Source organism: Artemia franciscana, chromosome 8 (assembly GCF_032884065.1).
Source record: "Artemia franciscana chromosome 8, ASM3288406v1, whole genome shotgun sequence".
Classification (NCBI taxonomy): domain Eukaryota; kingdom Metazoa; phylum Arthropoda; class Branchiopoda; order Anostraca; family Artemiidae; genus Artemia; species Artemia franciscana.
In genome coordinates, this window is record NC_088870.1 from 39,595,372 (window position 1) to 39,716,471 (window position 121,100).

The following is a 121,100-nucleotide window of genomic DNA, read 5'->3' on the forward strand; positions in this document are numbered from 1 at the left end:
ATCCGTATTCAGATCTATACCTCATGATTCTAATGATTGCCCTTGAGCTTTGTTGATGGTGATTGCTAATCGACCATTCCCTGAGTCGCCATCGTCATTTATATATCCCCCTGTGCACCCCGGCGTCCCCTTTGTAGTTATGTCCCTGTGTCCCGGTCGTCATTTATATTCCCTGTGTCCCGGTCGTCATTTGTGTCCCGGTGTTCCAGTCTGTGATTTCTCTTTGAGTGTCCCGGGCGTCATTTATATTCCTTGTGTCCCGGTGTCCCGGTCGTCATTTATATCCCCCTGTGCCCCCCGGCGTCCCCATTGTAGTTGTGTCCCTGTGTCCCGGTCGTCATTTATATTCCCTGTGTCCCGGTCGTCATTTGTATCCCGGTGTCCCGGTCTGTATATACATTCGTTTTTTAGTTTTGTTTTTCTCCTTTATTTTTTTCCTTTTTTCTTTTTTTTCTTTTTTAGTTTATTTAGATTTTTAGATTTTTTAGTTTTTTTATTAGTTTTTAGTTTTTTTGTAGTTTTTATACCATTTTTTTAGTTTTTTTAGTTTTTTTTTACTTATGTCCTGGTCGTCATTTATACTCCCTGTGTCCCGGTCGTCATTTGTGTCTCGGTGCTTTGTTGATTGCTAATTTATATTATATTTATATTTATATTTTTTATATTTATTAATATTTTTTTAGTTTTCTTTTTCTCTTATTTTTCAGTTTTTTCCTTTTTTTTAGTTTTTTCTTTTTTAGTTTTTAGTTTTTTTTTGTTTTTTACCTTTTTTTAGTTTTTTTAGTTTTTTTAGTTTTTTAGCTTTTTTAGTTTTTTTATTAGTTCTCGGTCGTCATTTATATTCCCTGTGTCCCGGTCGTCATTTGTGTCCCGGTGTCCCAGTTTGTAATTTCTCTTTGAGTGTCCCGGTCGTCATTTATATTCCCTGTGTCCCGGTCGTCATTTGTGTCCCGGTGTCCCGGTCTGTAATTTCTATTCAAACAATCCCTGTGTCCCGGTCGTCATTTATATATCCCGCCTGTGCCCCCGGCGTCCCCGTTGTAGTTGTGTCCCTGTGTCCCGGTCGTCATTTATATTCCCTGTGTCCCGGTCGTGATTTGTGTCCGGGTGTCCCAGTCTGTAATTTCTCTTTGAGATTCCCGGTCGTCACTTATATTCCCTCTGTCTCGGTCGTCATTTGTGTCCCGGTCTGTAATTTCTCTTTGAGTCTTTTTTCTTTTTAGTTTTTTTTTAGTTTTTTACCTTTTTTCTTTTTTCAGTTTTCTTTTTCTTCTTTATTTTTCAGCGTCACTATGAAGTACATATCGACGAACCTTTGTTTTTTTAACTTAAATCTGGTAGGCATTGATGACCTTATCCAAGTCAAAATCCCAAACCCAATCATCATCGCTATCATTTTCAGTTTTGATATGTTTTGACTCTCGCTGTCCAGGTGGATTTTCATCTAACTGCGCGGTTTTGCGTTCTTTAGCCGCAAGCCTGTTTTCTTGCTGTTCTTGTGATTCCTCGGAACGCTTTCTTTTCTTACTTTCTCTATCAGCAGCAAGTTTTTTGGCATAAACTCTTTGAGCAGCTTCCTCGGCTGTTGCCATTGTAGGTTCTTCAGTCATTTTACAATTAAACATTTTTCCGTGAACAAATGTCTTAAATACCGTTAATGACGTCACCGTCAAAGCAAAAATGACGACAACTAATTTCATGACGTCAGTCAACACAGAAACATGACGTCACCTGATCCACAGACAGACAGACAACTTATTTTTATATATATAGATAGATATATATAAGCCCCCCGCGCGCGAAAGTCCTTACGCGCCATATTAGTTACGCGCCATTGTAGTTGTGTCCCTATGTCCCACCTGTGAATATATATATATATATATATATATATATATATATATATATATATATATATATATATATATATATATATATATATGTTTTAACTACGTAAAACTTACGAATATACGACATTCTTTGCTGTCCAATTGTCTGTGCATATAAATAGATTGACAGGTTTACCGACTCTTGAACATGCAACATATAATTCTCAATGGGCAAAACAATCCGTATTCAGATTTATACCTCAAGATTCTAATGACTGCCCTTGAGCTTTGTTGATGGTGATTGCTAACCGAACATTCCCTATGTCCCCGTCGTCATTTATATAGTTTTTTACCTTTTTTTTTAGTTTTTTTTAGTTATACCTCATGATTCTAATGATTGCCCTTGAGCTTTGATGGTGAGTTGATGGTGATTGCTAATCGAACATTCCCTGTGCCCCTGTCGTCATTTAGATATCCCCCTGTGCCCCCCGGTGTCCCGGTCGTCATTTGTGTCCCTGTGTCCCGGTCTGTATAAACATTCGTTTTTGAATTGGTATATGATGAAATAATTTTTGTGTTTTTTTTCCTTTTTTCTTTTTAGTTTTTTTTTGCTTTTTACCTTTTTTTAGTTTTTTTTCTGTTTTCTTTTTAGTTTTTTGTAGTTTTTACCTTTTTAGTTTTTGTTTTAGTTTTGTAGTTTTTACGTTTTTTTTTGTTTTTTTTCTTTTTTTTTAGTTTTTTAACTTTTATTAGTTTTTTTTAGTATTCTAGCTTTTTTAGTTTTTTTTTAGTTTTTTTCCTTTTTAGTTTTTTTGTAGTTTTTACCTTTTTTAGTTTTTTCTTCTTTTGTATTTAAGGTTCGTACCTTGAATCTCTCGAACCTAAAACCTGGAATATACCGCGTTACCAAATTAGCTACATCAGCTTGTATACTTTCGTTTTTGAATTGGTATATGATGAAATAATTCAGACGTCATATGCGGACAGACAGACAGACAGACATAACCCACAAACAACTTATTTTTATATATATAATATATATATATATATATATATATATATATATATATATATATATATATATATATATATATATATATATATATATATATATATATATATATATATATATATATATATATATATATATATATATATATATATATATATATATATATATATATATATATATATATATATATATATATATATATATATCGCGCCCCCCCCCCAAGCCCCCCCCCCATTTCCCCCCGCGCGCGTAAGTCGTTACGCGCCATATTAGTTACGCGCCATTGTAGTTGTGTCCCTATGTCCCACCTGTGAATATAGATAGATATATATATGTATATATATATATATATATATATATATATATATATATATATATATATATATATATATATATATATATATATATATATATATATATATATATATATATTTTTTTAGTTTTTTAGTTTTTTTTAGTTTTTTTAGTTTTTTAGCTTTTTTATTTTTTTTATTAGTTTTTAGTTTTTTTGTAGTTTTTGCATTTTTTTTAGTTTTTTCAGATTCACCTGAAAAAGACGTCTGTGGATCAGACGTCACCTGATCCACAGATCCACAGATCCACAGACAACTTATTTTTATATATATAGATATATATATATATATATATATATATATATGTTTTTAACTACGTAAAACTTTCGAATATACAACATTCTTTGTCTGTGCATATAAATAGATTGTCAGGTTTACCGACTCTTGAACATGCAACATATAATGGTCCATGGGAAAACAATCCGTATTCAGATCTATACCTCATGATTCTAATGATTGCCCTTGAGCTTTGTTGATGGTGATTGCTAATCGACCATTCCCTGAGTCACCATCGTCATTTATATATCCCCCTGTGCACCCCGGCGTCCCCTTTGTAGTTTTGTCCCTGTGTCCCGGTCGTCATTTATATTCCCCGTGTCCCGGTCGTCATTTGTGTCCCGGTGTCCCAGTCTGTGATTTCTCTTTTTTTTTCTTTTTAGTTTTTTATTGGTTCTCTTCTATTTTTCAGTTTTTTTCCTTTGTTTAGTTTTTCTTTAGTTTTTAGTTTTTTTAGTTTTTTACCTTTTTTTAGTTTTTTTAGTTTTTTAGCTTTTTTATTTTTTTTATTAGTTTTTAGTTTTTTTGTAGTTTTTTTGAAGTTTTCATCAGTTTTTTATTTTTATTTATATTTTTTTAGTTTTCTTTTTCTCCTTTATTTTTCAGTTTTTTTCCTTTTTTTAGTTTTTTTTTTCTTTTTTAGTTCTTTTAGTTTTTACCTTTTTTAGTTTTTTTTAGTTTTTTAGATGAAAATTTTTTTTAGTTTTTTTCCTTTTTTTCTTTTTAGTTTTTTATTGGTTTTTACCTTTTTTTTTAGCTTTTTAGTTTTTTTTCGTTTTTTCTCTTCTATTTTTCAGTTTTTTCCTTTTTTTTAGTTTTTTTTTAGTTTTTAGTTTTTTTAGTTTTTTACCTTTTTTAGTTTTTTTAGTTTTTAGTTTTTTAGCTTTTTTATTTTTTTTTAGTTTTTAGTTTTTTTGTAGTTTTTGCCTTTTTTTAGTTTTTTCAGTTTTTTTTTTAGTTTTTAGTTTTTTACCTTTTTTAGCCTAACCTAACGTCACCTGATCCACAGATCCACAGATCCACAGATCCACAGACAACTTATTTTTATATAGATAGAAGATAGATATATACTAGCTGTTGGGGTGGCGCTTCGCGCCACCCCAACACCTAGTTGGTGGGGCGCTTCGCGCCCCCCCCAAGCCCCCCGCGCGCGTAAGTCGTTACGTGCCATATTAGTTACGCGCCATTGTAGCTGTGTCCCTGTGTCCCACCTGTGAATAGAGATAGATCTAAATATATATTTTTAACTACGTAAAACATGCGAATATACAACATTCTTCGCTGTCCCATTGTCTGTGCATATAAATAGCATTTATATTTATATGTCTGTGCATATACAAAGCCTTATGTACTAATAATGACGTCATATGCAAACGCTCTTTTTACAAACAAACAAACATGCATACACACAACTCGCTTCGCGCCACCCCAACACGTAGTTGGTGGGGCACTTCGTGCCCCCCAAGCCCCCCCCGCGCGCGTAAGTCGTTACGCGTCATATTAGTTACGCGCCATTGTAGCTGTGTCCCACCTGTGAATAGAGATATATATAAATATATATTTTTAACTACGTAAAACATGCGAATATACAACATTCTTCGCTGTCCCATTGTCTGTGCATATAAATAGCATTTATATTCCCTGTGTCCCGGTCGTCATTTGTGTCCTAGTTTCCCAGTTTGTATTTTCTCTTTGAGTGTCCCGGTCGTCATTTATATTCCCTGTGTCCCAGTGTCCCGGTTGTCATTTGTGTCCCGGTCTGTAATTTCTATTCAAACAATCCCTGTGTCTCAGTTGTCAATTATATATCCCGCTTGTGCCCCCGGCGTCCCCGTTGTAGTTGTTTCCCTACGTCCCGGTCGTCATTTATATTCCCGGTCGTGATTTGTGTCTGGGTGTCCCAGTCTGTAATTTTTCTTTGAGGTTCCTGGTCGTCATTTATATTCCCTCTGTGTCGGTCGTCATTTGTGTCCCGGTCTGTAATTTATCTTTGAGTTTTTTTTCTTTTTAGTTTTTTTAGTTTTTTACTTTTTTTTAAGTTTTTTTTCTTCTTTATTTTTCAGCGTCACTATGATGTACATATCGCCGAACCTTTGTTTTTTAAATTAAATCTGGTAGGCATTGATGACCTTATCCAAGTCAAAATCCCAAACCCAATCATCATCGCTATCATTTTCAGTTTTGATATGTTTTGACTCTCGCTTTCCAGGTGGATTTTCATCTAACTGCGCGGTTTTGCGTTCTTTAGCCGCAAGCCTGTTTTCTTGCTGCTCTTGTGATTCCTCGGCACACTTTCTTTTCTTACTTTCTCTATCAGCTGCAAGCCTGTTTTCTTGCTGTTCTTTTGATTCCTCGGCACGCTTTCTTTTCTTACTTTCTCTATCAGCAGCAAGTTTTTTGGTATAGACTCTTTGAGCAGCTTCCTCGGCTCTTGCCATTGTAGGTTCTTCAGTCATTTTACAATTAAACATTTTTCCGTGAACGCATGTCTTAAATACCATTAATGACGTCACCGTCATAGCAAAAATGACGACAACTAACTTCATGACGTCAGTCGACACAGAAACATGACGTCAGCTGACAGACAGACACACAGACAGACAACTTATTTTTATATATATAGAAGATATATCTATCTATATAAAAATAAGTTGTCTGTCTGTCTGTGGATGGATCAGGTGACGTCATGTTTGTTCGCATATGACGTCTGAATTATTTCACACTAATACAAAAGAAGAAAAAAACTAAAAAGAAAAAAAAACTAAATAAGCTAAAAAACTAAAAAAAACTAAAAAAAGGTAAAAATCTTATAACTAAAAAAAAAACTGAAAAAAATAAAAAAAAGGCAAAAACTACAAAAAAAATAAAAACTAATAAAAAAACTAAAAAAGCTAAAAAACTAAAAAAACTAAAAAAAAACTAAAAAAAGGTAAAAAACTAAAAAAAACTAAAAACTAAAAAAGAAAAAAACTAAAAAAAAGAAAAAACTGAAAAATAAAAGAGAAAAAGAAAACTAAAAAAATATTTAAATGAACTATGTATGTTTTCTGGAATTCAAATATTAGCTCTAACGGAAACTTGGTTACAGGACCATAATTCTAGCTTATTAGAAATAGGTAATTATCGATTGTGTCTTAAGAATAGGGAGACTCGTCAGCATGGTGGACTGGGTGCTTACATTAGAAAAGACTTGCTAGCTATAGAAAGAGATGATTTAAGGGTTAGTAGAGAAATGGTATTTGAGAGCTTGGTATTAGAGGTTAGCAAGAAATCCAAGGTGTTTTATTTGGTTGTTGTTTATAGACCTCCGTCGAGTAATATTAATGAATTTTTTATGTTACTAGAAGAACAGTTGGACAAAATTAGGAGTAGAAACTTACCTATATTTGTGTGTGGTGATTTCAATATTGACCTAATGAATTTGTTTATTAATACAAAAGTTAGCCAGTTTTTAAATATTATGCTGAGTTATGGGTTGAAGCCTACGATTACAGTCCCAACTAGGGTTACTATGAATTCAGCATCGTTGATTGATAATATTTTTGCTAATGTCAGTTACTATAATGCAAGTGTGATAATAAATGAAGTATCTGACCATTTTGGGATATTTTTGAGTGTTCGAAATTTTTTTAGTAAAGGTACTAGGCTTAACTCAAATTCACAAAATAGATATAAAAAAGTGATCATTGATGCTAATGTGCTCATTCTTTATAAAGTAATGTTAGAGAAATATAATTTTGAATTTTTAAATAGTAATGAACTAGATATTAATGCTAAGTTTCAAAATTGGTATTCTATTATAAATAGTTTATTGATTGATTGTAGTATTTGTAAAAATGCAACTCGACGTAGAGAAACTCCAAAGAAACCATGGATCACCCGAGCTCTTTTAAAGGCTATTATTAGAAGAAGATATTTGTTCAAAATGTGTGCGGCTAGTATTAGTGTAAGTGATAAAACAGAATACAAGATTTATAGTAACCAGTTAAATGCACTACTTCGTAAAGCCAAAGCTGATTACTATCGTAATAAATTTAAATCTTGTGAAGGTAACCCTAGAAAAACATGGCAAATAATAAAATCCGTCGTAAGTCCTAATAATGATGGTATATTTCCTGACGGTATACATAATGATACAACTGCTAATACAACTGCTGATAGAATATGCCATCACTTTGCTAATTTGGGAAAGTATTTGGTCCAAAGTATAGTTATTTCTGAGCATGAGGGTAGTTCTAAGAAATATTTATCGAATGCAAGTGATGTTTCAGCATATTTGAAGCCAATCGACGCTTCTGAGCTTTCTGAAACATTGAAAAAATTAAAAATTGGAGCTTCAGGCTCTGGTTTTGTAACAGTTAAAACTTTAAAGTATATTTACCCTGTTATTTCCGGTCATTTAGTGTATTTATTTAATGAATGTTTAAGGACTGGAGTGTTTCCAAGTTGTTTTAAAATTAAAAAAGTTATTCCTGTCTATAAAGGTGGAGATAAAAATGTACTTGGAAATTATAGGCCCATTTCTTTATTACCAGTAGTATCTAGATTGTTTGAGAAATTGATAGCTAAAAGAATGGTTGAATTTTTGGAGAGTAAATAATTTTTTAATCCAAATCAATTTGGTTTTTGGAAGGGTTTATCTACTGAGCATGCTGTTTTATTTTTGACAACTTTTGTGAATGATGCGTTGGATAATGGTATGAAAGTCGCTTCTGTTTTTCTTGATATTGTAAAAGCTTTTGACTGCGTTGACCATTTTATACTCATTGCCAAATTAGAAAATTACGGTTTTAGAGGACCATTTCTTGAATTACTGTCCTCGTTTTTAAAAGAAAGAACTCAGTATGTACAACAAGGGGATAATTTTTCTTCAGTCAGTAGTGTTAAACTTGAAGTACCTCAAGGATCTGTTCTTGGTCCCCTGTTATTTCTAATCTTTAAAAATGATTTATGTAGAGCTTTTAATATGATTTCGTATGATCTTGACATTGGATGGGATTGGGAAAAAGTAATTTTTCCCAGCTTTGTGGATGACACTCATGTAACTGTGGCTGCACAAACAGGAATTCAGCTGTTGAGTCGTATTAGTTCGTGTCTGGAGTTTGTACAAAATTGGATGAAGCTTAATAAATTAAGTTTGAATTATAGTAAATCTTGCTTCTTATTGTATGGTAGGAGCTCAAATTATTACCCTTGGATAGATAGACTTAATATTGCTGATATGAGTATTTTAAGAATAAATTGTACAAAATATCTAAGAGTTTTAATTGATGAATGTCTCAGCTTTAGAGAACATATAGATTATATTAGTCTTAAACTCGCTAGGAATGTAGGCATTTTACGAAAGTTGCAGTATATTTTCCAAAGAGATATTTTAAGAACACTATATATTCCTTAATTCATCCTTATCTGCTATATTGTTGTAATGTTTGGGGTAGTACATTTCCTTCTCATCTCCATCGTGTTCGAGTTTTGCAGAACGAAGCACTTCGAGTGTTATGTGGTGTAGGTTTTAAAGCCTCGGTACAAAAGAGGTATATAGAGTGCAAAATCTTGCCTTTGGCAGGACTTATTACTTTTTATCGAAGCCTGTTTATATATAATTATTTTCAAAATTGTTTACCAATATGTTTTAAAGGTATGTTTGAATTAGGAAGTGATATTCATACACATTGTACGAGACAGTCCATGTAAATGTTTTTTTTTGTTTTGTGTTTTTTTTTTACCCTTTGCTTATATTTTTTCTTTTAAGTGTTTGTTTGTAGATGTTGTTTTTGTTGTCGGGATTAATTTATGTCGGAACGAAAAGTAAATAGTTTCTCATTCTTTATTTTCCCTTTTAGTGTGAGTGTGTGGTGCGTTTGTGAGTGTATAGTGTGTAGGTATCCGGTAAATAAATATTGAAAATTATGTTAGTTTGCAATTCATTCCTTCCTTGGCCGATATTGGAGAGGAAAAGTATTGCTTGCATCTTTTTTCTGTTTGTATATTTTCTTAATCTATTTTCTTTTAATTCACTTATTGCTTGTGATAAGGATAGTTATTTCAGTCATATTATTGAACACTATATTATTACACTATATAACACTATATTAGAACACTATATTATTCCTTAATTCATCCTTATCTGCTATATTGTTGTAATGTTTGGGGTAGTACATTCCCTTCTCATCTCCATCGTGTTCGAGTTTCAAACAGTTCGTGGTAACGAACTGTAGTAAGGAGCGACCCGGCTCAATAGTAACCTAAACTCTTAAAAATTGAATTTTGATATAAATAGCTACACGAAAAGAATCGCATTTTAATGCTGATTTTAAATATATAAGTTTCATCAAGTTTAGTCTTACCCATCAAAAGTTACGAGCCTGATAAAATTTGCCTTATTTAAGAAAATAGGGGGAAACACCCCCTAAAAGTCATATATTCTTAACGAAAATCACACCATCAGATTCAGCGTATCAGAGAACCCTACTGTAGAAGTTTCAAGCTTCTATCTACAAAAATGTGTAATTTTGTATTTCTTGCCAGAAGACAAATCACGGGTGCGTGTTTATTTGTTTGTTTGTTGTTTTTTTTTCCCAGGGGTCATCGTATCGACTAAGTGGTCCTAGAATCTCGCAAGAGGGCTCATTCTAACGGAAATGAAAAGTTCTAGTGTCCTTTTTAAGTGACCAAAAAAATTGGAGGGCATCTAGGCCCCCTCCCACGCTTATTTTTTTCCCAATGTCAACGGATCAAAATTTTGAGATAGCCATTTTGTTCAACATAGTCGAAAACCATAATAACTATGTATTTGGGCATGATTTACTCCTCCAAAATCCCTGGGGGAGGGGCTGCAAGTTACAAACTTTGACCAGTGTTTACATATAGTAATGGTTATTGGGAAGTGTGCAGACGTTTTCAGGGGGATTTTATTTTGTTTGGGTGGTGGGGCTGAGGGGAGGGGGCTATGTTGGAGGATCTTTCCTTGGAGGAATCTGTCATGGGGGAAAAAAAATTCAAGGAAAAGGGCGCATGATTTTCTAGCATTACAATTAGAAAACAATGAAAAATAAACATGAAAACGTTTTTTCAAATGAAAGGAAGGAGTAGCCTTGAAACTTAAAACGAACAGAGATTATAACGCATATGAGGGATTCCAAAAATACTTTAGCATAAAGAGCGAGGTATTTAGGAGGAGATAAATACCACGCTCTTTATGCTAAAGTATTTTTAGCAATTTCAACTATTTATTCTACGGCCTTTCTGATTCAGGGGTCATTCTTAAAAAATTAGGACAAAACTTAAGATTTAGTGTAAAGATCCAGGTATTAACGAGGATACAAACCCCCTTGTATACATATTAAAAATATAAGATTATGAAAGTTTGTTACGTAAGTTGCTAATTTATAAGTTACGTATAATTTTTACTAATAAAAACGTTCGTTAAAAATTAAAAGTTCTAGTTGCCTTTTTAAGCAACCAAAAAACTGGAGGGCAACTAGGCCTCCTTCTCCACCCCTTATTTCTCAGAATCGTCTGATCAAACCTAAGAGAAAGCCATTTAGCCAAAAAAAGAATTAATATACAAATTTCATCTTAATAATTTATGTGCGGAGAGCCAAAACCAGACATGCATTAATTCAAAAACGTTCAGAAATTAAATAAAAAAAACTAATTTTTTTAGCTGAAAGTAAGGAGCGACATTAAAACTTAAAACGAACAGAAATTACTCCGTATATAAAATGGTTTGTCCCCTCCGCAATCCCTCGCTCTTTACGCTAAAGTTTGATTCTTTGTCACAATTCTACTTTTTAAAACAATTAAAAACTTGACTCTTTGCCACAATTCTGCTTTTTAAAACAATTAAAAGCTTTAGCGTAAAGAGCGAGGCATTGCGGAGGGGACAAACCATTTTATATACGGAGTAATTTCTGTTCGTTTTAAGTTTTAATGTCGCTCCTTACTTTCAGCTAAAAAAATTAGTATTTTTTTATTTAATTGCAGAACAAAGCGCTTCGAGTGTTATGTGGTGTAGGTTTTAAAGACTCGGTACAAAAGAGGTATATAGAATGCAAAATCTTGCCTTTGGCAGGACTTATTACTTTTTATCGAAGCCTGTTTATATATAATTATTTTCAAAATTGTTTACCAATATGTTTTAAAGGTATGTTTGAATTAGGAAGTGATATTCATACACATTCTACGAGACAGTCGGATATAATTCGTCGTCCGCTTGCTATTACCCGTAGATCTCAATTTTCTATTCGGCATCTAGGACCCTATGCATGGAATTGTTTACCTACGACTTTGAGAAACATGGATAGTTTTCTTTAATTTCGGCGGGAATTAATGCTATTTTGCCTCAATATTTATGGTTTTGATAGTTGAGTGGACCTCAAGTTGAGCCAAGATGTTGGTTTTGATTTCGGCGATATTGGTAAAGTGGTTTTAGTTTCTGTTTGTTTTGTCTCTTTTGAAGTGTAATTCCGTTTCGATTGAAATGCAGGGTAATTGATTTTTTTTTTCTTCTTCTTTCTTTTCTTTTTTTCTTTTCCTTTACCTTTCTTTTTATTTTTTTCTTCTTTTTCGTATTGTTTTATTTGTATGTGTATTGGGGTTGTAAGCCCAAACAAGCTTTGCTTCGGGCCATTTGCTTGTTTTGTTTTGTTATTTATATTAATAAACCCATCTTTCTCTCTCTCTCTCTCTCTCATTCGTTTTTGAATTGGTCCTTTTTTTTAGTTTTTAGTTTTTTACCTTTTTTTTAGTTTTTTTTAGTTATACCTCATGATTCTAATGATTGCCCTTGAGCTTTGTTGATGGTGATTGCTAATCGAACATTCCCTGTGTCGCCGTCGTCATTTATTTATCCCCCTGTGCCCCCCGGCGTCCCCGTTGTAGTTGTGTTCCTGTGTCCCGGTCGTCATTTATATTCCCTGTGTCCCGGTCGTCATTTGTATCCCGGTCTCCCGGTCTGTATATACATTCGTTTTTGAAATCGTATATTATGAAATAAATTTTTGCATTTTCCCCCTTTTTTTCTTTTTAGTTTTTTATTGGTTTTTACTTTTTTTAGTTTTTTTAGTTTTTTTCTTTTTCTTTTTAGTTTTTTTATTTTTATTTTTTTTAGTTTTGTTTTTCTCCTTTATTTTTCATTTTTTTTAAGGTTCAAAAACCCTAAAACAGATACCCATTTTTTTATCCTTGCTGGACTTAAAAATTTTTCTTTTGTGATTATGACATTGAAATAAGAAATTGCAGTTAAACAAAATTTTGAGTTGCAGACATCTAAAGAAATTGAGATTTTACCCATGGGTTTATTTTCAATATATTTTTTTCCATTCATCTTTTATTATTATGCTGATTCTACTTTAATTTTTATGTTGGTAAATTTTTGACAAAATTTGACAAAATTTATGTTGGTAAGTTTTGACGAGGCAAGTGATCGAACTGGTTACCGAGCTGGCTTCGCCAAACTGACTTCAACTCGAATCCTTCGAATTTAAAAGAAAGCATCAAAGCCAATGTGCTACGGTAACTGCTTATATGGATTGTAGTATCGAATATATGATTAATTTAGAGTGATAGAGAAAATGTAATATATCTTCTATCTATTAATCTATTCTATCTTCTATATATATAAAAATAAGTTGTCTGTCTGTTATGTCTGTTACACTATGTCTGTTACGCCAGACATATGACGTCTGAAAAATAAAGAAGAAAAAGAAAACTGAAACTGTAAATGTAAAAACTTGGAATTGCATAAATATTTAAAATATTTTGACAATAGAAAATGGTAAAAAAAAAAACAAAAAAAAAAATAAAAATAAAAAAAAAAAAAAAAACTAGAAAATTAAAAAAAGAAAAAACTGAAAAAGAAAAAACGTAAAAAAATAAGAAAGGTAACAAACTAAAAAGAAAAAAAAACTAAAAAAAGCTAAAAAACTGAAAAAAAAGAAAAAACTAATAAAACTGGGAATTGCACAAATATTTCAATATATTTTGACAATAGATTAAAGTAATTCGAAAACACTAAAACAGATACCCAAATTTGACGGTTTATTATAAATTGTTGGAGCTTTAGCATGCTTGGCACTTAAAGATTTTTCCAAGTGTCAATGTTAGAATGAACATTGACAAATTGAAGAAAACAAATCAATAAAAAGAAGAAACTAAAAAAAAGAAAAACTAAAAAAGAAAAAAACTAAGAAAAGAAAAAACTAAAAAAGAAACTGTATCCATATATATAAAAATAAGTTGTATATCTGCATGTTTGTTTGTTTGTGGGTTTGCATTTGACGTCATTATGAGCATATAAGGCTTTGTATATGACGTCATTATAAGATGACACTACAGACCGGGACACCGGACCACGAATGACGACCGGGACACAGGGAATATAAATGACGACCGGGACACTCAAAGAGAAATTACAGACCGGGACACTGGTACACAAATGACGACCGGGACACCGGGACAGATGCTAGGTTTGTACAACAGCTAGTATAGATATATGTTTTTAACTACGTAAAATTTGCGAATATACAACATTCTTCGATGTCCCATTGTCTGTGCATATAAGCCCGGAGCCTCTCGGACCTAGAGCCTGAAACATAACGCTTTACCAACTCAGCTACTTCGGTTGAACACATTTGTTATGAGCAGCTCCCTCGGGTGTTACCATTGTAGGTAATTCAGTCATTTTACAATTAGAAACTTCTCTTTCAACGATCTTCTTACAATTAAAAATTTGTCTTTGAACAATATTCTTAAATACATGTGTCCTGGTCGTCATTTATATTCCCTGTGTCCCGGTCGTCATTTGTGTCCTGGTATCCCAGTCTGTAATTTCTCTTTGAGTGTCCCGGTCGTCATATATATTTCCTCTGTCCCGGTCGTCATTTGTGTCCCGGTCTGTAATTTGTCTTTGAGTGTTTTTTTTTTTTAGTTTTTTTTTAGTTTTTTACCTTTTTCCTTTTTTCAGTTTTCTTTTTCTTCTTTATTTTTCAGCGTCACTATGAAATACATATCACCGAACCTTTGTTTTTTTTTTTATAACTAAAATCTGGTAGGTATTGATGACTTTATCCAAGTCAAAATCCCAAACCCGATCATCATCGCTATCATTTTCAGTTTTGATATATATTGACTCTCGCTGTCCAGGTGGATTTTCATCTAACTGCGCGGTTTTGCGTTCTTTAGCCGCAAGGCTGTTTTCTTGCTGTTCTTGTGATTCCTCGGCACACTTTCTTTTCTTACTTTCTCTATCAGACGCAAGTTTTTTGGCATAGATTCTTTGAGCAGCTTCCTCGGCTGTTGCCATTGTAGGTTCTTCAGTCATTTTACAATTAAACATTTTTCCGTCCACGATCTTCTTACAATTAAAAATTTGTCTTTGAACGATTTTCTTAAATACTTTTAATAACGTCATCGCCATAACAAACATGACGACAACTAACTTCATGACGACATGATGACATGGCGTCACTCGACAGACCCAAAGACAAACAACTTATTTTTATATATATAGACTAGCTGTTGGGGTGGCGCTTCGCGCCCCCCAAGCCCCCCGAGCGCGTTAGTCGTTACGCGCCATATTATTTACGCACCATTGTAGTTGTCCCTGTGTCCCACCTGCAAATATAGATAGATATATATATTTATGTTTTTAACTACGTATAACTTGCGAATATACAACATTCTTCGCTGTCCCATTTTCTGTACATATAAATAGATTGTCAGGTTTACCGACTCTTGAACATGCAACATATAATTGTCCATTGGAAAAACAATCCGTATTCAGATCTATACCTCATTATTCTAATGACTGCCCTTGATCTTTGTTGATGGTGATTGCTAATCAAACATTCCTTGTGTCCCCATCCTCATTTATATATCCCCTTTGCCCCCCGGCGTCCCCGTTGTAGTTGTGTCCCTGTGTCCCAGTCGTCATTTTTAGTCGACAAACATGACGTCAGTCGACATATAAACATGACCTCAGTTGACACACACGTCCCAGTCGTCATTTGTGTCCCGGTGTCCCAGTCTGTAATTTCTCTTTGTGTCCCGGTGGTCATTTATATTCCCTGTGTCCCGGTCTGTATATACATTCGTTTTTGAATTGGTATATGATGAAATAATTTTTGTTTTCCTTTTTAGTTTTTTTTTTGGTTTTTACCTATTTTTAGCTTTTTATTTTTTTTTTCTTTTTCTTTTTAGTTTTTTTTGTAGTTTTTACCTTTTTTATATTTTTTTCTCCTTTATTTTTCAGTTTTTTTCCTTTTTTTTCTTTTTCAGTTTTTAGTTTTTTTAGTAGTTTTTAGTTTTTTCTTTCTAGTTTTTTTGCTGTTTTTACCCTTTTTCTAGTTTTTTTTTTTTTTTTTTTTTTTTGTTTAGTTTATAGTTTTTTACCTTTTTTAAGTTTTTTGACTTTTTTGAATTGAACAAAAGAGGGAATAGTTGTGGGAAAAGTGGAAGTCATGGCCAATTGTAGAAAAAAGCCAAGACAGATTGTTGAATTAAGTGGGCAGCCCAGTCAAGGGTTAATTTTATCCGTTTGATTGCCGTTGTTACTGTCTGCCATTTATGCTACACCTTTCCGTGCATGTGTGTCCCTTCACAAATGCCAAACTAGAGTTGTACCTGTTGGAGGTTCTCGCTGGGGAACACACGCAGGTTGACTACGGGTTAAATTACTTGAAAATTTTCCCTCTCATGGCTATCACTCGACAACGCTGAACTAGAGTCAACCCTCTCATGCTAATTCACGGTGAGTTGGGTTCCAACCTGTTGGAGGTTCTCTCTCAGGTTAATTCACGATCGCAGAAAGGTGGAAGCAGCATATTGACAAATGGAAATAACGAGTCCAATTCAAGGCCTACAAGGGCCTCCTGCAATCTGCCTCGACTCTTATGCAAGTGAACTTGCATTTATAAGCCAAGGAATTTGGGCGAGAAACAAAAATTTCAACTGTCTGTAATTGACTACAAAACGTCGACTAGACATGGGCTAGATGGGAACCCCAAATGAGAATGAGTATATTGTTGGTATGTGTAAAGCGGATGGTTACTACCACTTGAGCAATGGTCTAACCATTGACGTCTAACCTAACCAATGGTCTAACCTAACCAATGGTCTAACCCAAAGGATTGCGAGACGTCATTTGTTCATTTTCATACAATGACCCAGGTCATTGTTGAGTTAGCTTGAAAAAGCCCAGCCTCAATGAGAACTTAAATTGATGGAAAAACAAACAATATCAAACAGTTCGTGGTAACAAACTATAAGTAAGGAGCGGTGCGGCTCAATAGTAATCGAACCTCTTAAAAACGAAATTTTGATAACAATATCAACATAAAAAAATGAGCGTTTTATGATGATCCCAAATATATAAAGTTCAATAACTAATGTTACCCATCAAAAGTTGAGTGCCTGAGAAAATTTGCCTGATTTTCGAAAAACGGACGAAACACCCCTAAAGGTCAAGCAATGTTGACGGAATTCACACCATCAGATTCAGCATATTAGAGAACCCTACCATAGAGGTTTCAAGCTTCTATCTACAAAAAATATACAACTTTGTACATTTTTTTTTTGCAGAAGAAAGATCACAGATGCGTGTTTATTTGTTTTTTGTCGTTGTTTTTTTCTAGAGGTGATCGTATTGAACCAACGGCTCTAGTAGATTGAATTAGAGCTCCTTGGAACGGAAATGAAAAGTTCTAGTGATCAAAAAGATTATAGGCCACGGCTCCCCTCTTACGGTCATTTTTTCCTCGAAGACATCTGATCAAAATTTTAAAATAGCCATTTTGCTTAGCATAGTTGAAAGGTCCAATAACTATGCTTTTGGTGATGACATGAACCTCCACGGTCCCTGGGGAAAGGCTGTAAGCCTTATTTTCAGTTGAAAAACTTATTTGTTTTTGTTTTTTTTTAAATTTGGATTTTGCATGAAAGTCGATTAACTTTGAAAGTGAGAAATTTAAAGATTTTTTTTTTGTATTGTAATGGGAGAATCAGAGATTTTTTTTGAAGGAAGGGCAAATGGACATTTAGGAAAAACTTGACCTACGACTAAGACTTACTTTACTTGACCTGACGTACTTTACCTACGACTAAGAGAAAAACTGTTAACATCATACGTAATGAATACGAACATAATATTTAATCGATTTTACTGTGTTTTTTTTTTTGGAAGGGAGAGAGAAGAGATTGCTGATTTTATATTTTTTAAGTTTTTTAATTATTTTTATATTTGATTTTATATACGATTTTAATCCGTCAAGCAAAATGAAATTAAATCGCACCAATTATTCAAATAATTGTTAAAAAATAGCAAATTCTATATTTTTTCAATATTTATCTGTCACAAATTTAAAATAAAGAATGTTTCCAGCATTTCGCTTGTGTTTAAGACAATATTTTCAGCACAAAACCTAGGGTAGGGGAGGGGCTTCTGGGTATGGCGCTGTTCCCTCTACTTATAGATTTGTCTTCAAATAAATCCAGAAATCTAAAGGAAGGGGATTCGTTCTGTAAGACTCAAGTATAAAACTGTCTCTTTTATTTTTAATAGACTTAAAGCTTAATAGAAAATATCAGATTCAAGTTAATTGCATTCCTTATAGTTAATAAAAAAAATACAATAAAAAAGGGTAGCAGACTTCTTCATTTAATAGCTTAAGGATGTAACCGTCAGTTTGGCTTCTTTTTTTTTTTATTATCTTGAAATATTCTCTGAAAACATAAAACAAAGAGTATTTTTTGGCCAATCTTTCCAGGGAGTTATTCTGACGATGTCAGGGGAAAGGGTTCCCAGGATGTAGATTGAGGGTAGGGCAACTGCCCTACCTATCGTTTTTCTATCTTAACTTTTAAAAAGCGAAGAAAATTCCGTGTCCTTACATTCTCGTATATTAGCACCTCTCTCCTCTCCTTCCTGACTTTACTACCGGTACTAACGTTACAAGCCTGACGTAAGCTTAAATATTGACATTAGTTAGAATCTGAGAATCAGGTCAATTTTGGTGCTGACTGAATCACGCTGTGAATGAGTCTATATGAATTCCGTAGCCGCCATACTGCGATCGTGGCGTGCACTTCTCGTAATTTTTGTTAAATTTAGTTAAGAAACTGTTTAAAGTCAGCTCTTCTTGCTGACTCAAAAAGTACAAATCAAGAAAATCTTGACACGTTTGTTAGAAAGACATCATCACAGAAATATCTTTTTTTTTCTATCAATTTGAAAAACACCTACATATATTGTGTATAATTACTTATAAATCGTTTAAAATCTCTATTAGCCTTAAAATTACCGTGTTCAACAAAAATATGGCAGTTTTACTGTGTATTTATTTACGTGCATTTATGCGGCCAGTGAAATAGTCCTGAAGTTCGTTATTCCCTTCCCCTGGAAAAGTGTGTTGTCTTTTATGTAGGCGGTGTGTCAGTTTTTTTGTGTGTTTAATAGGACCAATAGAACAGACCTAAAATTAGGTTGTCCCTTCCCAAAAAGAATTATTTTCTAGTTTCCTCTTGAGAGTATGTTTTTCCTCATAGAAGGTATAAACATAACTCTAGTTTTCTTCCAACTGAAGGAAAAAGAAATTCCTTGGAAGGGTTCTTGAAAGTGAAGACTCTCATTCGTGCTTAACGTTTGAATATTGATGAAGGACGTGTTCATCTCTTAGCCGTATGCAAAGAACTGAAGGATTTGATATTTGTGCCAAAGAGTATGGGTAGTTGAAGAGAGTGAGAATTGGCACTAGTTTCGAAAAAAAAGACACCAACGCCATCTGACCTTTGGCGTCCCTCGGAATTTTCTTCCTACCTCACAGTTGTATTTTTGTCGGGAACTGGAATCAGACTCTTATTACTGGACTAATTTTGTCAATTACACTGATTTTGCTTTTTTATTACAATGGAAAGATGCCAGGAAACGTCACATACTAGACTGCGTGCGTAGTTTTTGTTTTGGGTCGAAACTAGTGCCGGTTCCCATCCTTGTAAGTTACCCATATGAGCTCTTTGGCAAATATTTTTATTGCTTAATGAATTTATTCTTTAAGCAGCAGTAATTTTATAAGGCGGTTAGTGCGGTTCTTTCGGATATATTTAGAATATAGGGAGAGATTTTCATAATCTCGAAGAGACTGTATATTTGTGAAGCGTCACTTCTATTTTAATATTTGATAGAAATTTATTTATTCTTTTTATTTGTCGGAGTTAGGGTTATTTGATATTAGTTATTTACTTGTTTGTAGCTATGACCCTTGGGGTTTCTGTTCTACATAAATATATAGTGACATGCAATTTCAAATCTTCTTTTAGCCTCTTCAATAACAGTTTGGTCTCCACAAAGTCCCAGCTTTCCGAGAATAATGGCGCGTAGTAGTGTTTGTTTATCTATCCAAAATAAGTAAAATATTTTTTTTTCTAGCGCGTATAGATGTGTACACAGGTGAAATCATACTCTATGAAAAAATGCCTGAGAATCGAATTCTTTGGGAGGCAAAGCGACTTGGCTATTTCCCACCTGATGCTGTGCCTCCGCCATTAGCCAATATTTATTCAGTATTATCAAAACTAAAAGGCTTAAAGGAAGGTAATTACTTATTGAGTAATGAGGCAAACGCGGAAGGGTTTTACAAGCTGTGGGAAACAAGTAAGTAAAGTATTCTTTTTTCTTGCTGAATTATTAACTATATAACTACTGCTACTACTAACAACTCACCGCAGCACCAAGTTGTCTGAGGCCAGCACAGTTACGCTTGTTCTGTCTCCATCCCAACCTATTCAAAGCCTCCCTCTTTAAACCCTCCAAGGAATTTCCCATGTCCCTTAAATCTGTCCTTACGACATCCTCCCATCAAAATCGCGCGTCGTCATACAGATAAAAATATTGTAAATAAAAGCTAAAAAGTTATAATGTCTGAAGTGTTGAGTAATAGAACAAAAGCGTATTAGGATTCAGTTTTCTAATTCTATATATTATTCTAATTAATATATAATATCTATATAATAATTCTATATAATAATCTATATAATATTCTATCTAATTCTTATTCTATATAATTCTGTATATCAATTTCTACTTCTATATGTAGCGGTAGTTGCAACCTAGTAAAGAACGAAGTCTATCCCATAGATAGATAGATAAGTGCATTTCAAAAGCCTAAGGGCCATATACACACAAAAATTTAAATAAATAACAAACAAGCAAGGAAAATTAATCAACATTAAAAATTACAAGCACGCAAAGAAACAGAATACAACGTGAAAATACCTAATCTAACGACAAAAGAAACTGATCATATAAACGTTTTCTTCTTACTTAAGATTTATCTATATACACCCCCACTCGAGATATTGTGGTTGGTTACTATTTTGCAGAATACCAGGATGCATCAAACTAATCTCATGTAAATATTTTCCTGTAAATCAAAGAGCACCGGGCATTTCTGGAGAAAATGATCCAAGTCTTCGTCTTCATCTTTACAAAGGAGACAAAGTAAAGAATATGGCATTAGACTTTACAGTCCCTACCGGCTGTGCTGATCTCTGTTTCTCAGCCGTTCAGCCAGGAAGTGCAATGGGGGGTTGTACGAAGGGGACAAATATACCACATATTAACCGAAATTTTTGGAATTTCGAATCAAGAGTAGGGTTGCCTCTCAAATAAAAATAACACTCGTGTTGCTGGGTATAAAAAGTATTGCCAGGGGTTAAAAAGTATTATTTGAAAACATTTAGGATAAAATGCATGCTCCCAACAAACAGATGAAGGTGTCCAGTATAGCGTATTTTTCTAGTAAGAATGTCCAGTATTGCAATTTTTTATAATTCAATGAATTTGGTGACGGTGCTTGACGGTGACGGACCTGACGATGCTCGTCTGCCTCCATTTTCTTCCAAGATCGTTTTCATGAATGTTGCTTGTTAGGAGCAAATATTCAAAACGTTTGATCTTTAATAAAGACCTTCATGAGAATTAAGAATAACTTATGAAGCAATCAGGAAATTTTATTGTAATTATTTATCGGTTATAATTGCATGATACAAAACAAGTTTTTCAAAGAAATGTAAAGAGCTCCGTTAAGCCAAAAATGAGCGAAAATAAAGTCAAGTAATCTTCCAAGGATGAAAGCACCACAAATCTCTATGAATAAATCAATGGAACTTAAAACAAGCCGATATTACAATAAATAGGCGGGTTAAATTCAAAACGAGCAAAAATCAGCTTGAGTAGGGCCAATAACCCCCATGTTTTCTCAAGACCAGAAAATAATTTGTATTTTACCGAAAAAAAAACAAATGACCATGGATTAATTTACATATACTGATATTTATTCCTTTAAGTTTTGATAATCTTTTATTTATGAAAGTAAAAAAAGTGAAAACAATTAAAATGTATTTTGTTTTCGGTAAAGTTTAAATTGTGTTCTGATCTTGAGAAATCACGGTTATCAGCCATACTCATATTAAATTTGCTTGTTTTGAGTTTGACTCGCCTATTTATTTTAGTTTCCGTTTGTTTTGTGTTCTATTTATTTATTGATAGTGATTTATTGTAGTTTTATCCTTGGAAGATTACTTGACTTTATTTCTGCTAATTTTTGGCTAATGGAGCTATTTACTTTTCTTTAAAAAATATGTTTTGTGGAATTTTTTAAATTAATTTTTTTTTTCATTTTTTACTGGCATAGTCTTTTTCATGGGGAACAAAAATATATTTTATATCTTTTCGGTTTTTCTTCTATAAGAATCCATAGTTCGTATCCTCAAATATTGAAATATAAAACACAATATCAGTCCCAAAATATTCTATCTAAGCTCTTTTACACCCTAGATCCATTTACACTCTTTTTCAAACAGTTCGTGGTAACGAACTGTAGTAAGGAGCGACCCGGCTCAATAGTAACCGAAACTCTAAAAAACGGGATTTTGATACAAATAGTTTCATCAACAGAATCAAATTTCAATGCTGATTTTACATATATAAGTTTCATCAAGATTAGTCTTGATGAAACTAATTATTGATGAATCCCATCAAAAGTTACGAGCCTGAGAAAATTTGCCTTATTTGAGAAAATAGCGGGAAACATCCCCTAAAAGTCATAGAATCTTAACAAAATCACACCATCAGATTCCGCATATCAGAAAACCCTGCTGTAAAAGTTTCAAGCTCCTATCTGCAAAAATGTGGAATTTTGTAGTTTTTGCCAGAAGACCGATCACGGATGCGTGTTTATTAAAAAGTTTTTTCCAGGGGTTGATCGTATCGACCCAGTGGTCCTAGAATGTTGCGAGAGAGCTCATTCTAATGGAAATTAAAAGTCCTAATGCCCTTTTTAAGTAACCCAAAAGTTGGAGGGCACCTAGGCCCCCTCCCACGCACATTTTTCCCCAAAGTCACCGGATCAAAATTTTGAGATTGCCATTCTGTTCAACTTAGTTGAAAACCTAATAACTATGTCTTTGGGGACGTCTTATCCCCCACAGTCCCCGGGGAGGGGATGCAAGCTACAGACTTTGACCATTGTTTACAATAGTAATTGTTATTACTAAGTGTAAAGACGTTTTTAGGAGGACCTTTTCGTGTTACGGTGGGAGTGAGCTGGGGGAGGGGATTACGTGGGAGGATCTTTCCATGGAGGAATTTATCATGAAGGAAGAGAATTTCCATGAAGGGGGCGCTGGTTTTTCTAGTATTATTAAAAAAAAAGAAAATAAATATATAAAAAATTTTCACCTGGAAGTAATGAGTAGCATTAAAACTTAAAACGAACATAAAATATTACGTATAGTAGTAGTAGTAGTAGAACAATTTTATTAGAAATAAACATTTCTTAATCAGTAGCACAACATAAGTGAAGCTTGTGAGGCTGTGCTAAAGTGAAGCTTGTGAGGCTGTGCTAAATTCAAAAATAAAGAGACTTATATGGAGAATAAAAAAAAATGGAGAATGAGACCATATACCGAAATATAAAAAAAACAAAAAACCAAAAAAAAACAACATAAACAATACACAACCTTGCGTGACCCCAAGACAACAACAACAACAACAAAAATACATAAATATTACAAATGAATAACCTATGTAAAATTTATTTTAGCTAATCTGTTTCAAAAGCATACCTACCGAGCAACTCCACACGTAAATCAGACTTAAACTGGCCAAGGCTACCTATATCCTTGATATCTATACTCAGTTTATTCCAAAGTTTTGAAGCTCTGTAAATAAGTGAAAAAGTAGACCTACTTGTAACTAATCGATGAATCTCAGTATTACCTCGTATCCGAGTAATGTGGTGGTGAACATCAGACCTCTCACAAAATATTCCTGTAAAACAATCAGGAAGGCTATCACTGTAATACTTATATATAAAAATCAACGTATAAAAATCACGTAATCCAGCTGCAGGCATTATATTTAAATCCCTATACACAGACCTCGAAGACCCCCTGGTTCCCAACATCACAAAAAACTCGGATAGCATTATTCTGGATCACACGGATTGGACGAACTATCGAAGGGAAAGTACCAAGCCAAATCGACGAGCAATACAAAATGTAAGGGTAAATTAGGGAAAAATATAACAATCGTAGAACATTTGGGGGGAAAATATGTTTTAATTTGCGCATGATACCTAAGTTACGTGACAATATTTTCGAAACTGACTTCACATGATCTTTAAATGATAGAGTTTCATCAACATTGATTCCGAGGTATTTGGTGAATCTTGTTCATTTAATAATTCCCCGCTCCGAAATTATTTCCGTAAACCAAGGGTAAAAATTTGGAGATTTTTTAATAAGAAGGTTCGTCTCCTCCACAATACCTTGCTCTTTACGCTAAAGTATTTTTAGTAATTTCAACTATTTATTCTACGGCCTTTGTGATTCAGGGATCATTCGTAAAGATTCGGGATAAAATTCAAGCTTTAGTTTAAAGAGTGAGGAATTGACAAGGGGGCAAACCCCCTCATATACGTAATAAAAATACACATATATAGAAGTTCGATACGTAAGTTAATTCGTAAGGTGCGTACGTTTATTACTAACAAAAACGTTCGTACAAAAAATAAAAAAAAATCTAGTTGTATTTTTAAGTAACAAAAAATTGGAGGGCAGCTAGGCCCCCTCCCCCACCCCTTTTTTATCAAAATCATCCGATCAAAGCTGTGAGAAAGCCATTTAGCAAAAAAAGAGAAATAATAGGCAAATTTCGTTTTGATTATTCATGGGTGGTGAGCCAAAATCAAAACATGCATTAATTCGAAGACGTTCAGAAATTAAACAAAAAAAAGAAGTTTTTTGAACTGCAAGTAAGGAGCGATGTTAAAACTTAAAACGAACCGAAATTACTCCGTATATGAAAGAGGCTGTCCCCTCCACAACTCCTCGCTCTTTACGCTAAAGTTTGACTCTGTCACAAATCTACTTTTAAAACGATAAAAAAAAACGCTAAAGTTTGACTCTGTTACAAATTTACTTTTCAAAACGATAAAAGAAACTATAGCGTAAAAAGCGAGGCGTTGCGGAGGGGACAAGCTCTTTCATATACGGAGTAATTTATGTTCGTTTTAAGTTTTAATGTCGCTCCTTACTTGCAGTTAAAAAAAACTCTTAAACCCAAGATGGGCCAACTGTAATATTGTGGGGGTGTTGACATGCTCAATATTTCTAGAGACATAGTTGCTTAACCGTTCTACTGTGCTGAACAAAATGGCTCTCTCAACATTTTGACTGGATGTGCTTGGAAAATGTATGGACTTGGGAGAAGGGCTGCTTGCCCTCCAATATCTTTCTACTCTTGGAAAGAGCACTCGAACTTCTATTTTGGAATCAAATTAGCTCCTTTAAAAGTTTCAATGGGATTTCTAGCTAAAAGTTCCCTAAATTTTCACCTTAATACCCTTAGCGTCAATAGTTAACGTAACTGTAGTGGTGGTATTAATTGTATGGATTTGTTCAAGATCCGCGCCTTAAAGGTCTAACTTAATGATATAAGTGGTTCTTGAGACATTGCTTTGTAACCTTTTTGAAAGACCACATACTCATAGTTTATTTTGATTTAGTTCAACATCCGCCTAAATATTCCTTAAAAGCTTAAAATTAATACCCTTAGCCTATTAGATACCTTAGCAGCATTAGTAGCAGTATGCGCATAACAGCTTTTTGGTTTCCTCTATATCTCCTTTAACGCAGGATGAAAGTTTCAACTCACCATCAACTGTTCCTGAATATTTTCTGACACGTCTTCTTGACAACTTGGGTGGGCATAGTGTGTTTCGATTTAATTACATACAGTTTCAACCAGTTAAATATTATGAAAGAGTTTGGGGCATTTGAGCTTAGAAGTATTTGTAAAAAATAATTGAGCATTTTTAACTTTAATTTGTTCGTAATTAATTAATAATCCATTAATTATTTTCATTCAATGACTGCGTCTCCTACTTTAGTTCAATAAAGATAAAATTACAATATCATTATACCCTTTAGATTACTTATTAGAAATTCTGCATTCCCAAAAATCTCTGTGCCGGGGGCAAGTACCGCCTCTGTCTCTCCAATAAAACTTCCTCTGATCCTCATAACCCAATTTTTATAATATTTTTTTTTATAAACAAAATGAAAAAGTAAAAAATATCAGAAAAAAAAATTCCACATTGGCTAAACGTCAGCTTTATTTGCCATACTAATAATGATGAAAAGAAAAAGAAAAAAAATCACAAGAAATGGCAGTGTAGTATATATCAGTGTAGTATAAATAATGGCCGTGTAAGATATAGTAGTATATATCCCAGATGTTTTGCCTTAGTACCCTAAATTTTAATAGCAGTAGTATTAGCAGTAAAATTAATAATAGTAGCCGTAACATTAGGATGCAAATATTTTCTTTGGATTAGTTCGACATCCCCCACAACAAGCCATGTTAGTTTCAACTTAACACACCAAGCCGTTCCTAAGATTTGCTCTTACGCCCTTTGACAACCTGCATACAGAGGGCGTGTTGTGATTCAGTTCACCTTCCCCCCTCAGAATTCCTTGAAATTTTCACATTCATACCATAAGGCTTATAATAGTTATATATCTTCTATCTATATAAAAATAAGTTGTATGTGTGTTATGTCTGTTACAGTATGTCTGTTACGCCAGATTATATCTTCTATATATATAAAAATAAGTTGTATGTATTTTTGTGTTGAGGGTTTGCATATGACGTCTGAAAAATAAAGAAGAAAAAGAAAACAAACTAAAATGTAAAAACTGGGAATTGCATAAATATTTCGAAATATTTTGACAATAGATTAAAGTAATTCGAAAACCTTAAAACAGATACTTAAATTTTGAGGTTTATTATAAATTGTTGAGCTTTAGCAAGCTTGGCACGTGAAGAGGAATTGTTAGTATAGATCTTAAAATGACAGAAGAAACAGCCGAGGAAGCTGCTCAAAGGGTTAATGCCAAAAGGCTTGCGGCTAAAGAACGCAAAACCGCGCAGTTAGATGAAAATCCACCTGGACAGCGAGAGTCAAAACGTATCAAAACTGAAAATGATAGCGATGATGATTGGGTTTAGGATTTTGACTTGGATAAGGTCATCAATGCCTACCAGATTTTAGTTAAAAAAACAAAGGTTCGGCGATATGTATTTCATAGTGACGCTGAAAAATAAAGAAGAAAAAGAAAACTGAACAAAAGAAAAAAGGTAAAAAACAAAAAAAAAACTAAAAAATACAACTAAAAACAAAAAAAAAAGAAAAAAAGAAAAAACCTAAAAAGAAAAAACGTAAAAAATAAAAAATAAAAAAGGTAAAAAACTAAAAAGAAAAAAAAACTAAAAAAAGCTAAAAAACTAAAAAAAAGAAAAAACTGGGAATTGCACAAATATTTCAATATATTTTGACAATAGATTAAAGTAATTCGAAAACCTTAAAACAGAAACCCAAAATTTGGAGGTTTATTATAGATTGTTGGAGCTTTAGCATGCTTGGCACGTAAAGATTTTTCCAAGTGTCAATGTTAGAATGAACATTGACAAATTGAAGAAAACAATTCAATAAAAAGAAGAAACTAAAAAAAAAGATAAACTAAAAAAGAAAAAAACTAAGAAAATAAAAAAATAAAAAAGAAACTGTATCTATATATATAAAAATAAGTTGTATATATGCATGCTTGTTTGTTTGTGGGTTTGCATTTGACGTCATTATAAGTATGTAAGGCTTTGTATATGACGTCATTATTAGATGACACTATAGACCGGGACACCGGTACACAAATGACGACTGGGACACAGGGAATATAAATGACGACCAGGACACCGGGATAGAGGGAATATAAATGACGACCGGAACACTCAAAGAGAAATTACAGACTGGGATACCGGGACACAAATGACGACCGGGACACAGGGTATATAAATGACGACCAGGACACTGGGACACAACTACAACGGGGACGCCGGGGGCACAGGGGGGTATATAAATGACGACGAGGATACAGGGAATGTTTGATTAGCAATCACCATCAACAAAGCTCAAGGGCAATCGTTAGAAACATGCGGTATAGATCTGAATATGGATTGTTTTCCCATGTACAATTATTATGTTGCATGTTCAAGAGTTGGTAAACCTGACAATCTATTTATATGGACAGACAATGGGACAGCAAAGAATGTTGTATATTCACAAGTTTTACGTAGTTAAAAATATATATATATATATATACTAGCTGTTGGGGTGGCGCTTCGCGCCACCCCAACACCTAGTTGGTGGGGCGCTTCGCGCCCCCCCCCCCAAGCCCCCCCGTGCGCGTAAGTCGTTACGCGCCATATTAGTTACGCGCCATTGTAGTTGTGTCCCTGTGTCCCACCTGTGAATATAGATAGATTTATATATGTGTTTCAAACTACGTAAAAATTGCGAATATACAACATTTTTGGCTTTCCCACTACTGGGAGCTTTCCGTTTCCAATTGCCAGCAATTGATCTGAAAATGTTTGACCAGAGTCATCGTTTTGCAATCGGACACGCATATTTGTAGTTAATTTTAATATTTTTACGTGTGCCCATAAATTAGAATTTTTCAGGCAAGCATTCATTTTGTCTGCAGGAGTTAAACTACGTAAAAATTGCGAATATACAACATTCTTGGCTTTCTCATTGTCTGTGCATATACAAAGCCGTATGTACTAATAATGACGTCATATGCAAACGCTCTTTTTACAAACAAACAAACATGCATACACACAACTTGTTTTTATATAGATAGATAGATAGATAGATACAATACAAATTAACTGCGTAAAACTTGCGAATATACAACATTCTTCGCTGTCCAATTGTCGCTGCATATAAATAGATTGTCAGGTTTACCGACCCTCGAACATGCAACGTACAATTGTCCATGGGAAAAACAATCAGTATTAAGATCTATACCACGTTTTTCTAATGATTGACCTTGAGCTTTGTTAATGGTGATTGCAAATGCTAATCGAATTGGGAATTGCAATCTTTTAAATTGAAAAGGCAGATCCGTTGGAATCATGGGAATGCGAGGAATAAGAACAGCCTCACCCTCAAAAGGCCCTGTCAAGATTGTGGCCTGTATTAGGTTTTCCATTGTTTTTTTTTACGGCAAGTCGCGTGCCATTGCAAAGCTTTGGTGGGTTGATATTTCTTAAAAGTATTATTGGTACGCCTATTTTTAGTTGTAGCACGTGTGGTGGAAACCCTGAAAGATTTATGGAATTTAAAAATTCAGATGGATAATTAACCGCTTCATTTGGTTCCAAAACTGTGTCGACTGACTTGTAAAGGACTGCCTGGTCTCGAATCTTGGTCAAAACAATATTGTTGATTTCGTGGACGTCTATATTTTTGGGTGCGAGAATCGCTCTTTCACTTAGCCATTTATTATTTTTATCATTTTTTAGAATATTCGGAAATACTTTTTCAATCAATTCATTTTTGCACGTCACTAAATTACAGAAATCAGTAGGTAGTTGTATACGTCCTGAAATTGAGTCTATCGTATCATAAATGTCTTTTTGTTCCGACGTTAGCTTGGAAATGTTATTTTGTACATACCGCAATAGATCACTCGTACTGTAACTTTGTTCACGATCCAATTCTACACATGTCGAAACAGCAGCGATACGGTTAGGTGAAGGCATTCCCAAATCCTGAAGAGGTTTATTTGCCATACGTACGCACAAATCTTCTATAATAACTAAAGTGTAGTTATAAATTTCTGATGTAAAATCAAAAGTCATATCTGATGTCTCTAACTGTTTTCGATGGAGTATATCTTCGGACATTTTTGACTTATATTTTTCCCGTAACTCTGTAGGAGCTGATGGAGAGCAAGTTGTTAAAATGATGCCAAACAATGCACGAATTTGACTTGGGGTTGACGTTTCGCACGCGTCATTGATGCAGTTATCCCAGTGTTGGTCATTCTCTAATAAATTCAGAGCTTGGCATGCACTACGGTAAGTGTCATGTATAGTACCGTTTACAGTTCTCAAATACTCAAAGGATGTCGGACCGGGTACATTCACCAAAAGCAGGCGTAGAAAGAAGCATTCATGTTGATTGGGGTGAACGGTGTAGAGTCTTCCTATCGTGGTATCTTTGAAGATGGTAGGTTGGCCGTCGACTGACTTACCCTGTTTTCGACGTTCAAATACTTTATTTTTAGTATTCCACATGTAATACGAAGGCACTTCAGTATACAGCAGTTTTTTGCAAAAGAATCATTTTTGCAAAGCGAAAAAAAAGCTGTTAATTTTGTATCCGGTGGATTCAGGGCTCTTTGTTGCACGTTGGTTTCCGAGAAATAAACACGTTGACCATTCTGTAAATGTACCGCTAAGTGAACAACAGCTGGACTACGTTCATGTATCGGAAATGAAAGAATTCGCCAAACAGCTTCATTACTGCTTATGTATCTTCCAGCCTGATATTGTACGATTTCGTCGAAATCTTTGATTTCGGGCTGCAAGCCCAAAACTGCCATGTCACTGCCTTTGTTGACGTATTTACATATGTATTTGACTGCCTTTACGGAGTTACAGTATTCAACGTTTATGTGTGCATTAAATGTTTTTGATAATAATGGGGAATATGGAACAACCCACTGGTTATCTACTTCGATGGTGGCACCGTTGCCATTGTAGATTCTTCAGTCATTTTACAATTAGAAATTTCTCTTTCAACGGTCTTCTTACAATTAAAAATTTGTCTTTGAACGATATTCTTAAATACCTGTGTCCTGGTCGTCATTTATATTCCCTGTGTCCCGGTCGTCATTTGTGTCCCGGTATCCCAGTCTGTAATTTATCTTTGAGTGTCCCGGTCGTTATTTATACTCCCTCTGTCCCGGTCTTCATTTGTGTCCCGGTCTGTAATTTCTCTTTGAGTGTTTTTTCTTTTTAGTATTTTTTAGTTTTTTACATTTTTTTCTTTTTTCAGTTTTCTTTTTCTTCTTTATTTTTCAGCTTCACTATGAAATACATATCGCCGAACCTTTGTTTTTTTAACTAAAATCTGGTAGGCATTGATGACCTTATCCAAGTCAAAATCCCAAACCCAATCATCATCGCTATCATTTTCAGTTTTGATATGTTTTGACTCTCGCTGTCCAGGTGGATCTTCATCTAACTGCGCGGTTTTGCGTTCTTTAGCCTCAAGCCTGTTTCCTTGCTGTTCTTTTGATTCCTCGGCACGCTTTCTTTTCTGACTTTCTCTATCAGCAGCAAGTTTTTTGGCATAGACTCTTTGAGCATCTTCATCGGCTTTTGCCATTGTAAGTTCATCAGTCATTTTAAACTTAAACATTAATAGATTTCTACGTGAACATATATGTCTTAAATAACTTTAATGACGTCACCGTCATAGCAAAAATGACGACAACTAACTTCATGACGTCAGTCGACACAGAAACATGACGTCACCTGATCCACAGACAGACAACTTATTTTTATATATATAGATATATCTATCTATATTCACAGGTGGGACACAGGGACACAACTACAATGGCGCGTAGCTAATATGGCGCGTAACGACTTACTGTCTGTCCTTATACAAAGCCGTATGTACTAATAATGACGTCATATGCAAACGCTCTTTTTACAAACAAACAAACATGCATACACACAACTCGTTTTTATATAGATAGATAGATAGATAGATACAATACAAATTAACTACGTAAAACTTGTGAATATACAACAGTCTTCGCTGTTCCATTGTCTGTGCGTATAAATAGATTGTCAGGTTTACCGACCCTCAAAGATGCAACATACAATTGTACATTGGTAAAGCAATCTGTATTAAGATCTATACCGCATTTTTCTAGTGATTGCCCTTGAGCTTTGTTGATGGTGGTTGCAAATGCTAATCGAATTGGGAATTGCAATCTTTTAAATTGAAAAAGCAGATCCGTTGGAATCATGGGAATGCGAGGAATAAGAACAGCCTCACCCTCATAAGGCCCTGTCAAGATTGTGGCCTCTATTAGGTTTTCCATTGTTTTTTTACGGCAAGTCGCGTGCCATTGCAAAGCTTTGGTGGGTTGATATTTCTTAAAAGTATTATTGGTACGCCTATTTTTAGTTGTAGCACGTGTGGTGGAAACCCTGAAGGATCTATGGAATTTAAAAATTCAGATGGATAATTAACCGCTTCATTTGTAGGGCATCGTAGCATCGATGAGTTTCAGCAATTCTTAACAACTGAGCGTTTCGCTTATGAAGAATAATATCTCGAGGTAAAAACTGATCACCGACCATAAAGATTGCCACTTCGTCGATAGTTGGAGCATTGTATCTACGCACATGTTGGCCAGGAGGCGTTTTGTCAGCGGAAATAACAATTTTATGCGTATCAGTAGGCATCAAATCGATGGCTGTTTTGAACAGACGCACTAAATTATTATTTTTGTGGAAAAGATGTTGCAATTGGGAAACGATTGTCCTTTCAACGCTGGGAGAAATTTCGCAACGTGCATTCAATTCAGAATTTCTATCACTCATGAAGTACAATTGTAAAAATTTATGATTCTCGCCTGAGAATGGTAGAAGCGACCCTGCTCTATGATAAATTTGCCCTTTTACTTTGAAAGTAGACATAAATTGATCTGGATTTTCGAATTGGGCTCCAAACGACGTCATTTGGAAACATGAGTTGTATTTTCTGATTTTTGACAAAAAACGCTTAGATTCTGACGTAGTTCCAGTAAGGAAAGTCTTCAATGGCTCTGGTGGTGCAGCCAATAGAGGAAGTTTAACTTTTCCTGTGGCGCAACACATTCCCATTGTTTCACCATTGAATTTCAAGGCCTTGCAATAGGGACAAATTTTAGACATTGTCCCGATTTGAACACATCTACTCAAGCTATAATCATCGACTGGGTTGTACCTGAATGCCAGGCGATAACTTTCAGGTTGCTCTGATTCCTCGGCACGCTTTCTTTTCTTACTTTCTCTATCAGCAGCAAGCCTGATTTCTTGCTGTTCTTGTGATTCCTCGGCACGTTTTCTTTTCTTACTTTCTCTATCAGCAGCAAGCCTGATTTCTTGCTGTTCTTGTAATTCCTCGGCACGCCTTCTTTTTTCACTTTCTCTTTTAGCAGCAAGTCTGCTTCCGCGTTGCTCTGGTAGTTCCTCGGCACGCTTTCTGTTCTTTCTTTCTCTATCAGCCTCAAGCCTGTTTCCTTGCTGTTCTTTTGATTCCTCGGCACGCTTTCTGTTCTTTCTTTCTCTGTCAGCCTCAAGCCTGTTTCCTTGCTGTCCTTTTGATTCCTCGGCACGCCTTCTTTTTTCACTTTCTCTTTTAGCAGCAAGTCTGCTTTCGCGTTGCTCTGGTAGTTCCTCGGCACGCTTTCTTTTCTGACTTTCTCTATCAGCAGCAAGTTTTTTGGCATAGACTCTTTGAGCATCTTCATCGGCTTGAGCATCTTCATCGGCTTTTGCCATTGTAAGTTCATCAGTCATTGTAAACTTAAACATTAATAGATTTCTACGTGAACATATGTCTTAAATATCTCGAATGACGTCACCGTCAAAGCAAAAATGACGACAACTAATTTCATGACGTCAGTCAACACAGAAACATGACGTCACCTGATCCACAGACAGACAGACAACTTATTTTTATATATATAGAAGATATATATATATATATATATATATATATATATATATATATATATATATATATATATATATATATATATATATATATATATATATATATATGTATATATACCCCAACCAACTAGGGGTGGCGCGAAGCGCCACCCCAACAGCTAGTATATATATATATATATATATATATATATATATATATATATATATATATATATATATATATATATATATGTATATATATATATATATATATATATATATATATATATATATATGTATATATATATATATATATATATATATATATATATATATATATATATATATATATATATATATATATATATATATATATTTATAATTATAATAGTAATCACAGTAGTAGTGTTGGTATTACTAGTAATATAAATAGTATTAATAGTAATAGCGGGAGTACTATTACCAGTAGAAGTACTAACCTTTCGGCCAGTAGAACACCCCTCTCATCAAGTCCTGGAAGTTTCAGTTTAATACAATTAGTTCATGTTATGACATTTCTGATATGTCCTTTTGATAACCTATATGTTCATCAGCTTCTTGAGATTTTTATCTTAGCGCTCTTAGCCTTAAAAATAGTTGCAATAGAATCAGTATATAAGGTAGTGGTCGTAGTAGTAGTAGTAGTAAATTTAGCAGTGATAGTAGTATTAGCAGTTCAGCTATTTTCTTTTGGTTAGATGATGCTCCCATTTAACCATTCTCTGAAAGTTTCAACTTATTACCCAAATCAATTCTTGAGATGCGCTCTTTTGACAATGTGTATACGCATAGTGTATTTTGATTTGTTTCAAACTTCCCCTCAATACTGTAAATGAGTAGTGTGGTAGCAGTAGTGGTGATAGATTTAATAGTATTGGTAGCACGCAAATATTGTCTTTTTGATCATCTCTCTTATCATTTCCTGAAAGCTTGAAATTAATATAGTCAGTCATTCCTGAGTTACGCCCTTTATACCATCTGTATACACATGATTTTTTGTAATTTTTTGTTTGATTTTTTTTTCAAAATTCTTTGAAAGGTTCATCTGAATGCCCTTTGTCTTCTTGGAAAGTAAAGCTCAAACATGAACACCTTTCTTAATTTTATATACTATATGTACACAATGAACCAATTGCATAACTTACAGCCCTTGTCCTGAGGACTGTGGGGAGGTTGACATCCCCAAAGATATAATTAATGGACCTTAGAACTATGCTGGAAAAATACATCTCTTGAAATTTTGATCTGATGTGTTTTTGGGAATTATAGGTTCGGGGGGGGGCTGATTTTCCTCCATGTACTTTTGACTCTTAAAAAGGGCACTAAAACTTCCAACTTCTAATAAATTGTGCCCCATTGGATGCAAAAGCCCACATTACTAGGTTTGAGCCACATTGCTTTACTCGAGGAAGGTTTATTTTATATTTTTGTTATTCATATTTATTTTTCGTTTGCTCCCTTTAGGGCTACTCATAACCCCTTCCATTTAATATAGAAAATATATTGAGAGAAAAAGTATTTGAATAAAATAAAAACATATATCATTCTTATTATATAGCTGCTGACAAGACTCCAGATGCCTTGGATATATATAGTATTTACTCCAAAACTAATCCGTATGAAACTGACAAGCGTCCAAAATTGGTCCCCTGGTTACCGATTGATGTCGAAACTGTTACTTTTTCTCAAAAAGTTTTCGGAAGAATACCCGGAACGTTCGAGCCAGAAAGAGGTACAAAGTTTTTAAATCAGGAAATTTTAGTTTCGTTACTCTATAACCCTAGGTTCAAGTAAGTAGTTGCACCGGGTTACTTGCTTATCATGTCAAATCAGTTATCAAATTATGCAATTCTAGTTACTTTTGATAGCAAGTTGTGGTGCTGAAAAAAAGCCTTCATCTGGCAACTAGACAGTTTTTTCTGCACAGTGACGAAAGGCTTGTTAATTAATGTTTGCACGTGTGAGAAAATATAGAGTAAGCAAACCAAAATTGCATCAATAGTTGTAATTTATCTGGTATTCTTTTATGTTTTTATTGAGCAGATTTTTTTATTAGTGTGTGTATGTGTAAGAGATGAGTTAAAAATTATTCGTCTAATGCTGTTAACTAACACTCTGGAAACAAGAAATTGACTATACTGATCCTCAAGAATACTTTTTTTTTTCAAAGCAATAGGAAGCCATGGAAGAAACATTACCATTTGCTTATACCGATAATAATTGATTTAATTCGTGAATATCACCGACTGCATCGATTCCCGTGCGTATGTGAATCTAGAGTAAAGTCAACCAAAATGACATGAATACTACTACTACTTACAACTCACCGCAGCACTAAGCCGCCTGATGCCGACACTGCTACGCACGCTCCTCCTCCATCCAAATCTATTCAAAGCCTCCTCCTTTACACCCTCCCAGAAAGTTTCCATTTCTATTAAATCTTTCTTTACGAAATCCTCCCACCAAAACCGCGGACGATCTGCTTTCCGTTTAGTCCTAGACGGTTATCCAAAAATGACATCATTGATAATCTGTCATCCTTCATCCGCAGAATTTTCAACCTTTCTCTCATCAAGTCCTAGAAAACGGATTTAACCACGCTTTTCGTACAGCCTACTGTTTTAAATATGGTCAGCGGGGTATTCAAAATAATCTGTCGGCAATATCTCTGGGAAACCTCTTCCTCGATTTTTGGAGCGCCCATGCTTCAGAACCATAGTTGATCACTGTCATCACTGTAGCTTCCAGTATTCTAATCTTGGTTTGCAGACTTATTTTTCTTAATCTTTCAAACTTTTTTCAATTGTTAAAAAACGCACAGGGCGATAGCTATTCTGTATTATCATCTTCAATGTATCCAACATGTTTACTAATAATACTGCAAGGTAAGTGAAACCATTGACTTTGTTGATCTTCTCGTTATTCAGCATTATTTAAAATCAATATCTAGTGTATCTAGAGTCAAGTGAAACAAAATGGCATGATTAGATCTAGTTTTTCTGGTATTCATTGCAGCTTTTTTTGAAAAGTTTTTTAAGAGATGAGTTAAAAATAACTAGTCTGAAATGGTCACCTTTAATTTGAAAGAATAAATTAAAAACACATACTCTGGCTTCTAACTATAACAACTGACAACATTTCACGACGCTAAAACACTTTCTTGGCCCCAGAGCCCTCTAGTTATTTACCTTTCAACACATTTTCGAAACTCTATTTCAATTTTAAAATTGCCTCAAAAAAATCGAGAAGAGGTAAAGCCGAGAAGATATCCAAACAATTCAAATGATCTTTCAGATTTTTTAAGGCATAATTTCAAACTTTTGCCAAAACAGAGCATTCAAAGTGGTGGACTTATTTTGCCGAAAATATCCTGCCCCTAAGAACCTTAAACAGTTCATAGGGGTATGGATAAACTAAAAAAAGGCAAAAAAGACAAAAGAAAATAATTAAAATGATTGACCATAGAAGGCCTACTTAAAGGATCCAAAGAAGGAATAGAAAATTATGTTTGGAGTAGAAGAGCATTGAATTTTAGCATATTTTCTATATTACTCCAATAACAAAAAAATAAGTTTACTTGCAAAAAAAAAACTCTTGATTCAGTCTCATTTCAATGTTTTTACTTGTTTAAAATTTCCCACAGGCGAACTAACCAGGTAGAATTTAAGTTTTACCCCCTATTACTGGCTTGAAATTCCCACAGGAAACAATCAAGCTCTCAAAAGAGGGGGCTATCGGCTTCTCGCTGTGACCTGCGCTACAGGAACAATTTAGTTGACTTACAAAAATTCATCGCAGACATGCACAAACGAAATTTCGCTACAAGTTCTTAATCTATCTTTCCTCGTTGCTTCGATTCCCATTCTGACCAGTATGTGGTCATGGAAAAATCTACATGGAGAACAACTACTGAATGAAAAATGAATTTATTATCAACTACTCTTTTTCACTGATGATTCTATATAACTCCACAAAGTATTTAAATGCTGTTTTCAGACGAATATGTCCCTTTTTAATTGTATATTGTGTATTATTCATTGTTGCTTCCTTATTTTTGACGGAGTTCATTGAACATGGATCATGTGTCTTTGATTTCTACCATGAATTGAGAACGACTAAAATTTTGACTAAGCTAATGTTAAGTTTGGTTTTATAGGACCCTGGAAACAGTGTAAATTTAGGGCAATGCCTGGAAACAAACGTCGAAAAAAGAAAAAAATCAAGGGACAAAAAAAGGTGAACCAGGAAAACCACTGACCTGACGTGATGACTTCTTATTTTGTACTTTGACCTCGCTTATCTTTTGTAAATTGTGTTTCTTTTTGAAAATAAAATAATAGAAGCAGGACCGTTGGTACAATATTTTACAAGATATAGACTAGAGTAAAAGTATACATGAACAGTAGCGAAAAGTCCTATAGTCTCCATTAAAGATTTTTGAAATATATCAATCTAGACCTCTCTTCTTAACTCCGCCTTTGCGCAATAACAAATGTTTAGCGCATTACGACGGGCTTGAACAATAAAGACACTGGTTTATTTGCTCACGGTGTCAAAAAGGATTTGATATTTACTAGATTTAACAATGCAGATATCACCGCTCTCATAAGACAGAAAAAAAGAAGATAAACGAATTTAATTAAAAATACAATGTAATCAACTGGAAAGTATGTAACAAAAGCAGAGAAACTATAGTATAGTGATACTATATACTATAATATATACTATTTGCAACTATTGCAAAAATAATAGTAAAAGGCAATTTTGACCAGATTGTATAAATAATATAATACAGGATTTTGTTTTTCCGACACCATCACTCCAGTAAAACGAAAAAAAGTGGACAAGATCAATGGAATTTCTAGTCTATTGTCATTAATTGGAAAGCCTGTGGTTGTAAAGAAGACTAGTTCACAGATTTCAGTGACTTTACAATAACTTTCTGATGAATTAGAAAAACTCAATGATGAATACCACGAACTGAAAGAAAAGACTGAAGAAGCCTTGAAAGATGACAAAGGAGAGCAGGTAATTTTTAATAATGACTTTCAATTTTTCAATTTCATTTATCTATTTAACTTTTAATTTATTAATTAAATTATTAATTTTTTTTAATTGAATTATTTTTAATTAAATTATATTTATAATTGAAGTTATTGTTTGTATGTGTTTATGCATTTTAAATAAATTACTATTTAGATTATTTATATATTTCTATGAATTAATTACATTAATGAATACAAATATTAAATGCTGTGTTTTAAAATATATGTTAAAGATTTCGGAGGCAACAATTATACCGTTTTATTTGAAAATTGTTTGCGAGCCAAAATCCAGAGGAAAAAGGCAAAGAAACCATCTATTCCAGGCTACTTCACCAAACATTTAAGCACTATCGGGTCCAATTCTAAACAATGGGCGCCACCAGGGACAGGAGATAGAACCCCTCCCCCCATCGGGAAAACAGGAATCCATTAAAATGGTGTCAAAGTGGGAAATAAGACAAGAATGACAAAGATGTAGAAAATTTTATTTTTATACCATTTAAATGGTGTAAACCACATATTTTCTCAACCTGAGGGGTTACAAAACATGAAAAGGTTTCCCTTAGGAAACAATATATAATGGTAACACGTGTTTGAATAAAATCCGTTTTTTGAGATTTCTATAATTCCACCCCCCCCCCACCCTTAATCCCTAAATCGGTTGATTCAGGCACAGATTAGCGACAATTTTATTAGTTTCTCCCTCCTTCAACAACACTTTCCAGATGATGAAATGTTTAATTTTTTAACGCGTAAGGGCCTATATCCGTCTGAATACTATTACTCCACTCGTGGCTTCTTGAGGAAAAATTGCCACCCATTAAATTGTCTTATGATCCACTTTCCAGTCATCAATGCACCCTGCCGACTATGAATTTGCTAAAAAAGTTTTGGGCACTGCAAGGGCGTAAAAATGAGGAAGATTATTGTAAAATGTACCTTGCAAGTGAAATATTGACGTTGTTGGATATTGTGTGTAAGAACACAGAAAAAATCTGTCAGGAGTTTGGGTTTGATTTGGGGTATTGTTTTTTAACTCCACATCTGATGATGGATTTAATTTTAAAAGTCGGTAAAGAAGAAATAGGCGTGATCGCCGACATGGATCAGCATCTATTTGTAGAAAGATCCACGAGGGGAGTGTATGTTTTCCACAGGAATTGTATCTTGGTAATTTACCCGACTGGACAACGCACCGCTGAAAAGTCGGATGTGGTTTTTATGGACATGAACTTCCTTTATTTATTTATTTATTTATTTATTTTCTTTATTTCCCTCAAAAAATGAGGAGTACGCTACAATATAATATAAAGAAAAAACAACTGATAATACTTACAATCAAAACGTGTCAAATATTGATCGAACACTTAAAAAAAAAAAAAAAAAAAAAAAAAAAAAAAAAAAAAAAAAAAAAAAAAAAAAAAAAAAAAAACACTTGCTAAATAGATTAGCCTATAAATCATGAAGAGCCAGAACTGTTACTAAAAAACGGAAATAAATTGTGGCCTAAAAGGCTAATTTTCGCCCTATCTTCAAATGTTTTATATTTTTTCTTTATACAGACTACAGGATCCTTCACATTAAGCTTTAAAACAATCTCAGTGTTACTAAAAGAAAGGGGGAAACCAAGTAAAAATTTACAAAATTTAAAATAAGCAACTTTAATGGGCGAAAGATCAGAAGGTCTGAAATTTCGGAAGAGGAGGGACGGGAACAATACGTGAGGCAGAGCAACAGCGCTATACATACGACCAAGGACGTCCCGACGGTAAAGACCCCGAAAACGAATTAAAAGACCAAATGCCTTGCGTAGTTTCATCTGAACATGCTGAACCAGGACTGGTTTGAAATCTCTTTTTGAAGCAGCATAAGGTAATCCCAAATAAGTGACTATTGGCGACGACTGAAAAATAACACCATTGCCGCAATCGAGAGTCGCCCTGACATTATCCTCTAAACAATTTACAACAAAAAATTGACATTTTTCAAAACTGATAGAAAGGCCCAAACCTTTTAAACAATTAATTAAAATATTAAAATTAGAAACAAGACTAGACTTGGACCGGCTTAGAAGGATAATGTCATCAGCATATGCAATGTAAGACAGATTTCGAGATAATGAAACAAACGAGCAGGAAAGAGAATTAAGGGCAGTAGCTAAACAAGAATTGAATATATAAGGAGAAATAATTCCTCCTTGTCTAATTCCTCTACCCACTTGAATTAATTTGGACTGAGATGAAGACGAACTCGGACAGATACGGATCTTTAAACCAGAATACCAAGAGCGAAGGACTCGTATGACAGCTAGGGGCAATCCAGCATGGATTAAAGTGAGCAGAGCGGATGCATGAGAAATGTTATCAAAGGCCCCTTTGATATCAATCAAGAGGGCGTATAGCGGTTGACCAGAGATTCTCGCTTCTTCAATAACTTTGCTGAAAGATGCATGGGCATGGTCACATCCCAAACCTCTCTTGAAACCAACTTGATTAGAACCAGTGTCAAGAATTTCAAGAAGATCCTTCAAACACAACTCAAACACTTTCCCAATCATAGAACCCCTAGTAATTGGCCTCCAGGAGCTACAAGATGACAAGTCTTTTTTCCCGCTCTTAGGAATAGGCGTAACTATGCCAATATAGAATGACGATGGTACTAAACCAGTAGTAAGTAAAAGGTTGAAAAATGCCAGTAGAGTAATAAGAAAAGAAGAAGGAGCAAGTTTGAGGTGATTAGCAAATAAGCCATCATGATCCTTAGCCGACTGCGCCTTTAACGTTTTGATTGCTCCACGTAACATATCCTCAGAAATCCTGTAATCAGTTGAAAAATTCTTCAACCTTTCATCTAATTGCAACACAACACTGTTAGAATCGTACGAAGTCGACAACTTAGAAAAATAATTTTCCCACTCTTTCAGCGATGGTGTGGAATTAGTATCAGGCATGTTAATCCGCCTATTGCCTCGGAGAACATTCCAAAGGAGATTTTTGTCCTTGTCGTTATCAATGTTTGAAGAAGCTTCTTCTATGATCAGGTTATTATGACGACGGAGCTCTGCTTGGAATTCAGCCTTTCTCTTTTTCATTAGCAAAAAAAACTGGATGCGAGTCTCTTGGCTTACCGAGGGCCCGCCATTCCCAATACGCTTGTTTAGCCGCCTTATTAGAATTTACCAAAAAAGGATTGAGGCTCCAAAAAGGTTTCTGCGCGCCCAATCTTATCCTATTAGTAGGAAAAACTGCCGCAGCACCATACTTTAAGCAATGGATTAATTCAAAATAAAGACAATTAATAGTCAAAGAGGGATTACTATCCATTGAATCCAAACTATCAGGGATATAGACTTTATCAATTAAAGTCCCAACTCTTTCTTGGTAAAGCGGTCTAAAATTTGGATTCCAATCAACCCGATCAAAAAATTTAGGAAGCTTATTACCAGAAAAACGAACTGGGGAAGGACGAGAAGCCAAAGGGGGTATAAGGAACTGAAGCGGCATGTGGTCACTAAATATATGATTATATAGGCTTATGATTTGGTTTACTGAATGATTTTTCTTTGAAGTATTATTTTGTCCTTCTTGAACACCAGTATGATTAGATAAGGTGCTGGGATTTGAACCTGCAATAAATGGGACTCATGATCTGCAAATATAGAAAATTCTTTTTGTTAAGCAAACTTGGTGTCAGCTCGCGTGCAAAAATATTATTTTCAAAAGACCTGTTGCTGTACACTAGCTCTACATAGATGTTGCCAGCAATTTTTTCCCTTCGGAGGAGGGGTTGAAAGTTGAAAACTGAAGAAATAGTTGGATAGCGCACTAGTAATGCCACAAATGATGGTGCTTTGGCATATTTTTTAATGAGAATGGCTGCAGACAAGACTGACAGGAGACAATCATTGTTTATGGACGTCGCTACACCGGACTTGCAATTTCCTGTTTTTAGAGATGTTTCGGAAATAATGTTAATATATAACATTATTTACCTATATAATTATCTTGTTATCTGCGTTATTATTTTTTCAATGTTTCTGAGAAAGGTGTTAAATTTGAACGAGGCTGATTATACCAAGACGTAAACTATTTGTCCAACATGGACTGACAACTGCTGAAGTAGTATTTCTTTAACGTAGCTATCACTCCAATTCTCATGAATGAAAATTTTAAAATTTAGGGTCACTTTATAAAGCATATTACTCTTTCAACTACTTTGTGCGAGGTCTTTGATTTTGTTGTTATATATGATTTTGGGTTCAGTGTAACACCCCAGCTTTTGCTTATGACTTCTATTGCTGGATTATGTGTCCTGAGGCACTTTCTGTCGCTGCGAGTTGTCACTTTGAGCTATCACTCTTGGTTTCTCCTGATTTCTTCAAGGACTTGATTTCAGTTCCTCGGCTCCTTTGTTCATTTGACATTGTTTTTACTTGTTGTTAAAAGGTTTGTAAATATTCGCAGTTTTTTCTCCTGTTCGGTGTAACCCCTACGACCCCCCAGAATATTTCCCGTCTGCTTGTTCAGACATTACATTTATGTCTCTTCCGTTTCATTTATCGATAGTATTCTAAACATCCGTCGAACTACTCATCAATATTTTGGAACTGCTAGAAGTCTCTAAGGTGAAAGGTTAGAGTTTCGTCTTTAACGTTGGGAAGCTTGAGCTTCTCGCTTTCTACTTGTGTGAAAGTAGCCAGATACCCTTTGTGACTCTTAGCTTCTTCTTAGTTCAGTCGGTAGGAACTATCACTTATTTTCGGCTCTTCAATCAAATGGCCGTCATTTTTTGCTGCACCATGTCGCTTGTACGATGGGAAAACGAGGGGGGGGGGGGGGTACTAATTTACCTTGTTCCAAAAATGGTGTTTTTTTGTGCTTTCCCTTCTTCTCAGGGCTTTGTGAGGGAGGGAGGACGAGGTAAGGAAAGACGAATTTTGTCAAGAGTATCGAACTAAGCGAGGCCTACTTTCTGCAGACTGAATATTGGCTTTGAATTATTTTTTACCCCCCCCCAAAAAAAAGAAAAGAAAAATATAGGCTAATCATCACTCCCAGAAAAATTTAACCTACAGTCCTAAAATATTGCAGATTCAATATGTCAACAACTCAAGTTTTGTTGAAATTTACTAGTTTTTCAAGGAAGTCAATATACGCTAAACTATGCGTGGCGCTCTCATTTTTAATCCATTTCTTGTAATATTCATTTTGTCAAATATTCAACTCTTGTAAGTTTTTCCTTCGCTTTGGTGGAACATATGTTGATTTCTTCCATTCATCTCTGAGAAGATTCTAAATGCTATATTTTATGTCTGCTATAATTGTTGTGGCAGTGTTTTAACTAACCTCCTCGGGGCAATTTTTTTCACCTGAAACTGCTGTAGCCTTTATTTTTTCTTGAAATATATTCTTTGAATATCAGTTGTGCTATAAATTGGCGTACGGACAGTGACTGTAAGTAAGTAGCAATTTTATTTCTCGTCATGAATCAAGAGCCACATACCAGAATACAAAATAAGACAGAAAAGTAACATAAAAGTTCAAAATACTTAGCTGCCACGTAGCTTAAGGTAATTTTTAGATTATAATCTTGCTTCAAAATAGGTTTCTAAAGAGATAAATAAATAAAATATAATATTTAGTGACAAATTAAAACAACTTATCCCTTATTAGGGAGATAGGGCATGGGAAAGTGGCTTTATTTGTATAGGGCTATAGCTTTCGCAAGGGTATTGAGAGGCGGCAACTCTGTTGAAAGGTGTAAATTTGGAGGGAAAACTAAAACTGTAAGGAATACTAACATATTAAGATTTGCCTCGAGGGCTCGGCTGGGAAATGGCCTCTTTGTCTTTTTTATTTTGCTATCATCTAAAATAGCAGCAGTTACAATTAAATCGTCCAACTTTGATCCTACGTCTGAACACATGTTCTTTGATTTCAAAAGCCTCGAGTTTGAAAATTCCATTGACAAATTTGTTTCCAAGTAGACAGTTCTACTTTCGCATCATAAGTTTTTCAATGCAAAGGCTTAGCTTCAGAAAAAAACAACCCTGAGTTCAAAATAGTAAGCTGCCATACAGCTTAAGGTAATTCTTTTATGTTTCAAACTTAAAAGCGGCAAAAAAAGTCAAGTATTCCCGTCTGCTGGGTAGGTTTATCCTTCTTCCCTGCGAATGTTGAGGGGAGATAAACAAAATTACGACTCTTCCTGAAGTTTAAAGAAAAAACGATGAGAATAGCTTTCGGACTGAAAATTCAGCATTAATGTTGCATCCAGATGTAGCATTCCCCGTGGAACAAGCTTTCGGACACGCTCACTATAAAGTTAAGTCTCAAAAGTGGATTATTTCGATAAAATTTTTTGGGGCTTGTTCGGGCTTATTTTGAAATTCTAGGGCGTTTTTCTTACGCTGACAATATGGCAACACTGCCAGTGTTGCTAACGCCAAAGGCCTTTTTTCGCGTCAACCAAAGAGACTGTTTGAGCTCAACCACTCGGTGTGGTTGAGCTCAACCGCTGTTTTTGCGTGAAACAATGACGAACCAGGTTGTCATGAAAAGTGTTTTCGCGTGAAACAATTGTTTGGTTGAGCTATTTTTTAACCAGAACTGTCATTGTTTTTAACCGTAGGGTTATACCATTCATAATTATTGGTTGAACTTTTCAGGCGTATATTTCAAAAATAAGAATGTGTAGGCTATAAATAAGTTTATGTAAAATAAGAATTATAAGCTAACAAATAGAATATTAGCCACGCAAAAGTAAGCTTTGATTTTGTTTTTTCGTATTAGGGCTATTTAGATAAATGTTGGGCTATATCCTGCAATTTGATTCACATAGGCCTTAAGACATTCATAGGACAAATCAAGAATTTGAATTTGGGCATTAACCTTTACACTGAGGCTCCAAGACTTGTCTAGATATTTGGAAATCGTTGTTACAACTTGTTGAGGCTCTTCAGGGTTATGGATAAATTTTCAGGTCAAATTCTAGTTTAGCCACTCTTTGCTATTTTGGAAAAGGGTTAGGTTAAATTCTAGTTAATTGACTTCTAGCTATCTTGGAAAGGGTTTAGGTTAGGAAAATGAAACTTTTAGGGATGGGTCTACAGGCTAAAGTATGTCACAGGAAGGTATTTTGAATTACCTACCTCTACTCCTTCTCCCTCAAGAGGGCCCTGACCTTTGATGACCTTTAAAAATATGTATGTTATAAAAGTGAAACCTTGAAAACTGATCGTCTGTGAGGAAGAGAGAAGGAGTGGAGATGGTACTTCAAAACACCTTCCTAGGACATACTTTAGCTGGTTGACTAATCCCTAAAAGTCTCATTTTCCTTATTTAAACCTTTTCAAAGATAGTGAAAAGTAGCTAAACTAGAATTTTACCTAAAAATTTACTTAGGACAGGTATTGCCAGGCTTTCATTTTAATCCTCTTCTCATTTCTAAGTTTTAGAAATTTGCCTACTTGACTGGCATAGGAATTTGACAGGACCAATTGAAATTTTGGAAAACAATTCTACATTGATTTTCAGTTATCACTTTCTTTTTCTCTAGTTTAAGCCCTGAAAATCTTTGAAACTTCATAAATTGTGATTGAGCAAAGTGAAAAAAGCAAAGCTGAAAAAGTTTCCTTGTATTTCATTTAAGTAGATGATATGTTTTGCAAGGTTTCACTTTCATAACACAAAGATTTTAAAGGTCATCAAATGTCACTGTCCTCTAGAGGGGGAAAGAGTAGAGGTAGGAACTTCAATTTAACTTCTTGGGACATACTTTAGTTTATAGACCTGTTCCTGAAGGTGTCATTTCGTAACCAAAACCTCTTTCCAAGATAGCAAAACTATAATTTTACCAAAATTTCAATTTTCAATATAATTTCATTAACTTCAGCTTTCAAATTTTTTCTTTATTCAACTTAAAAATACAAAACAATATTATGTCCTAACAAGGAGCAGAGCTCATAACGCTGGGAAAGTGAAGAAACATAGAAGAAATTCCAAAATTTAACATGGGAAAAAACAAACAAAATAGAGAAAAAAAAATCACACAAAAAGAGAAGTAACAAGGATAAGTAAATAAATAAATATTGGGTAGGAGGGGCATGGGAGGCCAGCCCAAACACTGGGACACCAAAACAAAACACAAAAAAAAGATCAAATAATTTAATTTACCATCATCAATGGCAAATAATCAAAATTTTAGCAAACAATCTTTAATCCTTGCTTTTTTAAATTTAGCTGAGATTTTTGGGATGGATCAAATAGAATTTTGTCATTCACTTATAATTGTTTGCAATGAAGGGTATTTGGTACCTAATTGAAAACCATGACCTTTCAGAACTTACAAAAGGAATTCAGTACATCCCAGATCTCCAACAATCCAAACAAGGAAGTAAAATTAACAGAGATTTATCATAGAAATAATTTTTAGTGAAATTCATTTTCAGTAAAATGTTTTTGTAAAATTTGGTACTAGGTTATTGGAAACAAACCATTGATTAACTGAGGCAGTACTAATAGTCAAACTTTTAATCAATGTTAATGAATCCTTAAGGCCTTTTTTCACATCAACCAAAGAGACTGTTTGAGCTCAACCACTCGGTGTGGTTGAGCTCTAATTTCCAGGTCAAACTCTAGTTTGGCTACTGTTTGCTATCTTAGAAATGGGTTAAGTCAGGAAAATAGAACTTCCAGTAATGAATCCAAAGCAAAAAATACATAAAATTCGAGTTTAGCTAATTTTCACTATCTTGGAAAGGGTTACAAGAATGAAACTCAGTAATTAATCCAGGGTCAAAAACACTCTGGGAAGGTACTGCCAGGCTTCTATGTCAACCCTTTTCTGATTTCTAAGTCTTAGATAATTGCTTACTCAAAAAGTCTATACCTATACTATTGAAATTTTGACAAAACAAGATTTACCTTTATTTTTAATTATCAGTTTCTTTTACTCCGGCTTTAGCTCTTAAAATGCAATTCCTTTTATTTGAGTAGCATTTTAAGCCATATCAATATTTTTTTTTTTAATTTAGGAAATGTCTTTGCATATCTTTAAAACCTTATAAAGTGGATTGAGGAAAGCTGTGAAACAGTTTCTTTGTACTCCATGTAAGCAGACCTTCCCAGAACATACTTTAGCCTTTAGACCCATCCCTGAAAGTTTTTTTTCAATCTCACCCCCTGGTGCTCTTTTACACATTGTATAAATTGTGAAGAAATTCCTGCCCCCTTGCTAAAAGTCTTAGAAGTATCTTATATCAAAATACACCTGGTACAGTTTAATTTTTTAGAGATGACACAGAATAGCATTAAAGCTGAGTATTTGCTTTGCAAGAAATGTGTCCCTTCTGTTGTAAAGCATTTTGGATAGACACTAATCTAACCATGGGCGTATTGCTGTTGCAAATGGTTTTGCTTAAAATGGTTTGGAAAACAAATAGCAAATGTAAATTTGCTTTTTTATCATTATTTAAGACTAGAATATCACAAAGCTATGCAATCACATTGCTTGTTGTATCTTAAGTAAATACAATCCCTGATGGAGTTTTGTTGATACCTGTCTTAAAATTAATTTGTCTAAATAAAATATATTGTTTATGGGACAGTAGAGAAAATGGCAACAACCATGAATTGAGTTTTTTTCAATATTTCTTTTTTCAAATAATAGTTCTCTGGTCACATTTGTGTTCTTTGCTAAGTTGTTGGCACTCTGGTTTGGAATCCTTTGTCCAAGGGGTACAGGTTTAATTCCTGGTATTGCTAGTGTATTTGGTTTTTACCAGCTAAGTATTCACCATGCTAGTTTGCATCTTAAGTAAAGCAATCCCTGCTGGAGCTTTGTTGACACCTGCCTTACAATAACTTGTCTAAGTAAAATACAATGTGTATTGAAGATTAGTGAAAATTGCTGTAAATCCATCTTGTTTTTTTTTCAATATTTTTTTTTTAATAGTTGTTTTACTCTGGTTGTAATAATGTTCTTGGCTAAGTGGAAAGCACTCTTAGTAAGAAATCCTTTGTCCATGGGGTACAGGTTTGATTCCTAGTATTGCCTGTTTATTTGTTTTAAATGGGGGTCAGTGATGTTAGACAGATCTAAACCAGCTCTAAATAGGCAAATGGAGAAATATGCAAAAGGTAAGCAGGGAGGGTGTACAAAAGCACAAGATTTCTGGCCCCAGCCCTTAATTGCAATTCTTGGCCAAAGGGTCACAAAGTGGAAATTAGCACTGCCAGTTTAGACCTTGATGTGTCAGTGCTGCCATACTTACTTACTTGCATATTGGTGTTGAGTTTGCCCACATTTTATCTTCATTACTATCTAAAATCATTTAGACATTCAGCAAACTGTCTCAAACCACAATTAGTATTGAATAGTTTTTGGGCCTTACTGACTTTCCCTTTATAGCAAAGGTTTATTGTTGTGTATAATGTAGATATTTTAAAGTAATCAATCATTAAGAAGTCCCTTTTAGTTTTATCAAGTTTTTGAGTAATAAACCTTTTTAATTACCTTAAAATATTTATTCAGGTCCTTTACTATTGGCTGCCCTTTATATTACAATAATGATTAAAATATATTGTGGTAACTAAAAATTTGGATAATCCAACCTATTTTACCATCTTAAGGTTGTTTACAAAGGTGTATGAAATATTTAAGTACTGACTTAGCTACAGAAAACTTCTAGATATTATAAAGTGTGAGCAAGATGGCTCTTACTTTGACCATATCTATGGAAGCACTAATGAGAGAGTGGGTCATTTGATGCATTTGTAGGATAGAGTGAGATGAGAAATGAAGTGTAGGTTTGATGAGAGATGGCTGGTGAATGTGATGAGGGATGAATGTTTTGCAAAATTTTAAAATTTTGGACAATTTCTCATGTTGACACTAGAGTGCAGACGTAAAATTTTGTCATTTTTTTTCTTTGTTTCTGTTATGTTAGACAATGTTGAATATTCTAAAGTGAAGTTTCTTTTTTGTTTGGAATTGTCATGGCCCTAGGGCTTTAGTGCAATACAAATTACTAATGTTTATTCACTTTCTTTAAACAAACACAAGGTCTATGTCTCCTAGCTTTAACAAAGTCAAATGTAATTTTAAGACCAGGATTTCAAAGTAGGTCAAATGAATTTCTGGTAAAAATGAGCAATTTATGAAACATCTAGATTAAAAAAAAAGTCTTTTAGACAACAAAGAAGACAATTGAATAAAGAAAAGTACCTTATATCATAATTGTTGTGCACCCTTAAGATAGAAATGAACAAAGCTTCAATTAAGATTCTGTTTTGTTTAAACAGACAGAAGGGACAAACCTCCAAGCTTTGACAAATACAATCTCACTTTGTGACTCCTATCTTTTCAAAGGGGACTTTCTTTGGATTTTTTCTATCCAACTAAAACTGAAAAGGACAGCATAATATACAAGTGACCTTCCAATTACCCTACATGGCAAGAGAAAATCATTAAGTTAGGCTATGCTTTATCTCAATCCCCCTCCCAATGTGCAGAAATATGGCTCAAATTTCATATTTTCAATGCATTTAACCTCCTGTCACCTGTTTTTCTAGTTATTGTTTGTCACATTTGTTTAATTTACAGCTACATGGGATGAAGTTAGAAAGACAGATTGACAAAACAAATGGAAAATAGGAAATTTCAGCAATACATTTTTATATTGGGAGGATTGAGGGGTAAAGTAGAGCAAAGTTGTATATAAAATGTGTTACCAGCTATTATTCTAAAAATTATGAAGCATGAATTTTTCTTTTTTTTTATGTTTCTTTCTCTTCAGGTCCTAATAGGGCTTTACCAAATCAAACATTCTATGCCCAGAAAAATTAGCAACAAGGTATAGTCTATATACAAAGGCTTATGTTATTTAACTATGAATATGGAATGTATATGGCAATCAGGAACTGGATACATGCTAAAGCAAGTAAAAAAGAAAGAAAAAACTTCCCTAGTTAGCTCAGGAGACTTTTAATAGATTACTCTTCAGATAATTGCCTATGATACATAATTTAAATATTTACCCCTGTACAGTAGGGTGTTAAAACAATCTAGCACAATGTAAGATACAGTATATTTAGATATGATGCTGATTTACAAATTCCAGGATTCTTTGTTGTAGTTTTCATAATTTTGTTGATAAAGTTTTATATATTCATCATATTTTATTTTATGTCATTAACATTAGCCAAACTAAACTTCTCAATAGAACTTGAATGTGGTGGCTACAATGCACAAGTACTGCAAAAATCTTACAACACATTATGTGTTATGGTAACTGTTCAGTGAGAAAAAAACTATTTTCCTAGTTTAGCTTAATTTGTTATATTTTTGTGCTTATCAGAAATATTTTGTTAATTTTAGGCAGCTGTCCCCCCCTCAAAAAATTCTTAAACATTTGATGGTTTATACTTAACTAGTATTCTACTGAAAACAAAAATTAATATATATTTTGTATTGAAGAAATATAAAGCCCTTTGGATTTTTTTTTATTAAGATTAAGCAGTTTGCTATTTTCTTTTGTTAGGCTAAGCCTGTAATAGTGCTTTATTGTGAAGAGTCAAAATTTGTAGGGATTGCAAAGGCTAGCCTGAACAATATGTTATTACAAATTATTAGGTTAAACTTCTGTTTGGTAAAATTCTAGTTTAGATAAATTTGTATTATCTTGAAAAAGGTTTAGGTTAGGAAAATGAAACTTTTAGGGATTGGTTTAGAGACTAAACTATATCATGGGAAAGTATTTTGGAGCATCTAACTCTACTCTTTCTCTCTCTTAAAAATGTTTGCCTTAAATTACCTTAAATCACATTGTCTAATGAAATAAGGATTAAATCCTGCTGGTTAGTGATGATGACTGTTGGAAATCTCAATATTTGGTCCACACCTATAAAAATGCTTGTGTTATAAAAGTGAAACCCTTGCAAAATAAATCTTCTACTTAAATGACAAGAAAAAAGCGTTTTTAGTGTCATAACTTTGCTCAATTTCAATTTATGAAGTTTCCAAGATTTGGAAACTTTCAGGAAATACATTTCCCTATATTTAAAAATGAAACACTGATATGGCTTAAAATTCTACTCAAATAACAAGAATTGCATTTTCAGAGCTAAAACCAGAGAAAGAGAAACTGCTTGCTGAAAATTAAGGTAAGATGTTGTTTTACCAAAATTTTAATAGTTACAGACCAATCCAGTATGCAAAATTCCCAGACTTAAAAACAGAAGAGGGTTATCACATAAGCTTAGCAATAGCTTCTCAGAGTATGGTTTTAGCTATGGATTAATCACTGAAAGTTTCATTCTCCTAACATAACCCCATTCAAAGATAGCAAAAGTAGCTAAACCGGAATTTGACTGGAAATTTAATCTATAGCCTGGTAGGCTAGTAGAATTCCAAATCAAAACAAAAAGAAGTCAAACTAGAATTTTATCCTCTGTTTAGGGTAGCTCAACAAAGCTAAAGTCTTATCATTTAGGACTTTTTATAGATGATTTTGCTTTTACAGTATGAATACAACATTTTCCAATATATTACCTGAACAATTTAACCAAAGATTCCACTAATTCAGACCCTTCCTATCTCTTCAAATATACCAGAGAGTATGCTAAATCATTTTTCAATTCTCTCTGACCTCAAATTAATGTGAAATTTGTCAAATCCGGAGGAAATTAAGCCAGTGCTAAATCATTTAATTATAATAGAATGCCACTCTTAACACTTTACGGATGTTTTATGATTGAAATTTTTTGCCCAATCCGACAAGTAAAAAGAGTGTTTTCGCGAACCAGTTTTGTTTGAGCTCAACCATATGTAATTTTTTTCCGTTTTAGCGTTAAACATATAAGCTGGTTAAATCAAAGCTGTCATTGGTTAAACCAGCTGGTTGACGCGAAAAAAGGCCTTTGGATTAGTCAGATAAGTAATCGGACAAGTAAAAGAACACGGGGAACGAGGCTGAGATGCCACCTGTCAAATCCAACAAGGCTCAAGTGCTAGAAAGTCTATACGAAAATATTTGAAATAGAAAATCTTCCAACTAAGACTCCAAAAGACAAGCTCTAAGATCCGGGTGACTGTTTATAATTTTACAATATTAATGGATTTTTCAAAATAATAATGAAATATACATTTTTAATTTTATTTTTTTTATTAATGTATTCACTTCATCACTTCCAAAAAATTACTTTTAGTCAATTTTGTAAGTTTATTACCTTAAATTTACCTGAAATTGCAGCTTGGAGCAATCTCCAATGACACGTAGTTGAATGGGTACATTTGAGAAAACTTCTTATTGTCTGAGAATACCAACTAGGCTAGGCCTGATGAAAAGAGAAGTTAGGAAAACTTGGTAGCCTATGTTTTGCTTTTTGAAGCTCTTATATCTTTTATTTTGGAGCCTCTTACCAATAAATTTTTCTCTCAATTGACTTTGATTTACGTATACAGGTAATATGTCTACCAAAAGTCTTTGTCAAAGGCCTTTGAGGCCTTTTTTCGCGTCAACCAAAGAGACTGTTTGAGCTCAACCACTCGGTGTGGTTGAGCTCAACCGCTGTTTTTGCGTGAAACAATGACGAACCAGGTTGTCATGAAAAGTGTTTTCGCGTGAAACAATTGTTTGGTTGAGCTATTTTTTAACCAGAACTGTCATTGTTTTTAACCGTAGGGTTATACCATTCATAATTATTGGTTGAACTTTTCAGGCGTATATTTCAAAAATAAGAATGTGTAGGCTATAAATAAGTTTATGTAAAATAAGAATTATAAGCTAACAAATAGAATATTAGCCACGCAAAAGTAAGCTTTGATTTTGTTTTTTCGTATTAGGGCTATTTAGATAAATGTTGGGCTATATCCTGCAATTTGATTCACATAGGCCTTAAGACATTCATAGGACAAATCAAGAATTTGAATTTGGGCATTAACCTTTACACTGAGGCTCCAAGACTTGTCTAGATATTTGGAAATCGTTGTTACAACTTGTTGAGGCTCTTCAGGGTTATGGATAAATTTTCAGGTCAAATTCTAGTTTAGCCACTCTTTGCTATTTTGGAAAAGGGTTAGGTTAAATTCTAGTTAATTGACTTCTAGCTATCTTGGAAAGGGTTTAGGTTAGGAAAATGAAACTTTTAGGGATGGGTCTACAGGCTAAAGTATGTCACAGGAAGGTATTTTGAATTACCTACCTCTACTCCTTCTCCCTCAAGAGGGCCCTGACCTTTGATGACCTTTAAAAATATGTATGTTATAAAAGTGAAACCTTGAAAACTGATCGTCTGTGAGGAAGAGAGAAGGAGTGGAGATGGTACTTCAAAACACCTTCCTAGGACATACTTTAGCTGGTTGACTAATCCCTAAAAGTCTCATTTTCCTTATTTAAACCTTTTCAAAGATAGTGAAAAGTAGCTAAACTAGAATTTTACCTAAAAATTTACTTAGGACAGGTATTGCCAGGCTTTCATTTTAATCCTCTTCTCATTTCTAAGTTTTAGAAATTTGCCTACTTGACTGGCATAGGAATTTGACAGGACCAATTGAAATTTTGGAAAACAATTCTACATTGATTTTCAGTTATCACTTTCTTTTTCTCTAGTTTAAGCCCTGAAAATCTTTGAAACTTCATAAATTGTGATTGAGCAAAGTGAAAAAAGCAAAGCTGAAAAAGTTTCCTTGTATTTCATTTAAGTAGATGATATGTTTTGCAAGGTTTCACTTTCATAACACAAAGATTTTAAAGGTCATCAAATGTCACTGTCCTCTAGAGGGGGAAAGAGTAGAGGTAGGAACTTCAATTTAACTTCTTGGGACATACTTTAGTTTATAGACCTGTTCCTGAAGGTGTCATTTCGTAACCAAAACCTCTTTCCAAGATAGCAAAACTATAATTTTACCAAAATTTCAATTTTCAATATAATTTCATTAACTTCAGCTTTCAAATTTTTTCTTTATTCAACTTAAAAATACAAAACAATATTATGTCCTAACAAGGAGCAGAGCTCATAACGCTGGGAAAGTGAAGAAACATAGAAGAAATTCCAAAATTTAACATGGGAAAAAACAAACAAAATAGAGAAAAAAAAATCACACAAAAAGAGAAGTAACAAGGATAAGTAAATAAATAAATATTGGGTAGGAGGGGCATGGGAGGCCAGCCCAAACACTGGGACACCAAAACAAAACACAAAAAAAAGATCAAATAATTTAATTTTCCATCATCAATGGCAAATAATCAAAATTTTAGCAAACAATCTTTAATCCTTGCTTTTTTAAATTTAGCTGAGATTTTTGGGATGGATCAAATAGAATTTTGTCATTCACTTATAATTGTTTGCAATGAAGGGTATTTGGTACCTAATTGAAAACCATGACCTTTCAGAACTTACAAAAGGAATTCAGTACATCCCAGATCTCCAACAATCCAAACAAGGAAGTAAAATTAACAGAGATTTATCATAGAAATAATTTTTAGTGAAATTCATTTTCAGTAAAATGTTTTTGTAAAATTTGGTACTAGGTTATTGGAAACAAACCATTGATTAACTGAGGCAGTACTAATAGTCAAACTTTTAATCAATGTTAATGAATCCTTAAGGCCTTTTTTCACATCAACCAAAGAGACTGTTTGAGCTCAACCACTCGGTGTGGTTGAGCTCTAATTTCCAGGTCAAACTCTAGTTTGGCTACTGTTTGCTATCTTAGAAATGGGTTAAGTCAGGAAAATAGAACTTCCAGTAATGAATCCAAAGCAAAAAATACATAAAATTCGAGTTTAGCTAATTTTCACTATCTTGGAAAGGGTTACAAGAATGAAACTCAGTAATTAATCCAGGGTCAAAAACACTCTGGGAAGGTACTGCCAGGCTTCTATGTCAACCCTTTTCTGATTTCTAAGTCTTAGATAATTGCTTACTCAAAAAGTCTATACCTATACTATTGAAATTTTGACAAAACAAGATTTACCTTTATTTTTAATTATCAGTTTCTTTTACTCCGGCTTTAGCTCTTAAAATGCAATTCCTTTTATTTGAGTAGCATTTTAAGCCATATCAATATTTTTTTTTTTAATTTAGGAAATGTCTTTGCATATCTTTAAAACCTTATAAAGTGGATTGAGGAAAGCTGTGAAACAGTTTCTTTGTACTCCATGTAAGCAGACCTTCCCAGAACATACTTTAGCCTTTAGACCCATCCCTGAAAGTTTTTTTTCAATCTCACCCCCTGGTGCTCTTTTACACATTGTATAAATTGTGAAGAAATTCCTGCCCCCTTGCTAAAAGTCTTAGAAGTATCTTATATCAAAATACACCTGGTACAGTTTAATTTTTTAGAGATGACACAGAATAGCATTAAAGCTGAGTATTTGCTTTGCAAGAAATGTGTCCCTTCTGTTGTAAAGCATTTTGGATAGACACTAATCTAACCATGGGCGTATTGCTGTTGCAAATGGTTTTGCTTAAAATGGTTTGGAAAACAAATAGCAAATGTAAATTTGCTTTTTTATCATTATTTAAGACTAGAATATCACAAAGCTATGCAATCACATTGCTTGTTGTATCTTAAGTAAATACAATCCCTGATGGAGTTTTGTTGATACCTGTCTTAAAATTAATTTGTCTAAATAAAATATATTGTTTATGGGACAGTAGAGAAAATGGCAACAACCATGAATTGAGTTTTTTTCAATATTTCTTTTTTCAAATAATAGTTCTCTGGTCACATTTGTGTTCTTTGCTAAGTTGTTGGCACTCTGGTTTGGGAATCCTTTGTCCAAGGGGTACAGGTTTAATTCCTGGTATTGCTAGTGTATTTGGTTTTTACCAGCTAAGTATTCACCATGCTAGTTTGCATCTTAAGTAAAGCAATCCCTGCTGGAGCTTTGTTGACACCTGCCTTACAATAACTTGTCTAAGTAAAATACAATGTGTATTGAAGATTAGTGAAAATTGCTGTAAATCCATCTTGTTTTTTTTTCAATATTTTTTTTTTAATAGTTGTTTTACTCTGGTTGTAATAATGTTCTTGGCTAAGTGGAAAGCACTCTTAGTAAGAAATCCTTTGTCCATGGGGTACAGGTTTGATTCCTAGTATTGCCTGTTTATTTGTTTTAAATGGGGGTCAGTGATGTTAGACAGATCTAAACCAGCTCTAAATAGGCAAATGGAGAAATATGCAAAAGGTAAGCAGGGAGGGTGTACAAAAGCACAAGATTTCTGGCCCCCAGCCCTTAATTGCAATTCTTGGCCAAAGGGTCACAAAGTGGAAATTAGCACTGCCAGTTTAGACCTTGATGTGTCAGTGCTGCCATACTTACTTACTTGCATATTGGTGTTGAGTTTGCCCACATTTTATCTTCATTACTATCTAAAATCATTTAGACATTCAGCAAACTGTCTCAAAGCACAATTAGTATTGAATAGTTTTTGGGCCTTACTGACTTTCCCTTTATAGCAAAGGTTTATTGTTGTGTATAATGTAGATATTTTAAAGTAATCAATCATTAAGAAGTCCCTTTTAGTTTTATCAAGTTTTTGAGTAATAAACCTTTTTAATTACCTTAAAATATTTATTCAGGTCCTTTACTATTGGCTGCCCTTTATATTACAATAATGATTAAAATATATTGTGGTAACTAAAAATTTGGATAATCCAACCTATTTTACCATCTTAAGGTTGTTTACAAAGGTGTATGAAATATTTAAGTACTGACTTAGCTACAGAAAACTTCTAGATATTATAAAGTGTGAGCAAGATGGCTCTTACTTTGACCATATCTATGGAAGCACTAATGAGAGAGTGGGTCATTTGATGCATTTGTAGGATAGAGTGAGATGAGAAATGAAGTGTAGGTTTGATGAGAGATGGCTGGTGAATGTGATGAGGGATGAATGTTTTGCAAAATTTTAAAATTTTGGACAATTTCTCATGTTGACACTAGAGTGCAGACGTAAAATTTTGTCATTTTTTTTCTTTGTTTCTGTTATGTTAGACAATGTTGAATATTCTAAAGTGAAGTTTCTTTTTTGTTTGGAATTGTCATGGCCCTAGGGCTTTAGTGCAATACAAATTACTAATGTTTATTCACTTTCTTTAAACAAACACAAGGTCTATGTCTCCTAGCTTTAACAAAGTCAAATGTAATTTTAAGACCAGGGATTTCAAAGTAGGTCAAATGAATTTCTGGTAAAAATGAGCAATTTATGAAACATCTAGATTAAAAAAAAAGTCTTTTAGACAACAAAGAAGACAATTGAATAAAGAAAAGTACCTTATATCATAATTGTTGTGCACCCTTAAGATAGAAATGAACAAAGCTTCAATTAAGATTCTGTTTTGTTTAAACAGACAGAAGGGACAAACCTCCAAGCTTTGACAAATACAATCTCACTTTGTGACTCCTATCTTTTCAAAGGGGACTTTCTTTGGATTTTTTCTATCCAACTAAAACTGAAAAGGACAGCATAATATACAAGTGACCTTCCAATTACCCTACATGGCAAGAGAAAATCATTAAGTTAGGCTATGCTTTATCTCAATCCCCCTCCCAATGTGCAGAAATATGGCTCAAATTTCATATTTTCAATGCATTTAACCTCCTGTCACCTGTTTTTCTAGTTATTGTTTGTCACATTTGTTTAATTTACAGCTACATGGGATGAAGTTAGAAAGACAGATTGACAAAACAAATGGAAAATAGGAAATTTCAGCAATACATTTTTATATTGGGAGGATTGAGGGGTAAAGTAGAGCAAAGTTGTATATAAAATGTGTTACCAGCTATTATTCTAAAAATTATGAAGCATGAATTTTTCTTTTTTTTTATGTTTCTTTCTCTTCAGGTCCTAATAGGGCTTTACCAAATCAAACATTCTATGCCCAGAAAAATTAGCAACAAGGTATAGTCTATATACAAAGGCTTATGTTATTTAACTATGAATATGGAATGTATATGGCAATCAGGAACTGGATACATGCTAAAGCAAGTAAAAAAGAAAGAAAAAACTTCCCTAGTTAGCTCAGGAGACTTTTAATAGATTACTCTTCAGATAATTGCCTATGATACATAATTTAAATATTTACCCCTGTACAGTAGGGCGTTAAAACAATCTAGCACAATGTAAGATACAGTATATTTAGATATGATGCTGATTTACAAATTCCAGGATTCTTTGTTGTAGTTTTCATAATTTTGTTGATAAAGTTTTATATATTCATCATATTTTATTTTATGTCATTAACATTAGCCAAACTAAACTTCTCAATAGAACTTGAATGTGGTGGCTACAATGCACAAGTACTGCAAAAATCTTACAACACATTATGTGTTATGGTAACTGTTCAGTGAGAAAAAAACTATTTTCCTAGTTTAGCTTAATTTGTTATATTTTTGTGCTTATCAGAAATATTTTGTTAATTTTAGGCAGCTGTCCCCCCCTCAAAAAATTCTTAAACATTTGATGGTTTATACTTAACTAGTATTCTACTGAAAACAAAAATTAATATATATTTTGTATTGAAGAAATATAAAGCCCTTTGGATTTTTTTTTATTAAGATTAAGCAGTTTGCTATTTTCTTTTGTTAGGCTAAGCCTGTAATAGTGCTTTATTGTGAAGAGTCAAAATTTGTAGGGATTGCAAAGGCTAGCCTGAACAATATGTTATTACAAATTATTAGGTTAAACTTCTGTTTGGTAAAATTCTAGTTTAGATAAATTTGTATTATCTTGAAAAAGGTTTAGGTTAGGAAAATGAAACTTTTAGGGATTGGTTTAGAGACTAAACTATATCATGGGAAAGTATTTTGGAGCATCTAACTCTACTCTTTCTCTCTCTTAAAAATGTTTGCCTTAAATTACCTTAAATCACATTGTCTAATGAAATAAGGATTAAATCCTGCTGGTTAGTGATGATGACTGTTGGAAATCTCAATATTTGGTCCACACCTATAAAAATGCTTGTGTTATAAAAGTGAAACCCTTGCAAAATAAATCTTCTACTTAAATGACAAGAAAAAAGCGTTTTTAGTGTCATAACTTTGCTCAATTTCAATTTATGAAGTTTCCAAGATTTGGAAACTTTCAGGAAATACATTTCCCTATATTTAAAAATGAAACACTGATATGGCTTAAAATTCTACTCAAATAACAAGAATTGCATTTTCAGAGCTAAAACCAGAGAAAGAGAAACTGCTTGCTGAAAATTAAGGTAAGATGTTGTTTTACCAAAATTTTAATAGTTACAGACCAATCCAGTATGCAAAATTCCCAGACTTAAAAACAGAAGAGGGTTATCACATAAGCTTAGCAATAGCTTCTCAGAGTATGGTTTTAGCTATGGATTAATCACTGAAAGTTTCATTCTCCTAACATAACCCCATTCAAAGATAGCAAAAAGTAGCTAAACCGGAATTTGACTGGAAATTTAATCTATAGCCTGGTAGGCTAGTAGAATTCCAAATCAAAACAAAAAGAAGTCAAACTAGAATTTTATCCTCTGTTTAGGGTAGCTCAACAAAGCTAAAGTCTTATCATTTAGGACTTTTTATAGATGATTTTGCTTTTACAGTATGAATACAACATTTTCCAATATATTACCTGAACAATTTAACCAAAGATTCCACTAATTCAGACCCTTCCTATCTCTTCAAATATACCAGAGAGTATGCTAAATCATTTTTCAATTCTCTCTGACCTCAAATTAATGTGAAATTTGTCAAATCCGGAGGAAATTAAGCCAGTGCTAAATCATTTAATTATAATAGAATGCCACTCTTAACACTTTACGGATGTTTTATGATTGAAATTTTTTGCCCAATCCGACAAGTAAAAAGAGTGTTTTCGCGAACCAGTTTTGTTTGAGCTCAACCATATGTAATTTTTTTCCGTTTTTGCGTTAAACATATAAGCTGGTTAAATCAAAGCTGTCATTGGTTAAACCAGCTGGTTGACGCGAAAAAAGGCCTTTGGATTAGTCAGGTAAGTAATCGGACAAGTAAACGAACACGGGGAACGAGGCTGAGATGCCACCTGTCAAATCCAACAAGGCTCAAGTGCTAGAAAGTCTATACGAAAATATTTGAAATAGAAAATCTTCCAACTAAGACTCCAAAAGACAAGCTCTAAGATCCGGGTGACTGTTTATAATTTTACAATATTAATGGATTTTTCAAAATAATAATGAAATATACATTTTTAATTTTATTTTTTTTATTAATGTATTCACTTCATCACTTCCAAAAAATTACTTTTAGTCAATTTTGTAAGTTTATTACCTTAAATTTACCTGAAATTGCAGCTTGGAGCAATCTCCAATGACACGTAGTTGAATGGGTACATTTGAGAAAACTTCTTATTGTCTGAGAATACCAACTAGGCTAGGCCTGATGAAAAGAGAAGTTAGGAAAACTTGGTAGCCTATGTTTTGCTTTTTGAAGCTCTTATATCTTTTATTTTGGAGCCTCTTACCAATAAATTTTTCTCTCAATTGACTTTGATTTACGTATACAGGTAATATGTCTACCAAAAGTCTTTGTCAAGCAGGAGTGCAAATTAGAAGAGGAGCATAATGGCCCTGTAGATCTGGAAAATTATCTTGGTAATTTCATTAAACCTTCCCCCTGGGTTTTGGATTTTTTTTTTGTATCTTCATTGAAGAGGTCAAGAAAAAATTTAGGCTAGATTCCTCCCTTGGGCCAGGGGCATAATTTTCTATGGGACAGGTGGGGGTGGGGAATTGCACTTCAGAGCAAATTAAGACCCATCTTGATGCCTGCATGATTCAAATATCCAGAGAAACAGGTCCGTTTTCTTTATTAGGCTACATTTTTGCCTTAATGGTAATATGCAGATAACTTTTTAGTAGACCTATTGGTAAAATTCTAGTTAATTGACTTCTTGCTATCTCAGAAAGGGTTAAGGTTAGGAAAATAAAACTTTCAGGGATGAATCTACAGACTAAAGTATGTCCCAGGAAGGTATTTAAAGCAACTATCTCCACTCCTTCTCCCTCTAGAGGGCTCTGACCTTTGATGACCTTTAAAAATATGTGTGTTATAAAAGTGAAACCTTGCAAAATAGATCATCTGCTTAATTGAAGTACAACAAAATTGTTTTCAGCTTCATAACTTTACTCAATTCCATTTTATAAGGTTTTAAAGATACACAAATACATTTCCTAAATTTTGAAAAAAAAAACACTGATATGGCTCAAAATTCTACTCAAATAACAGGAATTGCATTTTCAGAACTAAAGGCAGAGAAAAAGCAACTAGTAACTGAAAATTAAGGTAAAATGTTGTTTGGTCAAAATTTTTGAGAAACTTAAAAAAAGAAAAAACTTATCCTTTTTGAGAGTTCAAATCAACAAAAGACCTGTCATGTAGACAAATTTCAGGGCCCTCTAGAGGGAGAAGGAGTAGAGGTGGGTACTTTAAAATACCTTCCTGGGACATACTTTAGCTTGTAGACCCATCCCTGAAAGTTTCATTTTCCTAACCTAAACCCTTTCTAAGATAGCAAGAAGTCAATTAACTAGAATTTTACTGGCCTATTTACTATTGTTTTCACTTAATTTGGAAAATTGGCTCCAACTTTGCCTCCCTACAGGATTTTTAAGTACACCACTGCCTTGGAAACTTTAACAAATTGGTAGCAATTAGAGTTGGGTTTATAAAAAAAAAAAAAAAATTAACTATTAAGAAAATCAAAAATTAGACCCAAGGATATATCTCATCTGCTTTCATATTGTTAGAAGAATATAACATGACATATGAAGAATATAATATGACAATTGTTTCTGTTGCAAATTTGACTTTTACCTAACTTGACCTCACCATTATAACCTTATTAAAATATATAGCCTATATTATATGTTTCCCAAAGATATATTGATTTTTGATACTATTGCCATTGTATCAATTTATGGGTAAATCAGTTATAACAATATTGATGCTAACACAGGTATTACAATTACATTTATCTAAGGGGCTAAAAACAGAAACAAATGTTCCTTTTTTGGGATTTAAGATGAAATTTTGATTCTAGAGGTAAGTTTCTTTCTTAGCTATTTGAATAGTCTATTAATCTAGATATTTACCACAGAAGATTCCCTTATAACGTCATCAAAATGTAAAATGTGTAGCTTTTCACATTTATGTTGTAAAGTCCTAGGATAAACATATCATGTTTCCATCTAAAGGGTAGGCTTAAACTAATGTATTAATCCTTATAAAGATCCAAGTAATGCTTCTTGTGGTAAGCTGATAACTTTGAAGACCACATTGCCTTTCCATGACAATAATATAACAGTTCAAAATAGGGATGAAACCTTTTAATTGACAGTGAAACAAATATAAAGTTTTTTAACTGGATATTTTGAACACATATACAGTGTCCATCTTCAGGAGTAAAACTGATTTTGAGCTGTTATATTTTCATTGTGATAAGCCATAATAAACTGGTAGAAATATAAAGTAAAACAATATTTCAGAAATAATGGTATTAGATAAATAGAGTAATGATAGAACAAAAATTAATAGAGTAAAATATTTATCACTATATCTTTATTACCCAAAATCAAGACAAACACTACAAAGAAAAGCAAATGTAATAAACTTAAATGCATTCAATAAACAATAGCAAACATATTCAACATGCAAAGAAGAAAAAAACTAACCATAATCATGATGTAAAACCTGGAAAACAGATTTGAAACATTAGTAATACTTGGAGAGAAATGACAATAATTCTTCTTAATAAATGATCAGTTCAAATATACTTTAGAAGTTCAACATTATGATCAATTGAATCAGACATCTTTTGCTAGTCAACCAGAATAAGGTTTTATTAGGTATTTACGCTTTAACAATATATGTTTGGCATCAAGGAAACTTACTTTGCAATGACTGGTGGAAGTGCATTGGGTTGTAGTAAGCTGGATTTTGATCTCTAAGAGGCATGACTTTTTGAGCTGATCTTTTACATATTTCTTAAAACAGTATCCAATAAGTTTTTGAAGACTTTTTGTGCTGATCTTTTATATATTTCTTAAAACAATATCCAATAAGTTTCTGAAGACTTTTTGAGCTGATCTTTTATATATTTCTTAAAGCAATATCCAACAAGTTTTTGAAGACTTTTTGAGCTGATCTTTTATATATTTCTTCAAACAACATTCAATAAGTTTTTGAAGACTTTTTGAGCTGATCTTTTATATATTTGTTAAAACAATATCCAATAAGTTTTTGAAGACTTTTTGAGCTGATCTTTTATATATTTCTTCAAACAATATTCAATAAGTTTCTGAAGACTTTTTGAGCTGTTCTTTTATATATTTGTTAAAACAATATCCAACAAGTTTTTGAAGACTTTTTGAGCTGATCTTTTATATATTTCTTCAAACAACATTCAATAAGTTTTTGAAGACTTTTTGAGCTGATCTTTTATATATTTGTTAAAACAATATCCAATAAGTTTTTGAAGACTTTTTGAGCTGATCTTTTACATATTTCTTAAAGAATATCCAATAAGTTTTTGAAGACTTTTTGAGCTGATCTTTTATATATTTGTTAAAACAATATCCAATAAGTTTTTGAAGACTTTTTGAGCTGATCTTTCATATATTTGTTAAAACAATATCCAATAAGTTTTTGAAGACTTTTTGAGCTGATCTTATACATATTTCTTAAAACAATATCCAATAAGTTTTTGAAGACTTTTTGAGCTGATCTTTTATATATTTCTTCAAACAATATGCAATAAGTTTCTGAAGACTTCAGCTGACCTTTTATATATTTCTTAAAGCAATATCCAACAAGTTTTTGAAGATTTTTGAGCTGATCTTTATATATTTCTTCAAACAACATTCAATAAGTTTTTGAAGACTTTTTGGGCTGATCTTTTACATATTTCTTAAAACAATATCCAATAAGTTTTTGAAGACTTTTTGAGCTGATCTTTTATATATTTGTTAAAACAATATCCAATAAGTTTATGAAGACTTTTTAAGCTGATCTTTTATATATTTGTTAAAACAATATCCAATAAGTTTTTGAAAAATTTTTGAGCTGATCTTTCATATATTTCTTAAAACAATATCCAATAAGTTTCTGAAGACTTTTTGAGCTGACCTTTTATATATTTCTTAAAGCAATATCCAACAAGTTTTTGAAGACTTTTTGAGCTGATCTCTTATATATTTCTTCTAACAATATTCAATAAGTTTTTGAAGACTTTTTGAGCTGATCTTTTATATATTTGTTAAAACAATATCCAATAAGTTTTTGAAGACTTTTTGAGCTGATCTTATACATATTTCTTAAAACAATATCCAATAAGTTTTTGAAGACTTTTTGAGCTGATCTTTTATATATTTCTTCAAACAATATGCAATAAGTTTCTGAAGACTTCAGCTGACCTTTTATATATTTCTTAAAGCAATATCCAACAAGTTTTTGAAGATTTTTGAGCTGATCTTTATATATTTCTTCAAACAACATTCAATAAGTTTTTGAAGACTTTTTGGGCTGATCTTTTACATATTTCTTAAAACAATATCCAATAAGTTTTTGAAGACTTTTTGAGCTGATCTTTTATATATTTGTTAAAACAATATCCAATAAGTTTATGAAGACTTTTTAAGCTGATCTTTTATATATTTGTTAAAACAATATCCAATAAGTTTTTGAAAAATTTTTGAGCTGATCTTTCATATATTTCTTAAAACAATATCCAATAAGTTTCTGAAGACTTTTTGAGCTGACCTTTTATATATTTCTTAAAGCAATATCCAACAAGTTTTTGAAGACTTTTTGAGCTGATCTCTTATATATTTCTTCTAACAATATTCAATAAGTTTTTGAAGACTTTTTGAGCTGATCTTTTATATATTTGTTAAAACAATATCCAATAAGTTTTTGAAGACTTTTTGAGCTGATCTTATACATATTTCTTAAAACAATATCCAATAAGTTTTTGAAGACTTTTTGAGCTGATCTTTTATATATTTCTTAAAGCAATATCCAACAAGTTTTTGAAGACTTTTTGAGCTGATCTTTTATATATTTCTTCAAACAATATGCAATAAGTTTCTGAAGACTTCAGCTGACCTTTTATATATTTCTTAAAGCAATATCCAACAAGTTTTTGAAGATTTTTTGAGCTGATCTTTATATATTTCTTCAAACAACATTCAATAAGTTTTTGAAGACTTTTTGAGCTGATCTTTTACATATTTCTTAAAACAATATCCAATAAGTTTTTGAAGACTTTTTGAGCTGATCTTTTATATATTTGTTAAAACAATATCCAATAAGTTTATGAAGACTTTTTAAGCTGATCTTTTATATATTTGTTAAAACAATATCCAATAAGTTTTTGAAAAATTTTTGAGCTGATCTTTTATATATTTCTTAAAACAATATCCAATAAGTTTCTGAAGACTTTTTGAGCTGACCTTTTATATATTTCTTAAAGCAATATCCAACAAGTTTTTGAAGACTTTTTGAGCTGATCTCTTATATATTTCTTCAAACAATATTCAATAAGTTTTTGAAGACTTTTTGAGCTGATCTTTTATATATTTCTTTAAAAACTCTTGGGACATATTCTGAATAAGAGATAGTGAGTCATATGTCAGGTTTTTTTTTAGTCTTCTGTCAGGTTTGATTAGTTTTTTTTTCACTTGTGTGTTGAATTTGTTTTCTATTGTTAATTGAATACATTTATGTTTATTATAGTTCATTTTCTTTGTAATCTGTAGTGTCTGTCTTTATTCTGGTTAATAAAGAAATAATGAGTAATTTTGAGGTACTTCTTGCTGCTCTAGTGAACTTTAAGTGAGCTTTTACTTTGTATACAAATTGTGTGTCACACCTTGAGCTAAATGGATTTTCCTCGCGAAGGTATAAAATTGCTCTGTAGGAACTTTAGTTTGATCATTTCTCTATCTAAGAATACTGCAGTAAATATTGGTCTCCAACTTGACCTAACAGCCAATCCTTGTCTTCTTCTTTGAATAGAAAACTTCAGGTACTATCCCATTTAGGGATCTGCATCATAAAATTCTTTTAGTCATATTATTCTTAAGCAAGTTCCAGCTCAAAAGTGAATCACAGCTCTAATTTAGAAGTTGCTGATGACTTGGTGGTGTAATCTACAGGAAATATAAAATTGGTAATTTTTTCAGCAAATAATTAAAGGAGGCTCCTTCCTTTTTGTTTTTCATTGAACACAAAAAATTCCTTTCATGAACACAAAAAATTCCTGTATTGAAAGCCTGTTTGGTAATTCCTGTATCTAGGCAAATTTTAGTAAACACTGGTTTCCTATTTGACTTAACATCCAGCCCTCTCTTTAATCTTCATCTTTGACACAGAAGCCTTCAGGTACTAGCCCATTTATCCATTCCTTTATTCACAGAATATAGGGATGTATATTGCCAAAAACCAAGACAAATAACCTAGTTAAACTCGAATAAGCAGAAATTAAGATGAATAGGGCTAATGCCTACGTGCCTTCTGAACATAAATTGTACTTCACTGAAAACAATCCTTATTTTGAGCTGAATACCATATTACTATTTATCATAGTGTAAAATAAGTAAAGAAGAAAACACCAACATAACAAAGATTGCTAAAAAAACAGCAAATGAATATGGATTGATAGTTTAAGATATATATTAATAATTATTCCTCAAAATCTTAGAAATTTTGGTTTTATTAAAGCGGAAAAAGTGAGAACATTTAAAATGTATTTTGTTTTCTATGAAGTGCTGAAGCAGCAGTCATATAATAGGCTTAAGTTGAATTTAAAACATGCAGAAACTACTATATAAGAATAAATGAGACCAAAAACAAACTGAATGGACATGAATAATCAATTAAACTTTGAATAAACAGAAATTGCTACATATAAAACCAGAGTACAGGGCATTTAAACCAGTATTGGCAAGAGTGCCATTTCCCATCTCCTCTAAAGGTTTGTGTTTTGAATTGTGTATTTTATTTGTCATAGAACCAAAAATAAAAAACAAAGGGAATAATGATTGTTTCAAAATTTTGTATTAAGAGCCATCACACAAGAATAAGACTATTGGCTGCTAAGACCTTTTAAAAAACCAGTGTTATTTGTCCTTTATTGAAAACAGTGTGCATTTCAAACTGCATTTTTTATTTGGAAATATATCCATAAATAGAAGGAACTCTCAATAATAATCAGGGTTAGAGAAAAAAAGGAAATTGTTTCTTGTGATAAACACATTTGTGACTTTTTTGTGTCAAAACCTTCTCTTTTGATTCTATTCAATAAAACTATTTGATAAAGTAAAGATGGGGGACTGATGTCTGATTATAAATTTTTATGGCACTTGTCTGTTTGTCCTGCTTTTGCTAGTTTGGGCACTTCCAGATAAACTAAGACAATGATAGCTGGCAGGCATATAAGGGACCAGATAAGATTAAATTAGAAATAGTCTCTTCCCCAGTTTGACCATATGTGGGGTGGGGGGGAGCAAGTGAACAAGATAGGTAAGAAGAATTTTATTTGCCAATAGAACCATGATTGTTCTTCTTAAATATGACTTTTGGTATTGGGGTATGATTCTTGCTCAGGGTGCAAGAGGTCTCAGGTTTGAATCATGAACCACCCCAATTTATACATGAAGAAGATCCAAAACTAGATGCATGATCGATATAGTGATCGCTGAAAGTTGGCAGGCATATCAGGGACCTGGCCAGATTAAATTAGAAATAGTTGCTTCCCCAATTCAACTATCTAGGGGGGAGTGGAAGGACAGTTAATTCAGCAAAATTCAAAAAAATGAGGTATTTTTAACTTACAAATGGGTTATCAAATTTTAATGAAATTTGGGATTTAGAATGACCCTGTGTCTCAGAGCTCTTATTTTAAATCCTGATCGGATCCGGAGACATAGGGGGGAGTAAAAGGAAAAAAAATGGAAATCTTGGAAAAGGCTGAAGTGGAGATTTCCCCCAAGATTTCCGGTTTTCCCCTCCAACTCCCCCCAACATCACCAGATCTGGTTGGGATTTAAAATAAGAGCTCTGAGACATGAGTTCCTATTAAATATTAAGTTTCATTAAGATCAGGTCACCTGTTCTTAAGTTAAAAATACCTCAATTTTCCTAATTTTTCTGAATTAACATCCCCCCTCCCTACTCTCCCAAAAAGATTGGATCCGTTCTAATTATGTCCGTCACGTATCTAGAACTTGTGCTTATTCTTCCCATCAAGTTTCATCCTGATCTATCCACTCTAAGCATTTTCCAAGATTTCTGTTTTCCCCCTCCAACCCCCTGTGTGCCTGGATCCGATTCGAATTGAAAATCGAGCATCAGAGATAAAATCTTTCTATATGTCAAGTTTCATTAAGATCCAATCCCTCATTTGTCAGATAAATATACCTCAATTTTCACATTTTCCAAGACATACCTCTTTTTTTCTAATTTTTCCCAATAACCCCTCCCCTCTCCAGCTCCCCCAAAGAGAACTGATGCGGTCCGATTATGTCAGCCATGTATCTTGAACTTGTGCTTATTCTTCCCACCAAGTTTCATCCTGATCTCTCCACTCTAAGCCTTTTCCAAGATTTCTGGTTCCCCTGTCCCAACTCCCCCCACTGACACTGGATACGGTCAGGATTTAAAGTAAGAGATCTGAGTTACAAGGTCTTTCTAAATATCAAATTTCATTAAGATCTGGTCACTCCTTTGTAAGTTAAAAATACCTCTTTTTTTCTAATTTTTCAGAATTAACCCTCCCCCAACTCCCCCAAAGAGAGCGGATCCGTTCCGGTTATGTCAATCACCTATTTAAGACTTGTGCTTATTTTTCCTACCAAATTTCATCCTGATCCCTCACAAGATTTTAGGTCTCCCCCTCCAACTCCCCCCAATGTCACTTTATCCGATTGGGATTTTAAATAACATCTTTGAGACACGATATCCTTGTAAATATCAAATTTCAAAAAGATCCGATCACTGTTTTGTAAGTAAAAAATATCTCATTTTTTCTAATTTTTCAGAATTAACTGTCCCCCCACTCCCCTCCCCCCAGATGGTCGAATTGGGGAAACGACTATTTCTGATTTAAATTTGTCTGGTTGCTGATATGGCTGCCAAATTTTTGTTGTCCTAGCCTATCTGCAAGTACCTAAACTAGCAAAACTGGAACAGACCAACTGAGAGACTGACAGAATTTGCAATGACTATGTGTCACTTGGTTAATACCAAGTGCCATAAAAAGTGTATGACCATAACTAGATGCATGATCGATATAGTGATCGCTGAAAGTTGGCAGGCATATCAGGGACCTGGCCAGATTAAATTAGAAATAGTTGCTTCCCCAATTCAACCATCTAGGGGGAGTGGAAGGACAGTTAATTCAGCAAAATTAAAAAAAATGAGGTATTTTCAACTTACAAATGTGTTACCAGATCTTAGTGAAATTTGAGATTTAGAAGAAACCTGTGTCTCAGAGCTTTAATCCTGACCGAATCCAGTGACATAGGAGGGAGTAGGAGAGAAAAACTCGAAATCTTGTAAAAGGCTTGAGGTGGAGAGATTGTAATGAAACTTAGTGGGAAGAAGCTCTTGGCTCTTCTGACCTTGTCACAAGTTCCATATGAGCTCTTGGCTCTTGTCTAAACAAGTACAAGCAATTTTTGAAACAATATAATTTTTGCAAATAGAATTTACAATTGGCTAATCAATGACAGTTTTGCCATTTGATTTTCTTTAAGCTGGAAAGGAATATACTCAAAATGGAGTAAAGAGTGATAAAAATTTGTTGCAGTTCAGATTAATGACACTATAGGCTAATGATTTTATTAGAAAGAACACATAGTTTATAGAGTTTGACCTTAAAATTTTGCTGGAATGATGGGGGAAATTTTCATTTGTCCAAAGTTTGAAACTGCATAGTTTTTGGTCTTCTATAGGACTGGAGCCATATTGCTCCCCACCCTGTAGACAATTTTCAATATCAGTGTATATTAATTAGTGCTTCCAGTTTCAATTTTAAAATTTGGAAGCAGGTCTCCACAAATTGAGTTTTGTTGTGGAAAACTTGATAGAATTTTTAAATTTCATGGATAATACCTCCACCCTGTATGTAGTCTTCAAATATTTCAATTTGCAACTTCAATTGTGGCATTGTGTAGCTTCAATCTTATTATTTGTTGCTTAAAAAGTCACAGTTGTAACTTTTCAGTAAGAAGCCCTTTTGAATAGAGGAGGATAAGCTGCTGTCAGAGCTAGGTTGGATCAACATGCCTTGAGAAAATGTCTCATTTAAGAGGTTTGCAATTAAGCTCAAACAGATATGGGTTACTTGTATGATATCCCAACCACATTTTGTTTTCTCCCTATAATAAAACTGGTTTCTCTCTGTATTTTTATATGCACATGGAAATAATTGGCTTAGCCTGGGAGAGATAAACTACTATGCAGGTATATTTTAATTTAATATTTGATATATAGTCAGAATTTTGGTTAGGTATTCAATATAATGCATCTTGGGTGGTCTGCTTTCCATAATTCTCTGTTGTAGTTTCCAAAATTTTGTTACTAAAGTATCATATTTTCATCATATTTTAGTATATTTCATTATGTTTAACCTAACTTGACTTGTTGAGTATGGTTGGAATATTATACAAGTACCTAGATATGTGTTGCTCATGGCCTAAACTAAAGCTTTTTTTCTGTTGTTTGGCAATTTACAAGGTTTTACTGTAACAATGTTTACCCATTGTTTATTTTACTCAAGATTACCCAAGGAGGATGATGCTTGGGACTGAGTCACAAATATTACACTGAAGAAACATTGTTGATTATATAATAAGTGAATTCTGATTTTTTCTTCAAGATGTGCAGGATAAGACTGTTGTATTGATGGGTTTTGTTGCTTGATAGATTTTTAGCTAATTGACAAATTAACTCATTTTCTGGTAATTTGAGTTAGTATCTGAAAACACTATTAGACTGCTAATGTAACAATGCTTAGATATAGTTGGCCTTCTATTCAATTTGGTTGAAAATTCTAGTGTAAGATTACCCAACCAGAATGATGCTTGGGACTGAGCTATAAATATTTGATTGAAGGAACATTGTTGAAAATATAAGTGAATTTAGATTGTTTCTACAAAACGTGCTCTATTTACTGAAGCAACATCCTATGAAAATTTACAAAAGTAAATCATGATAAGACTATGGTATTGATAGCGTTTGCTGTTTGATATATTTTTAGCTGATTGACAAATTGACTGATTTTCTTGTAATTTGAGCTAGTATCTGACTCCTATTAATAACTCTGGAAGCTGTTGTTCAAACTGGCCCGTCACAAACTGTTGAGAGAGTGGTGACCTTCAAGGTAAATATAGCAAAGAAACTACTATCACAGTTAGTCCTGTTTTGTTGTAATTGTTGGGGTTTAAATAAATTCATGATTATGTCATTTTAAAATAATTATTGTGTTTGAAGCTTTTACATCAAGAATCAATACAACCAAATATCATTCAAGGTTTTTTTCTGTCTTAGGTCTATATGGTTCAGTCTACATATCCTATGTACTGCGAAGGAAAAATTCTGATCATTCTCAGGCTGCTGTGCAAAGAGTGGGGTTTCTTATTAGCTATGCCACTTGGCAGTTTTAATGGCCTAATGAAATTTGTTGGCAGATTTTGTCTGAAAGTTCCATTTTTACATATAGGAATACTTTTTGTTCATAGAAAAGCTGCCTCAACAAAAGTTGTGCTGCTAAAGAGTTGGCAGTTTTTGGAATTCTGTCAAATTCTGCTACTGGCAGCTTTGGAACTTTTTTCCCATCTGTGGCTGTTTTTGCATCTTATGTCTGTTTTGTCCAGTTGTTTACTAAATTGTCAAATATAAATAAAATTAAATGTTTTTATTTGGGGGGGGGGCTATGAATTGATGCATCATAAATTCTTTTCAATATATGCTGTCTTCATTGAGGTCCCCTCTTTCCTATTCACATTTCATGTAACCTTGAAGTCAATTGGAATACAAATAAATTTCTTGCAAATTTAAATTCCTGCTCGTTTTAGGTTTCATTTATTTATTCATAAATGTTTTCTTAGAACCCATTGTCTTTTTATTTATAATTAAAATAAAATGATAATAAGAAAAGGTAGCCTTATATTTACAGCACAACCTTCATGTCATAACTTGAACTTTATTCCAGAACTATTGTTGATTCTCAAGTGAATACATGATGGCTCGAGGTTTTGGAGGTCGGGGTCGTGGTTTTGGTGGAAATCGGCCAAGAGGAGGGTCTGCAAGACCAATTACAAGGTTTATAAGTAGACCTACTTTTGATCCAGTTCTGGCTGAGCCTGCTTTCCCAAGAGTGAAACCATTACCTGAAGAAACAGAATTTAATCAGGTTAGTTTAATTAAAAATATATGCTGACGTGTGCACAGTATACCCTGCAGTGTAAAATGTTAGAATGCTTCAAACACCACAAAATTTCACTATCAGCCAAGAGTCTTGCTGACCATACTTGCACATAGAGTACATAACTCAATATATATTCTCTTATAATTCAACTCCTAGTATCAAAAGATTTACTGTTGCAAGAAATCTGAGCAGATACAAGATAAATAAGGACAAACCAACTCCATAGCTCTGTCCGTCTCACAGAGTGAGTCAAAAGGAAAAGGGCTGATTAGTCTCAACTGAAAAGCCCCTGCCTGTTGAAAAAGAAGAAGAAGAAAATAGAACATTGATTTTATCTGTTTTCAAGTTAAAAAACATTTTTAGAATTAGAATTTCAGCTAAACGATTTCTTTTAAATTAAAAAAAAATAACATTCTCAGATAATAAGTTTGATTGTGTTCAGGCAAGTGTTATGGCGTGTATATGGTACTGTGAAAGACCGAAATCTGATTAATGTCAACATTCCACTCGTGAATATCCAAAATTCCTTTTTCGCCTCTTAGATTCAGTCAGCTTTGTCAGTCTTACGCAAGGTTTAACAGGAAAAGTTAAAATGTTAAAAGTTAAAAAAAGTAAGAAGTTAAAATGTTAAAAAGTTAAAAAAAGTAAAATTACGTTATAAATCTCAGAAACAGGATAGAAACCTAACCTGTCAACATTAAATCTTGCATGGAACTGACAAAGTTGACTAAATCCAAGCAGAAAAAAAGGCATTTTGGATCTTCACTGGTGAATATCAAAATTCTCCATTTTGGTCTTTCATGGTAACTTGCAGAAACAAAATGTTTTTTTTTTTTTATCTCAGTAAAACATATGTGAATAAGTAAATGTAACAAAGTAAGCTTTATAACAAAGTAAAAAACTGTGAAAAACATCCTTGATTAGGCTTTCGGTTATTATCATTTTGAACTTTTTGATTTTTACCAACAAACACTTGTCTACACAAGGAAGGTTTCTGTATGGCCTTCCGCATAAAGCTTGATAAATTAATCTCAAAATTACGGCTATTTCTGTGTTTGAGAAAAGGAGAAATTCACCCCTTAACCTCCCCTTCTTTTGTAGAAAAATTGCAAGTCTAACCAATTTTTGTTATTAGTATTATTATCCTTATCTAGGTAGGAAGAAACAGGGTAGGGGTGAATCTGCCATAAGAACGATTATTTTGAAGAACTCCCTTTAAAATGTGAAAATAATAGCACTTGAATTTATTTTTGGCACTCCCTCCTTCCAAAAACTGTCAAGGGGTTTAAATTTTCAGTGACATTCAATATTCAGCAATTATCAACCTGAACGTAAATAACGGTGTCTGGGAGGGTGGGGGTGCACCCTGTCTAACGTTTAAAAGAGTCTTTTAGACAGAAAGAAACGTTTCAGGGGAAAATAAAAGCTTATACTTGTATTGTGACCCAATTAGGATATTGAAAGGGGATTGGATCAATAAATCCAGCCTATAAAGACTAGTTATCAATATCATCAGAAGACAGCTGACCTGGGGTTTATTGGTCCGAGTTTGTACTACCTAACAGAGGCTGTTTGAGTTCTGGTTAGTGATTATCGTACAATCAGAATGTTTATTAGCCTAGTTAATATTGGTTCTGTTTTAACCATAATCCTTCTTTTTACGAGTTCCAGTTTGTGAGTTTATTAGAGAATGATCTTTCAGAAGAAGTAGAAAATGTCGAAGATATTTTATACTTTCATGTAAAAACATGGGAAATATTGCCAAGTTTCCCTGCAATATCTGGTTTTTCGCTCTAAAACTGCCGCCTGATTTCTCAAAAACGTGCTGACTGAAAGGATAATTTTCGGGACAGACTTTTCCTAAAATAGCCTGAGTGAAGTAGCAGTTATTAAGAATTTAATGAGATTGTTAATAAAAGTAATAGAAGTGGGAATAAGAATAAATATCCTACAGCAAATTCAGACTAGTAACAATCTCAAAGTCGTTAATAGCCCAGATTATTACGTTTTATTATCCAGCGTATTCTGGATTTATCTTCTTGGGGGGGGGGGATATCAAAAAAACTTTACAAAATACTTCAAAAATCTGTTTACATGCATTTTACTACTTTTTACAGGTCGGGCAGAACCCCCTCCCACTTCTGGACACGCCCTTGATTCGACATGTCCTCCCCTACCCCGTGAGAAACTTCTCGTCGTTGTAAAGGTCAGACTTCTGTAGATCTATGATTCCATATATTTAAAGAACAACTTAAGGGAAAGATAAGATATAATGTCTGGCTAGGTGCACTCAGGTTAGATGCTTAGATGGGAGAGGAAATCTAGGGGAACAAGTTTTTTTTTTTTTTTTTTTAGGGGACAAGGAGTCGACATTAGAAGCAATTTGTCCTTAGTAACTAGGCCTACAGATATTCTTGGTATTTAATAAGGCATTCTGCATATGGAGATAAAAAGCCACACACTATTCTAGCTGGATTGTTAGGTGTCTTCCAGTCACAAGATAACAAGAAAATGTAGAAGATGCAGTCTTTCTTTTTTTTTTTATTAGAAAATAGTTCAAGCTCCGCGCAAACTTAAAAGTTAGCACATATTGAGTGCTATTTGTAGCTCTCTGCCCATATCAGTGCTCAAGGAAATGCAGGTCTTCAGTTCAGGGATAATTTTTGCTTAATTCATTGATAAATTAATTATGGAAATTAAAAAGGGAAATTACAAGCAATATTCCAACATGACCTTAAGATCAACATTTAAAACCTATATTGCAATTGGGGAAATGGCATAAATAAACAAGTTTAATTCAAAAGTGTATTTTCAAACAAAGCATTTCCAGCAGTCCAGCCAACATTTCCAAAACATAAAGAATTACCAGTGACTAATATGTTTGAAATTATTTCAAGTTATCTATTTTGCTTCAGGATTTGCTGAATTTGAATGCTCAACTGAGTCCAACGGAAGAAGAAGAAGCTGCTATCAACAATTTGATGACTAAAGTGCGAGGTATATTGGACAAGTTTATATTAGCTCCTGTGGCTGAAAGTTCATGTGTAAGAATTTCCCCTTTTGTTTTTCTTTTTTTAGTTTTCCTCTTTTTCTCTTTCCTTCAGTTTTGGCGCTTTTGCCTTTTGATGTCACCTCTTTCTCTTTTTTTCTCCTTTTGACGTTGTTTCCCACTTGTTTTTGCTTTCGCTTTTCTCTTTTCTTTAAATGTATTTTTCTTCTCTTCTGTTTTCCTTTCTGTTTGTTTCCTTTTCTTTTATTCTTTACACCCATCTGCAGTAAATATATCGGGATTGTAATTCACAAAGTTCGTTGTCTGAAAGTTCACTGAAAGTGGCGGAAGGTTCGTGCGTAAGAATATCCCTTGTTGTTTTGTCTCTTCTTCTTTCTTTTTTTTGTTTTTCTTGTTTTTTCCTTTCCTTTTGTCCTTATTTCTTTGTGCTTTTCTCTTCTGTGTTCTGTCTATCTTCTTTCTCTTGTTCATTTTCTTTGACTCATATATATATTTCTTGTGACTCATATATAACGGTTTGGGCAAAACGTTTATAAAGTTCTTAATTACAACCCTAATTAACCGTTTGATATACGTAACATTTTGAATACGTTTTGGCTACCATCATATGTCATTTATGCATCTCAAACACTGTTAAAGTAACACGGACGCGACGAGATACGGCGTAAAATTGGGGAAGTGTATTTAGTAGGGTTTAAGTGTAGTGTTTTACTTTTTTGCGAAGACAATGGCTAGGATAAAACCGGGATTTTCGGTTAAATATTCAATAGCCGTCTGCAGTGAAAAAAATACACCAAACAGAAACAAAACGAAACAAACTAAAATGGAAAATGAACGAACAAAACAAAACTAAAAACACACAGTAGTTCCAAATTATATTAATCATATATATATATATATATATATATATATATATATATATATATATATATATATATATATATATATATATATATATGGGATGGATATTTGGTGGGGGTTGATGCAATAATAAATTTGTTTTTGTTTGATAATTTGAGTAAGAGGTGCCTATAGATTCTGGAAAATTAGATTTTTTCTAAGGAGGGTCAGCACCCCCCTCCCTCTTCCATGCAAAGGCTTATAGTTCATATTTAAACTGCAGAAAAGTTTTAGAAAAATTTAAATACCTTCTGAATAACTTTGGAATAGCAAAAAAGAAAAAAAAATAAGAAAAATATAAAAAAGCTTTGAAAAATATTTGAAAATATGAATGAGAGTTGCAGAGAAAACTTGTTATGGTATAATTACAGACAAGCTGTAGAAAATGTAAATATGGTCGGTGTATGTTTGTAAGTTAGAAAAAAGTAAACAAAAAAAAATTCAAGTATAATTTTCTAAAACTATTGATGAAAGTTCTAGATTTCAAATTTTTTTGGATTGAGCATGGTGAAATCACAGTAAATTTCGAAAAATTACAAATATGGACGAAAACTTAAATATTTGGCAAGAATTTAAAAATGGGAAAAATGTAAAAAGTTTAAAAAGGTTTCAGAATAGTATTTTTTTTTGAATTTGGATGGCTTACTATTAATTATTCTAAAACACATGAAGGTTATAGGAAAATGTAAAATATGATAAAACAAAAAGAAGTCAACACCACTTAGCTCCTTCATATATATATATATATATATATATATATATATATATATATATATATATATATATATATATATATATATATATATATATATATATATATATATATATATATATATATATATATATATATATATATATATATATATATATATATATATATATATATATATATATATATATATATATATATATATATATATATATATATATATATATATATATATATATATATAATGCTCAAAAATACATTAAATATATAAAACGCTCATTGAATGAAATTTAGTTTTAACCAATTTTTTAAAACTATTTGGTATGACACACACACAAAAATAAATAGTAAAGAACGACTTAAAACTGTAACTATTAACTCACTTCAACACCAATCCGCCTGGTGCAAACACAGATGTACACGCTCCTCCTCCATCCCGTCTTTTCAAAGCTTCACTCTTTACCCTTCTAGAAGGGGTGGTCAAAGAGAACCATCTTTGGCAATTCGTCATTATTTATCGTAAATCATATCCTAGCTTTCATTTAACAAAGGTTATTTAGTACAAAATCTTAATGATTTATGCACGTATTAAATTAAGTTTAATGAAATTTCCCACTTTAACTGCTGAAATTCGAACAAAATTCAGGCTTTGTTGTTACTAATTTGAGTTTTTTCAATATCTATAAAAGGTAGGACAAAAGTAATAAGAACTAAACAGATGCACTTTTTGTGTTCTTTAACTTTTGTTTGAAAAGCATATTTGTATTTACGACTGTTAGTGAAATGTACTCAACAAGTGAATACCTAGATGGCGTAATGTACTCAAAAAGGGACCTAGATGGCGACCGTAGCACAGCATGCACAGATTTAAATTTTTGATATGTTGTTGTCGGGTGCTTGTACTATGCATTTGTAAAGTTTCTTCCTTTAGGGAATTATTTCCAGGTAGGGGGGATTTTTACCTAAAATGACTCGCCTAGATGTCAGTTTTAAGATATTTTTGGATTTCTGCTCAAATCTATTTAACAGTTGTATAACCGGACTGGACATGAATTGTCTGCTTTTGCACTTGAACGTATATATTGATGTGTAAAAAAAAGCTATATGCTATATGGTTTTATTAGAAGTTTTAAAAATTTCTTATTGAAATGCTTGCTTTTTGGAATTCTGGATTTTCAATAGTAACTTCCTCGTCTCGACGGTGCATTTTTTTCGGATTAATTATCCTGTTTTGCAATTTATTTCTGTTTTTCGACATATGGCTCCTTTTCTGTATATTCCAACCTCTTTGCTTTTGTGCCCATTTTGAAGTTATCCGCTTTGCGTTTTACGCGCTTAACTTAAAGTTCTTACTCGCCCCAGTTGTGTTGCCAAAAAACACGTTTCTGACAACCTATAATCCTACTTCCATAAAACGCAGCTTTATTAAACGTATATTTAATTAAAAAGTAATTAATCTCAGTTAAAATAGGAAACTAAATTAATGTTAATCTGTTAATTAAAAAATTGAAAATTAATGAAAAAAATAACAGAATCTTAGCCTCATCACTTGATCACGTTAGGATTTCCTAGACACATAGGATAGGACTCATCGTATAGGAATTCATCACGTAGCAATTCTGGATTCCCAGTGATAAATTTCTCCGTCTCTATGGTGCATTTTTTTCCAAAGTAGAAATTACTACTGCTACTAACAACTCACCACAGCATCGAGCCACCTGAGGCCAACACAGCTATGCATACTTTTCCCCCATCCCAATCTATTCAGAGCCTCCTACTTTAAACTCTCCTAGGAGGTTGCCATTTCCTTTAAATCTTTCCTTACGAATTTCTCCCGCCCAATCGAGGATGATCTACTTTCCGTTTAGCCCTAGACGGTTAGCCGAAAAGGACAATCTTTGGCAATATTTCCTCCGCGGAACGTGCCTTAACCATCTTAAGCTTTCTCTCATTATAGCCCTAGAAAGCAGGATTGAACCACACTTTTCGTAAACCCTACTGTTAAAAATTAATTAGAAAATTTTTGCAATTTATCGACCTATAAGTGTGGAAAGTACGATCGAACAACATTTTCGTACTGCTTACTGTATTTTTTCTTGTTTATTGGTTTCTGATCCACGAGGAATACAAAAAGAAAGAAAACTTTTATCAGACTTTGCTGTGACAAAAAAAAGGGGTGGGGAAAGAAGAAGCGAACGATACAAAAACTAGACGCGAAATGAGAACAAACCAAGACCAACAAAAACAAAATAACCATGGTCATAGCAGAAAAAATTAATATGCAGGCTCGCTAGAAATACATATTGCATATTGAGGTGTTTCTTTTATTAAAATTTGAATTCCTGATTTTTCCTAATTTTAAGATATATGGTTGTGTTAGTTTCCGCTTGACTGTTTGGAACGATTAGGTTTTTATTTTGATTGTCTTAAAAGGCCCGGTCAGAGGTTTAGTTGCACAGTTTAGATTGAGTAGATTTAGTAGAGGTTTACATTGCAATGTTTAGTGCTATTATATGCTTTAATCTCCGGCTCTCGGGCATGCAAGCTTCCCCTAAAGAAGTAAAATGGTGAATCGAAGTAAATATAATATAATTTAATGTTTACTACACGGCCTGTTGGTCTAGGGGTATGATTCCTGCTTTGGGTGCAGGAGGTGCCGGGTTCAAATCCCGGACAGGCCCGTTTTTGAAGCTTCATTTTTTATATTATTGTGTTTTTCAAAGTAAACACGACAGTACTAAACACTACGTCTGTCTAGCTCTTTATTGTTGATAAAGTGTAAAAATAAAATGCTTGTTGTCGAATGTTTGACACTGGGTGCGTTCCAGAACTCAATTGTTCTTAATGATAATTAACTAGTTGTCAGTATTTTCGTTTCAAGACAACGAATAACACACAATTATAGTAATTTGTATTCATTAAGTGCAGAAAAGGCTACAATGTTAGCTTCTCTTATGTATCGTAAGCATTTTAGGAGGTGAATTTGCTTTGATCTGTCGCTTGATTATTAACAAATAATCACTGATCATTAATGATATTTTAATATCAGTCCTTGCCGAATGGTTAGCACAGAAAACTCACTAGGGAAGAGTCGCTGGTTCGAGTCTTGGTGGTGGCAGTTTTATTTTGGGGGAAGGATTAGTGAAGTGTCCATGTAGGACAAGTTAAAAGTCCACACAGCTTTGAATGGGCACCTTGAAGAATCTAGGAGAAAACATGGCAAGTGTTGAGTGACTTGTCCCCCCAAACACGCGTAGCACTCCGAGGCCGAGTATAGAGTAACGTGAAATTGCCACCTGCGCTGCGCAAATCTCATTGATCAGTATACAAGAGTTTGCTTGTTACTGATATTTAACCTTTGGAACCCTCTCCGAAAGACAACCCTGAATCATTTTTATTACTATACGGCTGGTGTTAGTTCAATGTTGCGCCTTTAGACAAAGACAAGTTTTTCTTTGTTTCCTTTTTTTTTAGCAAATTGAAGAAGTGCGTCCAGTAGTAGTAGTAGTAGTAGTAGTAGTAGTAGTATACGGGATTGTTCAGGTGAGAAACTAAATTGCAATAACATGCAATTTGTGTTAACTCGCTTCTATGCTACTTTACTACTTTGCGCTTTTTTTTCTTTTATTCTTTTTTTTTATTTTGCATTGGCCTTTATAATTTGCAACCTAAAAGTAGTTATTTTTGTGTCATAAAAACCACAGGTTTTAATGATCATTAATGGTATTTCAATAACAGTCCTGGCCGAATGGTTAGCACGGAAAACTCACTAGGGAAAGTCCGCTCAGTTTTGAATGGGCACTTGAATCCTGCACTCTCTTCTGCTTTTGAATAATAGTTTCCCGACTGTTTCAATAAAATTGATGATATACTGAGTGTAGAGTGCGTATGGTAGGTAAATAATAAAATAATAACATTAGTTTACAGTAATTTTTCCAATAATAGTACTTTTTTTTTAAATCACAACACTGAATCATTTTTATTAATATATGGCTGGTGTGAAAAATCTTCCCGAGTGTGAATTTTCTTCGGGTGGCATTCTAACCAATCAGTCTAACAAGTGTGAATTTCTGATCCGATCGTTACATGTGAATGCGCAAGGGTTCTTTCAGTTCTTAGGACATTGAAGGGTCTGTCAGAAAGGACTTTCAGTTCTTAGGACATGTGAAGGGTTACAAAGTGCATTCAACGAATTCAAGTTCTTGCTTACATCTAGTCCTAGGGACATTGTAGGGGTTTGTGAAACTTTTTTGTCTACTAATACACCTCTTACAATGTTAGATCTGCCTGGGATGAAGTGTATTTCACGTACAAGGTGTCAGAATAAGAGGGGAGGGCAGATATTGTATATTCGTGATGATTGGTCTTTTCGAGTTCTCAGTGATTTTTCTGTTTTTGAGGAAGGTTTATGTGAGACTATTTTTGTTGAAGTTGACCCCTTGGGCTGTAACCCATTTATTTTTGGATCTGTTTATAGACCTCCGTCCGGCAATCCTAAAGATTTTTTTTAAGTTTTAGAACCGCTGTTAAAAACCTAGAAGCGTCTAGAAAACCGATTATAATTTCTGGTGACTTCAATTTTGATTTATTGAATCTCGATGTTGGCAATAGTAAGGATTTTCTAAGCATGATGTTGTGTTCTAGTTTTCTTCCAAGTATATCTCTCCCAACTCGATTCACAGCTAATACAGCTTCACTATTGGATAACATATTTTATTCTTCTGATTTAGTCCATGCAACAAGATCGTTTGTAATTTTGTCTGATATGTCAGATCATTTTCCGGTGAGTGTTCTTCTTGATTTAAAAATATTAATAAACAACATCCTGATTCAATAAGGAATAATTCGAAAAAAAACAATTTGAATGAATTGATTGTAAAGTCCTTCGGCAGTTAATTGAGGATCATGATTGGAGCTTGGTTTATAATTCAGATGATGCAAATGCTGCATTTTCGAATTTTATTGATCAAATGATTCTACTGCGGGGTAGGGCTTTTTCGACACGTGTTTTGCATGGAAAATTTGCGCAGAGATTTGACCCGTGGATTTCAGAAGGTATTTTGGTATCCCTAAAACATCAAAATAAAAAGTTTAAGAATTATTTAAAATTGCAGACCCCCGAATCTTTTCAGGAATATAGAGTTTATAGGAATAAGCTAAATTCTATTATAAGACATGGGAAGAGAAAATTCTATAATGATAAATTCCTGGAATATAAATCTGATATGAGAAAGACATGGCAAATGATAAATGAAAGAATACGTCCTCATAGTCGTAAGAGTACTAGTGTACATTGCCTGGAAATAAATGGGGAAAATATTACACAACCTAAAGATATTTTAAATGCTTTGGGAGATTATTTTAGTAATATTGGTTCTAGACTTGCATCGAATATGAGTGCGCACCTGATTTCCCCTATTATTCCAGGTAATGAGCAGCATGCACAAAAGAATTTTTACTTTTTCTGAGATTGCGCCTCAGGAGAAAAAAAAAATTATTATGAAGCTTAAACCAAGTTTTTCTATGGATGAATTTGGATTTTCAGCGCAAATTGTTGAACAGGTAGCGTCGAGCATTCCCCTTTATTGGCGCATATTTTTAATCTATCACTTACACATGGGATTTTTCCTGAGCTTTTAAAAAAGCAAATGTTATAGCATTACCTAAAGCCGGTAATTCAACTGATTACTCAGATTATAGAGGTATTTCTTTGCTTTCAGTTTATAGTAAAATTTTGGAAAAAATTGCTAATAGTCAACTACAAAAAATTTATTCGATAATAAGATATTACACACTTCTCAATATGGATTTATAAAGGGAAAGTCAACTGAACTGGCAATTCATGAACTTTTATTGAATATAAATGACTCATTAGATAGTGATCAACATGCTTTGGCTATTTTCCTTGACGTCGCTAAAGCGCTTGACACTGTAAATCATTCTTTGCTTCTTAGGAAACTTAAGTCTTATGGACTTTCATTACAAACTGTTAATTTTTTTGCATCTTATCTTTCTGGGAGACGACTAGAATGTATCAATAAATCCCGTGATCTTCGTTCAGATACTTTTCAGATTAATTATGGAATACCTCAGGGCGTCCTTGGGCCTGTTTTATTTCTTCTTTTTATAAATGATTTACCGGATGTTTTGCCTCTTTGTAAAACTATCATGTTTGCTGATGATGTAGTAATTTTTTCCTCTCACCAGGACTTAGCAGTTCTTTTCCATAACCTTGAATGCACGTTACAGGGTGTATCTTTTTGGTACTCAAGGAATTTACTAGCTCTTGATGAGAAAAAATGCCAATATATGTTGTTTTCGCGAACTGATTCGGTCATCTCAGATGGATTCTCTCTTTTGTTGAATGGTCTTGAATTAAAAAGAGTTGACCAGTTTAAATACCTTGGTATTATTTTAGATGAAAATTTGTCGTTTCATAAACATGTGAAAACACTATCGTTAAAAATTTCCCGAAATATTGGTATTCTATCACGTCTTCGTTATTTGTTTCCTAAAAATATTTTAAAAGCAATTTATTATTCTTTTGTCCACCCATATTTTCTTTATTGTATTTCTGTTTAGGCTTCTACTTTTCCATCTGTATTTAAATCTCTCCAAATACTCCAGAATAAAGCAATGAGAATTCTTTTTAATGTTGAGCATGGATCTTCAGTTAGACACTTATATGGGAATTCAGGAATATATTCTTTGGATCAACTTCATACAATTTCTATTTCTAATATTTGTCATGGTTATTTATACAATAGTTTACCTTCAAATTTCTCTGGTATTTTTTCAACTAATTCCCGATTCCATAACTATCCAACCACTCATTGTTCAGATTTTTCATGTGAATTTCGTCCAACGTCAAGAGCGGGTTTCCGCATCTGTTATACTGGGGCAAAAATTTGGAACTCAATTCCAATATCAGTACGAGAATGTAGCAATAAGCGAGAGTTTTTAAAATTATTAAAAAAAACTTAACAAAGCAGTGATGAAATTAATTTTTCAGAATTAATGACTTGTGTTTTGTGTTTAATATGTTGCGGGGAATTATTTTTTGTTTATTTATTTTTTTTGTATATTTATGTTGATGCTGTAAGCTTGTATTTACTTTGGCTTGATTTATTTTTATTTTGTCAGTGCTAATGTAAGTAACATTGTTAGTGCTAGTTTTTATTTTCGTAGTGTATGTAACATTGTAACATTGTCAATGCTAAAGTATGTCACCAGGCATGTGCACTGGTTTGTCATATCTGTTAATTTAATTGTTGCAAATAAAAATTATCTATCTGTCTATCTATCTTAAGACAAAGACAATTTTTTTTTCTTTTTTTAGCAAATTGAAGAAGTGCGTCCAGTTGGCTCTTACAAAAAAGGAACGATGATGCGTGGAAGTAATATGGCTGATCTCGTTGTGATCCTCAAGTCAATGCCGGCAAGACAGGCTGTTGATGCCATGGGAATGAAGTTGTGTCAGGAATTAGAGCAACAAGACCCAAAGCTAGGCGCTACCTTTACCAGCAATGAACGTGGATTTCACGTGTCATCGGGTTCAGCCACAATCAGGATTATGACAGCGACTGTGCCAGTGAATATGAAAAAGCTTGATTCGAGCTTACATCTTGACTATAAGATACTTCAACAAAATATGGCAGCTGTTAGACAATGGTAAATTACTTCTTGTTCTACCACACCATACCCAACTACTTTGTAAACAATATTTGTTTACAATTTTACATTGTACAACTTTGTACAATTACAAATTTGTAACCATTATTAGTACTATGTGTATGTTTTTCCTGTTATAATTCCTATCTAAAGTTTTCCAGATGGATTTTTTTTGGGGGGGGGGGGATATGGGCTGAGGTGCAACAATGGTAAATTTGGATCGAGTTTTTGGAAGTTGGTGGAATCTTTTATTTCAGTTTTCTTATAGCTGATATTTCTATTCTATATGACAATTGTGCATATAGTTATCTGCTCTGTAGTTTTTAGCAAAAACTTCTAAATATGTAAATAAGATATTCTCATGCCAAAGGCAAAGACCAGATGTGATTTTCTTTAAAGTAATTAAATTAAAAGCGTGGTTCTTTAACTGAAAGTAAGGAGCAACATGAAAACTTAAAACGAACAGAAATCGTTCTGTATGTGAGAGGGGCTGTCCTATCCTTAATCCTTCCTTTTTCATGCTAAAGCTTTTTAGTACTTGAAAAAAGCTTGTTTTTCTGATTAAACGGCCTTGTGCTTCAAGAGTCGTTCTAGAATTGGTACAAAAAGTCAAACTTTAACGTAAATAGCGAAGTATTGATGGGGGTGGGGTAGACTTGTTTTTATGTAATTTCTTATCGTTTATTACAATCATACTGGAAATCTTCCCCCGTGGAATTTTTCCTCTCGACTTTCCCAATGGGAAGTTTCTCCCACCTATAATTCCTCTACGCAAAAATCTCCCTGACTCACCTGATTTCCTCCCCTTCTGAAAATTTTCCCCAGACAATCCCCAGGAACATCTCTACGTATATAATTGAGTCACCAAAGAGAAAGTAAGACAAGTAAAAAAAAAACCTCGTGTACGAATTCTGGCAAATATCCCTCCCCCCTGCTGTAAAAATTTCCACTTTAAAGTTCCCCCCCTCTGAAACCTCCTGTCCCATGGAAAACTCCCCGTTGAAAACCCCCCTCCCCTGGAAAATATCTATACTTCCCAATAACGATACAACATGTAAACAAAAGCCACATGTCATTCCTTTCAGCCTTTTCCGTAAGGGCTATGAAGGGTCATATAATCTCCAGAGACATAGTTATTGGATCTTTAAATAATGTTGAACAAAATGGCTATCTCAAAATTTCGACTGGATGACTCTGGGGAAAAGGGAGGCACGGAAGGAGGGCCAGTTTCCTCCTATATTTATGGTCACTTAAAATGGAACTAGAACTTTTAATGTCCGTTTGAATAAACCCCCTCTCGATCATCTTGAACCATTGGGACGATAAGAATACCCCTGGGAAAGAAAAATAAAGACGCATTCCTGATTCGTGATCTGCCAAAAAAAACACAAAATTACACATTTTTGCAAATAGCAGCTTGAGACCTATTCAGAAGGGTTCTCTGATACGCTGAATTTCATGGTGCGATTTTCATTAAGATTCCTTGACTTTTTAAGTGTGTTTCCCTCCTTTTTGAAAATCGTTAAAGTAAGGTAACATTAAAGTAAGGAGCAACATGGTTGAATAGTAACCAAAACTCTAAAAAATGGAATTTTGTATCAGTAGAAATATCAAAAGAATTGGGTTATTATGCTGATTCCAAATATATAAGATTCATTAAGCTTAGTGTTACCCATCAAAGGCTACGAGTCTGAGAAAATTTGCCTGATTTTCGAAAAAAGGGGGAAACGCCCCCTAGAAGTCAAAGAATTTTAATCAAAATCTCACCATCAGGTTCAGCGTATCAGAGAATCCTACTGTAGAAGTCTTCAAGCTCCTATTAGCAAAAATTTAGATTTTTTTTTTTTTTTTTTTGCAGAAAACTGATCACGGATGCCTGTTTATTTTTTATTTCTTCTTTTTTGTTTTTTTGTTGTTTTTTTTTTTTCCAAGGGTGTTCGTATCGACCAATGGTTCTATAACATCGGAATACTTTCCGTCATTTGGACGGGAATCAAAAATTCTAGTGCCCGTTTTAAGTGACCAAAAATATTAGAGGGGAACTAGCCCCCCTCCCAGGCCCCTTTTTTCCCAAAAATGTCTGATCGAAATATATGGTAGCCATTTTGTTCAGCATAGTAGGCAGGTCCCCAAAGTATGCCTTTGGAGATAGCATGACTCCCCTAAGCCCCTGAGGACAAGTCTCATAGTTATAAAATGTGCCTATTGTTTACGTATAGTATTTGTTAATGGGAAGTATACAGAAATTTTTTTTGGTTGTGGGGGAATTCTGTGCTTGGGGGGAATTTTCACGGGGACGATTCCGTGGGGAGTGGAATTTCCTGGAAAGTTTACACAGGGGGGATTTGACAGAATTCCTACACAAAATTTTTTTTCTTTGTGTTAGTATCTCTTTGCCAAGTCAATTTTGCATACAGAGATGTTCTGGGGGAATTTTCCGAGAAAAATTTCAGCGAGTTTGGATTTCGGGGAAAAACTTATCACGGAAGGAGGGTTTGCCCCTCCTCAATTCCTTTCTCTTTACTCTAAAGTCTGACAGTTTTCTCAATGTTTTAAGAACGACTCTTTTAACGGAAGGGTCCTTTTAGTTAGAATACGAAGCATTTTTTACAGCTGCTTAAAATTTTAGCGAGAAAAGCAATGTATTAAGGAGGGGGCAACTCCTTTATATACTGAATAATTTCTGTTCGTTTTGAGTTTTAATGTTGCTCCTTACTTCCAGTTGAAAAAATGTTTTTTTTTTTAGTTAATCAGCATAAAAAGCTAATTGTTGGATTAAAAGTCATCACCAAAGAGCCGCGAACGGATTGACAAGGACAGTGAAAATAAAATCTTATTTTTTGAATTGTTTAAATAAAAACTTAGATAGCCTAATTTAACTTAAATAATCAGGATAAATCTGGAACTCAATTTTTAATGAAATGGGCTTCAGGAAGCTATGCGGTTTTTGATAGTACGAGGCACTGAAATTGAAAAAAAATGTTAGCGAAAAATCAGTAAAAATGAGCTAAAAACGTGTATCACCAAATAGATGTAGGTTTCTTGTGAAGGTGTAGTTGTCTTTGAGAATCAACCGATTGTTAATACTCAAATTTTTCGGCGACGAAAAGCGTTTTGAAATTTAACTAATTAATTTTTCTTATTTTAATTTAACAGTTCAACATGGCAACAGTGACAAAAATATTTCACTGAATTGGTCAAACAATGGTTTTCATTTGAAGTTCTTTTGCGTTTGAAAAATGATTTGCCAGGTTCCTTTCTTAGGGGTTTTTCCCTTGGTGTATTTTTAGAGGTGTTTTTACTTCGCGAAGAATGGAGACGCCAATAATGATTTTATTAACTCTGTTTCATGATATCTATATTAATATACTTAGTCTATATACACATAAGACTAATTGCTATGAATATAATTTAAAACGAGGGGGGGCAAAACGGATTGGGCTTTACTTGTCTGTTCAACCCACCCACGTTATTTATGTTGGTTTAGGAAGTTTGTGCGAAAGCGCAGGATGGTTGGCCCCCAACCCCCCATTGCACTTCCTGGTTGAAGGGCCACGAAACGGAGATAAGCACCGCCGGTTTGGACCTTAAGGGTCTATTGCCGTCTTAATTTACTGGCTTACATTATTTATTTATGCATTCACATCTTAGATCAGTTTGAAATCTATGCTATGAGAGAGAGAGAGAAGTTTATTAATATTAAATAGAAGACAATACAAAATACAATTCAAAATCGAATTACAATACACATAATTCCCCTCGAAAGGCTCCATGGCCCGGGATACAAGGGGGATAAGAAAAGAAAACAATTATTATACAAGCAATAAATTCAGTATAGGCAATCACATATAGCAGTTCACAGGCAATATATTTATGGGGGATACAATATAAGCAACAACTAGAAGGAAAAAAACAAACATAGAAAACATACCTGAGGCCTGGGAGCAAAGTGCAGAGAGGAAAACCAAACACCACTAACAAAACACAGGGGCCATCAACTCTTCAGAGGAAAAAAAATAATCTATTTGCTTCTTTATTAAATGATCCTTAAGAATCCTTTTAAAAGTCCCAAACGAGAGGCATTTCTGCACTGAAGAAGGTAGTGAATTCCAGACCTGTTGACAAGCAATGTGGGGATTGAAATCTGATCGAATAGTAGGGGTAGGCGGAATGTAGATATTATTTGAAGAACAAAGGCTATATGGAGCTGAATCAGAAATAAACATAGGAGTTTTCTAAAGAGATTTTGGAAGATTGCCGTGAAGTTGATCAAAGACAAAAGAAGCACAAGAAATAATGTAAATAGACCGTAGACTTAAGAGCGGTGTTGGTGAAGAATGGTTGGTGTCCATAACCAGACGCCGTGCTTTATTATACTACTACTACTAATAACTCACTGCAGCACCAAGCTGTCTGAGGCCAACACAGTTACGCACGCTCCTCATCCAACCTAATCTATTTAAAGCCTCCTTCTTTACACCCTCCCAAAAAGTTCCCATTTCCTTTAAATTTTTATTTATGCCATCCTCCCAACCCAGACAAGGACGACCTGCTTTCTGTGTATTCCCAGACGGTTGGCCAAAAAGGACAATCTTCGGCAATCTGTCATCCTTCATCCGCAGAACGTGGCCTAGCCATCTCAACCTTTCTTTCATTATAGCCCCAGAAAGCGGGATTGAACCACACTTTTCGTACAACCTACTGTTTGAAATACGGTCAGTCAGCCGGGTACCCAGAACAATCCGTAGGCAATTTCTCTGGAAAACATCTAGTAAATTTTCATCTGCTTTTCGGAGTGCCCATGCTTCAGAGCCATATTTGACCACTGTCATCACTGTAGCTTCCAATATTGTAGACGGAAAAGTAGACATCCATACAATGGGGCAATAAGAAACATATGACTGGACAAGACAGAAAAAAAGAAGTTTCAGAATAGATCCAGGAAATGTGTACCTAAGTTTTCGAATGATACCCAAACTCCGTGAGACCTTAACCCTAATCATGGCTAGATGGTTTCTGAATGAAAGGTTCTCATCAAGCAGGATACCAAGAAACCGGACCACCCGATTCTCTGATCTACACAAGGAGCCTTGTGACACCTGAAGGTGTGTAAGCTGAGGGAAAGCTATACCAATTCAAGAAAAAATAAGAAAATGTGATTTACCAACATTCAAGACCAAGTAATTGGCATTAAACCATGACATAATTCTCTCGAATAATGCCACAAGGTTAGACTTGATATCACATTCAGTCTTCCCAAGGGTCCCAAGAGTGGTATCATCAGCAAGAGCAACAAGAAAATCTTCATTAGAAGAAGTATTGGAACACGACTGAGCATCAGGCTGACACAGCTTGCAACATGCCAGAGGCCTGGTGTTTTTTACAGCCGAAATCAGATCATTAAAATAAATAAAAAATAAAATGGGACCAAGAACAGATCCCTGCGGGACGCCATAATATACTTCAGAAGGGCTCCGGGAAAGCGGATCAGTTGAAATAAGCCTACCAGAAAGATATGAATCAAACCAAGAATAAGCGTTTGATCTTATACCAATATGCGATAGTTTCCAAAAGAAGAATCCGATGAGTCAAGGAATCAAAAGCTTTACGAACATCCAAAAATAAAGCTGCCGGGATATGACCAGAATCTATTGCCGAAATGAAATTCGACAAAGCTGCGCAAGCATGCTCTGTAGAGTGACTCGCTCGGAATCCAAACTGGAAATCACGCAAAAAATCCTTTGCATCCAGAAAACTAAGCAGCTTGGATAGCATAGCCTTCTCAAAAATTTTGCTGAAAACAGATAGGAGAGAAATTGGTCTAGCTCGCTTGAGAGATTCAGGAAAAATACCTTTCTCGAAAGACAGATTGACGAGCTTAGTCAGTGGTGACAGAATAGCAGGCAGAATTGCACGGATAACCCTTGTAGGAATTCCTTGTTGAAAGCCGAATTCGTTTTGCGCCCCCTTGTTTTCACATGTATTCATAGATTCTCGAGAACAAAATTTACTTTTCATTCCATTTCAAAAACGAGTTAAAAACTGGACTAAAAGATAAAAGTATAAAAGTTTGAACCACAACAATTTGAAAAGGGTAAAATGTAAAATAACTAAAATCAAAAAAGAAGAGAAAGAAAAAATCGAATGATTATGTATAGTTGCTACTCCAAGTAAAAACCTAGGAAGTAGAATATAATATATACAATTCGTCAACTCAGATAAAACCCCGAAGTAACAAATGTTTTAATCAATGACCTTTTCTATCATAAAACTGAAGTAACTGGCGCCAATATAATAGGGTCCCAATATAATAAAACCTATCATTATTGGAGGCAATATTTTTAATAGGAGGCACATGAGCCAGGGTTGCCGTTTCTCGGGATTTTTCCCTAGTTCTTGGGATTTCCAATATAATAATAATATGTATTCATATAATATATAATTATAAATATGTGATATATACAATAATATAATTTCAATATAATAATAATATATATAATAGCGAGCCAAGGTTGCCGTCTCTTGAGATTTTTCCATAGTTCTTGAATTTTAGTTCTGAACTTAGGATCTTATTAAAAGGGTGGCATTCTTGTCTATGGTTTCTTCTGGAAGAAACTCCACAATAACAAAAATCTTTACTTTTTAATGTGCAAAAAATTTATGTCATATGAATTTTCGTTGGTTGTTTCCCTCAGTCCATGTTTGCCCAATAGGCTATATGTTTTTTATTTGAGATTATATTCTGTTTTATTTTGATTTGTCTTTTGCTTGAAATATTTTGTTATAATTCTATTTTTCGTCCGACCATATTTGTGTTTCGTTTGAATTATAATGTTTATTTTTCCTCAGTTCCCGTATTTTAAATATTTACAATTCTGAATATATTTCATTATCAACAAAGATTCCTGTCCCAAAGATTTTAGAATTATAAAGAAGTTTTTTTTACTATTTACTATTTAGTTAGACCGTACAAACACCATTAGGAAGGAACTTTCATAAAATTGAAATAATTTATTTGTCAAATTATTTGTCAGGTATTATAGATGTTTCAATTAGTAATTATTAGAAATACGAGTACATTAAAACTTAACAATAATATTGAAATTAAAAAAAAATATGAAGGACAATCTGTGAATTAAAAGCAGCTACCCAAAAAATCAGTATAAAATAAATCAGCATAATCTAAATGAAATCGATATTTGTATAATAAAAATTAAAAAAATTATAATAAACTAGTTTTTTTTTAATAGTCGATGGTTTGAGGAATCTGCCCATCATTCCTCAATTCGAGTCTTAATCAGAATCTTAAAGCATTTGAAGAATCGCTATGAATTGCTGAACCCTCTTACGCCATGGATGGTGGATTTGCTTGTAAGTTGGTTATTTCTTATTTGTAATCTGACTTTGTCCCTTCATCTAAGACAAACCTAGTTGCTTATATGCCAGCAGGGAGGGTTGGGGGGCGGGGGTCCTGGTGGGTGAATCCTGTGCAGAAATAGAATTCCTATATAGGCTTCTTTATATTCTAAGTGCTCCTTTGTGTTAAAGTATAAATTCTAATCTTTCATAGATGTTGCTTTAGTTTCCAAATATTGTGACTTTGGGGGGAGGGGAGACGAGGCCTAAAATATTGCTTTGACTTATTTTATTTTATCATTTTCTTTTTTTTTTAATTTTAGTTAGTGCCAAAACTTGTAACTCTGGTTACATAGTATATTTATATTAAACATTGAACAATTATAGTTGCTTGCATACCAGCACAGAAGGCGGGCTGCGTCCGGTGGGTGAATCAGAATGCAATTCGTAAGTAGCCTCCTATTTATCCTGACTGCTATTGTGGTTTTTGGCATTAAGAATAATTTCATATAATGTTTGCAGAGGCCGCATTTTTTTTTTGCGTTAAGTTCTTAATGAGATATTTAAAGAACTGAAACAGGGTCAATTTATGTTCAGGGTAAAAAAAGGGTCAATTTATTAGGTCGAACCTAATAATTGAAGTGGACCCTACTTCACCATTAATTCCAATAATTCTGTGTAAGTATTATTATAGCCATTGCTAAAAGTATTCGTATGTTACGAATACTTCGTAGGAAGTTGGAACTTCATGAGAGGGGGTAGGAGTTACACTTTGAACATATTCGAGGAGTGGAAATGGAGGGTATGCAGCGGTGTTGGCCCAAGACGATTTGGTGCTGCAATGAATTATTGGTAGTCGTTTTATATTAGTCGTTTTCAACTCTTCAGTGACTGTCTTCCATATGTCTCCTGTATTGTAATAGGTCTTATAACATAACGCTTTGAATCTCCCTAGCCGATATGCATTTTTAGGATGCTGTCTAGATTGCATAATCGGAAATATGTCCAATGGCAGACACATTCGTTCCCAACTTGGATATGTTTCTCCCGTTTAGCCCACTGGCCTTTCAAGTGAGGAGTCAGATAAAATGTAATGCATGCCAAAAAAAACAAAAAAACATTCGAATTGATTTAAAGAGCGTGAAGTTCCATACACTGAAAAGTATTGGTATGTTATGTCAATTTTCTATCTGAAGTTGGAAGTTTGTCACCCATCTCTCTTAACTGACAATCAACTGTATGTATAAACGAGATGGACGATGCCCCGGCCACACGGGTCCATTGCCTCTCTACTATAGAAATAGTTAAAACGTAAGAATTTTCAGACCAATGATTGATTGAGAATATCTGAGATCAAGGAAAAAGTTTGTCGCCATCAGAGGATATGTGTTTATGAGTCATCTTGTGACTCATTTCTACTCCACCACTCCCCTATCTTCTAAGGGACTTGAGGCATCAATTCCCTCTCCCCTCAGAGAATTAGTTATACGAAAGTTGATTCTAATCATCGCTGTAAATTTGGTATTCTAAAAATTTTAATAGGTAATTTTTTATTCTTTGACTAAATGAATACTCAAAAGTTTGGATTTGGTGGTTTAAATTTTCTGTTTCTGGAACCGTTTACTTTTATGACTTTTTTCCTTGTTACTTTTTGTAACTTGTAAACATAAATGGAAAGTATGCAAAAGTTAGAGGAGACTTCGAGTGTAAACCTGTTCTCTCCCCCCCCCCCACTCCTCTGCCTCAGTTTAAATTTCGGGGGACATCCTTGCATCGCAAGATTTACCAATGTGCCTACATATTTGAGGTTTTCCTTTTATCTTATGGACATTAAGGTGTCAATCGACTTGCTATTGTTAAAGAAATTGTGATAGATGACTTAACTACCAATTGATGTCTGATTATACATCTAATTAACAAAATTAGGTCAGTTTTTGTTTTGGCACCTTTTAATATTGGAAGGGTAGTATAATTTTAGATAAAAAATGGAACCTTTGTTTTTATATACCTTTGTCTTTATTACATCTTTGCCCTAATTTGAAAAACAATAAAAAAAAAAAAACTACAAAAACAAAACAAGTTTTTTCGACAGAAAGTAAGGAGCACCATTAAAACTTAAAACGAACAAAGATTTTTCCATGCATGAGAGGGGTGGGGGCTGTCTCTTCATAATCTATCGCTCTTTCCGATAAACTTTGACTTTGCCTAAAGACACGCATTGTTTTTTTTGAAAAACCGCAATCTTCCCAACCCTCCATGATCCTTCATAAAGGTATGGAGGGAATAGGGGTTAATATATCCTCTTCCTCCATTCATACTAAGCCTGAATAGCAGTGCAGTGGAGTGGTGCATCCCTTCTTACTGCAGAAAAATGTTACTGACATTTTTTTAAAGCTTCATTTAACTAAACTGAGGCCAAAATTGAAATAAATTTAATACACAACTTAATTACCAAATGTTTGTGATTGTGCTTCGAATTTTTAATTAGTAAAATTAAGTGAGTTTCTGTATTTACAGAAACTAAATTAGATTTCAACAGAAACTAAATGAGTTTTAAACATCAGAAGATTTGTATTTTTTTTAGGCCAAAAATCTTGTTCCTCGACATAACTTTTTCCTTTTTCTTTCGACATAACTCGACCCTTTTTCTTGTTCCTCGACATAAAATGACAACTTCTTTGTCTTTTAGGCCCATTATTGTATTATGAATCAGCCAAATCGTTTGATAGTTTCTCTGCCGGCCGCTTTTCGACGGGCGTTGCAGCTTATGGCTGCTGGCCTCTTTCTCCCTGGTTCTCAAGGTGAGTCTTAATCTGTGTTCTGTCAAAAGATGTTAATTTTCGTTAAATTAAAATTACCAAACGATGTCGCTTTGAAAATGCTGTCTGGCTATTTTGATTGACAGTGGTTTGCAAGGTGTGCAAAATTCTTTGCGGCTAGAAATTTTACAACGAATATTCCTCGTTACCGTTGGAAAAACTTTGGTTACCTGAAAAACGGTTGTTCAAGTCTGAAAAAGTGGTTGACAATACTGTCTGCAGAGCATGGGTTGGGTAGTGAGCAAAAAAGTCTTGGATCAAAGCTCTACTGAGCAAACATTATACAACATTACATAGCAAATGGCCTAAAAGTAAAATTATTAGTCCAAAGACTGGTTGTTAGTAAGTGGAAAAAGTAGGAAGCTTATTTTTCAGTTTTGGAACACGTGGAGTGCAAACGATAGCAAGTAGTATTGTTTTATTAATGATTATATCTTGATTAATTGAGAGTATGGTTTGGGTAGGCAGTAAAAAGTAGTAAGTCTAGGCTCTATTTAGTAAAGATTATGCAAGATAAGATGGTTGGTGGAATCAAAAATGTAAAAAAAAACTTTTTTTTAATCTAGCGTTGTTCTTCGGTACTAAAATGATATAATAGCTAGCTAGGTTCGTTATCGGAGAAAATTAAACTAGTGGTGTTGCTCTATTAACCTTCACGAGAGTTCAAAGTTTATTTACTCAGCATAAAATTTGCAAGCAGGAAAAATTCATCTTTGGATTCCTGCCATTAGGTTCTATGGCTGGGATTGTAGGCATTTATAAAGTAGCCATTTGTGATCATTTGTAGTGAAATTTTCCAAATCTACCAGATTTTTCATTACAATGTTGCCTGTTTCCAGCTCCTAAATATGGCATTGAGACTGGCTATGCTGAAACACAAATAAATTCCACTTTCTGTATGCTTAACTTTTAATAAAACTCACAGCGTCGGTTATTAAACAGTAAATTTGCATATTTCTCACAGTAAAGTGGTTTTAATTAGCGAATTATCTCTGTATGACAACATTGACAAAATGGATCTGAAAGCCATGTTTTTATTTTTATCATTAAAGCAAAGGTGCTTTCTCATTTTTTTTTTTTTAATCTTTGTTTTTAGGGGTATAAATGCCTTTGCTGTGGGTGTCCCCGGCATCCTTAGACAGTTGAATCAAATAAATCTTTTTGTACAAATTTTCGTTTGATGAACAACTGGTAACACAATTTTGACTACACAATGGATAACCTAGAACTACCATTGGAAACCATTTAACATATCGCTCTTAGTTTTTTGAAGCGCTTGTGTTTCAAGTTATTAATAAATACTATCCGTTATTAAGGCGATTCTCCGAGGTTTGAAGCCAATGCTATTTTCCTATAGCAGTGTAATGCGTATTAACAACAGACACGAGCAGATTCTTTGATGAAAAAATTACTGTGGCTTCATTGAAAGCTTTGACATGAATAGGCCGAACAAATTTGCATTTTTTTTCTTTAGAGCTTCATAAAAAATTAATTAGTGGGGACATCTCTAATTTTTAAAAGTAGCAATAAAATTACTTTTAGAAGACGTAGAGAATTGTAAAGTAGCCTCTCCATTTGCCACAAGATTTCAAAAATTTTAGCCGTGAATTTTTTTTTTTATTATCATCAGTTTCCTTTAAAATTTGCCATTTAAGATATTCTTCCTTTACTGTTTAAAAGGGTTTTACTAATCATATAGCCTTGATTTTTGTGTCGTTTTGTAGATCTTATACCGACAAATAATCCCAAAGATTGTTAATTTTGTAGTTATAACAGATGATTTTTAGCAATAATTCTTAGTATTCAAGATTTCCTCCTTTCTCATTGGCTTAAGCACTCCTTGAGGGGTTTGCCAGAATGTCATTAAGAATGTTGACATCTCCTTAGCATTAAGACCAGATTTAAAAGGAAGCTGAAAACATGTATAATTGGCAACAACACCTTGAGGCAATATCATTTTAACACCATACGAATTGGAATTTGTTAGGTTACAAAGCAGATAACAGTTTGGCTTTACAAGTAAAGAAACACCGATTGTAGGCCTATAAAATGTATGAACATTATTTTTAAAAAGAATATTATTCTTAAAAACACATCATTTTAAACATTATTGGCCTTTAAAAGTAAAGAAACACTGATTGTAGACCTATAAAATGTATGAACATTTTTTTAAAAAAAGAACATTATTCTTAAAAACACATTATTTTAAACATTATTGGCCTTTAAAAGTAAAGAAACACTGATTGTAGGCCTATAAAATGTATGAACATTATTTTTAAAAAGAACATTATTCTTAAAAACACATTATTTTAAACAATATTGGCCTTTAAAAGTAAAGAAACATCGATTGTAGGCCTATAAAATGTATGAATATTATTTTTAAAAAGAACGTTATTCTTTAAAACACATTATTTTAGACATTATTGGCTCTTAAAAGTAAAGAAACGCCGATTGTAGGCCTATAAAATATACGAACATTATTTTTTTAAATCTAAAGTTGTAGGATATTCGTCCATTTTAGTTCCACGGGATCTCATTTTATTCCTAATAGTGCCGTATCTTAGAATATTTTGGTTTTTCCCCGTCATCTCATATAGTTGATGATTTATAAGCTCGTTCATAAATGACTGATTACCCCGGTTTGGAACCGGGGTAATCATATACTTTGCTTTACGGAGTAATGCATATACTTATTAAATTAATGTCATTTAAAGTGATATGCTCCTGAAGGTACATAATAAACATTAGGCACCCTTGCCCTGGGGTCATAAATACAGGTAAGGGAGGAAGGAAACCCCTTAGGAGTATTTAATAAATTTTTGAAACTACTTATATTTATATACTATTCATCAAAAACAAGAGCTAAGAGCTCAAACGGCACTTGTGACAAGGTCAAGAAGAGCCAAGAGCTCATATGATATGAGCTCTAGCAAAATTCTAAGAATCAATAGATTGCTTTAAAAGGAAAATCAGAGGCTTAATGCTGGTCGGGATTTAAAATAAGAGCTTTGAGATACAAGGTACTTCTAAATATCAGAATTCATTCAGATCCGATCGCCCACTCGTAAGTTAAAAATACCTCAATTTTTCAAATTTTTCCTCTCCCTTCAGCCCTCAAGATGGTCGAATCGGGGAAAACAACTGTAACAAGTCAATTAGTGCAGCTACCTGACATGCCTACCAATTTTTATCGTCCTAGCACGTCCAGAAGCACTAAACTCACCAAAACACTGAACCACACCACCTAACTCCCCCAAAGAAAACGGATCCAGTCCAGTTACGTCAATTACGTATCTACGCCGTTTATAAGCGTTTTCCAAGATTTCCAGTTTCCCCCTCCAATTCCCCCTCAATGTCAAAAGATCTGGTCGGGATTTGAAAGAAGAGCTCTGAGACCTGAGTTTCTTCTAATTATAAAATTTTATTAAGGTCTGGTCATCCATTCTTAAGTTAAAAAAACCTCAATTTTTCTAATTTTCCCAAATTAACAACTTCTAGCTCCCTCAAAGAGAACGGATCCGTACCATTAATGCCGGTCCCCCCTCCTAATGACACTGAATCTGGTAGGGATTTAAAATGAGAGATCTGAGTTTCGAGGTCCTTCTAAATATGAAATTTCATAAAGGTACGATCACTCTTTCATAAGTTAAAATACCTAATTTTTTCTATTTTTTAGCATTAACCCTCCCTCCCCAACTCCCCCAAACAGAACAGATCTGTTCCAGTTATGTCAATCCCGTTTCTAGGACTTGTACTTAGTTTTACCACCAAGTTTCATCCCGACCCCTGTACTCTAAGCATTTTCCAAGATTTTAGGCCCCCCCCAACTTCCTCTTCACCGGATCCGGTCGGGATTTAAAATAAGAGCTCTGAGACGTGATATCCTTCCAAATATCAAATTTCTATAAGATCCAATCTCTCCTTCGTCACTCGAAAATACCTTTTTTTTTAATTTTTCAGAATTAACAATCCTCCTCCCAACTCCCCCGAAGAGAGCAGATCCGTTCCAGTTATGTCAATCTCATATCTAGGACTTACGATTATTTTTACCACCAGGTTTCATCCCGATCCCTCCACTAAGCCTTTTCCATGATTTTAGGTTCCCCCTCCCATCTCTCCCCCAATGTCACCGAATCCGGTCGGAATTTAAAATAAGAGCTATGAGACACGATATCCTTCCAAACATCAAATTTCATCGGGGTCTGATGACTCTTTCCTAAGTTAAAAATACCTCATTTTTTCTATTTTTCAGAATTAACCCCCCAACTCCCCCAAAGAGAGCGGATCCGTTCTAGTTATGTCAATTGCGTATCTATTACTTTTGCTTACTTTTCCCATCAGGTTTCATCCTGATCTCTCGACTCTAAGCGTTTTCCAAGATTTTAGGTTCCCCCCTCAATTCCCCCAATATCACCGGATTCAGTTGGGATTTGAAATAAGAGCTCTGAGACGCAACATTTTTCCAAACATCAAATTTCGTTAAGATCCCGTCACCCGTTCGTCAGTTAAAAATATTTCATTTTTCTATTAACCGAAATTTTTCTGAAATATTACCGGCCCCCGAAAAAATATTATTTTTCCGAATTAACCAGCCCCTACCCCCTCCAGATGGTCAGATCTGAAAAATGACTATTTCCAATTTAATCTGGTCCGCTCCCTGATACGCCTGCCAAATTTAGCTGTCCTAGCTTACCTGGAAGTGCCTAAAGTAGCAACTAAATCTCAACGTAATTAGAGTTTACTTATCAACATGGTTTGGACTTCGACAGAATGCTGAAATTTTTCAAATAGAATTTACTTACTAATATTTATATGCTATTCACCAACACTAATAGTTAACCTATAATAGTCTACTATTCAAACAACCCTAATAGGTTAAGGTTAACAATACTGCTACTAATACATTATGACCCCTAAACAATCTCTATACTATTCGCATGTCAATGAAAAATCCACTTTCAATATTCACTTTCAGTGTCGGACCAAGTAATTTTCTCACATCCACTGTCTTCTGGCTCCAAAGTCCGTTTCATTCCGCGATTTGCTGCAGCCCGGACTAAGGCAGGCTCTCTAAGTGGCATGTTCCTAATCAATCGCGAGTCTAATATCTCCGGAAGTAAACAATCGCTCCAAAACTCCTGAAGCTTTGGTAATATGGACAAAAAATATTCTTTTGATCTCGGAATAGTTAAAATTTCCACATCATGCTCATGGTGATATACCACCAAGTGACATTCTTCATGATTGGTGATTTCTAGCTGACCTTGAATTTGAGCATAGTATTTGTGATTTTTCTTTAACTCCAATTTTGAATTGTGTGACCATAGGAAAAAATTCTTTACCAATCCTTTTTGGGATGCCACTTCCCTTATGGTCATTCCTCTGGGAATATTATGGACAGTCTTCACTTCAACTGGTGTGCCGTTTTCTAAGCGACCATCAAGAGAAGCTCCAAGAAACTGGATATTTGGATGAATGAGTAGTCCCATTTGATCTCCTTTTATTAATGATACTCCCTCTCTCTGCTCGTACGCCGTCAGTGCAATAGCCTCCAGTTGAATTCCCCTAAGCATTGGAATAGATTTGAAATTAGAATTAATTCGGATATTCTTGACTATGGGTGCGGTTGGAGTATTTTTTTTGCGAGAAGCTATTCTATGAAAATAAGTGGCAGTAATCCTTTTGCTCCTCTCAAATATCCAGTTATCATTTTGCCCCATTGTGTTTACGTAGATCTCCTGCAGTTTGGCTCCATCCAGATTCATATTTTTTGCAACATAATCAGCTTTTGCGATTTCAAATTCCTCTGGATTCATATCAGGCTTGTTGCAATTTGGTCCGTAATTTTGATCGCCTTTAGGCAAACTCCGATTCTCTTTCTTTTTGGCCATATATCTCCCACCCATGGTTGCGTAATATCTTTTCTGATTTGTTTTTGTCCGTTTCCCTAGATTAGAAGTTTTCACCGTGTATTCTTTTGTTATTTTGCAAGGACTGTAGCCAAATGTTTTTTTCCATGTAGAAGATTGCCATTTCGGGCCCAAGGAGTAGGATAGGCTTGCTCCACTTATCCTAGCATGGTATGACCATCGTTTCGAGCGGCTTATTTGTTTTCCGCCTACGAATTTCACTGCAACAGACATATAATTCTCGGCAAGATTGGTCGTTGCATCGTTTCTTAATAAGTCCGCTTTTTTACAAATATTTTCCACGCCAGCTTTTACATCCTCCAAAATAGTTTTCGGAAGGTTATTATAGCGGTTCTCCACAGTTTCTAAGACCCCATTCTTTTTGGCACAGCCAGAATCACACTCTTTATGATTACCAAACACATGCTCTGGGCCTCTTCGTAAGAGTTGTCTTAGATTTTCGGCAGACCCACCATCAGCCGAGTTCTTTTTTATTGCACCTCGTAGATTTTTGGTTAGCTTTAGAATTATGTCATTTGAAAGAAATTTGCTGTGCATCCCTTTTTTTGTCTTCACAACATTATGGAGGTATTTTGTATAGTTCTTGGTCACGTGATTGGCACATTCTTCTTTTTGGATATATGATCCGTATGAAACACTTTGTCTTAGCTTGTAAAAAACACTAGAATCGCCGTCTCCGATGTATTGTAAATACTGAAGGTTATGCATGGCTTCACTTTGGCGAAAACCTTCAACAAGAATGTCGGTTTCCATGCTCTTCGAGGGACCATTGTAGTTCATAAAGCAAACATGATCTTTCACTTTCTGGTTTGCCTTCTTTGAGCTGAAGCAGAGGTAACAATATTTATTTCTTATTCCTACATATAATAATTTTTTCGTAAAGGCATCAATGATTACCCCAACACAACCTTTTGCAGTATAATCGTGTCCTTTGCTGCGTTTATTCCAGCCACCATCACAGATGACCTTAGTCCAGAAAAAATCGTTGATAAACCTGTCCTCATGAATGGCTAATTTCAAGGATTCACGACCATTTTCTTCTAAGACATCTGATAGTGCATCCATCCATGCGTTACCAACTAAGCGTTCTAAATTCATAAACGTTTTCGGATTCATATTTTTTATTCCCAATACACTTAATAATTCGTTCAAAGATGCGTAGCCTCCTCCGGTCCCCATGATACCCCATACAGCTTTCACGTTCACGTTGCCTCGTAAATTGCTGATCTTCTCTTTTTTGTTACCTAATATCTGTTCACTGAAATTTGTTAGGTATTCTTTTACAGTAGTGAGGGGGGCTTCCGGCTCACCTTCTACTCGCTTTTTCCAGCCACAGTCTTGGCAGATAACGACGAGCTTTGTTTGGAGTCCAGTGTTTTTAATTTCTTTCACGCAAAGCTTTGATTTCCCGTCCTTGCAATTGAACTGATGTTTTATTGCTTCTATAAACTCACTAAGCAGATGACGCAAGTTGACTATACAATTTACATCTGGAATTCCAGACAAATCGATTCCAAAGTGTTCTCCTGGCGAACCAAAATCGCAAGAGCTACCAGATGGCGCATTTTTACTAACCGTAGAATCATCTATAATAGTTAAAGCCGGATTCGGAGTTTCGGAAAGCCTGGAACAATTTGGAGACACTGGAAATTTTTCTTGTTCTGGTAAACTTTCTTGTTCGGGCAAGTTTTTCTTCCTGAAAAAAAAAAACAAGAGCTAAGAGCTCATATGGCACTTATGACGAGGTCGGAAGAACCAAGAGCTCATATGGTATGAGCTCTAGCAAAATTCTAAGAATCAATGGATTGATTGAAAAGGAAAATCAGATAATTAATGCCGGTCGGGGTTTAAAATAAGAGCTCTAAGACACCAGGTCCTTCTAAATATCAAATTTCCTTAAGATCTGATCACCCACTGGTAAGTTAAACATACCTCATTTTTTTAATTTTTCCTCTCCCTTCAGCCCCCCTCAGATGGTCAAATCGGGGAAAACGACTTTATCAAGTCAGTTTGTGCAGGTCCCTGACATGCCTGCCAATCTTTATTGTCCTAGCACGTCCAGAAGCACCGAAATCGCCAAAGCACTAGACCCCCCTAACTCCCCCAAAGAGAGCGGATCCACGTATTCTACATCACGTATCTACGATATTTGTTTATTCTACCCACCAAGTTTCATCCCGATCTCTTCACTCTAATCATTTTCCAAGATTTTCGGTTTCCCCATCCAACTCCGCCTACTGTCACCGGATCTGGTCGGTATTCGTAATAAGAGTGCTGAAGCACAAGATCCTTCTAAATATCAAGTTTCATTAAGATCTGATCACCAGTTCATAAATTACAAATACCTCATATTTCTAATTTTTCAGAATTACCCCCCCCCCCCCCCCAACTCTCCCAAAGAGTGAGGATCCGGTCCAGTTATGTCAGTCACGTATCTTGGATGTGTGCTTATTCTTCCCACCAAATTTCATCGTGACCTTTCCACTCTAAGCGTTTCCAAGATTTCCGGTCCCCCCCACAATTCCTCCCAATGAAACTGGATTCAGCCAGATCTAAAATAAAAGATCTGAGTTGCAAGATCCTTCTAAATATGAGATTTCATTAAGATTCGATCACTCCTTCGTAACTTAAAAATACCTCATTTTTTCGAATTAACCGTCCAATGACCCAATGACCCAAATTCATTGAACAAAGAAGGTATTGAACTGATAATCAGCCAGGTTTATGATTCAATCACGCTCAAGTTTAATCCAAAGTTTGCAAAATCGAGCAGGCTCTTGTTAGTCTGAGATTTCAAATTGAAAATTTGGAGGAGAGGATTAGTAGAATAGAAAAAAAGCTTGATAATTATGATCAGGAGTCCATGCTTGATAGCCTTGTATTTCATGGGGTAAAGTAGTTACCTGGTGTAGACACTCATACGACAATATCTAACATTATAAATAGCAAAATGTCTGTGCTGGGCCCTTTACTTTATTCAGTTTATGTGAACAAGACGCGCGTTTATCTAAAGGATACATATATTGCTAACAGTATTTGCAAAATCCGCAGATGATTTAATAGTAAAAGCTCATATTACTCTCAAAAGATTAGAGATGTTTACAAGTTTAAGTTTGCTGTGTGTGAATGTAAAGAAAAATTCTTACTGACATTTTGTAGAGTGGGTGATTCTGTTGATATAAGTAGTAAAGTTCTATTAGGTGAAAAGCTGCGGTACCTCGGCTTCCATATTGATTCAAATCTATCGTGGAAGCATCATAGCGACATTATCTCCACCAAAGTTGCACGTGGAGTTGGCATCCTCAAAAGATTGAAGCATATTCTGCCGGAATGTACTCTGCACGATATATTTTGCTATAATCTACCCATATATCATACGGATGTTTAGTTCGGAGAAGCAATTTTATGTTAATTACAAGCTAAATGGCTTTCTCATAGTTTTGATCGGACGATTTCGCTAAAAAAAGGGGGGGGGAAAGGAGGCCTAGTTACCTCCAAATGTTTGGTTACTTAAAAATACAACTAGATTTTTTTTTATTATATTTTTACAAACGTTTTTGTTAGTAATAAACATACGTACCTTACGAATTAGCTTATGTAACGAACTTATATATGTGTGTATTTTTATTACGTATATGAGGGAGTTTGCCCCCTCGTCAATACCTCGTTCTTTACACTAAAGCTTGAATTTTGTCCCAAATCTTTCAGAATGACCCTTGAATCACAAAGGCCGTAGAATAACTAATTGAAGTTACTAAAAATACTTTAGCGTAAAGAGCAAGGTATTGTGGAAGAGACAAACCCCCTTATTTAAGTAATATTTTATGCTCGTTTTAAGTTTTAATGTTGATCATTACTTCCATTTGAAAAAAAATATTTTCTCATTGTCTTTTTATAAATGATGCTAGAAAATCCTGCGACCCCTTCATGGAAATTCTCTTCCCTCATGAAAAATTCCTCCATGGAAAGATCCTCCCACGTAACCTGCCCCCCCGACCCACCCTAACCCCAACACAAAAAAGTCCCCCTGAAAACCTCTGTACACTTCATAATTAACAACTACTATGTGTAAACAATGGTCTAAGTTTATAAGTTGCCGCCCCTCCCCCGGGAACTGAGGTGGATTTAGTCATCCCCAAAGACATATTTATTAGATTTTTGACTGAGTTAAACAGAATGGTTATCTCAAAATTTTGATCCGGTGACCTTGGAGAAAACTGTGCGTTGGAGGGGGCCTCGGTGCCCTCCAGTTTTTCGGTCACTTAAAAAGGACACTAGAACTTTTAATTTACGTTAGAATGAACCCTCTTGCGACATTCTAGGACAACTAGGTCGATACAATCACCCCTGAGGAAAAAAACAACAAAGAAAAAACAAAAAATACGCACCCGTTATCTGTCTTCTGGCAAAAATACAAAATTCCACCTTTTTTATGATAGGGGCTTGAAACTTCTACAGTAGGGTTCTCGGATACGCTGAATCTGATGGTGTGATTTTGTTAAGATTATGTGACTTTTAGAGGGTATTTCCGCCTATTTTCTAAAATAAGGCACATTTTCTCAGGCTCGTAACTTTTGACCGGTAAGACTAAACTTGATGAAACTTATATATTTAAAATCAGCATTAAAATGCAATTCTTTTGATGTAACTATTTGTATCAAAACTTCGTTTTTTAGTGTTTTTGGTTACTATTGAGCCCCTTCGCTCCTTACTACAGTTCGTTACCACGAACTGTTTGAAAATGTAACTTGTACATGAATAAAAGTAATATAATCTACAATAACGTTGGAATAGAACTTACCAATGTCTCAGGTTTTCCCATCCTTTATTTGTTCTTATTTTTTTTCTGCCCATTGTGAAAATTCAAATGCTAAACTGTTATCTGACTTGTAACCAACCAAATTTCAATGGTCAGCTGTTACCAATTAGACATGTGAAAAAAAATTTAAATTCCCTTTAAATCCGATCGTAATAAACAACAGTATTTAAATATTCTGGTACAACCCTCAAGAGAGCAATTAAGCCAATGAGAAAGGAGAAAATCTCGTTGCGTATTTCAATGCTATAGGAAATAGAATTTGCTTCAAACCTCGGAGAATCACCTTAATAATACTATATTTGTTACTAATAAAGCTACCAAGGGCATCCTTTTATGTTAATTAAATAAATAAAGACAGTTTTTTTTTTTCAAATGAAAATAAGAAGCAACATAAAAATTTTAAACGGACATAAATTCATCCTTATATGTTGAGAAATTCATCCTCAATCTTTGCTCTTTACGCTAAAGAAAAATTAATATTCGGAATTTCCCTTGCGGCGAGTGGGATTGAGCCTAAAACCCCCGATCAGTAGAAATGGCTAGCTCCAGTACACCACCACAAGGGTCAGTCTTAAAAAGTTCTTTAGAAATACTTATCATTCAAATTCAATGGCCCTTGTGTTTGAGTAGTCTCTTGAATAATTATGGCAAGAGGCCAAACTTTAGTGTAAGTAGCGAAGGTTGAGAAAGGAACAGCTCCTCTAATATACGGATAATTTCTGTTCGTTTTAGGATTCAATGCTACTCCTTATTTTCAGTTGAAAAAAACTTGTTTATTTTTAGTTTAATTTCTGATTTTCTGACTTTTCAAATTATCCTGGGAAATCCCCCCCTATAAACTCTGGTCTTCTCGAAAAATACTCCCTGCGGAAAAAAAATCTGTTTTGTTTCTCAATAGCAAATTCTACATGTAAACAATGGGCAAAGTGTGTAACACACAGCTCTTTCCGGAGGCTCTGTGGGGGGTCATGTCATCTCCAGAGATATAGCTATTGGACCTCGAACGAAGTCAAATAGCTATGTCAAAATTTGGTTTGCTGACTTCGAGTAAAAAAGGGATAAGGGAGGGGTGCTAGTTGCCTTCCTATTTTTTTCTGTTACTTAAAAAAGGCACTTGAACTTTTTATTTATGCACTAATGGGCCCTCTCCTGATTTTCTAGAACCATTGACTAAAAAAGGTAACTTCTGGAAAAACGTATCCATGATTTTTCTTCTGGTAAAATTCATAAAATTCCACATTTTCTTGGTAGGAGCCTGAAACTTCAACAGTAGAGTTCTCTGAAATGCTGAATCTGACAGTGTGATTTCCATTGACTCTTTGGGGGGGGGGGGGGTGTTTCCACTTTTTTTCAAAAATTAAGCAAATTATCCCGGGCTCGCAGCTTTTGATGGATAACGTTAAAGTTAATGAATTTCATGCATTTGGAATCAGAAAAAAAGCCAATTCTTTTGATATATCAATTATTGTAAGAAATCTGTGTTCTACAGTTTTGACCGTATTTTGGCTTAGTCGCTCCTTAATTACAGTTCGTTACAGCGAAGCTCGTGTTTGATTGCACAAGAGAATAATTAATAAATTGTATTTCGATTAAAGGCTAATTTATAAAAAGGATGGGCTTTCTTTTTTTTCTTTTTTCGCACCGCCCTAGGATATTTTATCAGTAGAAAAAATGTATTTAAGAACAAGAATAGTGGCCATGGTAACGAGAAGTAGAAGTCATAGGGGACTTAGTTGACTTCTCCTAAGCTGTATCCTGCCTTAGTGGCAGTATTTGGTGCTTCTTCTGTTTTGGTAATGTCATACGTATAGTTATGATATAGATTTGCCACTAATGGAGTAACTGGTAGTGGATTTAGTTCTGGAAGTTATCTGTCCGTCTCTTATGAGGTTGACTTGGGGATAGTAGAAATAATATACATCTCAATTTTTAAATTTGTGCATTATTACGGGGGGTGTCTAAAGTTTTGAGAGTGTTTTAGCAATATGAAACCTGCAACAAACCAACGAACTAAATGGGAGTGGACTGGATAGCTGATTTAAAGAACATAGGGATTTTGAAAGACCCTGAACTATCGAGGCTTTCCATGATTGTAAAGCTATGTTCTGAAAGAAGGTCTTCTTAGGTCCTATCAGACCCTGGTCATCCAGAGGAAAATTGTGCTCCTGAGTCTAGCTGGAGAGGGTAGAAATATGTGTGTGTTTATCATTTTTTTTAATATTCAAGTACATTGTTTTATTGAGACTGCTGCAGTTATGGATATTTCGTATACTTACGAAAATATTTTTTATATAGTTGTTCCACTTGTTACTCAAGACCTTGGATTCTTGTACCTTTCAAGGAGGCACACTCGTGCCTCTATAAAGAGGTGACACACGACAATGTTAAGCGATCTTCGGTTCCAGTGGTCGCAGAGGGATGGGGAGGGATGCATTTCGTAGCCCGAGCTCCAACTAAGAAACCTGCAAAATTTCATCCCCCTCCAACTTTTCCTTCATGGGGAAAATCTGGCCGAAAGTTTCGACCCGTCAACCCCAGCCCCCCTTTAACGTTGTCCGATCGGGCTGAAATTCACAAGTTAAGGTCCCCTAGAGCCCAGGAGCTTATCCGCGAAATTTCAGCTTGATCCGATAACTCCTTCCCTGTTTTCCAGAAACCACGCATAGCCACTTAAAATTCATTTACTTTTTTTTTCCTAGACGCCTACAGGTCACATCCGACATCGGATCTGGGTGTACGAAGACTCATTCGATGCGGAATTCTCCGAGTAATTTTCCTGGAAAGTTTCGTAGGAAAATCTTAACCCCCCGAAAGTTTCGACCCTCCAACCCCACCCCCTTTTAACGTTGTCCGATCGGGCTGAAATTCACAAGTTAAGGTCCCCTACGGCCCAGGAGCTTATCCGCGAAATTTCAGCTCGATCCGATAACTCCTTCCCTGTTTTCCAGAAACCACGCATTAGCTATTTAATTAACGGATTTCTCTCCATAAGAGCCCATGTTAATTTGAAATTTTTAAAAGTTAGTGAGAAGTTATATTTACACACATGCAAGTTATTAGCTCAGTTGGTAGAGCGTGAGACTTTTAATCCTCGGGTCAAGGGTTCAAGTCCCTTACGGGCGGTTTTTTTTCACAACATCAAAAAAATTTTGATAACATCTGGACAGCTTATCATTTGAGAGATAACAGAATATTAGCTTCTTATGAGCAAAAGAAACATTTCGGTCATTCTATCTATTTTTTTTCTATTTTATACAATGATTTAAAAGCGGGGGGGGGGGGGGGTTCCTCTCCTAATTCCTGTACGAGGAGTACAGGAATTATTAAATTACATCCACCATGGATTGCAGAAAAACGTACAGAAATATTATGAAAAAAACTTCGTTTTCTTAAAGAGTTAAAGAGGCTGCGTCCCAAAGTCGAACCTTAAAACGTACAGGAATTAGGAGAGGCAGTTGGGGGGCTGCAGCCCCCAAAACCCCCCGCTTTTAAAGACTCTTTTGTACAGGTTTTTTGTTTTGTTAATTAAAAGAGGGCCTTTCCGAAGCCAAGAGCGGGGGGCAGGGGGCGGCAGCCCCCCACAACAAAAAACCTGTACAAAAGAGTGTAAAGGCGGGGGGTTTGGGGGGCGGCAGCGCCCCAACTGCCTCTCCTAATTCCAGTACGTTTTAAGGTTCGACTTTGGGACGCAGCCTCTTTAACTCTTTAAGAAAACGATTATTGTTTAGATATACACATTGCTTAATGTGCCCAATTGACTCCCACTTGGCATAGCAGACCACAACTGTGGTTAAGGGGACTTCCTAGGGCGCAGGGGAACTCTGCCACCATGAGATCAATCTGAAAAATCTCCATAGAGAAACTGCTAAGAGTTTGGGCCTGAAAGCACAATTTTTTCGTTTTCTTCAGGTCAGGAAAACACTCTGGTTTTTGAACTGACTGGAACTAAGTAAAGGAAAAAAAAACACCCATCGATTGGTCATTCTTAAAGATTGTTTGGCTGATTGAGATGGAAAATTTGGCCAAATCGCCCGAATATCAGTATGATAAATTATGAATAAATTATGATTGAATTATAATAAATTATGAATAAAAACAGGATTCTTAGGGCTGTAATTCTGCAGACATAAATGTTTTAAGTATATTCTTTTCTTTGTTGTTGTTGCTTTGTTTTAAAAAAGGATTATAATGTGAATAGCAAACGAAGCAATGTGTGCCTTTGACAACCATTTTAAGAATAACAATTTTATATTATTGACTAATTTAGTAAAAAATGTTTATTGTTAAGTTCAACTACATAGTAAATACGAAGAAACACATTGTAAAAATAAATAACATCAAGACATACATAAACAAACAAATGTGGTAGGTTTATTTTTCTCAAATGCTCATTACCCAAATTTACAATTTATTAGTATACTTTATTTTCGCTAAGGATGGCAGAATACTGATAAACAACTGTGAAGAAAAGCTGTCGAATTGAGAGCCGTTTAATTGAACTCTAACGGTGATTCAGTTCAAAATACTTTTTAAATTGAAAATGAACAGAGTTTTTTGCAAACACTGCAATTCCTGTTGCTCAGCAAGATGGTTTTTCTACTGCAGCGCAAACCTTGCTGCACATCCTAGCCTACGACTGAATAAATAGTTTTTGCTGGAAGAATGCGTCTATAACACTTATTTGATTTTAGTGCCTGTATAAAACTACTAAATCCATTAATGTTGCTAAAATTCTGGAATCGGTGGGGGGGGGGGGAGATACGTGCAGACTAACAACGAATTTTAGCTGGAAGAATGTGTAAATAACACTTATTTGATTTAATGTGGTTGTATAAAACTGCTAAAGACCATGAATGTAGCCAGGATTCAGGGATCGGAGGGAGGGGGAGAATAGAAGTGTGTAGACTGAACTACAGCCATTTTTTAAAACTTTTAGATTTGCAAACTACGCCCTACCAGCCCATAGGGCCTGGATTGAATGTAGCCAGGATTCAGGGGCCGGGGGGGAGAAGGGTTCAGACTGAATCAATAGTTTTAGCTGGAAGAATTCGTCTATAACACTTATTTGATTTTAGTGCTTGTACAAAACTACCAAATCCATTAATATAGCCAGGACTCAAATTTGGGCAAATTGTGGATGGTTGCCCCACTTGAACAGAAAAAAAGACATATTATACAAGATAAACTACAAAATATAAAAAAGAGAAGAAACCACAGTAAGAAATAAAAAAAGACGGCTTAAGTTGACTCCTGGATATCATCCTAATATTAAAAATGCAAGATAAATAAATATGTTTCTTTGAAGGCTTAATCGACCCAGTTGAATCGTACGGAGTTCGAGCTCATACTGCAATTCCTGTTGCTCAGCAAGATGGTGTAACTATTGCAGCGCAAACCTTGTTGCAGATCCTAGCCTACGGTGGATATCAACCTGTCCTGGGACTAGATGGCTCATCTAAAGGTAATGCTTTTATTTTCAAGCCATCTTTATTATTCAGAACGCATTGTCAATATTTGAGAAAAAAAAGTCTTCGCATGCATTTAGAGCGGGGAGATAATCATGTTATTACTTAAATAAACACATTTAGTACTTAAAATAAAACATATACAAATATTGAAATAATTGAGGAGAATCAACATATAATTACTTTAACTTACTAATAAAATATTATTTAGACACCAATTCTTCTATTCGGACGTGATGTTGATATGGCTTTTAATCATTTGTTTCTAAGTTTATGATATGGCTACTGCAGGGGCACCAATTCAGGAAAATGTAAGGAGGAGCACGGGGATTTTAACAAGTTTTTTAAGATAAAAAATACAGGGGTTGGGGGGGGGGTAATTTGGAAAAATTAGAAAAAATGAGGTATTTGTAACTTACGGATGACTGATCAGATCTTAATGAAATTTGATATTTAAAAGGATATTGTGTTTCAGAGCTCTTATTTTAAATCTTGACCAGGTCCGGTGACATTGGGGGGAGTTGGAGGGGGAAACCAGAAATCTTGGAAAACGTGAAAATTGAGGTATCTTTATCTTACGAATGGGTGATCAGATCTTAATGAAGCTTGATATATAGATAGATCTTATGTCTCAGATGCTCCTTTTTCAATTCAAATCGGATCCGGGGACACAGGTGTTGGAGGGGCGAAACAGAAATCTTGGAAAACGCTTAGAGTGGAGAGATCGGGATGAAACTTGATGGGAAGAATAAGTAGAAGTTCCAGATACGTGATTGACATAGCTGGAACGGATCCGCTCTCTTTGAGGGAGTTGGGGGGGGGTCCAGTGCTTTGGCGAGTTAGGTACTTCTGGACGTGCTAGGACGATGAAAATTGGTAAGTGTGTCCGGGACCTGCACAAATTGACTTGCTAACAGTCGTTTCTTTGATTCGACCATCAGAAGGCTGGAGGGAGAGGTAAAATTGAAAAAATAGGTATTTTTAACTTGCGAATGGGTGATCGGATCCTAATAAAATTTGATATTTAGAAGGACCTCGCGTCTCAGAGCTTTTATTTTAAATTCCAACTGTGTCCGGTTATATTGGGGGGAGTTGGAAGGGGAAGCGGGAAATATTTGAAAACGCTTAGAATGGAGAGATCGGGATGAAACTTGGTGGGAGGAATAAGCACAAGTCCTAGATGAGTGATTGACATAACCGGACTGAATCCGCTGTTTTGGGGGCAGTCGGGGGCGGGGGGTATTAATTCGGTAGAATTAATAATGAGGTATTTTTAACTTGTAACCAACGAACGGGTGACCAGATCTCTATGTTAGAAGGAACTCATGTCTCAGAGCTGCTATTTTAAATCCCAACCAGATCTGGTGACATTGGGGGGAGTTGGAGGAGGAAACTGGAAATCTTGGAAAACACTTAGAGTGGAGAGATTGGGATGAAACTTGGTGGGTAGAATAAGCAAATGTCGTAGATACATGATTGACGTAACCGGACTCTATCCACTCTCTTTGGGGGAGTTAGGGGTGTCCGTTGCTTTGGCAAGTTCGGTGCTTCTGGACGTGTTAGCACGATAAAAATTGGTAGGTGTGTCAGGGACCTGCACAAATTGACTTGATAAAGTCGTTTTCCCGATTCGACCATCTGGGGGGGCTGAAGGAAGAGGAAAATGTAGAAAAATGAGGTATTTTTCACCTACGAGTGGGTGATCGGATCTTAATGAACTTTGATATTTAGAAAGACCTCATGTCTCAAAGCTCTTATTCTAAATCCCGACCGGCATTAAGCCTCTGATTTTCCTTTTAAATCAATCTATTGATTCTTAGAACTTTGCTAGAGCTCATGCCATATAAGCTCTTGGCTCTTCTGACCTCATCACAAGTGCCATATGAGCTCTTAGCTCTTGTTTTCACACGTGAGTGTTTGCACTGTTTTAAGTTACCCGTACTCTTTGATCTTCAAGATCTATGCCACCTCCACAGGTCCATCACTCACAGACATTCTCTCAGTATGTTATTATTGCTAATGCTGTTATTTGTTTATTTTTATTTGTGACCTGTATGGCATGAGTAACTTTATAAAGGTCCTATCTCAGTAAAAACTTCTGTCCTTGATAAAGATTTCTCTCCATTTAACAAGCTTCGAGTTTCTAAGTATTAATCTTCCTTGGTAGAATCTTCTCTGATCAAAAGCATACTTTTCCTATAGGAAGAAAGCCTGAAAAGGCCGATTCAATAGATATTTTTCTTTCAAAAAGTAATAATGATTAATTATAAGTTAAAAATCTTTTAAGTCTAAGAAAGACTTGAAGTAATATTGGCTACCTATTGATTTTCTTGAAAAAAGCAAAAACCTTTATATCTGAATACTTACTATTTAATTTTCCTTCCAAAAAGCAGTAATGAAGCAACTAATAGGTGGAAAATATTTCTAGTCTTGCAATAAAGATTAGAAGCTACACTGGCAACCTACTACAAACTTATTTTCCTGAACAGAATTCCTTCTAGATCTCCTCTAAAGGAAACCGTATGAACCTCAGAACCACAGACAAAAAGCGTATGATACAGATGTCTAATTACCCTATCTTGCAATGTTAAATAAGACGGGTATCAGGGTGCATTTAGGCTAAATATGATGATATTGATACCATAATAATTATATCATAAAATTATATACTATATACCATATTATATACCATATATACCATAAAATTATATCAGTTAGACATCTACATCACATAGGTTTTGTGTGTGGTCGGAACTGACAAGAAACAGGACTCTTCATGAGCAGACATTTGTACCTTGAATTTCAACGACAGAATTTAACTTAAACATATGTCTTTAACTGAATTAATATCTAGTTTTAAACCCATTTTTATTTTATCAGAACTTTGTTATTATTTTATTTCGATAATTATTTTATGAAAATTTGTGGTGCAATCAATTTACCTGGTATGGTGCTCTTCTTGGTAGTTTGGTGCATTCCAGCTGTATGAGTGGTTAAACCAGGTATGTATTCATATAGAAGGGCGGATCTACGTTCCTCCCTAAATATCCAAGGTCCTCCCCTAATTTCTATTTTTTGTATTATTTGACTTTTCTATTAGTCTTTCCGAATTAAATACGTTCTGAGACCATACTAGCTATGCATGACGTATGAAAACAAGAAAGGAAATAATAAATGAAAAGAGAAAAATCAAACAGGTCAAGAAACCGAGGATTTCGTCAGCCAGTAGCAAAATATGAATATGAAATTCAAGCAAATATTTCGACAAGAACCTCCGCCAAGTCATCCTCAGTTCTAAAAAAAAAACAAAACAAAAAAAAAACAACAAAATCTAACCTTCTGAAGTCAACCCTGCAAGAGGAGAAAAGTGTATTTTCTCTTCTTTACGTCTTTTCGAATTAGACCTTCCAAAAATACTACCCCCCCCCCTGAGATGAAATTCGGCGTACATGCGAGGGTTGGACTACAAAACGGATAAGGATTGTTCAAGCATAGCTTTGATTTATGAAATGTCAGAATTCTTAATTATCCTTTCGAAAGGTTTTAATATAACCATTAAAAGAATCAGAAGGACTGTAGAATCAGGGTTGTTGCTGAACCAAGGAAAAATTCACAGGAAAATTCTACAATGCTTAGATGTATAATAAAAAAGGGGAACACCAAGTATGTTCCTTCATTTGTCTTGCTTTGGAAAAGGAAGGGACCTTTAGATATGCGCCAGCTCCCTAATTCTCAAGGTCCTTTTCATAACTTCCCACGTCCTTTTGTAATGTTCACCTGTTCTGTATGTCTTTTCGAATTCAGGTTATTCCCGTCTGCCTACGTGTCTGGGGCTAGAGTATACAATACGTAAGGATCATTTAAGTATAAAATTACTAACAAAGATTGCACAACCTTGGATTACTCTTTTAGGTAGGTTTTGGTAAACTTTGAAGAATTATAAGACTGAGCTACCGCATATCCAGGGAAAAACTACAACGAAAGTTACTAAAATAATTTTAAAAAAGAAGAAAATTCGTGTTTTATTTGCTTGTTTTGGAAAAAAAATACACAATTATTTTTAAAGACTTCCCTGAAAATTTTGTATTTGTTTTGGAGCGCTTTAAACTGTAATTGTTTTACTTCTTAAACTTAATGACTTCTAACACACCGATAGGAAAAGTGATGACAGATGACTGTAAAAGCATAAGAAAAGTAATAAATCACCGAGACTTGGCAACCCTGCTCTCAAAACGGTCAAGGAGGCACACTCGTGCCTCTATAAAGAGGCGACACACGACAATGTTAAGCGATCTTCGGTTCCAGTGGTCGCAGAGGGATGGGGAGGGATGCATTTCGTAGCCCGAGCTCCAACTAAGAAACCTGCAAAATTTCATCCCCCTCCAACTTTTCCTTCATGGGGAAAATCTGGCCGAAAGTTTCGACCCGTCAACCCCAGCCCCCCTTTAACGTTGTCCGATCGGGCTGAAATTCACAAGTTAAGGTCCCCTAGAGCCCAGGAGCTTATCCGCGAAATTTCAGCTTGATCCGATAACTCCTTCCCTGTTTTCCAGAAACCACGCATAGCCACTTAAAATTCATTTACTTTTTTTTTTCCTAGACGCCTACAGGTCACATCCGACATCGGATCTGGGTGTAAGAAGACTCATTCGATGCGGAACTTCGTTTTCTTAAAGAGTTAAAGAGGCTGCGTCCCAAAGTCGAACCTTAAAACATACAGGAATTAGAAGAGGCAGTTGGGGGGCTGCCGCCCCCCAAACCCCCAGCTTTTAAAGACTCTTTTGTACAGGTTTTTTGTTTTTTTGCTAACCCCCCGCTCTTGGCTTCAGAAAGGCCCTCTTTTAATTAACAAAAAATTGAAATGAATGAATAATGGAATAACTTCGAAAAATGTTAAACACAAGAGGACAGGAGAACCATTGCGCCGAAACTAGTAATTAGTAACAATGAAGTCCCCCCACAAAAAAAAACCTGTACAAAAGAGTCTTTAAAAGCTGGGGGTTTGGGGGGCGGCAGCCCCCCAACTGCCTCTTCTAATTCCTGTACGTTTTAAGGTTCGACTTTGGGACGCAGCCTCTTTAACTCTTTAAGAAAACGAAGTTTTTTTCATATTATTTCTGTACGTTTTTCTACAATCCATGGTGGATGTAATTTGATAATTCCTGTACTCCTCGTACAGAAATTAGGAGAGGAACTTGGGTGGCTGCCGCCCCCCCCCCGCTTTTAAATCATTGTATAAAATAGAAAAAAAATAGATAGAATGACCGAAATGTTTCTTTTGCTCATAAGAAGCTAATATTCTGTTATCTCTCAAATGATAAGCTGTCCAGGTGTTATCAAAATTTTTTTGATGTTGTGAAAAAAAACCGCCCGTAAGGGACTTGAACCCTTGACCCGAGGATTAAAAGTCTCACGCTCTACCAACTGAGCTAATAACTTGCATGTGTGTAAATATAACTTCTCAATAACTTTTAAAAATTTCAAATTAACATGGGCTCTTATGGAGAGAAATCCGTTAATTAAATAGCTAATGCGTGGTTTCTGGAAAACAGGGAAGGAGTTATCGGATCGAGCTGAAATTTCGCGGATAAGCTCCTGGGCCGTAGGGGACCTTAACTTGTGAATTTCAGCCCGATCGGACAACGTTAAAGGGGGGCTGGGGTTGACGGGTCGAAACTTTCGGCCAGATTTTCCCCATGAAGGAAAAGTTGGAGGGGGATGAAATTTTGCAGGTTTCTTAGTTGGAGCTCGGGCTACGAAATGCATCCCTCCCCATCCCTCTGCGACCACTGGAACCGAAGATCGCTTAACATTGTCGTGTGTCGCCTCTTTATAGAGGCACGAGTGTGCCTCCTTGATCTTAACTTTTCTCCCAATTCTTTAAGAATGACCCCTGAATCAGAAAGGCCGAAGAATAAATAGTTGAAATTACTAAAAATACTTTAGCATAAAGAGCAAGGTATTTATCTCCTCCTAAATACCTCGCTCTTTATGCTAAAGTATTTTTAGAACCCCTCGTATGCGTAATAATCTCTGTTCGTTTTAAGTTTCAATGCTACTTCTTCCTTTCATTTGAAAAAAAGTTTTCATGTTTATTTTTCATTGTTTTCTTATAGTAATGCTAGAGAATCCTGCACCCTTTTCATTGAATTTTTCATCCCCCATGACAGATTTCTCCAAGGAAAGATCCTCCAACATAGCCCCCTCTCCTCAGCCCCACCCCCAAACAAAATAAAATCCCCCTGAAAACGTCTGTACACTTCCCAATAACCATTACTATATGTAAACACTGGTCAAAGTTTGTAACTTGCAGCCCCTCCCCCAGGGAATTGTGGGGGAGTAAGACATTCCCAAAGATATAGTTATTATGGTTTTCGACTATGCTGAACAAAATGGCTATCTCAAAATTTTGATCCGTTGACTTTGAGAAAAAATGAGCGTGGGAGGGGGCCTAGATGCCCTCCAATTTTTTTGGTCACTTAAAAAGGGCACTAGAACTTTTCATTTCCATTAGAATGAGCCCTCTTGCGACATTCTAGGACCACTTGGTCGATACGATGACCCCTGGAAAAAAAAAAAAAAAAATAAATAAACACGCACCCGTGATTTGTCTTTTGGCAAAAAATACAAAATTCCACATTTTTGTAGATAGGAGCTTGAAACTTCTACAGTAGGGTTCTCTGATACGCTGAATCTAATGGTGTCATTTTCGTTAAGATCCTACGACTTTTAGGGGGTGTTTTTCCCTATTTTCCTAAATAAGGCAAATTTTCTCAGGCTCGTAACTTTTTATGGGTAGGACTAAACTTGATAAAACTTATATTTGAAATCAGCATTAAAATGCGATTCTTTTGATGTAGCTATTGATATAAAAATTCAATTTTTTAGAGTTTTGGTTACTATTGAGCCGGGTCGCTCCTTACTACAGTTCGTTACCACGAACTGTTTGATACTAGTTTCCTTTTCTCTTTTTCTCCCTTTGTTCCCCTGATATCCTCGATATAAGTCAATGGTTTGTTAGTTTTTTTTAAGCTGTGTCTTAATTGGTGCAGTCGCTTGTCTTAATTGGAGAATTACGGTAATAAAGTATGATCTTTGGAAAATAACGTGAATTAGGCAGCATTAATAACGCTGAAGTAGAACGCTGTTTTATTATTCAACAGTATCATGTTATATGCTTGGAATTGCTATTGGTCCGAAAGGACTTTAATGGTTCTTACATTCTAAGTTGTATAATCTTTCACGATAGTATAACTTAAGACTTTATGTTACGTAACGTAATTCTTGCAGAGCGAATTTCTGTAACGTAGGCAATGCCATGAAGACTCGAGCGCTGCCTATAATTTTACGTTGCTCAAGTTTATACTACGTTACGAAAAAGTCAACATAGCAGCAACAAAACGGAATTTTTGAGTGAGCAAATATAAAGCTTCGAAAAATAAATTAATTATTATCTTCTAGAGAGCCTTTTATGTTTGATTACAGCTTGAATCTTTGTTTCAATTGCATATTTTTTATTTTTAAGTTGATTGATTAATGATGATTGTGACCATTTAAGGCAATGATCTTGATGGTCTTATGGATTTCTACGTTAGCCTAATGTGAAACAACTTGTCTAAGAAGTGAAAGGTTAATCATAATTTAACGACTTAGAATATATAATTATGCACGTAGTGTAAACGCCAATTAAGGTGGCTCTTTTAGTTTTCTTAGATCTACCAATAAGGAGGCTAATAAAGTAAAAGGAGGCGTAGCTTCTTAATATCGTCTTAAAGATAAATTAAAACAATGCGAAGTTGATGTCTACAATTTATGTATAAGCTTCCTTAGGTTAGAATCCATATGACAATTGACCATATGACTATTGCATTAATTAAAACAGGACTTGTGGTATTCATCATGATGTCTCCTATTGCGGCTGCATGAATACGTAACTTGGCAGTTTGCCAACGAGTCAGTTCACTCTGTATCGTCACAATCCCTAGCAGCAGATGCCATAAGCCAGCGTAGTGATTCGGATGTAATATCCGTGTGGTGGAAGGTTTATTCCATAGAGTGGGGATGAACTGAAAGCCAGTGGAATATACTTACCAGAGGGACATTAATCATATCCACACGATAGTCCAACGGGGATAGGAGCACATCTGGACAGCAGGACATACGAGGGAAGAGTAGTGGCTCTTCCAGGATGCTTTTAGTGCCTCTTGTGGTACAGGAGGAGCTTAAGTAGGCTATGCGGTAGGGTACGAATGAAAATTAAGTACCCGTTTATAGGTAATGCTCCGAAAATCATAATATATATGATGCTATGGCTATTGTTTTTTAAGAAGTAGGCGGGGTAATGGCAATAAGTATTAAAAAAAAGATTCGCGTGTATAAAAAAACCAACAAAAAACTCTTAACCACTGAAATGTGTCACGGAAAGTCTACTTTGCTGTTCTACAGGATTTTGTAGACTAAGGATTAAAAGAAAGATATTATAAAACAGCGTTTCCTGACACCTGATTGAAACAACTCCTGATTGTTTTTAGACTAAATAGAAAAGCATCTGGTAATTATCACATATTTGTATCTGTTAAAGGAGCTTTTTGTATCGGGACGTGCTTTCATGTTTCTTTTTAGTGTTTAATTTTTCTATGTGGCAAAAACTTCTTGTTTTTTTACTTTCGAGTTCATCTGGAGATAAAGCGTTTTTAAAAAAAGGTATTTTAAAACTACTCTTCTTCGATATAGATTTGACAACGGAAGTAACAGTTTGGAACGGTGTCGTCGTTACACCCGGGGAAGAGGTGTACGTTGCTGCAACCGCGGAGGAAGAGCCAGAAACTCAAGATATCGAAATGAAAGCCTCTGATGAGTAATCTTGATTGTTTTTTTTCATTTATTTTCTATGTCATTTTTGTCACTTGAATAATAAATACAGTTTGGTAATAATTTTGCTACCCTTGTGTAAGTCCTCTGAAACCTTAGTTTAATTCATCTCTATCAGTTTCCTATCACTCTGAGATCAGTTTGAGAGCCATAATGAAAGAACGGTTGAAATAGATTGAACACGTTGACGGATGAAGGGTGACAGATTGCCAAAGATTGCCTTTTTTGGACATCTATGTGGGGCCAAGCGAGAAAGAAGTTGTCCCCGAATGGGATGGGGAGAGATCATAAAGAAGACTTTAAAGCAAATTTGAACTTCTGGGGAGGGGGTAAAGACTGAAGCGCTGGATAGATTTGGAGGAAGGAAGGGCATACGCAGCTGTGTTGGTCTCTGGCGGCTTAGAGCTGCAGTGTGATCTTAGCTGTAGTA

General features: G+C 34.4%; 2 protein-coding genes and 1 non-coding gene across 4 annotated transcripts; all 3 read left to right on the forward strand.

The window, feature by feature from the left end:
• The first annotated feature begins 19,867 nt into the window (after positions 1-19,867).
• On the forward strand, positions 19,868-37,990 carry LOC136030413 (uncharacterized). Its single transcript, XM_065709374.1, has 3 exons — positions 19,868-20,115; positions 35,189-35,362; positions 37,787-37,990. The coding sequence occupies exons 1-3, from the start codon at positions 19,935-19,937 to the stop codon at positions 37,885-37,887; spliced, it is 456 nt and encodes a 151-aa protein (XP_065565446.1). The 5' UTR covers positions 19,868-19,934; the 3' UTR covers positions 37,888-37,990.
• A 22,873-nt stretch (positions 37,991-60,863) lies between these two features.
• LOC136030414 (interleukin enhancer-binding factor 2 homolog) lies at positions 60,864-120,733 on the forward strand. Of its 2 annotated transcripts, none has more exons than XM_065709376.1 (8): positions 60,864-60,947; positions 72,905-73,105; positions 76,036-76,164; positions 85,079-85,410; positions 92,661-92,781; positions 95,456-95,567; positions 111,640-111,795; positions 120,533-120,733. In XM_065709376.1, exons 2-8 carry the CDS (start codon positions 72,932-72,934, stop codon positions 120,658-120,660), a joined length of 1,152 nt encoding a protein of 383 aa, XP_065565448.1. In that variant the 5' UTR covers positions 60,864-60,947; positions 72,905-72,931; the 3' UTR covers positions 120,661-120,733. The 2 variants fall into 2 exon arrangements, with proteins under 2 accessions (XP_065565448.1, XP_065565449.1); XM_065709377.1 differs by lacking the exon at positions 60,864-60,947 and adding an exon at positions 61,000-61,018.
• Positions 80,349-80,420, forward strand: Trnap-ugg (transfer RNA proline (anticodon UGG)). The gene has a single exon. It is a non-coding gene; the product is annotated as a tRNA-Pro (tRNA).
• Positions 120,734-121,100: the final 367 nt, after the last annotated feature.

Bases quoted from the DNA above. Each gene is read 5' to 3' on its own strand.
- LOC136030413 (XM_065709374.1), top strand. From the start codon at position 19,935: ATGCCTGAGAATCGAATTCTTTGGGAGGCAAAGCGACTTGGCTATTTC. The intron at 20,116-35,188 runs GTAAGTAAAGTA...CTTATTATATAG, and splicing joins TTACAAGCTGTGGGAAACAA to CTGCTGACAAGACTCCAGAT. The intron at 35,363-37,786 runs GTACAAAGTTTT...TTGGTTTTATAG, and splicing joins AACGTTCGAGCCAGAAAGAG to GACCCTGGAAACAGTGTAAA.
- LOC136030414 (XM_065709376.1), top strand. From the start codon at position 72,932: ATGATGGCTCGAGGTTTTGGAGGTCGGGGTCGTGGTTTTGGTGGAAAT. The intron at 95,568-111,639 runs GTGAGTCTTAAT...GTTTCTTTGAAG, and splicing joins CTTTCTCCCTGGTTCTCAAG to GCTTAATCGACCCAGTTGAA. The intron at 111,796-120,532 runs GTAATGCTTTTA...TCTTCGATATAG, and splicing joins ACTAGATGGCTCATCTAAAG to ATTTGACAACGGAAGTAACA.